The following is a 144,179-nucleotide window of genomic DNA, read 5'->3' as shown; positions in this document are numbered from 1 at the left end:
ATCTGTATGTACTTTACTTTACTTTACTTTACTGTCACCAAACAATTGATACTAGAGCGTACAATCATCACAGCGATATTTGATTCTGCGCTTCGTGCTCCCTGGAGTACAAATCTAAGGAAATATAATAAAAATTTAAATTATAAATCATAATTAGAAAATAGAAAAGGGGAAGTAAGGTAGTGCGAGTCAGGTCCAGATATTTGGAAGGTACGGCCCAGATCCGGGTCAGGATCTGTTCAGCAGTCTTATCACAATTGGAAAGAAGCTGTTCCCAAATCTGGTGAACGAGCCTTCAAGCTCCTGAACCTTCTCCCAGAGGGAAGAGGGACAAAAAGTGTGTTGGCTGGGTGGGTCGTGTTCTTGATCCTGAATTTCAGTAGTTCTTCAAGTTAAACAAAATGTGGTTTACTATAAATGACTGGAACTTCTGAGAGAGAATGATGGTGCCAATGTATGTGTGGAAAGACAATGTGTTTTTAGATTATACACATGAGGAACAGAGGGTGGGGGAGAGCACAGAGAAATAATATTATTCTTTAAAGCTGCAGATGCTACAACTCAGAAATTAAAACAGAAAACTCAGCAGTTTGGATAGCATCTGTTGAAGGAGAAACAAAGTCAGTGTACAGATTGAAGATATATCTTTAGGAGAACATCAAATTTAATGGTACAGGTACAGGAACAAAGTCCTTGTTATTCTTTGGCTCTGTCTGAAATGGAGCACCAAAATTTCCAACAGCAATGAAGCTGATACTTTGGAATTGGGTGAATGAAAGATGACCCGTATAACACAACTGGCCAACAAAAAAAATAGGAACATGTCAACAAAAGGCCCTTTAGTAAATATGGCAACATATCAGCTCAGAATGAATTGCCTGGCACTGGCATCACATATTCGGGAAAGTTTTGCATTTGAGGGAGCTGCTCAGGTAAGCTGGACCGGCTACAGGTAACTTCACAAAGTAGAAAGAGAAATGCTACAACAGAACAGTAACTGTTGGTAATGCACACTTGAAATGCACAAATGTGTAATACTTTCTGCTGTGGAGAATAATTCTGGAAACCAGCAATGGTAATGTAAAAATCATCGGTTTATGAATTCTTTTGACAAAAATGGTCTAAATCATTCACATTCATCTCCGTAGAGAGCTGCACTTGAGATCAGTATCTAATTGGCAAAGACTTTGAACACACTCACAGCCTCCCAAATGGAGCAGTAAAAAAATCTTTAAAAAACTATTAGCCCACACAACTGACTTTCCTTTTTATAGATGCTTTAGCATTCGATTTCCCTCTCCCAGATGGCAATATGTAATTGGTTTATTGCTGTCACATATACCAAGATACAGTGAAACTATTTTGCTTGCGATCCAAGCAAAACTCAAGCATATTGAGGAGGTACAAGGGTGACTACAATAGATCTGCTGAGAGCAGCTTGCAGATCCTCACCGCACTCTGATGCCATTTTATCAGAGTCTCCATGTGTGGCTAATACCTAACCTGACAACTTGAGGCAGATTCAAACACACCTAAATCATAATGATGGAAATCCAAAGCAGCTCACACAAAATGCTGAAGGAACTTAGCAGGCCAGGCAGCATCTATGCAAAATAGTAAATAGTCAGTGTTTCAGGCCAAGACCCTTCTTTTGGACTGGAAAGGAAGGGGAGAAGTCTGAGTAAGAAGGTGGGAGGGGGGAGGGGAGGAAGGTGGTACAATGTGGCAGGTGGTGCAAATTGAGAGGGGAACCTAAACCATAATGTTCTCCCACTGGTATGGGCACAACAATGCTTTTGAATGGAAAAAGCTACAAAAGTAGTGGATACACCCAGTCCACCACAGATAAAGCCCACCATTGGGCACATTTACAAGGAGCGCTGTCGCAGGAAAGCAGCATCTATCATCAAGGACCCCCATCACTGAGGTCATGCTCTCTTCTCACTGTGGCCATCAGAAAGGAGATACAGGAGCTTCAAGTCCCACCCCACCATGTTCAGGAACAGTTATTACCACTCAACCATCAGGCTTTTCTGCCAGAGGGGCAAATTGTCATTCTCAACACTGAACTGATGCCACGTTTATGGACTCACTTTTAAGGATTCTACAATTCATGTCCTCAATACCTGCTGCCTTCTTATTTATTTATATTATTTTATTTTTATATTTGCAGTTTGTTGCCTTTTGCATATTGGTTGAACGCCTGTCTCTGTCGTGTGCCTTTTTCACTGATTCTATATGTTTCTTTGCATTTGTCATGAATACCTGCAAGAAAATAAATCTCAGGGTGGTGCATGGTGACATATAGTATATGTACTTCAATAATAAACTTACTTTAAACCTTTTGAACTTGATCTCTTGGGATATTATAGTAGTAAGTCAATTTGAATAAAGTGACCATATAAATACTCTTTCCCACAGCAGAAATATTACTTTCTGTAGTGTAACATGGTCAGACATATCTGTCAGTCACTGTGCAGGAACATGAATTTTCAGATTACCATTTTTTTACATGTCCTTTGAGTATGCAGGTTTTGACATGAATGTCACTCAGATTCCAGAATTCCTACACCCAGCAGCGTACTTACACAACCTCCTCATATAATTACAGTAAAGAGCTGAAACAGATCATCCCTGCTCTAAAGCTGAAATCAGTGAAAACAGTAGGAATTATGATTCACTGAGGATCATCCCCAGCATTTTTGAAATAGAACATAAAAGCTGTTTGATCTAACAGTAGCTTCCATTATGGTAATATTTATACAATGTTAAAGAAATTGTTGATGTTAAGATATGCAAAATTATTTAGTCCAAAGAATTAAGGTGTATTGGAAATGAATTGTGCTTTCACAGATATTGAAATACTGGCAATTATTGATAATTGGTACACTGATTGTACTATAGTGTTCCCCTAAAACCATTCGTGTAAAGAATGGTGCATGTCAGCCTGTCTTCATAAACTGTCCAGCGCTAAATATACATTAACCTAACCACACTTCCTTCTGACTGAGCAGTTTTGTTGAACAGTAGCTTGTTCATGTACATGTCCAATGTGTGGCCTGAAAGTTAGCATGTGTTTTTTGAGGGGTGCTATAGCACTGTCAGTGTATCAATTATCAATAATTGACAGTATGTTAATATTCTATGATAGTCCAATCCAATACACCTTAATTCTTTGGACTAAATAATTGTGATTTTCTTTAAATATTACCATAATGAAAGTAAAGATCAAATGGCTTTTAGGTCCTACTTCATAAACATTGGGAACGATCCTCAGTGAATCGTAATTCCTATTGCTTCCAAGCTTTTAAAGCAGTAACAGCTTGCACTTGTATTTTCCTTTCTTCCCCATGTACTGTATATGTCTTGCCTTAAACCATCTCTGAGACTTTCCTCAGTCCTGGAACACTTTTCTTCCAGAAACACTCCTTTTCTCTGACTTTTGACTCCTAAGTATCTCACCCGTCTTCTCCTCAGTATCAAGTGCCCAGTTTTTTGCCTGCTTATGCCTCCACTTCGATATCCAGGTAAAGAAATGCAGATGCTGGAAAAATTATACATCATTCCCTCTGGAATATATTGTACAATTACCTCTCTATTTTCCCATCTGTTCTACCTTCCACCACGATCTCTTTTTGATTGCCTATGCTAAATGACGAGATGTTATTGAGCAGAAATTAAATGCTAACATCATGCAGTACAGTTTGATACCCCTAACTGCTACCTCATTTATGCCAGGCTGATAAGATAAATGTACAGAACATCCGTCTCTCAGCACTGGAAGGTGTGATATTAGGTGGTGATTAGCTTCATCCATTGGTAATTTAAGGTTCTCGTTTAGAACCTGCAACAATGGCAGCTTCATATATTGCACCCTCAGCACAGTAAACACAACCAAATTACTTCATAGGGCATTGTTAACAAATAAAGACTGATGCCTATGCTACATAAGGAGATACTAGCATAATTGAGCAAAAAATTTGATAGCTTTGCCTTAAATGATATCTTAAGGGAGGAAAGGGAAGAAAGCAGTGAGATTTTGAAAGGAAATTCCAATGCTTAGAATTTTGGAGCTGAAGTTAAGGCTTCCAATGCTTTTACCTTTAAATTTGGGGCACTCAGTATGTCAGAAACATAAAGTTATGGGGTATCCTTTTAGGAATGATGAGGAGCAAGAAACTGAAAACAGATATTGATCATTTTAAAATTGAATATTCAGTGGGAAATGTGGGGTGATTGATGAATGGGACGGTGCAAGTTAGAATAAGAACAACAGGCTTTAGATGTTCTCAGGTTTATAGAGAGTAGAATGGAAAAGTTTTGTGAGGACTCCACTGGAACAGGCATAATGAGTATAGGATGGACATACATAAAGACAAAAGTGCAAATTTAACATCGACTTAGTAAGTAGAAACGACTACTTGAAGGTGCTTCAGCCTTGGAACAATGCAAAGTGCATAAAAAGGTTTAGGGTAAACATGTTCCCACAAAGTAAAAGAGATGGATTGGCAAATCTAGAGTCCTTGATGTTATAGTTAAAATAGAGTTTAAAGTATTAGAATGAATAAATGTAATTATACAACAAGTATTAAGTATTTTTGAAACTGAATAAATTCCCAGGCCCAGATAAAATATACACACTACAGCTAAAACAAAACCATTAAGAGGAAATTGCAGAGACTCTATAGACAATTTTTAAGTCTTCTTTGACTGTAGCAGTGGGGGACAAGCCATTGATATATGAAGCAGAGTACACAGCAATCACTTATGCCCTTCTGATATATTTTGCTCTTAGGTCTTTATTTTGAGTTTTTCTTCTGAAAGCTGTGAATTAGATACTACATGCATGTGATGCTGTGCAATAAGTATTCATTGCACCTGTGTGTAAGCCTGTTTGAACGAAGAGCAAGTGGGAGACGTCTAAGAGTGTGATATTGAGAGTCCAGGGTCAGTATGTTCCTCTGATAGTGAAGAGTAAAGTTGGAAAGCTAGGGAGCCCTAGCCAGTGACAGATATTGAGGCCTTATTTGGGAAAATGAAAGATTAGGAGGTTGGGGTTGAATTAATCTGTTCATAATTTTAAAGAAGTAAAAATACACAAGAAGGGAATCAAAAGGTCAAAGAGAGGGTATGTGATGAATCTGGCGGGTAAGGTCAAAGAAAATCCACTACGATATCAAGAGTAAAAGGGTGCTTGGAGAATAGATCCCCTTAGAGGTCATCAGGGCTGCCAACATCTTGAGCTGCAGGCAGTGGGTTGGATTTTTAACAAATATTTCTCCTCAATGTTTACTAAGGAGAAAATCATGGTTGCTCAGGAGATAAGGAAATAAGTGGAGATGTTTTGAAGAGCATTAAGTTTTTGCCAGGGAGCAGGCCTTTACCGCCCTACACTGGATTAAATTGGATGAATCCCCAGGGTCTGATGGAGAGTTTCTTTGGGATTTTGTGGCAGGCTAGAGAGGAAATTGCTGAGATAGCATTTGGAACACTGTGTACTGTTTTGTTTGCCCTATTGTAGAAAATTCATGGTTTTACTGAAAAGAGTGCAGAGAGGATTTACAAGGATATCACAAAGACTAGAAGGTCTGAGTAATGGGAATAGGTTGACAAGGATAGGCTTTAGTTCCATAGAACATAGAAGAGTGAAAGACAAGCTTATGTTTAAAATGATGATAGGTGTAGATAAGGGAGATGGATACTTCCCCAGGGTAAGGGAGTCCAGAAATAGGAGCATAGGTTTAGGGTGAGAGGGGAAAGATTTAAAATTTTTTTAAAGAGTGGGTGGTGAGTATATGGAATAAGCTGCCAGATGAAGTGGTACAATAGTACCATTTAAGAAGCACTTGGATAGGTACATGGAGAGAGGAGTGGTTTGGAAGGATATGGGCCAAACGCTGTAAATTGGCACTACCTGTGTGGGCACCATGGTTGGCATAGCTTTGTTAGGCCAAAGGACTGATATTCATGTTGTAATTACAAGACTATTAGCTAACTTCACTGCTGTGCAAATCATAAAATATTTTAAGAAACTGTGTAAATCTTCACTGATGTGAGCAAGGATTTTTATGGGAAGAACGTATCTTTGACTTGAAACATTAGCTCTGTTTCTTTGCCCACAATGCAGCCTGTGAGTGTTTCCAGCATTTTATCTTAGATACCCAGCATTTGCAGTTCTTGGGTTTTTCTACATTTTTGAGATGGTGTGGTCACTGTGTTTGATATGATCTAATGAATTTTAGCATGCCTTAAAGCTCTTGGAATCCCCAGAAAAGCAGCAAATTAGTTCAGTGGCAAGAAACAAAGGGTAATGGTTGATAAATGGGAGAAAATCTGCTGGAAATCCAAAGCAACACGCACACACACAAAATGCCGGAGGAACTCAGCAGGTCAGATCAAGAGTAAACAGTTGACGTTTTGGGCTGAGACCCTTCTTCATGTTGATAGGTGGTTGATAGGTGTTTTTGTGACTGGAAGGCTGCAATCACCAGGGTTCCACTAGGCACCCTGGTATTCTAGGCACTAGAATACCTTTTGTAATATATAATTACAAATACAGAGGGCATGATCAAAAACAATCAAGTGTTAGAGTATTTGAAGATGTGCCTAATCTCTTTAAGCTGATAATATAGGGGCACTGGTGCGTCTTCTTTGTAATTGTATCTATCTGCTGGGTGCAGGACAGTTTATTCAAGATGTTAACACCCAGGAATCTGAAGCTGCTGACTGTCTCCAACTCTAACCCATCAATGAGAACTGACATGTGATCTCCCGACCTCTCCCTTCTTTAGTTCCTTGGTTTTGTTGATGTTAGGTGTAAGGTTTTTAAAGCTGCACCACTCAGTCATCTACCTCAAAGACATCCCCATCTTCTCCACAGACCCCCCCAAGACTATGTCTGTCATGTCCTATCCGCCCTTCAGTGTCTCCTCGAAAACCAGCTGTACTGCAAGTTAGAAAACTGTCAGTTCCGTACCCTAGTCATGTCCTTCCACAATCCCTTACACAGCTATGGCCCTCCTTCTACCAGCAGTTCATAAGAAACTCCTCTCACCTCCCTGACGAGGTCACCTACCCCACCGATAACTTGGTCTGCTGTCATGGACCACGCATTCAAGGAGCTCAAGAGATGCTTCAGCACCGCTCCTATTCTCTGCCATCTGAACCACTTGGACCTTTTGAGGCAGAGGTGGGTGCTGGGGTCATCCTCTTTCAGTGTGGACTGGACAAGAAGACACATCCTTATGCTGCATTCTCGTGCAAGTTCAACTCTACACAACACCATTATGGAGTAGGAAGCAGGGAGATACTCACCAACAAATGGACCTTGGAGAAATGGAGACTTTGGCCAATGGGAAACTCCAAGCCCTTCCTGATCTGGACTGATCACCAGAACCCCATACCCATTTAAGGGACATATCTGGCTTGCTGGGCCCTTTACTCTGAGCAATTCAACTTCATCTCCTTCTGACCTGGCTCCAAGAACACTAAGGCAGATACCCTGTCACAACAGTTCAACCCAAATGAAACAGATTGAGTAACACACACAAAATGCTGGAGGAACTCAGCAGGCCAGGCAGCATCTAATGGAAAAACATACGGTCGACGTTTCGGGCCAAGAACCTTTAGCAGGACCCAAAACATCAATTGTACTTTTTTTTCCATCGATGCTGCCTAGCCTGCTAAGTTGCTCCAGCATTTCCTGTGTGTTGCTTGCATTTCCGGCATCTGCAGATTTTCTTTAGTTTGTGAAACAGATTGGCCTTCAGCCCATCATTCTATACTTACCGATTCTCACCCCGATTGTTTGGTTCCTTGTGAACCAGATCTGCCAGGCTCTACAGCATGAGCCTGCTCCGGCTGACAGATCTGACAATTATGCCAGCAGCCATGTGCTCTGAGGTCCTCCAGAGATCCCACTCTAGCCACCCAGCCACACAACGGCATCTGGATTTCAGTGTAGAACAGAGTAAACGTTGTGGAGCAGCAAGCTGAACCGGCCCGACCCTTGCCTCAGGTACTGACCCCTGCCCTTTCAACCCACCTGGCCCGGCCTTTAAACCATCCAAACATCAGGCTATTCCTCGCTCTCAGGCCCTGTCACATGGATACACTGGACCCCACCACCATGTTTCAGCTCATACCTGACCTTTCCAAATTTACCGAGCCTTCAATTCCTTTTATCGTGGACAGTTTCAGATGTTTGAGGTATTTGGTGTTTTCTCATCTATTACCTCTTGTAGTAATTCACTAACATTGCTTCCTAAGATCAGTAAACTTTAGTAAAAGCAGTACAGCTCAGAAACAGGCCCTTCAGCCCTCTATGTTGTGCCAAACCAATTAAATTAGTAACCAAGTGGATAATTCAACTAATTTCTTCTGCCTACACAATGTCCATATCTTTCTATTTTCCTGCGATTCCGAAGGCCATCTAAACGTCTGTCAAAAGTGCGCAATGTACCTAACACAAAGTACACTGCAGATGCTGTGGTCAAGTCAAAACGTACAAACAAGCTGGATGAACTCAGCAGGTCGGGCAGCGTCCATTGACTGTTCCTTTCAACGGATGCTGCCCGACCTGCTGAGTTCATCCAGCCCTTTTGTACGCCGTAATGTATCTGCCTCTACCGCTAACCCAGGCAGCTCATCCCGGGCACCCACCACTCTGTGTAAGTGTAACTCTCACTTCGGTTAGCAGCTTAATATAGGTGATGATAGCCCCCCCACCCCCCCTGACCCGACTAAACTTAAGAGATGCTGTGCGATGTGTCCCCTGTTACAAACCAGTGCCACAAAATAACAAACAGCACACAATATCCAATTAAACGATTGAGCTTTATGATTCTTAATTTGACTACATGGTTAGGAAAGAAAACAAAAAAAACCAAAAAGGGCCCATTCTCATGAAACAGTCTAACGTGCAAACGTTGGAGCTCACTGATAAAGCCGTTCATCCACCATCGTCCTCCTCCATCGTCACTGACCTTTGAACCCTCGCTCCAAGTCCACTCTGTCCGAGGTCTACCAACTCTCTCCATTCGCGTCTTCTCTCCTCATCTCCCCCTGGCAAAAGACCGTGAATTCCCGGCTCCCAGACACACGAGAAAGAACAGCGTCCTGCTCATTGGCTAACATGCCCCTTATCTCTAGTCAAAACCCAAACATTGCTGCTACAGAGAAACCATTACCTCAGCAGTGGAACATTACAGAGAAGCCATTACATTAGCAGTGAAACCTTACAGCCTGTTACGTAAAAAAATTGCTCTTCATATCTCCTTTGAAATTACCCCCCTCTTACCTTAAATGCATGCCCTCTGGTATTAAATATTTCAACCCTTGGAAAAAAATCCCATCTGTCTACTCTATCTATGTCTCTCATAATCTTATAAACCTTTATCTGATCTCCTCTCAGCTTCCAGTGCTCCAGAGAAAACAACCCAAGTTTGTCCAACCTCTCGTTACAGCACATTCCCTCTAAATCAGGCATCATCCTGGTTAACCTCTTCTGCACCTTCTCCAAAGCCTCAAAATCATTTCTATAATGGGGAGATCAGAAATGAATTGAATTGAATCGACTTTATTACTTACATCCTTCACATACATGAGGAGTAAAACTCTAAGTTATGTCTCCATCTAAATGTGCAATGTGAAATTTATAGCAATTTGTAATAAATAGTATGTACAACAGTACAGTCAATATAACATAGAAGTACAATGGTATCAGTGTGAGTTAATCAGTCTGGTGGTCTGGTGGAAGAAGCTGTCCTGGAGCCTGTTGGTCCTGGCTTTTATGCTGTGGTACCATTTCCCAGATGGTAGCAGTTGAAACAGTTTCTGGTTGGGGTGACTCGGGTTCCCAATAATCCTATGGGCTCTTTTTACACACCTGTCTTTGTAAATGTCCTGAATAGTGGGAAGTTCACATCCACAGCCGTACTGGGCTGTCCGCACCACTCTGAGTAGAGACTTACAATTGAGGGAAGTACAGTTCCCATACCAGGCAGTGATGCAGCCAGTCAGGATGCTCTCAATTGTACCCCTGTAGAAAGACCTCAGGGTCTGGGGACTCATACTAAACATCAACCGTCTGAGGTGAAAGAGGCACTGTTGTGCCTTTTTCACCACACAGCCGGTACGTACAGACCACGTGAGATCCTCAGTGATGTGTACGCTGAGGAACTTAAAGCTGTTCACCCTCTCAGCCTCAGATCCATTGATGTCAATAGGGGTGAGCCTGTCTCCATTCATCCTGTAGTCCACAACCAGCTTCTTTGTTTTTGCCACGTTGAGGGAGAGGTTGTTTTCTTGACACCACTGTGTCAGAGAGATGACTTCTTCTCTGTAGGCTGCCTCGTTATTATTTGAGATCAGGCCAATGCAATACTCCAGGTATGGTTTAACTAGAGTTTTGTAAAACTATAGCAAAGTGTCCTGACTCTTGAACTCAGTGTCTCGACTAACAAGGCAAGCATGTTATATGCCTTCTTAACCACCCCTATCAACCTGCGTAGCCATTTTCAGGGAGTTAGAAACTTGGACTTCGAGATCCCTCTGCTCCTCAACACTGTTGTGTATTTAATATTACAGTAATATTTGAGTATATTGTAAATGTATTACTTGATTAAGCACTCTTTGTTGCTTATACAGTACATTACAGGTTATATGTAAAAGTATGTAAATGGCATACATTGTTACACCACCACATCATAAGTGTGTGCCTCATAAAGCAAAGCATATATGTTTATACTGCTCTCATGTGTTTTTCATTTTAATCATTTTGGAGTTAAAAAACATAACCGTGGCGATGATATGGCTTTAAACAAACCCAAACAGGCTACCTACCTGTTGAAATGCATCAAGACGTCTGAGTTTTTTAAAAAAGCACAGCATTTTTTTTTTCTTCAGCAAGGGAAGAAAGACCATGGAGTTTAAAAAAAGCAGAAAATGGATGAAATTCACAGGAACATAAACAGCAATTACAAGGTGATAATAAAAATAAAATTTAAAAAAGCAGAAATGTCTGGCTACATCGGAAAGATTGACATGTTTGATTGCACAAGAGATAACTGGGTAGTGGATACCAAATGAATAGAGCAGTATTTTAAAGCAAATGAAATAGCTAATGAGAAGCAAGTGCCAGTATTACTGAGTACAAAGGGTAGAAGATCATACAGTCTGCTTAGAAGTTTAACTGCTCCAAACAAACCAGTCGAAATGAGCTTTGCTGATATAATGAAGGTAATGCAGGAACATTTTGAACTGAAACCATTGTTGATTGCAGAATGCTTCAGGTTTTATAAATGGAATGAAAAGGAAGGGGACTCCATTTCAGTTTACTTGGCTGAACTGAAGAAGTTGTCTGAGCATTGTCAGTTCGGTGATGAGCTTGATGGCTCACTGACAGCTCATTTAGTTTGAGGAATCTCACAAGAAAGCATTCAAAAATGGCTCCTAACTGAGCCACAAGTCACATTTAAAAGAGCAGTTGAAATCACTGTATCAATGGAAAATACAGCCAGAGATGCAATTGAAATGCAGTCTGGAATGAAGGTGAGAGTGAACTAAATTGCAATGCCTAAACAGACATCTGCCTGGCTGAATAAATTGTGTTACTGTTGTGGCAGAGGCTCACATGCTACAGATCGATGCAGGTTTAATGGCAAAAGTACAGAGGTGATCAAAAGTAGGCACTTGGAAAAATAAAGGGCAGAACTGGACCACTCGCCTACACAGTGGAAACTGCATCTGATGTCATCTGGAAATGACACATTGACCATTTGAGGAGAGCAGTGTCAATTGTTAGGGAAGAGCTGTCAGAACCACTTCCTGCAGTGCCAGAGTCAACTCCTACAACCAGTACAGAGAGGAAGCCCCAGAACATGAGATTGTTACACAGCCACAAGTCTCACCTACCAAGCAGAGTGACCCCTCCACCCACCCTCTGTCAGGAAAGACATTAATCCACCAGAGTAAGAAATCTACTACAGTGATTAAATTAGTAAAACGTATATATAAAAGTTGAGATGCATTCTATAATTGAGTTGAGCTTTATAGTTAAGCCGGGAAGGAGAGTTGTGTATTTAATATTTCAGTAATATTGTAAATATGTTGTTTGATTAAGCATTCTTTGCTTATATAATTATGGGTTATATGCAAAAGTATATGAATATCGAAATATCTACACCACCACATCTTGTGCAAGCTTATCTGAAGTAAAGCAAACTCATTTATCCCAGTCTCCTATGTTCTTCTTTTGATTTGTTTCAGATTTACAAAACATAAGAAAACTGTTAAAAGTCCTGCCCTGATCTATCTCTTTTCATTTGACCTACCAAGGTGGAGCACCTTACATTTGGCCGGGTAAAATCCATCTGCCATTTCTCCACCTATATCTACAACTGACTTACATTCCATTGTACTGTATTCTTTAACAGTCTTCTATGCCATCATTAACACCACTGATGCTTGTATCATCCACAGACTTACTAACCCACCCATCTACATTTCATCCAGGTCATTCATATACGTCACAGACAGCAGGTCCCAATACAGATGCCTGTGAATTACTACTAACCACAGACCTCCAGCTATATAAGTCCTTTCGATAACTACTGTCTATCTTCTATGGGCAAACCAGTTCTAGATCCAAATGGCCAATTCACCATGGTTCTATGCATCTTAGTCTTCTAGATGAGCTTCCTATGAGGGACCTTGTCAAGCACTTTATTAAAACCATATACAGCCTTGCCTTCATTAATCAACCTCATCACCTTGTCAAAGAATTCAGTCAAGTTAGTAAGACACAACTTGCTGCACACAAAGCCATGCAGGGACTCCCCAACTGGCTTTACAAATGATTATAAATCCAGCATTCATTCCAGTAAGCTCCCCGCTGCTGTCATGGGACTCACCGGTCTATAGTTTCCAGGATTATCCTCGGTTCCCTTTTTGAATAATGGAATAACATTGGCACTTGCCAATCCTCCAGGACCTCACCTGTGGCAGGAGAGGACACAAAAATATTGGTCTGGACTCCACCAATCTCTTCACTTGCCTCTCTCAATAAACTGAGCGTTGACTTATCCAACTGAATGCTCTTTAAGAGACCCAACACCACCTCCTCCTTTACCTCAAAATACCCTAGTATATTAATATGCTTGGCACTGATCTTCCTATCCTCTGCATCCTTTTCCTTGGTAAATACTGATGGAAAGTGATCATTAAGGACTTCACCCACATCCTCCACATCCAAGCAAATGTTCCCCCCTTTATCCTTGAGTGGTCCCACCCTTTCCCTAGTTATCCTCTTGCTCTTGATTCTGTATAGAATGCCTTGGGATTCTCTTTACTTCTACTTGCCAAAGATTTTGTCTGGCCCCTCTTGGCTTTCCTTATTCCCTTCTTCAGTTCTTTTTTGGCTTCAGTTCGATTCTAGCTTCCTAAGTTTTACAAATATTTCCTCTTATTTCTTGACTAAATTCATCACCTTTCTCGACATCCAAGGTTCACATACCTTATCATTTTTGCCTTTTCTTCAGACTGGAACATATCTTTTCTGTGCTCTGAGCAGCTGGTCTTTAAACACCTTCCATTTGTCGGATGGTGATTTGCCGATAAACAGCTGCTCCCAATGAACTCTCCCTAGTTCCTGCCCAATCTAATTTAATACTCTCCTACAAGGTCCATACTTATCCTTATCTATAGCTATCTTGAAACTTAAGCAGCTGTGATTACTGTTCCCAAACTGCTCACCTACTGAATGGTCGATTACCTGGCCAGCCTCGTTACACAAAACCAGGTCCAGTACAGCCTCTCCTCTTGTTAGACTATCTGCATGTTGATTTAAGAAACCCTCCTGGATGCACCTAACACATTCTGCCACATTTATATAAGGGAAATTGAACTCCCCATGACAACAACCCCATTGTTTTCACACCTTTCCTTAATCTTTCTGAAAAATGAAGATCTCGAATGTGTATTGAAAGAGTGGATTTGTCAGCGTCGGAGTGAACATATGCTGCTTAATGGTGTGCTGATTATGAAACAGGCAAAGGTCTATCATGACGAACTGAAACTTGAGTTGTTTCATGCACAAAATTGTAAAAAAAATTATACAAATCAACTCCCCCATCTATCATAGTTGCAGTGGCACAGATACTATTTGAAATAATTGGTGGCAGATATAATGGAACCTGGTCATCGATGTGGTCATTCAGTCTCCATCACGTCAGACTCTGCCCCAACTGCAGAACATTCACTCTGTGAGTGTCATGCCAGCTACACATAAACTGTATATGTAATGTAAATGGATTTTGTGTTTAAACGTTGGTCCTATCCCCAAGGTATCTCATTACATCCTGTAGATGCAACTATTCCAGAATCTGAAATCTGAAACACTTCCAGCCCTGCACATTTTGGATACCTGTACTCCACTGCACAGAACCTCTTCCTCCTTTCTAACGATGCACCATGACCTCAGGCTGCTTCCCATCCTCCTTGAGAATATTCTGCAGCCACTCCAAGCCATCCTGCATCCAAGCACCTAGGATTTCAGTTTAGCATTCAACACAATCATCCCTCAGAAACCGACTGGAAAGCTGAGCCTACTGGGCCTGAACACCTCTCTCTGCAACTGGATCCTAGACTTCCTGACTGGGAGACCTCAGTCAGTCCGGATCAGGAGCAGCATCTCCAACACCATCACACTGAGCACGGGGGCCCCCCAGGGTTGTGTGCTCAGTTCACTGCTGTTCACTCTGCTGACCCACAACTGTGCTGCAACACACAGCTCAAACCACATCATCAAGTTCGCCGATGACACAACCATGTTGGGTCTCATCAGCAAGAATGACAAGTCAGCTTACAGAGCGGAGGTGCAGTGGCTAACAGACTGGTGCAGAATGTGAACAAAACAAAAGAGATGGTTGTTGACTTCAGGAAGGCACGGAGCGACAACTCCCCACTGAACATCGACGGCTCCTCGGTAGAGATCGTTAAGAGCACCAAATTTCTTGGTGTTCACCTGGCGGAGAATCTCACCTGGTCCCTCAACACCAGCTCCATAGCAAAGAAGGCCCAGCAGCATCTCTACTTTCTGCGAAGGCTGAGGAAAGTCCATCTCCCACCCCGCTATCCTCATCACATTCTACAGGGGTTGTATTGAGTGCATCCTGAGCAGCTGCATCACTGCCTGGTTTGGAAATTGCACCATCTCGGATCGCAAGACCCTGCAGCGGATAGTGAGGTCAGCTGAGAAGATCATCAGGGTCCCTCTTCCCACCATCACGGACATTTACACTACACGCTGCATCCGCAAAGCAAACAGCATTATGAAGGACCCCACGAACCCCTCATACAAACTCTTCTCCCTCCTGCCATCTGGGAAAAGGCACCGAAGCATTCAGTGTAACATTCGGTGTAACTATGTAACAGTTTCTTCCCCCAAGCCATCAGACTCCTCAATACCCAGAGCCTGGACTGACACCCTACTGCCCTATTGTCCTGTTTATTACTTATTGTAATGCCTGCACTGTTTTGTGCACTTTATGCAGTCCTGGGTAGGTCTGTAGTCTAGTGTAGTTTTTTTCTGCGTTTTTTTTTATGAGTTCAGTCTAGTTTTTGTACTGTGTCATGTGTCCCTGCTGAGCCTCAGAGCCGGCCACACTAGCCTGGCTGCTGTTGCTACACCCCGCGGCAGTATCTGAAAGGGAATATTTGTTGCTGGAGGGAATGACTGATTACTCTCCTTACTTCTCTTGGCGGTCACCCATCTACTGTCTGAAATCTGCATGCTGGGTGTGACCACCTCAGCTATGAGGTTATATTAAAAAATGTTAAAATCATAGGAGCATTCAGCTGAATGTCAAATCTGAGGGTAAAAATGTTACAGTGTAGCAGTGCGCCACACACAGCGCTGGAATAATGACACGCAGACGGTGGGTTGCAGTTGCGTAAAAGATTTATTCAAGCTTCGCGGCCTCGCTTTTAAGCCTTCCCATTTCCACCCTCCCCGGGCGGGAATGCTGTAGGGGGTGCATATTCACAGTCCCTTCCCGTCCGCGGCCTTTTCCCCTTGTTGGTGAAGAAGGCCTGGTGCCCATTTTGGGGCCGGCCTCTCTGCCAGCGCGCCATTTTGTGAGCCGGTTTGAGTGCACTGGAAAGTGGGTCACCACATAACCACCCCCCAGAACCGGCGATACACCCCTCAATGTCCACAGTCTGAGTCGGTCTCTATTTGGGAGGTCTGACTCTGTGCCGCGGTGCCTGAACCCCGACCGGTTGCGACAAGGCCACATGGGCCAGTTTGAGTCGGTCCCCCGTGAAAACCTCCTCTCTCCCCCCAATGTCCAGCACAAACGTGGACCCGTTGTTCCCGATCACCTTAAATGGCCCCTCGTAGGGCCGCTATAGCGGTGCCCGATGTCCGGCTCGTCGTACAAAAACAAACTTACAGTTCTGCTGGTCTTTGGGTACGCAGGTCGGGCTCTGCCCATGCTGCGAAGTGGGTATGGGGGCCAGGTCACTGAGCCTCTTGCGTAGTCTGCCCAGGACTGCTGCAGGTTCTTCCTCTTGCCCCCTTGGGGCTGGTATGAACTCCTCGGGGACGACCAGGGGCGCGCCGTACACCAACTCGGCCGACGAGGTGTGCAGATCCTCTTTGGGCGCTGTACGAATTCCAAGCAGGACCCAGGGAAGCTCATCCACCCAGTTAGGTCCTCGCAGGTGGGCCATGAGGGCCGACTTCAGGTGACGGTGGAAACGCTCCACTAGCCCGTTCGACTGTGGGTGGTAGGCAGTAGTGTGGTGCAGCTGCGTTCCCAAAAGGCTGGCCATAGCTGACCACAGGCTGGAGGTGAACTGGGCGCCTCTGTTAGAGGTGATGTGGGCCGGTACACCAAAGCGAGATACCCTGGTGACAATCAGTGCCCGGGCGCAGGATTCAGAAGTGGTGTCGGTGAGCGGGACCGCCTCTGGCCATCTTGTGAACCGGTCCACGATAGTTAGGAAGTGCCACGCTCCTTGCGACACCGGCAGGGGGCCCACGATATCCACATGAATGTGGTTGAAACGCCGGTGGGTGGGGTGGAACTGCTGCAGCAGGGCTTTGGTGTGCCGCTGCACCTTGGCCGTCTGGCACTGCATGCATGTTCTGGCCTATTCACTGACCTGCTTGCGGAGTCCGTGTCAAACGAACCTGTTGGAGACTATCCGGACGGTTGTCCTGATGGAGGGGTGTGCTAAGTTGTGAATGGAGTTGAAAACTCGCCGCCGCCAGGCTGCTGAGACGATGGGGTGAGGTTGGCTGGTAGCTACATCACACAGTAGGGTCCTCTCACCTGGGCCTACGAGGAAGTCGTGGCAAACTGGAGACTACAGTTCTGTAACTAGGGATCTCATCATCTGCCTGCTGCGCCTCCGCCAGCGCTGCATAGTCCACCCCCTGGCACAGGGCCTGGATGGTAGGTCTGGATTGTGAGTCCGCCACGACATTGTCCTTTCCCAAGACATGCCGGATGTCCGTTGTGTATTCGGAGATGTAGGATAGATGTCACTGCTGGCGAGACGACCAGGGATCGGACGCCTTCGTGAACGCAAAGGTAAGCGGTTTGTGGTCCGTGAACGCGGTGAAGGGCCTACCTTCTAAGAAGTACCTGAAATGCTGGATTGCTGGGTATAGTGCCAACAGTTCCCGGTCGAAAGCACTGTATTTGAGCTCGGGTGGTTGTAGGTGTTTGCTGAAAAACGCCAGGGGTTGCCAGTGACCCTCGATGAGTTGTTCCAGCACTCCACCGACTGCCGTGTTGGACGTGTCCACTGTGAGGGTGGTAGGGACGTTTGTTCTGGGGTTCACTAGCATCACGGCATTTGCCAAGGCTTCTTTGGTTTTAATGAAAGCGGCTGCGGCCTCCTCATTCTAGGTAATGTCTTTGCCCTTACCCGACATCAGGGTGAACAGGGGGCGCATGATTCAGGCTGCCAAAGAACGAAGCGGTGGTAGAAATTCACCATACCCATGAATTCCTGCAGGCCTTTGAGTGTGCTGGGTCGGGGGAAGTGGCGGACCATGTCTACTTTGGCGGGCAGAGAGGTTGCCCCGTCTTTAGTAATTTTGTGGCCCAGGAAGTTGATGGTGTCGAGTCCAAACTGGCATTTGGCCAGGTTGATTGTTAGGCCGTATTCACTCAGTCGGGCGTAGAGTTGACGGAGGTGGGACAGATGCTCCTGACGACTGCTGCTGGCTATGAGGATGTCATCCAAATAGATGAATGCGAAGTCCAGGTCGCATCCCACTGCGTCCATTAACCGCTGGAACGTCTGTGCGGCATTCTTCAGGCTGAACGGCATGCGGAGGAACTCGAAAAGGCCTAACGGGGTGATGAGAGCCGTTTTGGGGACATCGTCCGGATGCATCGGGATTTGATGGTATCCTCGGACGAGGTCTACCTTGGAGAAGATCCGTGCGCCGTGCAGGTTTGCTGCAAAGTCCTGAATGTGCGGCACAGGGTAGCGGTCCGGTGTGTTAGCCTCGTTCAGCCTGCGGTAGTCGCCGCACGGTCTCCAGCCCCCTGTCGCTTTGGGCACCATGTGCAGGGGGGAGGCCCATGGGCTGTCGAACTGCCAGATGATCCCCAATTCCTCCATCCTCTTGAACTCCTCCTTCGCCAGTCGGAGCTTGTCCAGGGGGAGCCTTCAAGCACGGGAGTGGAGAGGTGGTCCTTGTGTCGGGATGTGGTGCTGTACTCTGTGTCTGGCCATGGCTGCCGTGAACTGCGGTGCCAGAACTGATGGGAAATCCGCCAGGACTCTGGTGAAGTTGTTGTCGGACAGCGTGATGGAGTCCAGGTGTGGGGCTGGCAACTGGGCTTCACCCAGGGAGAATGTCTGAAAGGTCTCGGCGTGGACCAGTCTCTTCCTGGGCAGGTCGACCAGTAGGCTGTGAGCCTGCAAAAAATCCGCACCCAGAAGCGGTTGGGCTATGGCGGCCAGTGTGAAGTCCCACGTGAACTGGCTGGAGCCGAACTGTAGCTGCACCTGACGGGTGCCATAGGTCCTTACTGTGCTGCCATTTGCAGCCCTCAGGGTGGGACCCGGTGCCCTGCTGCGGGTGTCGTAACTCGTCGGAGGCAGGACGCTGATCTCGGCACCGGTGTCGACCAAAAAGCGGCGTCCCGACCTTCTATCCCACACATACAGGAGGCTATTCTGATGGCCAGCTGCCGTAGCCATCAGTGGTGGCTGGGCCTGGCGTTTCCTGGGAACTTGCAGGGTGGGCGACAGCGCCGGGCTTCTGCGCCCCACCGCTGGTGGTAGAAGCACCATTGTTCATTGGCCTCTGCACTTCTGCCTCTGGGTTTTGTGGGCTTTGCTGCCGGGCCTGGTCTGGTCTGCTGTTGGGCGCGTGGCCTGGTGATCTGTGCAACGGATGCCCCACTTTCCTTCTTGGCTTTCCACAGCATGTCTGCCCGGGCTGCCACCTTCCGGGGGTCGCTGAAATCCGCGTCGGACAGCAGCAGGTGTATGTCCTCGGGCAGCTGCTCTAGGAACGCCTGCTCAAACATAAGGTAGGGCTTGTGTCCTCCGGCCAGGGACAGCATCTCATTCATTAATGCCGACGGTGGCCTGTCTCCCGAACCATCCAGGTGCAGTAAGTGGGCAGCTCGCTCGCACAGTGAGAGTCCGAAAGTCCTTATGAGCAAGGCTTTGGATTCTGTGTATTTGCCGTCCTCCGGGGGCAATTGTATGAACTCCTCAACCTGGGTGGCTGTCTCCTGGTAGAGGGAGCTCACCACGTAGTAGTAACATGTGGCATCCGAGGTTATCTGCTGAATGTGGAATTGGGCTTCTGCTTGCTGGAACCATAGGTGAGGTTGCAGCATCCAGAAGCTTGGCAGTTTTAACGAAACTGCATGAACAGATGAGATTTCGTTCATCTTTGGTCCAAGTATCGTTTGGGCCGTCGGGGTCACCAATTGTAGCGATGTGCTACACACAACACTGAAATAAAGACACGGAGTCGGTGAGTTGCAGTTGCCTAAAAGATTTATTCAAATTTTGCAGCCTCCCTTTTAAGCTTCTCCGTTTCCGCCCTCCCCGGGCGGGAATACTGTAGGAGGTGCATATTCACAGTCCCTTCCTGCGCGCGGGCTTTTCCCCTTTCTGGTGAAGAAGGCCTGGTGCCCTTTCTGGGGCCGGCCTCTCTGCCGGCACATGCCATTTTGTGAGCCGGTTCGAGTGCACTGGAAAGTGGGTCACCACGACAATAGCTCTGTTTGCTTTTCGCTTGTTGCTAAATTCTCCTGTTGTCTGTGACGGTCTTGCACTTTGTTCTACATTCTTTTATTTTCAGGTGAGAGATAATATATTAACTTAAAGTCCAAAAGCCAACCATATGGGCACTGGCTATGTATGCAGGTTGATAACAACTTCAGGTTTGCTGATCTGTGTCAAACAACTTAAGAACATGAGAAACTATGGGGCAGGGAGAAGAGGGAGGTGTGGTGTCGGGGCGGTTCCAGAAGGAACAAGTTTAATGAAGGCAGAAGGATGAAGACCATGAATATCAATCAGGGTGTGTTCTGATTTAACCTGGCAAACTAGACAGAAGTACCTTGTATAAATTCATGATTAACATAAATTCCTAGGGAGGGTAGTAAGACTACGCCCTGTGTTTTTCACAAGTCTTAAAGCTTTGCAGGTACATTCTTGTGATCAATGTCAATAGGTTGTAACATTTGAATATACAGGACTGCTATCACAAAAAACATTGGATAAAATGCCGGGATCCTACTTTTTAAAAAAAGAAGCAGAATTAAATATTTTTTTCTTAAGTCTTTGTAAACTCTGAACTCAAACTCAAAATAATTAAACTGTAACTCAATTGTGGGAAATTTCAGGTTAGAATTCAAACATTTCTGTGCTTCCCTGTTTATTTGGGCTTCAAACCTAAGAAAGGATGTGCTGACATTGGAGAGGGTCCAGAGGAAGTTTACAGAAATTATTCCAGGGATGAAAGTGTTAACGTATGAGGAACGTTTGATGTCTCTGAGCCTGATTTTCTCTTCACTGCTCAAGTGTATATGACACTTACCAGAAGATTATTCAAAATATTCCATTGTGGAGACATGAGCTTTTTAGTTACATATTGCTAAAATAAAATTATTTGTGCTTATTGCCACTGACTAATTAAACTGTATATTCTACATCGAGATTAATGAACTTGTGAGTATATGCTAAATGTTCCCTAAACTTAATAAATTTTAAAGAGACATTGAAGTAATTGTGAACTGATTGGTTGCTTCCCTGGTGTCTTTAATTAAATTCTATTTGTAAGGACAGCACATTACTATTTTTTCTAACTGTATTGATCTGAGGTTCAGCAAATAAATTCAATTCAGTAACATTGAGAACAATTTTGACATTATCAACTGGGAAATATATAACACATTTCTAGCAATTTGTGAATTTACGCAACATTGAATTTAAGAATCAGAGGGGACTTGATAGAGGTCTACAAGATTATGAGGGGCATAGATAGGGTGGATAGTCAGTACCTGTTTCCCAGGGCACCAATAGCAAACACCAGAGGGCATATGTACAAAATTAAGGGAGGGAAGTTTAGGGGAGACATCAGGGGTAAGTTTTTTTCCATAGAGGGTTGTGAGTGCCTGGAATGACTTGCCAGGGATGGTAGTGAAGGCTAAAACATTAGGGGTATTTAAGAACCTCTTGGACAGGCACATGGATGAAAGAAAAATAGAGGGTTATGGGGTAGTGTGGGTTTAGTACTTTCTTTAAGGATTATATGGGGCCGCACAACATGGAGGGCTGAAGGGCCTGTACTGTGCTGTAAGGTTCTACGGTTCTATGGTTACATCCCACAACTATTAGAAAATAATTGTACACTCAAGAAGAAATATAATTTTTTACACGGACACATGCAGGGCAGCACAGTAGTGTAGTAGCAGATGGCACAATGTTTTACAGTACAGTTTCAGTTTCTGGTTCAGTTTCTGCCTCTGTCAGTAAGGACAGAGTTTTTTCCCGCAATCAAAGGATGTGCCGGATGGTAGCTTAAGTGGTCATTATAAATTGTCCTGTGATTGGGCTAGGATTAAATTGGGGGTTTGCCGGGTGGAAGGGCCAAAAGGGCCCATTCTGCAGTGTAAGAAAAGAAAGAAAAAAAACAGAGAAAAAACAGACTGCAAATGCTGGAACCTGGAGTTAAAAACAAACTGCTGCCACAACTCAGTGGGTCAAGCAGCATCCGTGGGGGCAAAGAAAATATAAACAAGGTAAAAAAAATGTTATAGGCTGGAACGCTGCATCAGGACAAAGAGTATGGGGGGGGGGGGGTAAGATAGCCAGTATAAAGAGGTGAGCGGTTCTGGCATAAACTGGCAGGGTGTAGGTGGAAAGAGATGATAGTCAGTCAGAACAGGAAGGGGGGAGGGGTGCGGCTGGATAGAGACAGATGAGGAAAGAGAGGAAGAGGGACAGATGAAGGCAGTTGGAAGAGGGGAATGCAGGGTGAAGGTGGAGAAAAAGGCTGAAAGGTGATTACTAGAAACAAGGGTTCACCAATGTTGCCTCACCCAATGAGTTCCTCCAACAGTCCGTTTCTGCTTTCATTTTTACATATTAACATATTTAGTTTTTACATGTGGAATGAGCTTCCAGTAGAAGTGGTAGAGGCAGGTTCGGTATTATCATTTAAAGTAAAATTGGATAGGTATATGGACGGAAAAGGAATGGAGGGTTATGGGCTGAGTGCGGGCCAGTGGGACTAGGTGAGAGTAAGCGTCGGCATGGACTAGAAGGGCCGAGATGGCCTGTTTCCATGCTGTAATTGTTATATGTTTATATAATGACATTCCTTATTCTACAATGATATGTACTTCATTCATTTTTTACTTAACTGAAACACGTTGATAATATTTCTTTAACTGATGGTGATCTTTTAAAATGTTCAGACTTCTAAAATAAGCCTGAGGTGACATGTCCTTTTGAAGCTTTTTACACCTTCTATCAACTATTAATCTAGTACGTTAAACTCTTTGGGGATATTGAAAGAGGTTCTCTACCTTAACAGCGACAGAGCAACAGCTTTCGAGGTAGTGTACAACATCGCAGTCACAATTTCCTAGCCTATGCTTTTCACAAGGGATATTGCTCCCAACACTATTTTTGATGGTGATTTTTGAGAGTGTCAACTCCAACCTGACACATAATATCAATTCTTTTACAGTAGAAGCTATGATGGAACTTTTATTTAAATTGTTTTACTTGCAGGACAAACAACTGCAGGATTGTCTGCTTCTTTAAAAATACATATTAAATACTGACAATCCAAATTAATGAACAAAGGCATTCAATTTCAAATTCAGGTGGCCTATTTTTAAACTCTTTTCCTGAAGAGTAAATTCTGCTGAAACAGATTTCAACTGGATCAAATTGCAAACAGACATTCAAGTAATCTTTAATAATAACCGAGTGCAGTCTGGGTTTGTGCATTTGATATGAGCAAAATGTTATCTGCCTGACTGTTTTGTACCATAATGTAATGCTAATTGCAGGGTGGGGCACTGTTGTTGCCATGACAATGGGATTCATTCGAAATCACTCTGCCTATTTGTCCAGTTTTTACACTCCATGCTCCAAAAGTGGAAATTCCTGGTGGCCAAATGTTTTAATTCTGATTCCCAAGCCTGTTTCAACATGTTTGTCCATGGCATCCTGCTGTGCTAAGGTGATCCCACACTCAGGTTGGAGGGGCAATGCCTCATGTTCCAAACACGAGGAAATCTGCAGATGCTGGAAATTTAAGCAACACACACAAAATGCACAAGCAATACACAAAACTTCCAAATCTCTTACTATCTTTTCTTTAAGTTAGTCCTGACGAAGGGTCTCAGCCTGAAACGTCGACAGATGCTGCCTGGCCTGCTGTGTTCCACCAGCATCTTGTGTGTGTTGCCTCATATTCCATCTGGGTAGCCTCCAAGCTGATGGCATGAACGTCAATTTCTCCAGTAAAAAAAAATCCCTCCCGCTCCCCTTTCTTCTGTTCCACACTCTGGCTCCTTAACTCTTCTCACCTGTCTACCATTTCCCCTGGGTCCCCTCCTCCTTCCCTTTCTCCTATGGTCCACTCTCCTCTCCTATCCGATTCCTTCTTCTCCAGCCTTTTACCTCTTCTGCAAACCTGCCTCATCCATCACCTTCTAACTAATCCCCCTTCTCCTCACCCACGTTTTTAATCTGTCATCTTCTCCTTCCTTTACATTACTAAAGAGGGGCCTTGGGCTGAAATGTCCATTGCTCATTCATTTCTATTTTTGCTGCCCGACTTGGAGTCCCTCCAGTGTCTTGTGTGTGTTGCTCTGCCAGTGTTGTCCAGAAGTCGTTTGTGAATTTTTTTAAAACTCTGTAGATGCTAGAAATTCATCATTTATAAAAATCAGAAAATGCCAGAAACACTCAGTCTAACAGGCAGAGACTGGCAGAATGACAAACATTAAACATTTCAGATCCAAGGCCTTTCAAAATTTGAAGTTCAAAGTACATTTTATTATCAAAGTACATACATGTCACCACGTACGACCCTGAGATTCATTTTCCTGCGGGCGTACTGAGCAAATCTATAGAATAGGAACTATAACAGGGCCAATGAAAGATCAACCAGTGCAGAAGACAAAAGACACTGTGCAAATGCAAAGAGAAGTAAATAGCGATGAATTACAAGAACGTGAAGTAATGAGATAAAGAGTCCTTAAAGTGAGGTAATTGGTTGTAGGAACATTTCAATGATGGGGCAAGTGAGTGTGGTTATCCCTTTTTATTCAACAGCCTGATGGTGGAGGGATAGTAACTGTTCTTGAACCTGGTGGTGCAAGACCAGAGGATCTTGTACCTTCTACCTGATGGCAACAGCGAGAGGAGAGCATGACCTGGGCAGTGAGGATCTCTGAAGATGGATGCTGCTTTCCTACATCAGTGTTTCAGGTAGATGTTCTCAATGGTTGGGAGGGCTTTACCCATGATGTAGAGAGGAGAAGTTGGACAGAACAAGGAGAACATGAACACGGAGAACAATGCCAGTGGTAAACGCATTGATGAAAGCTCATTTCTGGCAGCTAATCTGTCTGGAGTGTGTGGAAATGGAGGCAGAGCAGAGGGAAAATAAAAAAAATAAAAGTAAATGTCTATTTTATATCTTGAGTATAATCAGGATAATAAGTTCAATTTAAAAGTAATCTTTGATGTTTTACACTTGGACAAATTTCCACATCAGCTCAAGCCAGGCTTTGTGCTCAGCTTGAGCCGGAATGTTATCTGTTCCTCTCGCTCTGATCAAGTGCAACTTCACATTCCGGAGTGAGTTCAGAAAGTCAGTGAAAAGAAAAGTGGAGGTATGTTGGTATGCGGAGCGTGTGCATCTGCACCACGGATAGGGAGGAAAGCCTGTGCAATATGAAGCAAACCCTGGAAAGTTTCAAAGGTCAGCTTTTGTTTCAAGAGCAGGAGTGAGAGAGAGATAACAAACACCCCTTTGGAAAGAGTTATTAAACGAAGACCCAGTTCACCCTACTAAGGATACCATCATCCTGTCCAGGCCAATATTTGTACCTCAGCCACTGGAACAATGCATGTTTCACCATAAGACATAGGAGCAGAATTAGGCCATTCGGCCCATCGAGTCTGCTCCGCCATTCCATCATGGCTGATCTATTTTCCCTCCCTACCCCATTCTCCTTCCTTTACCCCATAACCTTTCATACACTGACTAATCAAGAACTTATCAGCCTCTGCCTTAAGTACCCCCAATGATGAAGCTTATGTCAAAGAATTCTACAGATTCCCCACCCTCTGGCTAAAGAAATTCCTCCTCATCTCTGTTCTAAATGGATGTCTCACTATTCTGAGGTTGTGCCCTCTGGTCTTAGATTACCCCCACTAAATGAAACATCCACTCCACATCCACTCTATCTAAGCCTTTCAACACTCAATAGGTTTCAAAGAGTCACCTCCTCATTCAAGTCAAGTCAAGTCAAGTCAACTTTTATTGTCATTTCAACCATAACTGCTGGTACAGTGCATAGTAAAAATGAGACAATGTTTTTCAGGATAAATGGTGTTACATGACACAGTATAAAAAACTAGATTGAACTACGTAATAAAAAAAACCAGAGAAAGCTATACTAGACTACAGACTTACACTGGACTTCTTCAGAATTGAAGTTCTTCAGAATTCTTCAGAATTCCAAAGAGTACAGGCCCATCAATCATTCCTCATAGGATAACACTTTCAATCCCGGAATCACTTTCTTAAGTATCTTTGGAATCCTCTCCAATGTCAGCACATCCTCTCTTAGATAAGAGGGCCAAAGTTGCTCACAATACTCCGGATATGGCCCAAGTGGAGGTAGAGAGAGAGAGAGAGAGAGACTGAATTGGGTCAAAAGTTCACAGACTTTAATGCAATCAGAGTTTTAAGGGAGAGGAAAACAAATAAATGCTAGGCCAAACAGGGCCGTTAAATAAAACTCTCAAATGGAAAACTAGGTGCCAACTCTGAGGCTGAAAGGAATATCTAATTTTAAAGTGAATACTGCTAGTCTTAGGCATCAGTTGACTTGATAGTCCACGTTCCCAGGCAAGGCCAAATGCAAACAGGCAGCATAATGTTGTGCTTTACTCCAGTCTCACCCAGCACTACAACAAAAAGAAGGGAGTAAATACCTCAGAATGAAATAATAATTAGCTTACTTGTGCATATTGATGATATTGATGAGCACAATTGCCAAATCTGCTGTGCTGCTAAGTCTGTGGTTGTGACAGGACCGCCCTCCCTAAGCACAACCCTGAGGCGCCTGTTATGAACCCCGTAACTGGGTGTCTTACCAGCAAAGATAGGACTAGCCATTGAAGTCTGATGATACTATTTTAACAGTATTTATTAGTAAAAATACACAAAAATAATATCAATGCAAATATACAGATAATATACGTCGTCAATACTAAATCTAAAAGTGCGGGTATAATAATAATCAATGAGAAATAAGCTCTAACATTGTCTAGGAGATAATGAATTGTCCAATGGAAATATAAAGTTCAGTTCAGTTCATACAGGCTGCAGTCGTTGTTGATCACTGTGTTGCAATTGTTGGAGAGAGAGAGAGAAACTTGCCGACTTTCCTTTTACGATCTTGATCCGTATCCATCCTTTAGCTAGACTGTTCCGTGGAGGACTCGTCACCCAGGCAAGGGTGGACACACACACAAGCCCCCCACCGGTCTCGTAGCATCTCTCCTGGTGCATCTGAGGGGTGTTCCCCAGACCCTACTTTTATCCCTACTCATGGGGTCTCAGGTGTCATTCAGGTTGGGATGATGCAATCGCTCAACCAGACCACTCTTGCTGCCCCCTGAGGGGTTTCAATGAATAGTACAGTACTCAATACACAATTCCTTCTCCAAGAGACAATAGCAGTAATCTCTCTCTTTGTCAATAGGAGACATTCCACCTTGTGTTGTTACAAATGCGCCACAACTCTGAGGGGCCGAAGGGTACGATGTAGCCCCTTTTTGAGAATTGCAAGATCACTATTAAGTCAGTTCAGGAGACCCAGGAAATGAGAGAAAGACATGCAGAATCCACAAAGAGTTTGGAATTAGTCCTGGCCTCTGAAAGGTGGGACCATTGATACCGGCTATTGTCTCTTGGAGACAGAATTGTGTATTGAATCCTGTAAGATTCATCGAAGCCCCCAGGCAATGAACCGAGGGGGGGGGGGTTGGTGGAGGGATTGCATCATCCCAACCTGATTGACATCTGAGACCCTGTGAGTCAGGATAAAAGAGGGTCTGTGGAAACAGCTCCTCAGACGCACCAGAAGAAACGCTAGAACTCCTGTAACAGCGTAATAGCGAAGCCGGTGGAAACAGCCCACGTGCGTCCCTTTCCATTTGCCTCGGAATTGGTGGGTCTTGCCACGGAAGCACGGCTTTAGCTAACCACAAAGGGGAAATCAGTCCCCCAACGACTCTCGAAGGATTGACGTCATAAAAGGAATGGGCAAGTTAACCTCCGTCTTTCTCTCCAACCAATGAAGGCTGCAGCCTACAGCTTGAATGGACTAAAGTGACTTTTATATTTCCATTGGACAATACATTATCCTCTAGACAATGATAGAGCTATTTCTTATTAATTATTATTATACCAGCGCTTTTAGATTTAGTATTGATGACGTATATTATCTGTATGTTTGCATTGATATTATTTGTGTGTATTTTATCAATAAATACTGTTAAAAATAGTATCATCAGACTTCAACGGACCTCTCTATCTTTGCTGGTAAGTGACCCAGTTACGGGGTACGTAACAGTGTATTTTGGCGTTGTCTCTCTCTCATTACTGACATGCTGTGGTATCTCTCTCATTTCCTGGGTATCAGACCCGAAATAATAGTGATCTTGCGATTCTCAAAAAGGGGGGGGGGGCGGGCATTGGCGATTCTGTACCCTTCTGCCCATCAGAGTTGCCCCTCATTCGTAACATCCCCATTCTTCTAAGGATTTTTACCACTGCGAAAAATTAACTAATACAGAGTCTTACAGAATTTCAGAATCTAACACAATACAAAAGAGTTTTTTCACTACAGAGTAATACAGTTATACATTCAATTCAGCATCTAAACAGTCAGCGAGCACATTATCACTTCCTTTAATATCTTAATATCTTGTACCTTAATAAATTCCTGTAGCATCAGACTCCAATTTAATAACCACTTTTTTTTAATATTCATTTTCTTCAGCAAAACAAAACTAAAGGGTTGTGATCTTACGTATATAATACAAAATGTGAACCAATGCATGTGTGATTATTCTGTCGTACATTACAATAGTTCATGCAAATACTAATCTTTATTTTACTTTTAAACTTAACTGTCAATCTTCCATGATGTTGTCTTTATTATTTACATGCTTTGTCGAAATCCCTCAAAACCAGATCCGGTTATTTAAAGTGGCATTTTTCAACCCTCACCCCTTTTCCAGTTAACTCTCACGTGGTCAGCTTGCTCACCAGTGTGGAATAGACTTTTGCATGCTCCTTTCATAGGAGTTATTTTATCAACAATGTTTTCCAAACTTAGCCCATCTTCTGAACTTCCACACAATTCTTTATTTTTAAGCAAGTCATTAGTTTTATCTTCAGGACCCTTCATTCTATTAGTTTTCAGTTTAATATCTGCAAGCGATCCCTCTTTGTCCAAACAATATTTCAAGTTCTGCCTCTTCACAGTACACCCTTGAATAACATTAGCGAGTGGGGTACCTTTACATTCCAAATCAAACTGGAATTGATTCACAGGCACCTTGTTAACAAGCCATTGTTCCTTCAGCCTGGTTACTGCTTCTGACACCAATCCAGATTTTAAATTTTCTTCATTCAATCTAGGAACTACACTTTTCCCTTCTCCTTCAATAATAATATCCACATCACCACCTTTTATCTCCTCACCAACTTTGAACACACCTTCAAACACAAACAACTGGGAATTCTCACTTCCCACTATTACCACTATTACTTTCTTCACTGAACCAAGTCCATCTGACCCACAAGGACTGCATTCCTTTTTAACTGAATCAGAAACCTCAGACTTTTCCTGAGTTTCATTACTAGGTTCAGTACCACGTGCATCCACATCTTGAACACACTCAAACGGGACATTGGCCTCTTCCAAGCTTTCAATACCCGTCCCCTTTTCAAATTCTAAGTTCCCCTGATTCTCCCAGTTACTCTCTGGGCAACTCCCATCCGGAGTAAACTCAAACCTGCGGGTTAAAACAACCTCATCTGGTAACCCAGCAGACTCCTTCAAGGTAATGGCATCCTTTTCATCTAGGACTGCCCTCATTTCATTATCCGGAACACATTTAAATTCTTCAACTTCTTCAAACAGTTCTGTCAAGCCAGACAGATGATCCATGTCCAACCCTGGACCTTCTAACAGCCTTATCTGTTTCTCATTTTTACTCCGTGCCTCTATAAATTTCCTCCTGGCTAAGGGTAGGTCTACCTCCTCTCTTTTACTCTCTTTCACCTCCCTATTCTCCGTTTTACCACCCTCTAACCCCTCTTGGTACAGGGTCGGTAAAAACGTCTCAGCCAAATCCACACAGGACTCATTTAAACTGGTCTCGTTCTCAGCTGCCTTTCTCGACATGCTGCAAGTGGTTGCGCATGCTGGATAGATCTTGGAACCTAGGGGCGGGTCCTCAACACTTACAGGCTGGCTCGTCAGCTTCATTACTGACCAAACCTCACCACCTGCTAAATCATTACCAAGAAGGACGTCCACGCCAGCTTTCAGGAATTCTGATCGCACCCCTATTTCAACTGGTCCAGATACCAGATCACAATTTATAATGATCCTATGCAAAGGCACAGCTTCTGTCCCTTTTCCTATGCCTCTCAAAGCTACCTCTCCAGTCACAGGACCAAAATATAGTACCTTACTGAGAATCAATGACTGCTCAGCTCCAGTATCTCTCCAGATCCGCACTGGAACTGGGGTTTCTCCCTCTTTCACAGACACGGTCCCTTCTGAAATAAATTTCTCACGCCCCTCTCGTATTCTATCTACCCGGGGCTTTCTCGTCGATTTGCTGATCGACACAATACATCCTGTAGGGACTGCTGCTTTCCCTTTTCCTGTCTCCTTCCTCAGAGCAAAGCACTTAGATGCAATATGACCCACCTTTCCACAATTAAAACAGGTCAAGCCAGGAACCCTCCTGCCATCTTGCCTTTCTTCCTCCTCACTTTTACCACTAGCTCCCGGCTGAATTTCTGCCTCAGCCGGCGGGCTCTCTCTACCGTTCCAACGGTCTTTCTGGTAACTCTTAGTCGAGGAAAACTTTGTCTTATGGGTTAGGGCATATTCATCTGCGAAACTGGCAAATTCTGATATGGACTTATTCGGCTGCTCGTTCAAATACATCTGGATATCATCCGAAACACAACCTTTAAATTCCTCAATCAGAATTAACTCTCTGAAACGCCGAAAATCCTCTTCCACCCTTTCTGCCGCACACCAACGATCCAAGAGCACACCCTTCTCATAGGCAAACTCTGCATACGTCTGATTCCACACTTTCTTTAAATCTCTGAACTCTTGTCTATAGGCCTCAGGTACCAATTCGTAGGCCCGAAGAATGGCCTGCTTTACTTCCTCATAATTCTCTTACTCTTCCTCCTCCACAGACAACGCTGCATATGCCTGTTGTGTCTTCCCTTTTAACACACTTTGTAACAACACCACCCACTGATCCCTAGGCCACTTCTGATTCACTGCCACCTTTTCAAAATGGAAGAAGTAACTATCAACATCCGTCTCCTTGAACGGAGGTACTAACCTAAACTCCCTACTAACATTAAACCTCTCCTCTTGAGAGTCTCTGCCCCTTGAGCTCTTCACTCTTGCCTTAACTTCTCCATGTCCAGCTCATGCTGCCTCTGTTTCTCCTTCTCCTCATACACCCTCTGCTTTTCAGCTCTTTCCTTCTCCTTTTCAGCTGCTTCTTTCTCCCTTTTCAGCTCTAACTCCTTTAGCTGGAGCTCATACTCCCTTTTCCTCTGTTCCGCGTCCAGCCTCAATTTCTCCAACTCTAACTGAGCCGTCCCAATAGCCGGTACCTTTTCAGGGATATTGTCCAATACCTCAGCCGAAAACACATTCGTCTCAATATAATACTGAGTTATGGCCCTCTGCATCTCCCATTTTTTCATTGACAACCTCACCTCTGCGAGATTTAGTCCTTTCGCAATATTTACCAAGTCCGACTTTGTGGCAGCCTTTAGCGCCTCCGGAGTCAGGTTTTTTATAAATTTGTCTACGTCCATCTTTGCTGGTTTCCCGTCTGGTTACCTGCGCAACCAGATCCAAGTCTGTACTTAAAGGTCCGATTTACTGGCCGTCCAATTTGGTATCAAATCTTGAGACGAGGCCCCAAGTTGATATGAACCCCATAACTGGGTGTCTTACCAGCAAAGATAGGAGTAGCCATTGAAGTCTGATGATACTATTTTTAACAGTATTTATTAGTAAAAATACACAAAAATAATATCAATGCAAATATACAGATAATATACGTCATCAATACTAAACCTAAAAGTGCGGGTATAATAATAATCAATAAGAAATAAGCTCTATCGTTGTCTAGGGGATAATGAATTGTCCAATGGAAATATAAAGTTCAGTTCAGTTCATACAGGCTGCAGTCATTGTTGATCACTGTGTTGCAATTGTTGGAGAGAGAGAGAAACTTGCCGACTTTCCTTTTACAATCTTGATCCGTCGATATGTTGTTTTTGTGGCCATTCGCGTATGACCAGAACATTCCGTGGAGGACTCGTCACCCAGGCAAGGGTGGACACACACACAAGCCCCCCACCGGTCTCGTAGTGTCTCTCCTGATGCGTCTGAGGGGTGTTCCCCAGACCCTACTTTTATCCTCACTCATGGGGTCTCAGATGTCAATCAGGTTGGGATGATGCAATCCCTCAACCAGACCACTCTTGCTGCCCCCTGAGGGGTTTCAATGAATAGTACAGTACTCAATACACAATTCCTTCTTCAAGAGACAATAGCAGTAATCTCTCTCTTTGTCAATAGGAGACATTCCACCTTGTGTATTCTGGCGTTGTCTCTCTCTCGTTACTGACATGCTGTGTATCTCTCTCATTTCCTGGGTATCAGACCCGAAATAATAGCGATCTTGCGATTCTCAGAAGGGGGGGGCGGGCATTGGAGATTCTGTACCCTTCTGCCCATCAGAGTTGCTCCTCATTCGTAACAGCACCACAGACCTATGCTCGCTGGAAGTCCTGGATGAGCAACTTGTCCAAGAAGTCCTTTTCTGGGATCCAAGAATGTTCTTCAGGACTGTACCCTTCCCAGTCCACAAGGTACTGGACCTTACCATGTACCTGGTGAGATGCCAGAGGACACTGTGCCTGATAGACCAGGGAACCATCTACCAAGCAGAAAAGAGGGGGAGGTGGGGTGACTGGAGCTAGGGAAGAGGTAGTAGCCGGCTTGAGCTGGGAAACACGGAATACTGAGTGAATCTTAGGTGAGATTGGCAGATGTAGTCTATATGCAAACTTCTTGACAGTTGTTTCCACTACAAACGATCCCACGTAGCACAGTGCCAATTTCCGGTTCTCGACTGACAGGGGAAGATCCCGTGATGCCAGCCAGACCTTCTCCCCTGGCTTGAATGGCCTTGCCTGTCGACGGAGCCGATCAGCCTGCCGGGAATGCTGTTTCTGGGCGCGCAGCAGAGAAGCCCTGGCTCGTCCCCAGGTGCGCTTGTAGCGCTGGATCAGCTGTTCAGCAGCAGGAACTCCTACGTCGATCTCTTGATCAGGGAAGAGCCGGGACTGGAATCCCTTCTGGCATTCAAAGGGGGACATACCGGTGGGGGACGACTGGAGGTTATTGTGGGCGATCTCTGCCCAAACCAGCTGGGAGCTCCAGGACGTGGGCTTGGAAGAGGCAAGGCAGCGCAGGGTTGTCTCCCACTCCTGGTTCACTCTCTCAGTTCGGCCATTAGACTGGGGGTGGAAGCCAGACAAGAGGCTGGCTGTGGCTCCTACACGAGAGCCGAACGCCCTCCTACAGAACCAAGCTGTTTTCTTTCTTTTTCAATCTTTTTATTGAATTTCACATATATATATAAAGAAAAACATAACATAATAATGAATAGGTTATGAATACAATAGACTTGAAATTACATTGGTAATAAGATAATAATATCCTATTAAACATCAACAGAAAAAAGTACATTAATCAATCAAGTCTGTGTAACTATATATGAAAAAAAACAAAAATAATCATCAAAAAAGAAAAAAAAATTGAAAATAAGTAAAAGAAAATGTATATTGAAAAAAAAACACTAAACTAAACTAACATGGGCAATAATAACAGTTTATAAGTATGTGATAGTGTCAAAAAAAACTCCGGAACTCCATACCTGAACAAGAATAAGCAGAGAGAAGGTCTGGAAAAGGTCAGATTAATTCATATGAAAATGTCAAATAAACGGTCCCCAAGTTTCTTCAAATTTGACTGATGAGTCAAAAATAGTGCTCAGATAAGAAATAGTTTGGGAAAGCCACTGAAACGTGGTAGGAGGATTTACTTCTTTCCAGTTTTGTAATATGGACCTTCTGGCCGTTAATGTTACAAAAGCAATCATTCGTCTGATTGAAGGGGAAAACTGAATACCATCCTCATTTGGTATACCAAAAATTGCAGTAATAAAATGAGGTTGTAAATCGATATTCCAAATTGAGGAAATGGTAACAAATATGTCCTTCCAATAGTTATGTAAAGTGGGACATGACCAAAACATGTGGGTCAATGAAGCCACTTCTAGATGACACCTGTCACATTGAGGGTTAATATAAGAGTAGAATCGAGCAAGCTTATCTTTAGACATATAAGCTCTATGTACAATTTTAAATTGTATTAAAGCATGTTTAGCACATATAGAAGAGGAATTGACCATTTGTAAAAATTTTTCCCATTTATCTGTTGAAATATTATATCGAAGTTCTTTTTCCCATTCTTGTTTAATTCTATCTGATATTTCTCGTTGTATCTTCATAATCATATTATAAATAAAAGCTACTAATCCCTTCTGACAAGGGTTTAAGGTAAAAATCAAACCTGAGAAATCCACTGAAGTTGAATTGGGAAAAGATGGTAGAACTTTATGTAAGAAATTTCTGATTTGTAGATATCTGAAAAAATTAGATTTAGGTAATTTAAATTTGTTGGAAAGTTGGTCAAAGGACATCAAAGTACCTTCAAAAAAAAGATCACGAAAACATTTTATACCTTTCCTTTTCCATATGCTAAAAGCTTGATCTGTCCAGGAAGGTTTGAAAAAAAATTAAGTAAGATAGGGCTATCAAGGACAAAGTTTTTCAGAGTAAAAAACTTACGAAATTGAAACCAAATTCGTAATGTATGTTTGATAACAGGATTAGATATCTGTTTATTGAATTTAACTAAATCAGCAGGAAGAAAAGAACCAAGAACAGAGAATAGAGAATATCCCTTTACCTCGTTACATTCCAAATTTACCCACTGCGGGCACAGTGGTAAATCCAAATCTAATTTCCAATACATTAGGTTACGAATATTATTTGCCCAATAGTAAAATCTAAAATTAGGTAAAGCTAAACCACCATCTTTTTTTAGATTTTTGTAATTGCTTTTTACTTAACCTGGGGTTTTTATTTTGCCACACAAATGAGGAAATTTTTGAATCAATGTTATCAAAAAAAGATTTAGGAATAAAAATTGGTAAGGCTTGAAATAAGTATAAAAATTTCGGTAAAATCATCATTTTAATAGCATTAATCCGACCAATTAATGATAGGAATAAGGGAGACCATCTTGTAGTAAGTTGTTGAATTTGATGAAGCATAAGTAAAAAATTCAGTCTAAATAAAGAACCAAGCTGTTGGCAACAATCAGACACGATGTCTTGAGGAAGTTGTGGAGCCTGAACACATGTTGAACCATGAGTGTGGCAGTCCCACGAGCCAATGGAAGCTTGGGGAGGGCAATGAAGTGGGCAGCCTTGGAGAATCAATCCACAACGACCAAAATGGTGGTGTTTCCAACAGATAGGGGGCAGACCAGCGATGAAATCTACTGAGTGGTGGGACCAGGGGTGTTGGGCAGTTGACAGAGCAGACCCACAGGACGTTGGTGTGACATCTTGCTCGGAGCGCGGGTGGGACAGGCAGATACAAAGTCATGGACATCCTGGGACATAGATGGTCACCAAAATTGTCTCTTTATAAACTCCTGGGTCTGTTGAATTCCCGGATGTCCAGTCAGACGGGAGCAGTGACCCCATTCCTTTTTTTTTTATTACTAATTTTTTATTGCAACACCAACAAATTACATTCAATACCACCAATTGCCAATGAAATTTTGCCTGTTTAACAAAGCCACCCCCCCAACCTTCCTCACCATCCCCCCTCTACCCCTCTCTCTCCCCCCCCCATCCCTCTCCCTTCCACCAACCAACTGAATAGTAGTGCATACACAGGCAAAGCATTCTTATTTTAACAAAAAATCTTTTAAGTTAGATATCAAATGTGTCCACATTAAGATTGTGTTTGGTCGTGGATCGTTTATTCTTGCTGATGGAAGTCCTAAGTAAGAAATGTCCAAAAAGCTCCGAAGCCAGTGAGTATTTGAAATATCATGGGGAGGTTTCCAACGCTGGACTACGATCTCCTTAGCTGCAGCCAGGCCTGCCAGCCAGACTTTGTGTGTTATTTTTTGTAAGGGAAAGGTGGGATTCATCATTTAGAAGATGTACAGTGGGGTCCATTGGTAATTGTACCCCCATTAGTTCAGTAAGAGAACTGATAACCTTCCCCCACAAACCAAAAACCCCAGGACATTCCCATACAACATGTATAAAAGAGCCAACGGTTCCGTGGGGGCAAAATGAGCAATATGATTCAGGAACCAGTCCCATTTGATGTCTAATTCTCGGTGTTAATTATGCTCTATGATAAAACTTCAAGTGCGTATACCAATGATTTGCCGACAGCATTATCCCAAATCACATCCCAATCTAAGTCTTGTCCCAATTCAGATATGTCCCTATCCCAGGCTTTCATTCCTGATGTGGGCATATAATTCTGGGAGTTTAATTTATTATAGATATATGACACTATTTGTCCTGGAGCACCCTGTATCCAATTTAAAATGGGATGGTCCTCTAAATCTGACCCCCAGGGAACGCTGTAGCTTTACAAGCTGATCTTACTCTAAAGTAGAAGAAAAGAGAGTGTTTATCAATATTATATCGAGATATCAGTTCTTGAAAGCTAAGGATAGTACTTGCCCCATTAATATCTTGAAGAGTAGCAATACCTTTATCCTCCCAAGTTCTGTTAGTGAATGGCTTCCCCCCGGATAGAAAATGATTATTGTTCCATAATGGAGATGATTTGCACCATACGCTTTTAAATTTTAGGGATTTTTCTGCTGCTCTAAACACTTGTAGCATATGGGTTAAAATTGGACCAGAATACAAATCACATTTTTTGGTAGACATACCTATAAGGAGAAAGTCCTTCAACCTTATTGGTGCTATTAGCTCTTGTTCTATATTTTTCAATAATGAAACTTTATCCACCTCCATCCAGTAGCTAAGACTTTTTAATACAAATGCCCAGTAATACAATTTAAAATTTGGACATGCCAATCCCCATCCGACTTTTTGAATTGTAGAGCTGACCACTTTATATCGGGTCGTTTACCATTCCAAACATACCATCGTAGTAAGGAGTCCAATTTTTGCCAATATCCTGCTGGAGGTGCAAGTGGGATCATTGAGCTGATAAAATTAATGCAGGGTAATATGGTCATTTTAATGACTGATATCCGGGCTGGGACTGATGCTGGCAGGTGTCTCCTTCTATTAATATCTTCTATTTTTTTTCAAAATTAAAGAGTAATTTGTTTTAGCCGCAGATGATAGGGAAGTATTAACTTTAATACCCAAGTAGAGGACCTCATTTGTAACATTAATCTGGGGAGGGAGAGACACCTTACTTTTATCTGTATTAATCAGCATCAGTGCAGATTTTGACAGATTAACTTTGTATCCTGAAAGAAATCCAAATTGCTCCAGTGCTTTTAAAACATAGGGGAGAGTTTGTTGAACATTTGCCCATATAAACTAGTGTGTCGTCCAAGTAAAGTAATATTGAATGTGAAGTTGTACCTATTGTAAGAGGGGAGATCTGGGGAGAGTTTCTAATTAACTGTGCAAGCGGTTCAATAGATACAGTAAAAATAAAAGGGGATAAAGGGTCCCCTTGTTGTGTGCCCCATCCTATGACAAATAACTCTGAGAAACCTCCTCCCACACATACCTGGGTTGAAGGATTAGCATACAGTGTTTGAATCATATTGATAAATTTATCGCCGAACTTAAATTCTTTTAGAACTCTCCAAAGATACGGCCTTTCAAGACGATCGAACGCCTTTTCAGCGTCTAGAAATAACAAGCCACAGGCAGGCGGGATTTTATGTGTTGCATTCAGCTGGCGAGTATTATCAGATGCGAGATGTCCCCTGATAACGCACGTTTGATCTGGGCTAATTATTTTCCCAACTACTGTCTCAAGTCTACTTGCTAAGACTTCGGAAAATATCTTGAGGTCAGCATTTATCAAGGAGATTGGACAGTGATTTGCACACTCCAAGGGGTCCTTACCGGGCTTAGGTATAACTGTGATCAGGGCTGTGTTTAGATCTCTATGGAACGCGCTATTTCCAAAAGCATAATTTAATGTTTCTAACCATACTGGTCCAAGAATATCCCAAAGTGCTATGTAAAGTTCCACAGGTATGCCATCTATACCTGGTAGTTTACTTGACTGCTTTAAGTAGCTCATCCAGTGTAATAGGAGAATCTAGAGTTTTGGTGTCCTCTAATGACAACGTAGGGGGGTCTAATCCACTAAAAACATCGGTGAAGTCATTCTTAGGAACTGAGCCACTTGTATACAGTTCTTTAAAATAATTCTTGAATGTCTCGTTTATTTCCTCTGAAGATACTACTCCACATTTAGCACATCTAATCACTGGTATGGAGCTGCCACCAAGCAGGATAGAACAAGACTACAGCACACAGTGAGGACTGCCGAGCGCATCATTGGAGCCTCCCTGCCCTCTATTGTGGACCTGTACTCTTCCAGGTTGAAGAAGAGGGCGGGGAACATCATAAAGGACTCCTCCCATCCTGCGCACGGACTGTTTGAACTGCTTCCGTCTGGTAGGCGCTTCAGATCCCTCCAGACTAAGACTAATAGGCACTGGAGAAGTTTTTTCCCTACTGCGGTCACTTTGCTGAACAGTTAACTGCCGGTTAACTGTCGGCTAACTATTACTTGGATTGCACTACTTGTATGTATAATCTATATTTTCATTTATATTTATCATTATTATTGTTCTGAGCAGTGAGACAACATATGCCGGAAGTAAATTCCTTGTATGTGCACAGGTACTTGGCGATTCAAGTCTGATTCTGATTCTGATTCTGATAGACCTTTTAGCTTCCTGTTGTTGGAGCGTTAGTGCCAAAAGATGGCTCAGTCTGCTGCCTTCTGCATATTACTTATGTTTGGTTATATGGATCATATATTCTGCTCTGCTTCTTAATAAGCCATTTAATTCTGCTTGTTTTGTTTTGAGCTTGTTTTCTTTTGTCATGGTGTATCTCCTTTGGAGTTCATTCTCCAAAACCTTACATTGTTCTTCTAGGGTGGAAATCTTTTGAAGCCGGCTCTTATGCAGATGGGCACTGAACCATATGGCGTTATTTCGTAAGAAACCCTTGATGGAGGCCCGAACTACTGTCACATCCGAGACACTATTTTTATTTAAATTTATAAATTCCGTCAGTTTTGTTCTCAGCTGTGATAGAAATACGTCGTTTTTTAGAAGGGTAGAGATAAACCTCCACCAAGTAGCCTTATTCTTAATTTTGCCATCATTAAAAGTACAAAGTAGATATGACTGGGTTGTGATCAGATAGATGCCTGGGCAAAAATTCTATTGAGTGTACCAAAGGCAGCAGACCGGAGGATACAAGAACGTAATCTATCCGAGAGGAAATTTTATGTCTTGCGGAGAAGGAGGTATAGTCTTTAACAGATGGATTATGCACCCTCCACACATCAGTTAAATTTAAAGGTTAAGTGCTTTGGAAGCGGATTCTTGAGAGCTTGATATAGTTGAGGAAGATTTATCGAGGTAAATGTTTACCAAAGCATTCATGTCCCAACCAACATATAGTTGGTAGTCACATAACTTCAGTAATTGTGAGGTAATTGAGGAAAAAAATTCAACCTCGAATATAGTTGGGGTATATAGGCTAACGAATGCAACTTTTTTACCCTGAATGGATGTACAGCAAAAAGCTAGACGTCCTTTACTGTTGGCGCCAGTCCTTTCAATTGCTACATTAATTTTCATTAATATCATTACTCCTTTGGTACGAGTACCATCAGCTGATGCCACAACAGGTTTATAAAAGCGGTTTTGAACCCTGTGAATGTCATTAGGTTTAAGATGTGTTTCCTGTAACAGTGCGATATCTATTTTCTTCCTGTGTAAGAAATCCAAAACCTTTGAATGCTTGTAGGGAGAGTTTAATCCTCTAACATTAAATGATACAATAGTAAGATTTTCTAATTTATCTGTGTTGCTCATCTTTCCCTGGATCTGTTGTTGTGAGTTGGTGTTGGAGACCCGAGTTACCCCCTTCCCACCAACCCCCATCACCCCTCCCATTCAACCCTTTACTTTGTAACATCTGTGAGTGTTGCTTAGCAATGTTAGACACTGAACACTGATATTAACCGCCCCTCTCTAGCAACAACAAGTTAGAAAGGTAAAGCAGTTCTCATAGACAATCATATCAAAGAGACGAGAAAAAAAACCTGGACGAAGCCATTAACCTATATAATTAAAACCACATCCGTCTCATATATAGTGTAACACTTAATCAAGACTGCAACAGCTCTCTTGCGAAAAACTGTCGCTTTAACAGATCGTTGCTTGGCGATAGCACCAGTGCCATCTTATCCGATGCCCAGGAACGTAAACAAGTCTATTGGAGACATAACATTCGAAAGTTATTCACAACAAACTGCTGTTTTCCATCTTCATTCTTGATGAAGTATGATATTTGGGTATACAGACAGACAGACAGACATACTTTATTGATCCCGAGGGAAATTGGGTTTTGTTACAGTCGCACCAACCAAGAATAGTGTAGAAATATAGCAATATAAAACCATAAATAATTAAATAATAATAAGTAAGTTATTCCAAGTGGAAATAAGTCCAGGACCAGCCTATTGGCTCAGAGTGTCTGACACTCCGAGAGAGGAATTGTAAAGTTTGATGGCCACAGGCAGGAATGACTTCCTATGACGCTCAGTGTTGCATCTCAGCTGAATGTACTCCTGTGCCTAACCAGTACATTATGGAGTGGATGGGAGACATTGTCCAATATGGCATGCAACTTGGACAGCATTCTCTTTTCAGACACCACCGTCAGAGGGTCCAGTTCCACCCCCACAACATCACTGGCCTTACGAATGAGTTTGTTGATTCTGTTGGTGTCTGCTACCCTCAGCCTGCTGCCCCAGCACACAACAGCAAACATGATAGCACTGGCCACCACAGACTCGTAGAACATCCTCAGCATCGTCCGGCAGATGTTAAAGGACCTCAGTCTCCTCAGGAAGGAGAGACGACTCTGACCCTTCTTGTAGACAGCCTCAGTGTTCTTTGACCAGTCCAGTTTATTGTCAATTCGTATCCCCAGGTATTTGTAATCCTCCACCATGTCCACACTGACCCCTTGGATGGAAACAGGGATCACCGGTGCCTTAGCCTTCCTCAGGTCCACCACCAGCTCCTTAGTCTTTTTCACATTAAGCTGCAGATGATTCTGCTTGCACCATGTGACAAAGTTTCCCACCGTAGCCCTGTACTCAGCCTCATCTCCCTTGCTGATGCATCCAACTATGGCAGGGTCATCAGAAAACTTCTGAAGATGGCAAGACTCTGTGTTGTAGTTGAAGATCACCTTAAAACTCTGACCTGCAGTACTCAGAAACAAATTGGTCCCTTAATTAACTAAATACAAAAGTGCAACAAATGACTTTCCAATAAAAGAATAACCAGAGAACTTCACACCTAGGACGTTAACTTGCCCGTGCCTGTTAGATTGCGCATACAGGCTAGTCCAAGCTCTTAATGCAGTTCCATCTCCTCCCGAGGGGCGTGTGGACTTTGCCCAGGGTCTTCTTCCATATCTCCCAGCACCGAAGATTTCAGAGCTTCTTTTGCTTTCTCTGCCGAGTTAAATGACATCTTCATGCCCTTGATATTCACTCTCAAAATCGCCAGGTCTCAGAGGAATGAATTGATCCCCTTCTGTCAAAGCTTAGCGTGGATCTCCTTGTACCCCTGCTGTTCCTGCATCATGCCAGGGCTGTAGTCGGCAGCTGGGTGCCATCAGGAAGAGTAAGTTTGGCTTTCCTCATGCCCTCCAGGATAGCCTGCCAGTCGGTGTACCATAGAAGCCTAAAAATCATGGTCCGCAGTCTTGTGGTGTTGTTGGAAAAGATCCTATGTGCTCTATCAATCTCCAACGGAGTGCTGTGGGAATTATTGAGCACTGGAATCCAATTAGGGAGCATCTCCTGGAGGTAGCCTCTTGGATCGTCGCCCTCAGCGCCTGTCGGTAAGTTGACCAGCCACACATTGTTTCTCCTGGATCTGTCCTCCAAGTTGTTTAGATTCTTCCATGTCTTAGTCACCTCCACAAGACGGGAGTTAGTAACTCTCATTCTTACGTAAGCAAACCTGAATGTTGTCTATTTTGTTGAAGACTGTGCTAAATTTTTTGCATGAATGTCCGCTTGCTCCTTTCATGACTGGAGAATGTTGCCATTCTCTGCCATATGCTTCTGTATGGAGTTGAGAGCCTTTTCCAGCGACTCTTTTAGCAAGTGGGCTACTGGTTCTTGCAGCAATTCCATCTCCGTTGCCATTGTTTGCTTAATTAGCATAGCTATTTCCTCGGATGAATCGCTAGCTTGGTGTCGTCTGCTGGTATCTTGTTTCCTGGTTGAGTTTGAATCTTTTTTTGAGGCCATGTCTTTAGTAAGATCTTTCTTCAACTCAACCTTGTATTAAGACCGTCTATGAGCCCTAAAGAACTTGAAAAAGGAGGGTTATATGACGGCGCTCAGTGCCATGCTGTCATCTTGCCTCGTGCCTCACTGGAAGTCCCCCCCCATTCCAACACTTCAAAACACACCGCAGCAGGGACAAACAGCCAGTAGGGAGGCCCACCACCCGGCCTGGGTCCGACGGCTGGGCAGCCCTCGCCTCTGCCTTGATTCACCAAATCACTAGCACAGCAATACACAAGTGAGGAAGGATGGTCTCTGGATCAGCATTGCCCTCAGATCCGTCGAACTGCCAGGAGAGAGCATTGGCCTTGGTATTCTTGCTGCCAGGACAATAGGCAAGGGTGCAATTAAACCGGGTGAAGAAGAGAGCCCACAGGCTTGATGAGATTCTTTGTGTCCTGAATGTAGGAGAGGTTCTTGTGATCTGTCCAGACCAGGAACGGATGCTCTGCCCCCTCCAGCCAGTGTCGTCATTCCTTCAGTGCCTCCTTGACAGTCAGAGCTTCCCAACTCCCAGTACAGTATCACAGTTCCTCTTGGCTGGAGTCAAGCGACGGGAAAGAAAGGCACAAGGTGCAGCCGGCTATCTGCAGAGAGAGGACAGCTCCAAAGCCTACATCGGATGCATGCATTCCACAATGAATGGTTGTGATGGGTCTGGGTTTTGCGGCAGTGGGCAGTGGTGAAACATCGCTTTAACTGAAAACGCTTGGTCAGCACTGTCCGTCCAGTGGAATCCTGCAGATGTCCTCCCGGTGAGGGCAGTTATGGGAGCCATGATAGAGATGAAATTCCTGATGAAGTGGCGATAAAAGTTCACAAACCCCAGGAAGTGCTGTACCTGCTTGACTGTAAATCGTTTGGACCACGCTATAACTGCCTGAACTTTACTAGGGTTCATTTGAACACCGGAAGGGGTAAGTATATAGCCAAGAAACGACACCTGGTCTTTATGGATCTCACAGTTCTCAGGCTTGGCGAACAGGGTGTTTTTGAGGAGCTGTCTGTGAACCCTCCGGACATGCTGGACGTGTTCCTGATGAGAGCAGGAATAGACAAGGATGTTGTCTAAATACACAAAAACAAACTGGTTCAACATATCCCTGAGCACAACCATTAACTAAGGCCTGGAGAACAGTTGGCCAGACCAAAGGGCCCCACAAGGTACTCATTGTGGCCATTAGAGGTGTTGAAAGCTACCTTCCACTTATACCCATCTCTCATATGAACCATGTTGTCAGCATTGTCCAGATCAATTTTGCCAACTATGGTTGCTCCCTGGAGATGTTCGAACAATAACACCAGCAGGGAAGAGGGTATCGGTTCGTCACAGTGATGTTGTGCAGGGCCGATAATCAAACAGGGTTGGAACTTGCCATTTCTCTTGCTGACAAAAAATCCTGCTGCTACCAGCAAAGCTGACAGACAGGTAAACCCCATGGTAATTCTTGTTACAAAGTGTTCAGTATAAGGTCCATGCCTAGCCAAGTGTACTCTCACATAGTTCAATTCATTTACAATAGAAGATATGATGAAACTTTTGTTTAAATTGTTTTACTTGCAGGACAAACAACTGTAGGATTGTCTGCTTCTTTAAAAATACATATTAAATACTGACAATCCAAATTAATGAACAAAGGCATTCAATTTCAAATTCAGGAGGCCTATTTTTAAACTCTTTTCCTGAAGAGCAAACTCCACTGAAACAGATTTCAACTGGATCAAATTGCAAACAGACATTCAAGTAATCTTTAATAATAACCAACTTGAGTGCAGTCTGGGTTTGTGCATTTGATATGAGCAAAACGTTATCTGCCTGACTGTTTTGTACTATAATGTAATGCTAATTGCAGGGTGGGGCACTGTTGTTGCCATGACAATGGGATTCATTCGAAATCACTCTGCCAATTCATCCAGTACCTCCACTCCATGCACCAAAAGTGGAAATTCCTGGTGGCCAAATATCTTAACTCCGATTCTCAAGCCCGTTTCAACATGTTCGTCCACGGCATTCTCCTGTGCCAAGGTGAGTCCACACTCAGGTTGGAGGAGAACAGCCTCATGTTTCATCTGGGTAGTCTCCAAGCCGATGGCATGAACTAAAAGAACAAACTCTACCAGATAATGAAATTGAGAAGGTGCCAGTAGGATATTATTTTGAGAAAGGTGTACTGATGAGGAAGTGGAGATTGCCTACAATTCCTGCAGGTGATGAATGAAATGAGATTTTAACTTTAGCTCATAGTGTGCCCTTTGGTGGACATCAAGGGATAAGGAAAACTGTGGATAAGATTTTAAAACATTTTTATTGGCCTGGTTTAAGAAAAGATGTGGCGATATTTTGTAGAACGTGCCATACTTGTCAAATTGTGGGTAAACCAAATCAAGTTACACCAGTGGCTCCATTGCAACCTATTCCAGAATTTGGTGAACCATTTTCTAAAATTATTATAGATTGTGTAGGTCCATTACCAAAAACAAAAACTGGTTATCAGTACTTGTTGACTATCATGTGCACTGCGTCTAGGTTTCCAGAGGCAGTACCACTTAGGAATATAACAACTAAAACTGTAATAAAGGCTCTTATAAAATTCTTTACTTATTTTGGGTTGCCGAAGGAAATACAATCTGATCAAGGCAGTAACTTTATGTCTGGATTGTTTCAACAGATAGTTTATAAATTGGGAGCTAAGCAAATTACTTCATCTGCATACCATCCAGAAACGCAAGGTGCCTTGGACAGGTTTCATTCTACCCTCAAGAATATGATTAGGATGTATTGTGTGGAAAATGAAAGTGATTGGGATGAGGGTCTATACTCACTTCTATTTGCAGTAAGGGAGTTGGTACAAGAATCCTTAGGTTTCAGTCCATTTGAACTTGTATTTGGGCATAGAGTTAGAGGACCTTTAGCTTTATTAAAAGAACAATGGATCAATAAAGAGGTACACACTAATTTGTTAGACTATGTTTTGAAATTTAAGGACAGATTACATAAATCTTGTAGCTTAGCCAGGGAAAATTTAAAATTGGCTCAGGAGAAAATGAAAACCTGGTATGATAAAAAATCTAGGATGAGGGCATTTAAACCTGGAGATAAGGTGTTAGTTCTTTCCCCAGTGCCAACAAATCCTTTACAAGCTAGATTTCACGGTCCTTATGAAATTGTGTCTAAAATCAATGATGTGGATTATGTGATAAAAACTCCAGATCATAGAAGGCCAACGCAACCTTGCCATATAAACATTATAAAGCCACATTATGAGAAACAGTCTGCTACTATGACTGTTGTGGTTAATGATAATGAATCTGATCTCACTAGGGACATAATGGATAATTCAGCTGAAACTCATTCTAAACCCAACGTTGTTTCTGTCATATTACCAAACTCAACCATTCTGGAAAATATTGATGAAAAATTAGCACATTTACAGCCAGAGCAGAAACAGCAAATAAAACAATTAATTTTTAAATATAACAATTTGTTTCCAGACGTTCCTAGAAGGACCACTGTAGCTTCACATGATGTAGATGTTGGAGATGCCAAACCCATTAAACAACATCCATATAGGATGAACATGGGAAAATGTGAACGTGCTGAGAAAGAAATTAAATATATGTTAGAGAATAATATTATTCGACCTTCTAACTGAAATTGGAGTTCACCTTGTGTTATAGTGCCTAAACCAGATGGTAGTATTAGGTTTTGTACGGACTATAGGAAGGTGAATGCTGTAACGAAAACAGATGCATATCCAATTCCCAGAGTAGCTGATTGTGTAGATAAAGTTGGAAAAGCAAAGTTCCTTACAAAGATTGATTTATTGAAAGGGTATTGGTGTGTTCCGTTAACGGATAGAGGTAGAGAGTTATCTGCATTTGTAAACCCATCTGGGTTATATGAATATAATGTTCTTCCATTTGGGATGAAGAATGCCCCAGGTACTTTTCAGAGGATGATTAACTCTGTGATTCAGGGATTAAAGGATACAGATGCTTATATTGATGATTTGGTGACAGGGAATGATACTTGGGAAGCACACATTATTGCGGTGGAGAAATTATTTGAAAGCCTTTCAAAAGCTAACTTAACTATTAACTTAGCTAAAAGTGAATTCGGACATGCCATTGTAACTTACCTTGATTATGTTGTGGGTCAAGGTAAGGTAGCTCCTGTTCAGGCAAAAGTTTGGGCAATTTTAGAGATTCCCAATCTAACTGGAAAAAATACTCTCAGAAGATTCCTGGGAATGGTAAGATATTACCAAAAATTTTGTAAGAATTTTGCTAATGTTGCCCTTCCACTAACTAACCTCTTGAAGAAGAATGAAAAGTATGTGTGGACAGTGCCTTGTCAACAAGCATTTGAGAAATTGAAAACTATGATATGTCAAAACCCTGTGCTCAAGGCACCTGACTTTGAAAAACCTTTTTTCATTAGCTGTAGATGCTGGCAATGAGGCTGCAGGAGCAGTATTATTGCAAATAAATTAGGGTGATGAGGTTGATCATCCCATAGCTTACTTTTCTAAGAAATTTAATGAGCATCAAAGAAACTATTCGACAATAGAAAAGGAATTGTTATCTCTTATTTTAGCCTTAGAACATTTTGACGTATATGTTGGTACAACTCAAAAACCACTTAACATTTACACTGATCATAAACTGTTAGTGTTTCTGAGTAAGATGAAAAACAAAAATAGAAGATCATTAAATTGGAATTTAATATTACAAGAGTACAATATCTTGATAACTCATATTAAAGGTAAAGATAATGTAATTGCTGATTGTCTATCTCGATGTTGAATATACAATGTATTTTTTTATGGAGTGATATTTTAACATTTGTAACACTCCTGTGTAATAATTTGTCAGTTGATGTATGATAATACTATGCATACTGTGTACATTGTAAATTTTATATGTTTGTATTCTCTTGTAAATAGTTAATTGTTAAAATTTTGTTCTTGACAGATCAAATTTTTTTTTTTGGAGGGAGGTGTTACGTACCTGTGGGTATCTTGTACCTGTCACGTGACTGTGATGTAATTGAAGCTATGCTGGAGATGAGGTAATGGTCTTGTGATGGGGGAGTGATGTCATTTTCCCGCCAGTGAGAGGTCATGTGATAGTTTTTTTCAACCAGGTATAAAAAGAGAACCCCACCCTGTGATGTGGGCAGTCCATGGTTGAATTTGGTAGTGACTCCATGCTGCTGCGTATTCCGATGTTATGATGCAGTTTCATTTTAAAGTGGAATTTTACTTTCTGCCTTAAGTCAAAGGTTATTGCTGGCAGTTTTGCCACAATACTGCCAGTCCAGTCATTGGAGAGTGAAGATTTGAAGTTCGGGAAGTTAAAGATCGAGGAAAGTTGATTTCGAAGGTAAAGCAGGTTCAACCTTGTTTGATTCTCATTCAGAAGGAATTCGTCAGCTATGCCCATGATAACCCCTGTTCTGTCGAAAGAATAGAGGGTTGGGTAAAGTTTCACCAAAGAAAGGTCGGTGCCTTTAAGCCATTCCATTTTCTTCATCATGAATTCTTTGATTAAAGCATACTTTGTCTGGGAACAGCAGTAACACGACGTGAAAGAGAATTTAAATTGTTTCAAGAAGTCTCTCCTAAGTGATTGGGTAAAATTTTGGACTTTCGTATTACTGCTTCTGAGAACTGTTTTCACATTCTCGCTTTAAGAACTGTCCGAGCTGCCGTATCACAGCTGACTTCCGGTTGTTAGTCGTTTGTTTACTTTTTGGTTTTTTTTTAGCAGTGTTTCATAAAGATTTTATTTGTTATAACAACCCTGTTTCAATCATATATTCATTGTTGCTGGATTGTAACATTACACTGCAACTCATCCCACTGACTGCAATCTTGCCTTATCATCTGCCTGTCCTTCCTGACAGTCTCACTACACCCTGCCTCTGCCTGTAGGCCAACTGCTCCATCCTCAGCCATATCACAGGTTGACACTGTGACCCTGTTGGCTGTGTGACCCTTCTGCACTCCTGGCTTTCTGACATCGTAACAACATTAGGCACTGCATACAGGCAATACAGCCAAACTGTTCCCTGTTACTGGGTACTGTTCCCCACCATGCCTTCAAATCAGCCCTCATCATAGATAGAATTTGCAGTGTAGAACAGTACAGCACAGGTATAGGCCCTTCAGCCCATTATGTCAGTCCTAATTAATTAAACTAGTAACTAACTGCCTAACTATACCAGTCCCCTGTGCTTACACAATGTCCCTATCACTCCATTCTCTGCGCAACTTATGTGCCTATCAACGTGGGTCCTAAATACCGCATTGTATTTCCCACCACTACTTCCACAGGCAGCCCATTCTGTAGGGGTGGTAGTGGTAAATACAATGAGGCATTTGAGCTATTTAGAAACTTCACAGAGCTGTGAAGACACTACACAATATTAAAAGTAAACAGTTTTTAAATAACATCAGTTGCCTGAGCTTATGTTCAAAAAACAGTGATTTTAGTCACTGATAGTTGGCAAGAAGTAAGCAGTAAGACAACTCAGAGCTGTTTGGCTCACCGCAGTTTCAAGCATTAGGGCTTAGCGATGCCAGAAACAGCCAAGAGTGAAAATGAAACAACTTCACTTCTTCAACAAGTAAGGCACTATGAAGAATTTGAAACTTGCAACAATCATCTTGAGTGTTACAACAATAATGAAGATTTGGAGGATGCAATTTTCGAAGGCATTGTATGAAGGCAGTCCATTATCTGCACTAGGTGTCTGTGCTGATTTTGTTCATTTACAGCTAATCAAAAGAACATGGCAGCGTAGACTGAATGAATTCCTCTGTTGACAGCCATCAGGAGCTACAGTTTTATAGTACTGCAATATATTGTTAGTGTTCTAATTTGTTCTGTACTTGATTTAAATATATAATTTGTTACTCAGTTACCAGAATCCATTGTATCTATTTCCTTTACTTTATCATAACCGTCCATCTTATTCCACAGCTTATTCCATCTCAAGGTTCAGAGTCTGAATACATTGTGATATGCAGAAGTGCTGGTGCGTGGCCTAGTGGGCAAGGCATCAGACTAGTAACCTGAAGGTCACTGGTTCGAGCCTCAGCTGAGGCAGCGTGTTTGTGTCCTTGAGCTAGGTGACATTGCTCTGTGACGTCACCGGTGCCAAGCTGCATGGGTCCTAGTGCCCTTCCCTTGGACAACATCGGTGGCATGGAGAGGGGAAGGCCTGCAGCTTGGGCAACTGCCGGTCTCCCATACCCAGGCGCAGATCCATGGTCTCTCGAGACCGAAGGATGCCACCACCATGCTGAAGTACAACATTAACCAGATAATTTTCACATTACATTACCTTAAATGCAATATTAATTAAATATTTTACTACTGTTGGCCAGAAGAAACTGCAGTCTGATCAAGGACAAGGGAAGCAGACAAGCCAGCAGTCTTTGTTTTCCCTATTTTGTGGCCTTTGAACTGATAATCTAATCAGAGCAATAAATCTGAGGAGCAGCTACTTGTTATGTAACATGCCAGACCTACCAAAGAAGCTATCTGTAATCTCGTTAGACTGTCTGGGTTGCCTCATTTAACTGGTGTGGACCAGTCAGAGTGTAAAGACACAAATACACAAGGCTGGGACGGGCAGAACCATGAAACAATGTCGGATGTAGCCCTGTACAATGACCAGCGAGAAGGTGACCCAGGTAGGTCAGGTGACCTTGAGCCAATGGGATGGAGATGAAGAACAAGAGCTCCAAGTCCACAGGGGCGATAACTCTCCATTAGCCAGAGACCAGCCATCGCGGATAAGGAGGACCCCACGGACACGTGGAGATCAGGACCATGAGGAACGTCTGGCCAGCGTAGACCCCTTTCCTGGGTAATACCTTTTCTCTTCATTGACTGTTCATGTAGGGTCTGGGATTCTATTAGTGTGCACACAGGTAGATAGAGTGTGAGCCCATGTGCTTTTTAGTTGATACAATAGAAGTTACTTGTTGGTATATACAGATTCTCTGTACCATTAGTACAAGGGTTGATTCTTGTAACATTACTAAATCAGCTAGCTTCTAACAACATCTACCTGCTCAGTCGGGTGCAGAGGGTTAGCAAATGTTATTTTCCCTCAAACATTATTGCTGTTCTGATATTCATGATACTGGTTCCAGCTGAATTTTGTTTCAGTACTCTGCAGGTACAGTCTCTGCATAGTGCATACCCCTGGAATCTGGAACAGGCTTTTTACTTACCCAATTCGGTGGACTGATACGGCATCTGCATCTGTGCAGCAACCACATTAGTTTCAGAGGCAAATTTATCTTGTGTGCTGGTTTAACCTTAGACATACCTACTTAAAGTTTCATCTGTCCTTCCTTTTTCCCCATTGAATGGGTGGATAACTCTTAATCCAATAATCTCTTAAATCACAGGACGATTTGTTGTTTATACATAATATAATATGGTATTACATGCTGTTCAGTATTTCAAGAACAACTGTCCTTTTAGGGGCATTGGCAACATTAGTGGACTGACATCAGGTGCTTTATGAAATACTGTATACATCACTCCACTGTCCACAGAGCATTTCATCAATTACTCTCTCCATTCTATTCTCCAGCCAGTTTTTAAAACAACTTATAATTTTCCTGTGACTTCATCAGAATCGGAATCAGGTTTAATATCACCAGCATATGTCGTGAAATTTGTTAACTTCGTGGCAGCAGTACAATGCAATACATGATAATATGGAGAAAAAAAATAAATTGCAGTAAGTATATACATGTATATTAAATAGTGAACTTAAAAAAAAGAGCAAAAACAGAAATAATAATTTTTTTTTAAAAGCGAGATAGGGTTCAATGTGCATTCAGAAATCAGATGGCAGAGGGGAAGTCACTGTTCCTGAATCAATGAGTGTCTGCCTTCAGGCTTCTGTACCTCCTTCCTGACAGTAACAATGACCCTCATCCTTCATAGTGGCAATACCACCACAGATCTGCTCCTGTGGTAGAACCTGACTTTTTTTTCTTTTAGCAGACAATGAGATCAATTAGACAAGCAACATAAATATCTTTATTCTTTATTCTCTTACCAATAATTTTAAATTGATAAGCCCTAATCAGAACGGACATTCCTTATTCATTCTTCTAAGTCTCTTCAGAATTCCGAGAGACTTTAATTCACTTCACTCCTCCTTTATTTCGGATCTCCTCTCAGATCTGTAGTTTTGGCACCAATCCAGAAGTATTCAACTGTCTGTGCTCTTGAAATCTTTAAAGCCTCTCTTAATCTGATTGTTACCACTACATTTCAGATAGCACTGACCTAAACCATGACCTTTGCCACCAGGAAGTACAAGGGAAGCAGGAACCCCAGGAAAACCACCACCGTGCACAAGACCCTCCAAATCACTCACAACCCAGACTTAGTAACACAGAATATCACTGTTCCTTTGTTATTGCTGGACATGAATACCCTGATCTCCTGACACAATAGCATGTGTGGTCATCCCTTCATCTCATAGTACCAGGACTTCAAGACATTAGCCACCACCATCTCAGTTATGAATGGGCCATAAAGACGTATCCTTTGACGTATCTTACGTCCTGCAAAGGAAGTCGAACAAGGCCACACTCTGCAGTTCCTTCACTCCAACATTGGAGAGTCACTCAGTATTAGAGTCAGAACTTCAGATTTTCTGTTTTCCTCTCAATCGAAAAATCCAGGCCAGTTGATACAACACTGTAAACTAATCATCAGCCCCAAAATTTAGATAAAATAAGAAACAGGGTGGACTAGTTATAAAATCATAATCAAACACAGGATGAATGATTCATTCAATGCATTGTGCAGATATTTGACAGTAAAACCTAGATTATTCATCCTATTGAATTTAAGCCACATTCCCTGCACATTAGTGAACAGGAAATGATAAATGCTGGATTCACCACATTGCTGATGGCTTGCAGTCTAGCATTGTGAACCTGTGCAAGTTTTATGGTTTAAGTGAATATCATAAACTGATAAAATTATAGCAGGAAGTAAGTGTGTGACACATAGTTAAATCTGCAAAATGCAGTGCTCGACCTTTCAATGAGAAAGATTATTGGCAATAAAGTAACGAATGCTGAGAAGCACAAGTCTATGGTACGCAGAACAAGACCACTTAAACAAACCAGAGAAGATGCATTAGTATTACCAAGGAATAAAAAAATCCTCTTTTTGAGCAACCAGAATCAGAATCAGGTTTATTGCCACCCTCTTATATGATGTGAAATGTGTTGTTTTGTGGCAACTGTACTGTGCAAAAAAAAATACCATAATTTACAAAATAAAGAATGCAAATAAAGCAATAATGAGGTAGTGTTCAACCTCTGTTCAGAAAATAGCGGTGACAAAGGTTAGCTTTTATTTCAAATGTGATTACTACCCACTGGCAAAAACATAACCATGGAAGTGTTGATAAGACCAAGCAATTGACTACTGCAGACGTTTCAGTTCCTCCACTGCAGAAAGGCAGCACGGTAGTGTAGTGGTTAGCTCAACGCCTTACAGTACCAGCAACCCGGGTTCAATTCCCATTGCTGCCTGTACTTGTGCTCCAGTTTCCTCCCACGGTCCAAAGACCTAGGTTATTTGGTCATTGTATGTTGTCCCGTGATTAGTCTGGGGTTAAACTGAGGGCCTATTCTGTGCTGTACCTCAAAAAATAAGAGATGTTACTGCACTAAAGTTAACAGGTGTAAGTAAATGCTGCTTCACATGAGAGGTAATTTATGTGCACTGAATTGATTGGAAACATTGCCCTTGCTAAAACAGGAGCTCCCCTCTCTGTGGAACTCTGCCATTCAACCCACAAGGATGACCCTGAACTTCCGGTAGCCTGCCAACTCCAACTTTGACCTCTTTGTCTTCGGCTGCCTACACAATACCAAAGTAACTTTGAGAAACAGCACCTCACTGCAGCTTTGAGATTCAATAATGAATTCCATAGTTTCAATTCCCCAGATTTTTTTCTTCCCTGTTTATTCTCATTCTAAATGATGTTTGATATCTCAGTTTCAATTTCCTCTTTTGCTTCTAGACTCTTCTGGCTAAAACTCCTGACAGTTCAAGTTATCATTACCCCAACAACTTACCCTGTACCATATCACAGTCACTCCATCTGTTCTGTCCATCCAACTCTTACCAGTAAATGGGGAAACAAGTTTATTTTATCTTTAATATTTCAGATGAAGGATCACTGATCCAAAACATTGACGTTGTTTCTCTCTGCCCAACTAATTGAGTAATTCCAGCATTTTGTTTTTGTTTAAAACCTAAAGCATCCACAGGTTTTTACTCTAATTACCCAAGCACAAAACAGGGAATGAATACTGATGCAGAAATTTGGTCTGGAGTTTCATTGCAATATTGAGATAGTGTTATATAATTAGTGATATCACATGGTGGTCAGTGAATAGTTCTGACCAGCACTGAACCAGAAATATACATACTAGATGGTGCTAGTGAACCACAGCAACGTGTTGCAGGCAGCTTGCTAAACTTCTAAATACACTTCTTCTGAACTTTTGAACCTGCGGTTCCACAATCTTCTGAAGGACTGAGTGAACTTAACTCTCAAGCATGCAGGTACTGCACCTTTAAGCCGAAGAAGCTTCACCATGGCCAGAAGAGAGCAAGTAGGGGAGGATTCCAAGCCAAGCTAAAATGCCGGGTATGAAAATTCTTCTATGCAGCATTTGTTAACAAACGTACAGTCACTGGAGAACAAGACTGCTGTTTCAGAAGGAAATGAGAAATCGCTGCATTCTCTGTTTCACAGAGAGATGGCTCACTCCAGACACATTGACAAAACCCGAGAGCTTCTTGGCACACAGGATGGACTGGACTAATGATTTGGAGAGGGCTAAAGGTGGGGGCCTGAAGTTGGTGACTTCAATCAGGTTTGTTTAATGAAGTCTCTGCCCAATTATTATCAACATACATACTTGAATTCTGCTATATTATGATTAGGAATGTCTACCTTTCCATCCCAAGACCACATTTCAGGAAATCTGATCATTTGGCTGTCCTGTTTCGACCTGCATACAGGCAGAAGCTAAAGAACAAGGCTCCAGAGTTAAGGACAACAAAGAGGTGGCCGCAGGAGGGAGAGGAGCAGATAAAGGATTGCTTGAAGTGGTAGAATGGGCCGTATTCAAGGATTCAGAGGATCCGATCAAATGTACTACTGATTTATAAAAGCATTCAGTCTTCCCCAATCAGAAGCCCTGGATGAACCGTGAGATCCACAGACTGCTGAGGGCCAGATGAGTGACATTCAGGTCTGGTGACCGAGTGAAATGCAAGAGTTCCATGTCCAATATCTGGAAAGCCATCTCACATGCAAAGTGGCAATTCCAGGCCGAATGAGAATCACTGTAGGATGTTTGACAGCTGTGGCAGGGCTTGAATGCTGTCACCTCTTACAAAGTGAAACCAAGTAACAAGGCTTTGCCCCAGATTAGCTCAATGCCTCCTACGCTCGCTTTGACAGCCCCTGATGACCCTGTGATTTTAATCTGAGGCTGATGTGAGAGCATCTTTCAGGAGGGTGAACCCACGGAAAGCATTTGGCCCAGACAGGGTACTTGGCTGAATATTAAAGCCCTGTGCTGAAGTTTATCGATATCTTTAACCTCTCACTTCAGCAGACTGAGATACCCACCTGCTTAAAGCAGGCTTCGATTATAGCGGTGTCCAAGAAGACCATGGTTACCTGCCTCAGTGACTATCATCCAGTAACAGTTACATCCACAGCAATGAAGTGCTTTGAGAGGTTGGTGATGAAACACATCAACTCCTACCTGAGAAGTGACTTGGATCCACTCCAGTTTGCCTAACGTCACAACAGGTCCATGGCAGATACCATTTCGTTGCCTCTTCCTTCAACCCTGGACAGCAAAGATGCACACATCAGGATGCTCTTCATCAACTACAGCTCATCATTCAGTACTATCATCCCCTCGGAGCTGATCAATAAGCTTCAAGACCTTGGCCGCATTAGCTCCTTGTGCAATTGGATCCTGGATTTCTTTATTTGCAGACCCCAGTCAGTCAGATTGGCAAAAACATCTGCTCCATGATCTCCATCAGCACAGGTACACCACAAGGCTCTGTACTTAGCCCCCTGTTCTACTCACTTTATACTTATGGCTGGGGGGGCTAAGCACAACCCCAATGCCATATTTAGTTTTGTTGATAACACCACTGTTGCTGGTCGAATCAAAGAAGGTGACAAATTGGCACTTAGGAGGGAGATTGAAAATCTGGCTGAGTGGTGCCACCATAACAACCTCTCACTCAATGTCAGTCAGACCAAGGAGCTGATTACTGACTTAAGAGAAGGAAACCAGAGGTCCAAGAGCTCATTGTCATTGGGGGATCAGAGAGGACCTGTCCTGAGTCCAGCACGGCAGTGCTTCTACTTTCTGAGGAGTTTGCGAAGATTCGGCATGACCACTAAAGTTGCACTAGCAAACCTGTATGCCCCCAACTTTGATGATGTTAATTTTTTTGAACGGTCTTTTTCCTCACTACCAGACTTAAACTCATACTCTCTTATACTGGGTGGTGACTTTAATTGTTGGTTAGATCCCAATTTGGATCGATCGTCCTCTGTTACTAGACCACCTACTAAATCTGCCTTAGCTATCGAATCGTTTCTCTCTAATTATGGTATCTCTGATATATGGCGTTTCCTCCATCCTACGGAGAGAGATTATTCTTTTTTCTCACATGTTCACCATATCCTCACTAGAATTGATTATTTCTTACTCGATAACCAACTTATTCCATTTGCCCACTCTTGTGACTATCAGAGTATACTGATCTCTGACCATGCCCCAATTACTCTCTCTCTGAATTTGCCTGGTCTCCCTCAGAGGAATAAACACTGGCGGTTTGATTCAACTTTACTATCGGATGATGATTTTTTAAAATTTATTAAGGATCAGATAACCTTTTATTTTAACACTAATACGTCACCTGAAGTGCCATCCCAGATTGTCTGTGATGCCATGAAAGCATACCTGAGGGGGCAAATAATCTCTTACACAGCAAATCTCAACAGAAGATCCCGTGCAGATCGATTAGACCTCATTAACTAGATTAAAGAATTGGATCAAATATATGCCCAAACTAAGAACCCTGAATTATACAAGAAGCGTGTTGAACTCCAAACTAAATTTAACCTTCTGTCCACTCAACCTGTCGAACGCCAACTTCTCGAAAGCAAGAGTCACTTTTACATTCATGGGGATAAGTCTGGTAAATTTCTAGCCAATCAGCTGAGGCGTTCCAAAGCCAAACAACATATTACAAAGATCCGGAAGGAGAACGGAGACTTTACATCGGATCATTTAGAAATTAATGACGCATTTAAAAATTTTTATTCTCGGCTTTATTCCTCTGAATCTCTGAATGACAATATCTCTGTTGATCAATTTTTACAGAATCTGAATGTCCCCTCACTTTCATCTGACTTCAAAGCCAAACTCAATGCACCTATGTCATTAGAAGAAATATCTACTGCAATTTCTGTACTGTCCTCAGGGAAATCTCCTGGACCTGATGGGTTCCCTGTAGAATTTTATAAATTATTCTCTTCTCCTCTTTCTCCTCAGTTACTTTCAGTATTATCTGACTCGTTTAATTACGGCAAATTGCCACCCTCTTTCAGTGAGGCATCTATTATTCTTCTTTTAAAAAAGGGCAAAGACCCAACAGAGTGTTCCTCGTATAGGCCGATCTCTCTGCTCAATGTTGATGTAAAGATCTTAGCTAAAGTTTTGGCTCATAGATTAGAAACCGTCATTCCCTCCATTATCTCTGATGACCAAACAGGCTTTATTAAAGACCGTTTCCTTTTTTTTAACATTCGGCGTTTATTTAATATCTTATACTCACCTCCAACTGGGATTCCTGAATGTGTTATTTCCCTCGATGCAGAGAAAGCATTTGATCGTATAGAGTGGAACTACCGTTTTGCAGATTTAGAAAAACTTGACCTTGGCCAAAGTTTCATCTCTTGGATCCAATTGCTGTACCTGTGTCCTACTGCCTCTGTTTTAACCAATTTTCAGAAATCCCAAGTATTTAATCTCAAACGTGGCACCCGCCAGGGATGCCCCTTAAGTCCCTTTCTGTTTGATTTGGCTATGGAACCTCTGGCGATAGCATTTCGAAACTGCCCTGAATTGACTGGGATTTGGAGAGGGGGTGTTGAGCATAAAGTTTCTCTCTATGCTGATGACTTATTACTCTTTCTCTCAAATCCGTCTACATCCTTACCTCTAATGTTTTCACTTCTTGACCAGTTTAGCCAGATCTCTGGCTATAAACTTAATTTACATAAGAGTGAACTTCTCCCAATTAATAAAGAAGCACAAGAACTAACATTTCGTGATCTCCCTTTTAAAGTAGTCCATAATCAATTTACTTATCTTGGAATTACAGTCACAAGGAAGTTTAAAGATCTCTTTCGTGAAAACTTTGCCAACCTTTCATATGCTATAAAACAGAGTCTGGTACAATGGTCACCTCTATCTATGTCTTTGGTAGGTCGTATTAATGTTGTTAAAATGTATGTTCTCCCCAAATTTTTATACCTATTTCAATCTATCCCAATTTTTATTCCTAAATCTTTTTTTGATTCCTTAGACTCTATTATTTTGTCATATCTGTGGCAGAATAAGCGCTCTAGAATTAATAAAATCCATCTCAAAAAATTTAAAAAAGAGGGTGGCATGGCTTTACCTAACTTTCGTTTATATTATTGGGCAGCTAATATATGTTGTGCTACCTTCTGGTCTTTCTTCCATGGCCAACCCGAGTGCCCTAACTGGGTAGTGATGGAGCTGAGCTCCACCAAAGAATTATCTATCTCTGCACTTCTTGGCTCTGCACTCCCTAGTAGCCTGCCCAGATCAATAGCTAATCCTCTTCTTAGACACACTTTGCGTATATGGGCTCAGATCAGGAAATGCTATGGTTTCCAGGGGTTTTCCGTTTCCAGCCCTATTGCTCATAATCACCTTTTTTTACCTACTACATACGATTCAGCATTCCAGCTTTGGTATAGGAAGGGCATTAGACATTTTGAAGATCTTTTCATTGATAATCGCTTCGCTTCTTTTCAGCAGCTCTCTGTTAAGTTCAATCTGCCCAATGCTCATTTTTTCAGATATCTCCAAATCCGACACTTTATTGCTCCTTTAATTCCTAACTTCCCTGAAATGCCTGCGAAAAATGCTTTTTCTTTCCATGAATCCACTAGGTAAAGGCTTAATATCAATCATCCGAGATAAACTAGCGGCCTTACGACGGGCCCCCATGGATAAAATCAAAATGGCCTGGGAGCAGGATTTAAATATCTGGGATTCAGTTCTCAAATCGGTTAACTCAACCTCTCTTTGTGCTCGCTGCTGCCTTTTACAGTTTAGGTTTGTTCATAGAGCCCATATGTCTAAATCTAAACTATCTCGATTCTACCCCAGCGTTAGTCTGCTCTGTGATAAATGCAAGAGGGGCGTGGCCTCTCTCATCCATATGTACTGGTTCTGTCCTAGCTTGGAGAAATTCTGGAAAGATGTCTTCACTACGTTATCGTGTATTCTGAATCAGCACCTAGAACCAAACCCCTTAATTGCTCTTTTCGGTTTTTGGGGCGAGACAGATTTATGTCTGGATCCGACCAAATGCCGAATATTATCCTTTGTCTCTCTCTTGGCTAGACACTTGATCCTCCTCAGATGGAGAGATGTTGCCCTGCCCACTCATGCTCAATGGCTTAACGACATCATGGCCTGTTTGGACCTCGAAAAAATTCATTATTCAGTTCTCAATTCGGATCTAAAGTTCCATAAGGTCTGGGGACCTTTTATCGAGTACTTTCATAACCTTCCTCTTGACTAGGGTTTTTTTTTCTTTTCGGTCCCTTGCTTTCAGCTCCTTTTTTTTTCTGGTAGAAGGCATTATTATCCTCTGTTGCTGAGTGTATTCACAGTCTGGGAGTTTGGCTGTCCTGACTTATACTCTCTATATTGTGTTGTGGTTGGTCTGGAGTTGCTGTTGCTTTTTCTTGTGTTGTGGGGCTTGGGGAGGACACTAAGCTTACTTGTCTTTAATTTAGGTGCTTTTTTTTTGCTAAATTCTCTTCCTTTGTAACATATTGTTATTGTATACTTAATTTTTCACTGTTTTAATGTTCCTCATTGGGATTTGGGGTTTTTAATTTGTAAAATGTTTTGAAAAACTAATTTAAAATATTTAAAAAAAGATTCGGCATGACATCTAAAACTTTGACAAACTTCTATAGATGTGTGGTGGAGAGTATATTGACTGGTTGCATCATAGCCTGGTACGGAAACACCAATGCCCTTGAGCAAAAATCCTACAAAAGGTAATGGATATAGCTTAGTCCATCACAGGTAAAGACTTCTTCACTGTTGAGCACATCTACATGAAATGCTGCCGCAGGAAAGCAGCATCATCATAAAGAACCCCACTATCCGGGCCATGCTCTCTTCTCTCTGCTGCCATCAGGAAGAAGGTTCAGGATCCTTAGGACCCACACCCTCAGGATCAGGACCAGTTATTCCCCCTAACCATCATGATCTTCACTCATCTTCGCTCGCTCCATCTCTGAACTGTTCCCACAACCTGCAGACTTACTTTGTAGAATTCTTCATCTCATGTTCTTGATATTTATTGCCTATTTATTTGTTTGTTTATTTATTTCCGTTTTGTGCTTGCCCTGCTTGTTCTCTTTTGTACATTGGTTGTTTTATTCGTCCTGTTGGATGCAGTCTTTTACTGATTCTATTGTGCTTCTAGTATTTATTGAGTATGCCCACAAGAAAATGAATCTCAGGGTTGTATATGGTGACATATATGTACTTCGATAATACATTTAATTTGAACTTTGAAAAACATTGACAGAACATTTCTGTTTAGACAGACAACAGGGTTTCTTCATATCCACATGTATAGTCTCGTTGGTCAAGTTGAAAGAATTAATCAATGTTAATGTTAAAATGACTTTGGTGAAGGATAATAAGGATTGGTATTAGAAGAGGTAATTAATTAGGTAGCAAAGAATGGCCGCACAATATTATTGAAGTGCCTGGGCCAGAGAAGGCCATTTTGTCTATACTGGTAAATGCATAAAAATGTGAATTTTTACTAAATCTCAAATGAGACTTCTAACAAAATTTCAAGTCTATGTTATAGAGAAAATGTGAAAACTTGAATAGGAGATTAGCTGACACTGAGGAAACAAAGAATTAGAGACATTGGATGTTACCTGAACTAAACAAGGACTAAAAGCTTTAAGTAGGTACAGATGTTTCATAGATGGGCACAAGAAACTACCATATTCAAATTTACTGAGAACTCAAAATGAGGGAATTGACAAGTAACTGAGGTCTCTAAAAGATTTCCTGTGGATCGTAGGTTAACAAGTTGACAGGTGCCAAATTCAGTTTAATATTGAAAGAGATGAATTGACTTTTTCTAGAAGAAGAATAAAAGGATAAGCATACACACTCAACAGAATGATGTTAAATGGCATGAATTCAAAGTGAGACCAGAAGTCTAACGTTTATTTTAAAAGGAAAAGAAGCCATAAGACAATAGTCATATTCTGTGTCTGAGACAATTTCGATATTTTTTTGATTGGCCAAAGAACGTATAATGAAAATGATGATGGATAGGCCCATAGTAGTGGTTAAACCATTATTAATCCACCTTGGGCATTTTTGATATTCATTTAGAAAGGAAATATTTAAATAGAAAATTAAATTTATATAGTATTTTAACAGTAGCGTTTATAACATTTGGAAATGCCAAAGCACTTCATAGCAAACAAAATAGTTACTTCTGAAGCAACTTCTCAGCAAATGTAAGTAACATTTTTCAGCCCACCAACCATCACCACCCTCCAGTCCCTCCTCCCATGCCAAACTCCAACAGACATATCACTTTTTGGAAACCACAGTCGTGCTCACTTATGGAGGTACTGGCCTACTTATACCTTTCAGGTATATTTCTCCAGTCTCACTTGTAATATGTTCCCTATCTACAAATTCCATTGCAAAGGATGGGTGAGTAAACTTTAACATAGCACCCATCTTTGACAAGCCAAGACATTCTCTAGTACTGAGTGGTAAAAGTTGAATTCCTCATAAAATAGTACATTTCTGCAGTAAATACTGGACTGCTACTTAAATCATAAAACAAAAGGATATTGAATATGGAACATATTAATTAAAATAGAATGTTAGCATCTTAGTTCATATGTATGGTTAAAATAATTATAAGAAATTTAAGTTTTTTCAGGAATAACGTCGTATATGAAAGGCACTATGCTAAGGAAACGCTTTTGATCATAAAAACTTCAGGATGCACAGCATCTCAATCAGCCTAACTGTTGTGCAATTAGACAACTATTGCAATACATAAACGCATGTCTCATAAGGGAAGTATCACTCACAGAAAGCGTGCCGGCACTTGAACACACAGTGCAACTTGTGCCAAGTGGTGTAAACTGAATTTATGGTATGACTAAGGCAGAGCTCTCTAATTTATTCACTGCATGAGGATGATATGGAAAGTAGTGGTGTGAACTTTGGGTTTTCAACTTTCACTTTGTCCTTTATTCAAAGTGTTTTATAGTACAGTATTCTAAATTTCTGCTGTGGGGATTTTGCCCTTACACAAAAATAAGAAATGCTATTTAAAATGCTTTACCACTAAATTTTCCAGTTTCAAGAAAGGCTTTGGAGTATGATGCATTTTACCGAACAGAAAATAGATAAGGGATTAGACAAATTGGTTATTTTCTAAATCACTACGATTTCAGGTGCTGGATGTAATGGTAAAAGAAAATTGCTGAGGCACCAGCACAATTCATGCATATCATGTGATCTACCTACCTAGATTATATTAAAACCCAAGGCACACAAGGCATTTGTAAACATAGAAAGTTCAGAAATTACTGCATCATGAATATTGGAATAATTTCCTCGTTCAACTGTTATCATGTTTGGGCAATATTTGTGTGGCAGCCATTTTACATCCTTACAAATGTTCCTCCACAGAGATAATTCTAAAGAAAGAAAGAATTAAAAGAATACCAGATCGAGTTGGAACTGGTGTTAAGGCAGAAGGGCAGGCTTCATATTGCCTAATGGCAGAGCAGCCTGAGGGGTTGAAAAGCTTACTCCTCTCATTTTTTATACTCTTTCCCTTTATTAGCATGCTATTTAATTGGGCTGTTCTTATGATGACAGTATATGTCATCAAATGATCCACATGCATTCAATTAAATTCCTAGCTAAATGTCTCTAAAAGAGATTTCTGTTTCAAGTTGTGTTCACAGGATTAATGGAATTGAAAAAATTCATGAATTGAGAACTGGCGACAGGATGATCGGAGTCTCGCTGCCACCTGGTGGTGATAAAGGCTATTGCAATTCAGAAACATAAGGGGTGCTCCAGATACTGGAAATCCAGTGCAACACAGACAAAATGCTAGAGGAACTCAGCTGGTCGTGCAGTATCTATGGAAGTGAATGCTTCAGGTTAAGATCCTTCTTCAGGACTGGAAAGAAAGAGGTAAGATCCCAGAATAAAAAGGTGGAGCAGGATTAGTAGAAGGTGATAGGGGTAGCCAGGTGGGTGGGAAAGGGAAAGAGCTGGAGAAGAGGGAATCTGATAGGAGAGGAGAGTGACTGTTGGAGAAGGGGAAGAAGGAGGGGCACGAGGGGGAGGTGGGAGGCAGGTGCGGAGAAGAGGTAAGAAACCAAAGGGGGAAGGAGAAATCGATGTCCATGCCATTAGGTTGGAAGCTACCTGGACACAAATCAGGTGTTACTCCTCCACTCTGAGAGTGGCATTATCGTGGCAAAAGAGGAAGGCATGGACCAATTCGTTGGATTGGGAATGGGGATAGGAACAAAAATGGTTGGCCACTGGGAAATTCCACATTTGGCAGATGGAGAGGAGGTGCTTGCCAAAGTGATCTCCCAGTTTATGCTGGGTCTCACCATTGCAGTGAGGCTACGTTGGTAGCACCAGATACAAAAGACAACCCCAACAGATTTGCAGGAAGAACTGTTTGGGCCTGGAATGGAGGTAGGGGAAGAGGTGTAGCACTTTCTGTTGCTTGCAGGTGTCTGTGCCAGGAGGGAGATTAGTGGAGAGGGTCGAATGGACAAGGGAATCACAGAGGGCACGATCCCTGTGGAAAGCGGAGGGTGGGGGAGGGGTAAGGGAAAGGTGTGCTTGATGGTAGAGTCCTGGTTGAAGATGGTGGAGGTTGCAGAGGACAATGTGTTGTATGCGGAAGCTTATGGGGTGGTAGGCGAGATTGCAATTCATCAGCATTCTACTTAACGATTATTTTTGAAATGTGATGGAAACTCAATTTAGACACCACCTGTGGTAATGTTACAGTAAAAGTAGCTTCAAACACATTTCTGCCATAGACTCGTGACTTGAAGTTAGGATCATGAAACCATAGACACTTATAATGAAGCTCAAGGTATTTTGGGCTAACAATAACAAAGACACCTTTTAAAACCTTGAATGTGATAAAAGATATCGCTGTAGTGATCTGAAATGCAATGAGGCATTTGGTAAATGAGGCAATAATCTAGGTAAACTGGGAATAATTCAAGTCTGTTGTCCAAGATACCTGTACCCTGATGACTGGGTTCACGTTCACAGTAGAACCGGGATTGGCTAAAAGCCACTAGTATTCAGCTTCACAACAGCGTTGAGCAGAAGTGAGAAGTCCTCATTGCCTTGCACGGCCATCCATGAACCCAGCAGTGGGTAGCAGTGTGCCAGAGGATGAAGGCTGAAGTCCAGTGATACGCTCATGAGGAACAAATGGGAGGAGATGGCCCATATGGTCCAATGTTACAAAGACCAGTGCGACTTTACTGTGGCAGCCTTTGGGTCTCACTCAGTCAGTCGAAACCCCAGTGGATCACTGGATTGCTCTCTGCTCTGCAGCAAAGACAGAAAGATGTCAACAAAATAGAGTACAGAGAAGATTTACTACAATGTTACCTGGATTACCTGTTACCTGTCGGTAATGTTACCTGTTGGTAAAATAACAGAATGTTACCTGTTACCCGGGTTTCAGCACCTAAGTTACAGAGAAAGGTTGAACAAGTTAGGTCTTTATTCTTTGGAGCGTAGAAGGTTGAGGAGAGACTTGATAAAGGTATTTTAAATTATGAGGGGGATAGAGAGTTGATGTGGATAGGCTTTTTCTATTGAGAGTAGGGGAGATTCAAAAAAGAGGACATGAGTTGAGAGTTAGAGGCCAAAGTTTAGGGGGAATTTCTTTACTCAGAGAGTGGTAGCTGTGTGGAACGAGCTTCCAGTAGAAGTGGTAGAGGCAGGTTTGATATCGTCATTTAAAGTAAAAATGGATAGGTATATGGACAGGAAAGGAATGGAGGGTTATGGGCTGAGTGCAGGTCGGTGGGTCTAGGTGAGAGTAAGCGTTTGGCATGAACTCGAAGGGCCGAGATGGCCTGTTTCCATGCTGTAATTGGTATATGGTTATATAAAAACTAGTCAGTATAGGCAAGAACATGAGATCTGCTATCTTGGACTGGAAGGATGATTTTTTTTTTCTCAGGGGCCATACATCTTTGCAATTTTGTACCCCAGGGAACAAAGGTTCTCTATAACTGAGTACATGCAAAACAATGTTAGATTTCCAGACAGTAGGAAAATTAAGCAGGATTTGAGGTACAGGAGCATCACTGACTTATTGAATCTCAGAGCAGGCTAAATAGGTCCAAATTTTCTCCCTGTATGCCATATGTTCTCATTAAAACCAAAGCCACAATGATTCAGCAGCTTCAATATAGACCTAATCATTTCACAGTGAGTTTTTAAATAACTGCCGGTGGCTGTCTAGAAACGCTTCAGGTGAGCTTTTAATGTGGAGGATGCCACTGCACTTTAGTGGCGCAGAGACTGAAATAATGGACAACACCACAACCAAGTGGCAGAGATCTGAATCTACATCTTTGATTGTAGAACTACAATGACCAAATGTTTAACCTACCAGACAGTCCAATCAATAAATAATTATCAGAAATGTCTAATTAACATCTCACTGGGAGCAGGATGTCCATACTTAGATTATTAGAAGGCACTAAGTAGGGGATCACATCAAGTGTATTGTAGCTGTGTAGGAGGTAACATATCAGCATGGATTGAAGAGTTGCTGGAAATGGAAAGTAAGCACGAGTATTTCTATTTCTGGTGAGTATGGCACAGGGACTGACGAAGAGCCTCAAATTTTTACAATTTATATAACTGACTTAGGTGAAGTATGGTTGCAAGTGAAACAGAAGTAGAAAAGGTGGTAAATTAAGCTGTGTAGAGGACATAAGAAGGCTACAAAATGAATATAGATAGGATAAGTGAGTAGGCAAAGATGTAGCATATGATATTTCATATGAAACTGTCCATTTGGCAGATGAAGTACTGTATACAGTACTGTGTTAAAGTCTTAAAGCCTTAAGGCACATATGTATGGCTTGTGCCTACAACTTTTGCATGGTACTGTAGTAATTTTATGAATCGCAAGATACTGTAGTAATTGTACAGTACTTGCACTGTACTGCTGCTGCAAAATAAAAACAAATTTTGTGACATAAGCTAGTGATGATAAACTTGATTCTGATATGGGTCTTTATGGTGGACTGAGAGAGGGAGGGGGACAGGGAGAGGGGAATCACGGTTGGGAAAAGGCGAGGGGAGAGGGGAGGGAGCAGGAAGCACCAGAGAGGCACTCTGTAATGATCAATAAACCAAACGTTTGGAATCAAATGACCTTGCCTGTTATCTCAGGGCTGGGTGCGTCTACACCCTTGCCACTCCCTGCCCCTGGCACCTGTCCCACACTGCTCCCGCAGCGCTTCACTCTCAGCATTCCCAACATCCTTTGCTCCCGCCAGATTCACCAACTCACTCTCCGCTCCGCATTAACAAATACAGAACTGTGCAAGAATCTCAGGCATCCAGGTTGCATAAGAGTTTGTACAGTACTGTGTGTACTGTCCAAATAGTGAGAGACTGCAGAGCTCTGAGCTGTACTGTATCTGGCTATCCTCATGTTTGTAAGCAGCTACAGCACATAATCAGGGAATCTAAGAGAACGCTAAGGGCAACGTAAGTGTGTGTTGGGAGGGGAGTTATACTTTAATTCTATGGGACAGTGGTGAGTACGTATCTGCTGTACCATGTACAATATTGGTTTCCTTACTTCAGGATTGATATAAACATGTTGCATAGATTTACTGGACTGATGCTTGCAATAGGTTGAGTGGTTAAGTGTTTTGTTAAGATAGCAGACAACAGGAATCATAAACAGTGATATGGTATAATTTAAAAGTTAAATAAAGTTATTTTTAATCATACTAATTGTATCGTCAAAGGCAAATCACCATATCCACATGATCACGATCACAGTTTAAAAAGCTTGATCAAGATCATGTTTTTTTATTTAATAAAACTAAGTGTTACCACAATACAGTCCTTTCTGTTTGCCATTCACTTTGAATGACTAACTCTAATAAAATAAGTGACAGTATCAAATAAATTATTAGAAGAGAAACTGTAGAAAATAAAATCCAGTTTAATCTAGTAATGGTGAAGCCTTTTTAAAAACATTGGTTCTAGTTGAACATGGCAATAAATCCAGGCATGCATGACTTGATGAGTAGCGGCCAGTATTTAGCTCTCTCACTTGACTCGCAGGTATTTCATTCCATGCTTCAATGACCTTTCTCCAATCTGCTTCAGGAATGTCAGCAGTCAAAACACTGCAACAAGCTGACAGCTGGCATCCGGGTGCACACTGCCATCCAAGTGTTAACAAAGCACAGAATTTCACAGTTTGGGACTCAGGTGAGTAAATGAACTGAGGAAACACATAGTGTCGGTTTGCTAACCTCAAAACCTGTTGTAAATATTAATTACGCCATTTGGAGAGAGATGACAATACCCTTACATTTACCTCAATCAAACTAGGCAATGAAATTCATAAGGAGTTTTGGGAGACAGAGTGACTGATGTCAGAGGCGTAACTGAATACTAATAGTATGTTACTACCCTTACTGTAGAGTGCCATTCAGTACAAGTTCCTAATCTTCCCACCCCTTTCTTGGTATCACAGAACTGAGAGCACAGAAGGATTCCCTTTGACTCATTGTATCCACTTTGGTCTAACCGTTACACTTTGGTGAGACTAGAGACCAGAACTTGGGGACATAGCCTCAAGATTCGGGGGAGTAGATGTAGGACGGAGATGAGGAGGAACTGCTTTTCCCAGAGAGTGGTGAATCTATGGAATGCCCAACGAAGCAGTGGAGACTACCTCAGTAAATATATTTACGATAAGGTCGGATGGATTTTTGCCTAGTGGGGGAATTAAGGGTTATGAGGAAAAGGCAGGTGGGTGGAGATGGCCAGATCAGCCATGATAGACAATAGGTGCAGAAGTAGACCATTCGGCCCCTCGAGTCTGCACCGCCATTCTGAGATCATGGCTGATCATTCACTATCAATACCCAGTCCCTGCCTTGTCCCCATATCCCTTGATTCCCCTATCCATCAGATATCTATCCAGCTCCTTCTTGAAAGCATCCAGAGAATTGCGCTCTACCGTCTTCCGAGGCAGTGCATTCCACACCTCCACAACTCTCTGGGAGAAGAAGCTCTTCCTCAACTCTGTTTTAAATAACTGACCTCTTATTCTCAATCCATGCCCTCTGGTACTGGACTCTCCCAACATCTGGAACATATTTCCTGCCTCAATCCTATCAAATCCTTTAATTATCTTAAACGTTTCAATCAGATCCCCTCTCAATCTCCTCAATTCCAGCGTGTACAAGCCCAATCTCTCCAATCTCTCTGCGTAAGACAGCCCTGCCATCCCAGGAATCAACCTAGTGAATCTACGCTGCACTTCCTCAATTGCCAGAATGTCCTTCCTTAAACCTGGAGACCAAAACTGTACACAATATTCCAGGTGTGGTCTCACCAGGGTCCTGTACAAATGCAAAAGGACATCCTTGCTCTTGTACTCAATTCCCCTTGTAACAAAGGCAAACATTCCATTTGCCCTCTTCACTGCCTGTTGCACTTGCTCATTCACCTTCATTGACTCGTGAACTAGGACTCCTAGGTCTCTTTGCATTTCTCCCTTACCTAACTCTACACCGTTCAGACAATACTCTGCCCTCTTGTTCCTGCTTCCAAAGTGGATAACTTCACATTTATTCACATTGAATGACATCTGCCAAGTATCTGCCCACTCACCCAGCCTATCCAAGTCTCCCTGTATTCTCCTAACGTCCTCTTCGCAAGTCACACTGCCACCCAGTTTAGTATCGTCAGCAAACTTGCTGATATAGTTTTCAATGCCCTCATCTAAATCATTGACATAAATCGTAAAGAGCTGTGGTCCCAATACAGAGCCCTGTGGTACCCCACTAATCACCTCCAGCCAGTCCGAGAAACACCCATTCACTGCTACCCTTTGCTTTCTATCTGCCAACCAGTTTTCTATCCATGTTGAAACCCTGCCCCCAATGCCATGAGCTCTGATTTTACTCACCAATCTCCTATGTGGCACCTTATCGAATGCCTTCTGAAAATCTAGGTACACTACATCCACTGGCTTACCCTCGTCTAACATCCTTGTTACACCCTCAAAAAACTCCAACAGATTAGTCAAGCATGATTTGCCCTTGGTAAATCCATGCTGGCTCGGCCTAATCCTATTTCTGCCATTAAGAAGTGCCACTATTTCGTCCTTAATAATGGACTCAAGCATCTTCCCCACGACTGACGTTAGGCTAACAGGGCGATAGTTCTCCGTTTTCTCCTTCCCTCCTTTCTTGAAAAGTGGGATAACATTAGCCACTCTCCAATCTTCAGGAACTGATCCTGAATCTAAGGAACATTGGAAATGATTTCCAATGCATCCGCAATTTCCTGAGCCACCTCTTTTAGAACCCTCTGATGCAGACCATCTGGACCCGGGGATTTATTAGCCTTCAGTCCTACCAGTCTATTTATCACAGTTTCTTTCCTAATGTCAATCTGTCTCAATTCCTCTGATATCTTATGACCCTGGCCCATCCATACATCTGGGAGATTGCTTGCATCCTCCCTGGTGAAGACAGATCTAAAGTATGCATTAAATTCTGTTGCCATTTCCCTGTTTCCCATAACAATTTCTCCCAATTCATTCTTCAAGGGGCCAACATTGTTCTTAACTATCTTCTTTCTCTTCACATAGCTAAAAAAGCTTTTGCTATCCCCTTTTATATTCCTGGCTAGACTGAGCTCATACCTGATTTTTTCTCTCCGTATTGCTTTTTTAGTTAAGATCTGCTGTTCCTTAAAACTTTCCCAATCATCTGTATTACCACTCATCTTAGCCCTGTCATACTTCTTTTTCTTTAATGCTATACAATCTCTGACTTCCTTTGTCAACCACTGTGGCCCCTTCCCCCTCTTTGAATCCTTCCTTCTCATTGGAATGAACTGCATTTGCATCTTTTGTATTATGCCCAAGAATATCTGCCACTGCTGATCCACTGTCTTTCCTGCCAGGGCATCCGCCCATTTAACTTTGGCCAGCTCTTCCCTCATGGCTCCGTAGTCTCCTTTATTTAATTGCAACACTGACACCTCTGATCTGCCCTTATCCCTCTCAAATTGTAGATAAAAACTTATCATGTTATGATCACTACTTCCTAATGGCTCCTTTACTTCAAGATCACTTATCAATTCCTGTTCATTACACATCACCAAGTCCAAAATAGCCTCGTTCCTGGTTGGCTCAAGCACAAGCTGTTCCAAAAATACATCCCTTAGACACTCCACAAACTCCCTATCCTGGGTTCCAGCACCTACCTGATTCTCCCAGTTCACCTGCATGTTGAAATCTCCCATAACGACTGCATTGCCTTTAGCACATGCCAATGTTAACTCCCTAATCAACTTGTACCCAATATCCACGCTACTGTTTGGGGGCCTGTACACAACACCCATTAGGGTCTTTTTACCCTTACTGTTCCTCAGCTCAATCCACACAGACTCTACTTCCCCTGTTCCCAAGTCACCTCTTGCTAAGGACTGAATCTCATTCCTCACCAACAGGGCCACCCCACCCCCTCTTCCCATATTTCTGTCTCTACGATAGCATGTATACCCTGGTACACTCAATTCCCAGGCCTGATCCCCTTGCAGCCATGTCTCCGTTATCCCAACAATATCGTAGTTCCCCATTTTCATCTGAGCTTCAAGCTCATCTGTCTTATTTCTGTCACTACGTGCATTCAAGTATAGAATTCTTAGCCCATTCCTCCTCTCTTTGCTTAAAACACTGTCTACTGTACCTAACCCAGCTCCTTGAACTTCCATCGGGCAAATTGCACCCTGAATTTTGATGACCTTCTCAAGATCACCCAAACCTTCTACACATTTAACCCCATGCTCCTTCTGACCAACCCTCTGGATCTGGATCCCTGCCCCCTGCACGTTCCCTGCACCATATTGAATGGTGGAACAGGCTCAACGAGCCAGATGACCTACTCCTGCCCCTATTTCTTATGTAATAGCACACACACCATGCAAATATCATCTCCCATCTCCAAGTCTCTAGTTTACAGATTACAGATCATTCAGTGTACCTTCAAGTGCACTAAGATATGCTGAAGATTTCAGTTCCTTCTGCTGTTTCTTGCATTGAATTCTGGACCACCATACTGGCAAAAAGAACTCAAAGGGCAGTTCCATAACCAATATTGTAATGGGAGTTTAAGATGGAAATAAAAATACTAAGAGGGGTAATTACAGTAAATACAGCTTTTTTCAGTCCAGTCACAGGGGGAGTTCCACAGGACTGATTAATATACAGAGAGACGGAAAGAAGTGATTACATTTTTTTACAGGAACATTTCAAATCGTTACATGAATTGCATTACAGCTCAGTGAATATTGCGATTTAGGCAAATTTGACTGTTAGTTTGTGCCCAGCCAAGTTCCACATTAGTCTTTGACCACTTAATGGCTGAAGGAGGATTATCATCCACAACCACTCTGGAACTCATTTCACACAGTGCTAAGAAATCTTCAGTGCCACTCTCATCAGCTCACGTATTTGACTTCACATCACAACCGCTTAGTTGAGCATTTACTTGGTTTAACAACACAAAATTGGTAGCTGCATCGGACTAAATAATATTTGGTGCACTGCAAAGTATTTTTCTGATTATGTGAGAGAATGTGATGCACGGATATATTTTCCTTCCAATCCATGCACATATTACTAAATATACTACATCTGAATGCACCTACACCTTACGAAACCTCATTTCCCAATCCATTCCTTTGTGTATACACTAATCCAAAACAACGAACATCAAACCTGATGGTAACAGTCCAGTGCCAAAAGTGTGAGATCAGGTCAGAATTTCAGATCAGATGCTGTCTCAAGAAGAACGGGGGTTAAATCCAGTAACATGGCTGATATTTCTTTCACAGTCAACATTTGAAACCAATTGTCTAGTTCACATTTTTGAACCATTCACATTTTTGGGAGTTTGTTGCTTGCAACCTTGTTGTTCATTTTCTGCATTACATGGCGACTATACTTCAAAAGTACTTCCTGGTCATAAAAGATTTAAGGTGTTCTAAAGGCACTTTACAAATGTGGATCTTGCTTATTTTTACTTTCCAAAGCTAATCTCTCCAATGTGCCAACATTGAAGTGTCAGTCTTGATTATCCTCCCTGTCTTGCAGTGAGACCCAAATTTACATTTCTTATTCACAGATGTAATTCTAAGTAAATGAGCCAAATAAAAACTTAAACTGTTCTTGATGTGTATTTATTTAAAGTTTTGCAGTTTAATTTATGTAGGCTCACATTAAATATCCTGTATTGAAACAGTATCCTTGGGTTAAACACAGGCTGCATTCATTGAAAACCATCACAGATCTATTTCATTCTTTGCCATTGAAGAACTGAGTGCTGAAGAGGGAACACAAGTGAAACCATTGATGATGATGTAGTCAGGATGTAAGTCATTCATCACAGTCACACAGCACAGAAAAAAAATCCACTTTGGCTCACCATGTCTATGTTGACCGCCCCCCCCCCCCCACCTTTATCTTTATCTGCCATATTGTTATAAAATCAAGTGAACCAGCGTCTGTCTGTAGCCAATCAGAAGGCAGAAAAGATTTGAATATGCTGATCCTTTGTATCATGGAAACCTAAATGGTGAATTAACACCATCTGATCAATAATCAGCAAAAAGAACCAAGAAAGAAAACTGAAACAATTCCTTCTTTGACATTCATGTGATGCAGGCTCTGCAGGATGCGCGATTTACTCATAGTTGTGAAAAACATTTGAAAGCAAATTTAAAATAGAACAAAATGTTAATGCTTTTGTTAACATAAAAATATTCCCGAAACACAAGCTTTATCGCTTGCTTTGATGGAATTTTCAGACATTAATAAAATGCTTCCTGCAGTTATGTTTCCACAGAATTTGTACTGAAAACCACATTGGGATTTCAAACCTAGTCAACATGGCCTCTTGAGTTATTCCCTGTAAATCCTATAATTATCATTATCATCCTAACCATCTACACTTGTCCTGCCACTGTCCTGCTGTGTTCATTCTATCACAGTACGATAAACCTGAATAAACAACTCAATTACAGAGAGAGTCATATAGTAATCAGTTTAATTTATGAACATTGGATATTACATTAAAACAAACAAGATAATGTATAATTAGTAAAATATAAGGAGAGCACAACATTCTTTGATTAAAGAAACTTGAAGAACAAGGAAGAAAAATAAACTGATAAACTAAATCACATTGGAATTATAACATTCCTGGAGATTAATTCACTGGCTGAGAGTGGAAATCATACTTGTATGTGGTAAAATGAAAAAGAAGACTATCTAAACATCTCTTTTTTTACTTAAGAAGACTGTGTTACCTAGATTGGAATTGGTTTATTACTCTCACATGTACCAATATACAGTGAAAAGTTAGTCTTGTACACTGATCAAATCATTGCACAGGGACTTGAGGTAGAACAAGGTAAAACAAAAATCAACAATGCAGAATAAAGTGTAATGGCTGCAGAGAAAGTGCAGTGCAGGTATACAATAAAGTGCAAATGAGAACAAGGTGGATTGTCAAGAGTTCATTTTATCATACTACGGAACTATTTAATAGTCCTATTTCAGAGGGGTAGAAGATGTCTTTGAGCCTGGTGATAAGTCCTTTCAGTATTTTGAATCTTCTGCCTGATGGAAGGAAGGAAGGAAGGAAGGAGGAGAGGGAATGTTTGGGGGGGTGGGGGTTGATAAAGCTAGCTGCTTCACTGAGGCAGCAGGACATCTAGGCAAAGTGCACAGAGGGCAGGTGGGTTTCTGTGAGGTGTCCGCAATTTTTTGCAGTTTCTTGTGGTCACAAGCAGAACAACTGTCACGTCAAGCCATGATGGATCCAGATCGCATCAGTAAAAGTTGGTAAAGCTCAATATGGACGTATCAAATTTCTTCAGCCTTCTGGGGAAGTAGAGGTGTTGACTTATGATACGAAACTTTAAAAAAATACTGCAGATGCTGGACATCTGAAACAAGAAAAGAAAATGCAACAAAAAACAGGACAGGCAGCATTATTGAAAATCGAGACATTTTGTGTGTGCGTGAACTTTTATCAGAACTGAGAAACAGAGATATGCATGTTAGTTTAGGCAGCACAGCACAGCAGGGATGTGTAGAATAAATTGAATGTCTGTGATAAGATGAGATGCAATGGTTTAATAGCAACAGTTACCATAAGCTTTAAGTCAATGCAATGGGCTATTTATTGTAAGGTAGTGGGACCTGCCCAGCAGACTAGATGTATAGTATAGAAGCAGGATAAAAACAAAACCTGAACTATCATGATATAAAACAGAAAACAGAAGTTTCTGGGAAAGCTACATAGATCAGGTAGTATTTTATGCAAAGAGAAACAGCTGAGATTCAGATGAACAGTTTTGGATGAAAGACCCTTTTTCAGACCTGAAGAGAAGAGAAACAAGATAGTCAATATTGCAGCAAAGTATTCACCCTTTTCGATTTAGTACTTTGCAACTCATCCAGATGACTACAGTTCCTCAGATGGTATGAAGATGGCAGGAGGGATCAGATTAAGCTGCTATGGCTGTATAATTTGTTGCTGTGGTTGTGGCATGTCCCAGCTGGCCAGAACCACATCAGCAACAACTTACACAGCCGTTAGAACTGATTTACATCCATCGCCCTTGTAGAGGCGGAAATTAAACAAAACAATGGGATATCCTGAAAGGCAATACATGAAGACAAGCTTTGTTTATTTTGCACCTCTGCAGTGCTAATTGATTTCAACATCAAATTACACGAAGAGCAGCAATGCCTGTGACACCTTGGCTTGGAAACTGGATCAAATATTATATTATGTTTCTGCACTCTCTACAATCTGATTTCAGTGAAAAGTGAACCAAAACTGAAAACTGAGCACCAGTGAATCTGAGATTTTCATTCTGGGTGAGATGCGGGGATTCTGGGGGGTATCCAGCCTCCTGGATAACCACATCTGCACGAGGTGCGCCAAGCCGCAACTCCTGGGGGAACGTATTAAGGAACTGGAGCTGCATCTCGATGACCTTCAACCCATATGGGGGAATGAGGAGGTGACAGATAGGAGCCACAGGGAGGTAGTCACTCTTCAGTTGCAGGAGGCAGACAACAGGGTAACTGTCAGGAGGAGGAAGGGAAATGGACAGCTAGTGCAGAGTACCCCTGTGGCCATTCACCTCCATCATAAGTAAACCTCTTTGGATACAGTTGAAGGGGATGACCTACCAAGGGGAGGGGGAGCTGCAGTAACTGGGTCTCTGGCACCGAGTCTGGTGCAGTGGCTCAGACGAGAGGTGGAGAGGGCTGCAGTGGTGATAGGAGATTCCACAGTCAGAGGAACAGAGAGGAGATTCTGTTGGCGCAGCAGAGACTCCTGGATGGTATGCTGGCTCCCAGGTGCCAGGGTGAGGGATATCTCAGATCGGCCATCCTAAAGGGGGAGGGTAAGCAGCCAGAAGTCTTGGTACTTATTGGCACCAATGATTTAGGTAGGAAAGGTGAGGAAGTCCTGAAGAGAGATTTTAGGGAGCTAGGTAGAAAGCTGAAGAACAGGATCTCCAGGGTGGTAATCTCGGGATTGTTGCCCAGGCCACACGCCAGTGAGGGTAAGAATAGGATGATCCGGCAGCTGAATGTTTGGCTGGGGAACTGGTGCAGGGGGCTGGAGTTCAGATTTATGGATCATTGGGATCTCTTCTGGGGGAGGGTACAACCTGTACAGAAGGGACGGGTTACACCTGAACCCGAGCGGGCAGCTTTGTCAGAGCTGTTCGGGAGGGTTTAAACTAACTTGGCAGGGGGATGGGAACCGAAGTGAGAGTGCTGAGGATGGGGTAGCTGTTTTACAAAGGCAACGTGTAGTGAGACTGCTATCAAGGCCAGGCTGCGGATGAGGCAAAATTGCATTCAACTGGATGAGTTGCGAAGTAAAAGGCAGAGAAAATCAAAAAGGGAGAATACACAACTTAAGGAGTTGTATTTCAATGCACGCAGTATATGGAATAAGGAAGATGAGATTTTATTGGCAGGTATGACGTTGCGGGCATCACTGAATAGTGGCTAAAAGATGATTGGGAACGTAACTTGTAATGAAAAGACAGGCAGGAGGGCAGAGGGGGCAATGTGGCTCTGTTGGTAAAATATGAGTTCAAATCATTGGAAAGAGGCGACATAGGATTGAAAAGTGTTGAATCATTGTGGTTAGAGCTAAGGGACTGCGAGGGTAAAAAGACCCTGATGGGAATTGTACTCCAAACAGTAGTAAAGATGTGCTCTACAAATTAAAATGAGATTAAAGAATGCATGCCAAAAGGGTAATGCTACGATTGTCATGAGGGATTTCAACATGTAGATAGATTAGGAGAATCAGGTTGATGCTGGATCCCAGGAGGAGGTATTTCTGGTATGCCAATGAGAGAGAAGGCTCTTTAAAACAGCTTGTGGTTGAGCCCACTGGGGATCAGCTATTCTGGCTTGAATTGAATTGAATTGACTTTATTTCTTACATCCTTCACGTACACGAGTGAAGATCTTTATGTTATGTCTCTGTCTAAATGTACAATGTGCAATCATAGTAGTTTATAATAATTTATAATAAATAGAACAGTCAATGTAACATAGATATCACTCAAATCAGCGTGAGTTAATCAGTCTGATGGCCTGGTGGAAAAAGCTGTCCCAGAGCCTGTTGGTCCTGGCTTTTATGCTGCGGTACCGTTTCTTGGATCGTAGCAGCTGGAATAGATTATGGTTGGGGTGACTTGGGTCCCAAATGATCCTTTGGACCCTTTTCTCACACCTGTCTTTATTACTGTCCTGAATCGTGGGAAGTTCACAACTACAGATGCACTGGGCTGTCCGCATCACTCTCTGCAGAGTCCTGCGATTAAGGGAGGTACAGTTCCCAGACCAGGCAGTGATGCAGCCAGTCACAATGCTCTCAATTGTGCCTCTGTAGAAAGTCCTTAGGATTTGGAGGCCCATACCAAACTTCCTCAACTGTCTGAGGTGAAAGAGGTGCTGTTGTGTCTTTTTCACCACACAGCTGGTGTGTACAGACCACGAGAGGTCCTCAGTGATGTGGATGCTGAGTAGCTTAAAGCTGTTTAGCCTCTCAACCCCAAATCCATTGGTGTCAATAGGGGTGAGCCTGTCTCCATTCCTCCTGTAATCCACAACCAGCTCCTTTGATTTTGCAACATTGGGGGAGAGGTTGTTTTCTTGACACCACTGTGTCAGAGAGATGACTTCTTCCCCATAGGCCACCTCGTTGTTGTTTGGGATTAGGCCAATCAAGGTAGTGTCATCGGTAAATTTATTTAGCAGATTAGAGCTGTGGGTGGTGACCCAGTCGTGGGTATACACAGAGTAAAGGAGGGGACTTAGTACACAGTCCTGAGGGGCTCCTGTGTTGAGAGTCAGAGGGGTGGAGGTGAGGGAGCCCACTCTTACCACCTGCTGGCGATCTGACAGGAAGTCCAGGATCCAGCTGCATAAGGCAGGGTCAAGGCTGAGGTCTCTGAGCTTCTTGTCGAGCCTGGATGGAACTATAGTGTTGAATGCTGAAGTCCAAGAACAGCATTCTAACAAAAACATGCTTCTTCTCCAGATGTGTAAGGACGGTATGTACAGCAGTGGCTATTGCGACATCTGTTGATCAGTTGTGTCAGTAGGCAAATTGTAGGGGGTCCAGTTTTGGTGGTAGCAAGCTGAAAATGTAATCCTTGACCAGCCGCTCAAAGCATTTTCTTATTATTGAGGTGAGTGTGACAGGCCACCAGTCGTTCAGGCAGGTTACCTTGGTCTTCTTTGGTACAGGGACAATGGTGGATAATTTGAAACAGGAGGGCACTCTACACTGGGAGAGGGAGAAATAAAAAATGTCTGTAAACACACCTGCAAGTTCTGCTCCTCACATCCTGTACTCGCCCTGGATGCCGCACGGTCCCGCAGCCTTGCGACTGTCCACTCGTCGGAAACATCTGCACAATGAACAATGAACTGGAATTGATTAGAGTGCTTAAGGTAAAGGAACTCTTGGGTGTTGGTAATCAAAATACAACAGAATTCACCCTAAAGTCAGAAGTATTAGTAGTCTACTGGAGTAAAGGGAATTACAGAGGCATGAGAGAGAAGCTGGCCAGAATTGATTGAAAAAAAAACACTGGGAAAAATGCAACAATGGCTGGAATTCCTAGCAGCAATATGGAAGGCACAGGTTATATACATCCCAAATAGGAAGAAGTATTCTGAAGGCAGGATGACACAACTGTTCAACGCAGATTGGCATTTCAATTGTATCCTGGGTAATCGACTACCTGACTGGCAGACCACAGTTTGTGTCGCTTCAGAGTTGCATGTCAGACATGGCTATAAGCAGCATTGGGGCCCCACGGGCTCTCTTCCTGTTTACCCTGTATATCTCGGACTTTAATACAACATACTATGTCATCTGCAGAAATTCTCTGATGATTCAGCAATAGTTGGGTGTATAAAGGGGGGACGGGAGGATGAATACGGGGCCTGCTGGAGGACTTTGTCAAATGGTGCAAGTTGAGTCATCTGCAGCTCAACATCAGTAAGACAAGTAGAGATGGTGATGGATTTTATGAAGACTAAGCCTGCACTGCTCCCTGTTACTACTGATGGTGAAGACCTGGATGTGGTGAGGACCTACAAGTACCTGGGGGTGCACCTGGATGACAGACTTGAGAGGAACAGCAACACAGAGGCTGCACACAAGAAGGGCCAGGGTTGCCTGAGGGGACTGACGTTCTTTGGAGTATGCAGGCCTCTCCTTTACTTGTCCTATCAGTCTATTGTCACCAGTACAATCTTCTATGTAGTGGCGTGCTGGGGCAATGGCATCAACACGCTCAATAAACAGGCTCAACACACTGGACACATGAGGAAATCTGCAGATACTTGAAATTCAAGCAACACACACAAAATGCTGGTGGAACACAGCAGGCCAGGCAGCATCTATAGGAAGAAGCACTGTCGACGTTTCGGGCCGAGACCCTTCGCCAGGACTAACTGAAAGAAAAAATAGTAAGAGATTTGAAAGTGGGAGGGGGAGGGGGAAATCCAAAATGATAGGAGAAGACAGGGGGAGGGATAAAGCTAAGAGCTGGAAAGTTGATTGGCAAAAGGGATACACAGCTGAAGAAGGGAAAGGATCATGGGACGAGAGGCCTAGGGAGAAAGAAAGAAAGGGGGAGGGGAGCACCGAAGGGAGATGGAGAACAGGCAAGGAATGATTGTGAAAGGGGCAGAAAGAGGGAAAAAAGAGAGGGGAAAAGGGGGGGGGGGAATAATAAATAAATAAATAAACAGACAAGTAAGTAAGTAAATAAATAAGGGGTGGGGTAAGAAGGGGAGAAGGGGCATTAACGGAGGTTAGAGAAGTCAATATTCATGCCATCAGGTTGGAGGCTACCCAGCCGGTATATAAGGTGTTATTCCTCCAACCTGACGGAATATAAGGTGTTGTTCCTCCAATCTTAGAGAGACTATTTCGCTAAAAACTGACTCAAACTGGGAGACCGTTTTGCTGAAAACTGGTGCAGACTGGGAGACCGTTTCGCTCAACACCTACGCTCGGTCTGCCAGAGAAAGCAGGATCTCCCAGTGGCCACACATTTTAATTCCATGTCCGATTCCCATTCTGATATGTCTATCCATGGCCTCCTCTACTGTCAAGATGAAGCCACTCTCAGGTTGGAGGAACAACACCTTATATTCTTTCTGGGTAGCCTCCAACCTGATGGCATGAACAGTGATTCTCTAATTTCCGTTAATGCCCCTCCTCCCCTTCTTACCCCATCCCTTATTTATCTATCTGTCTATCTATCCTCCCCTTTTTTTCTCTCTCTGCCCCTCTCACAATCACTCTTGCCTGTTCTCCATCTCCCTCTGGTGCTCCCCTCCCCCTTTTTTCCTCCCTAGGCCTCCCATCCCATGTTCCTTTCCCTTCTCCAGCTGTGTATCCCTTTTGCCAATCAACTTTCCAGCTCTTAGCTTCATCCCACTCCCTCCAGTCTTCTCCTATCCTTTTGGATCTCCCCCTCCCCCTCCCACTTTCAAATCTCTTACTATCTTTTCTTTCAGTTAGTCCTGAAGAAGGGTTTCGGCCCGAAACGTCGACAGTGCTTTTTCCTATAGACACTGCCTGGCCTGCTGCGTTCCACCAGCATTTTGTGTGTGTTGCTTGAACACACTGGAGGCTATGGTAGAACAAAGGACCCTATGGAAATTGCTGGCAATCCTGGACAATGTTTCTCACCCTCTGTATGGACTTCGGCTGAACACAGCTGCACTTTTAGTAATAGACTAAGACAACTGTGCTGCTCCAAAGAACACTATATGAGGTCATTCTTACCCTCAACCATTAGGCTCTGTAATGAGTCAACCTATAGCCAGGAAAGTGATGACCTCTTCCTGTTAGACTGTGAGGTAACTTATATTTTTTTCTTACTTCTCTTCTAATATTTGTATATCTGTGCACTTGTAATGCTACTGTGACACTATAATTTCCTTTGGGATCAATAAAGTGCCTAAGATAAAATATATATAAAATATCAATAAAATATCTAAGATAGCCAATAATATTTAAGAGGATACCAAAAGTTTCTTCAAATACATAAAGTGTAAATGAGAGGCAAGATTAGGTATCAGACCACTGGAAAATGATTCCGGAGAGGTCGTAATGGGGGACTAGGAAATGGTGGATGAACTGAATAAGTATTTTGCGTCAGCCTTATTCACATGGAAGACAATGGCAGTGTCAGAAATTCGAGAGGGTCAGAGAGCAGAAATATGTGGAGTTACCATTACTAGGGAGAAGATACTTGGGAAGCTGAAAGGTCTAAAGGTAGACAAGTCACCTGGACCAAATGGCCTACATCCCAGGGTTCTGAAAGAGGTGGCTGAAGAGGTTGTGGAAACATTAGTAATGATCTTTCAAAATCAAATGATTTTGGCATGTTCCAGAGGAATGGAACATTTCAAATGTCTCTCCACTCTTCAGGAAGGGAGAGAGGAAGAAACAGGAAACTATAGGCCAGTTAATTTGACCTCAGTGTTTGGGAAGACATTGGAGTCAATTGTTAAGGACGTGATTTGGGGTACTTGCAGGCCCAAGATAAAAAAGACAGTAGTAGGCATGGTTTCTTTAATGGAAAATCTAGCCTGACAAACCTGTTGGAATTCTTTGAAGAAATAACAAGCAGGATAGACAATGGAGTTGATGTTGTGTACTTGGATTTTTAGAAGGCCTCTGACAAGGTGCCACACACGAGGCTGCTTATCAAGGTAAGATCCCATGGTATTATAGAAATGATACTAGCATGGATAAAGCAATGGCTAATTGGCAGGAGGCAAAGTGTGGGAATAATGAGACCTTTTTCTGGTTGGCTGTTGGTGACTAGTGGTGACTTGAATGGCAGGATTGATAGTTTTATGGCCAAGTTTGCAGAGGATAAAAAGGTAAGTGGAGGGCCAGGTAGTTTTGAGGAAGCAGAGAGGCTACAGAAGGACTTGGGCAGATTAGGAGAATAGGCGAAGAAGTGGCAGGTGGAATACAGTGTTGGGAAGTGTATGGTCATGCTCTTTGGTAGAAGAAATAAAAGTGTAGACTACTTTTGTAAATGGAGAGAAAATTGAAAAATCTGAGATGCAAAGGGACTTGGGAATCCTCGTGCAGGATTCCTTCAAGGTTAATTTGCAGGTTGAGTCAGGGGTAAGGAAAACAAATGCAATGTTAGCATTCATTTCAAAAGGACTAGAATATAAAAGCAAGGATGTAAAGTTGAGGCTTTATAAAGCACCAATGAGGCCTCATTTGGAGGATTGTGAGTAATTTTGGGCCCCTTATCTAAGAAGGGATGTGCTGACATTGGAGAGGGTTCAAAGGAGGTTCACAAAAGTAATTCTGGGATTTAAAGGCTTGTCATATGAGGAACGTTTGATGGCTCCGGGCCCTTAATCACTGGAATTCAGCAGAATGAGGGGGTGACATAATTGAAATCTATTGAAGGGTGAATGGCCTTGATGGAGTGAATGTGGAGAGGATATTTCCTGTGGTGAAAGAGTCTAAGACCAGAGGACATAGCCTCAGAGTAGAGGGGCATCCTTTTAGAATGAGGAGGAGGAATTTCTTTCCGCAGAGAGTGGTGAACCTGTGGAACTCGTTGCCACACACGGCTGTGGAGGCCAAGTCATAGATTCTAGATTAGTTCGGGCATGAAGGGATACAGGGAGAATGCAGGAGATTGGGTCGGAGAGGGAAATGGATCAGCCATTATGAAATGGCAGAGCAGACCCGATGTCCAAATGGGCTAATTCTGTTCCTATATCTTTTGGTCTTATTCTGAATTCTTTTTTACTTCTGGTAGATTTATACCATGGTGCACAGAACACCCAACAGCATGCAACACACAGCAAAGCATCACATCCACAATTTTCCATAGTGCATGTGTCACTCAGAAAGACTTGCGAGGTACATATCAACATGACTTCTAAAAACCTGCCTGCACATTTGCCAGATCAGCAGCTGTACACCCAACCCAGGGACATCTTCTTTAATACCTTCTCAATTCTCCTTCAGACATAAAATGAAAACATTGACCTTACCACCATCTTCCTGCCAGGCCTGAGCATTTGATTGCTCCTGAGTATGCTCCGACCCGCACCCAACCATACATTCTCAATGTACCCCTGTCAAAACCAAACTTTGTAACCATATATCAATTACAGCACAGAAACAGGCTATCTCAGCCCTTCTAGTCCGTGCCGAACGCTTACTCTCACCTCGTCCCACTGACCCGCACTCGGATATCTCAGATATATTGTACTGTATATGTCACCTTGAGATTTAGTTTCTTACAGGAAAATAAAGAAATACAATAGAATTTATGAAACTATACATAAAAAAGACTGACAAACAATAAATGTGCAAAAGAATTTGACCCAAGCTCAGCTCTTCTACTCAGAAGACTGGCAGTGACGGTGGCAGGAATCTCAGCAGGCAACAGATGCACTGGGGGATGATCCACAAAGCCTCGTCATTAAAGAAATCAAATGTCTTGGTCAGGATAAAGAAGGGCAGGGCACAGAACCTGATTTTGCTCTGACCATTTTGTCTTGAATCTACCAGCAATAAAGAAATCTGCACTGAGTTTCTGAGAGGATCTTCTCAGAGATGGAACAAAAACAAAGGAGGAGGGGACCAGCGTCATTTATCAGAAAGAAAATCCCCTTGTACTTCCAACAGTTAAACTTCCACCCTTATAAATTGTCATGATGGTCCTTCTTCCCAGAGACAACAAATACATTGATTGAGTCCTGACTTGGGCAGGAAGCCGCTGACCTGTCCGACCTTTGCAGACCAAAAGTTTTATTGGTTTTTATCTGGTGGATAAGGGTGTTCAGTTCTTCAGTGGTTGCAAGAAAATCCTCCATGGAGTATTGCTGGGTTACCAGAAGGGTGTCCTCTGACACAATGGACTCACATTGAGGAGGAGTCTGAAATGCTCCTCCTGATATGGACAGATGGTATTGTCTTTACTGCAGAGCAGAGATTAATCCAGTGATTCACTGGGATTTCGACTGACTGAGTGAGACCCAAAGGCTGCCACAGTAAAGTCGCACTGGTCTTTGTAACATTGGACCATATGGGCCATCTCCACCCATTTGTTCCTCATGAGCGTTTCACTGGACTTCAGCCTTCATCCTCTGGCACACTGCTACCCACTGCTGGGTTCATGGATGGCTGTGCAAGGCAATGAGGACTTCTCACTTCTGCTCAACGCTGTCATGAAGCTGAATACCAGTGGTTTTAGCCAATCCCGGTTCTACTGTGAACATGAACCCAGTCATCAGCGTACAGGTACATGGGACAATTATCCGCAGTTTACTTAGGTAGAAATGCTGCCAGAATAGCGCGAATCCCTGGGCATTGTGCCACTGGACATGAAACACTGTCCACTGACAGGAATCTTTTAGGATGCAATGTTTCGCCAGCTCAAGATGCCTCTGGGTATTCTGGCACCAGGCAAGTGCTCATCATGAAGCAGACAAGTTGGTGATCCGTCAGCAGTCTTCAGACTCTTCACAGACCTTGCGATGAGCATGTTGCTCAGGTCTCTGTCACAATTGGGTGTTGTGTCAGTGCCCCTCCTGCGCTAAGTGTCCCCACGTCGCCTTGATCTGGTCCTTCAGCACAATTCAGCTATGTTGTGTACATAGGATGCTGTTGGCTTTGACTTCCCCATGTCAACCATTCTTATCAATACATCCATTTCAGATTCCGTGGCCTCATCCACCCCAGACTTTAAGTTGTCCAGGAGGGTGCAGGCAAAGTCATTACCAACATCAGCATGGAAAATTTCACTGACTCAATTATCAAATTCACAGTTGGAGGACATGTTGGAATTCATTAGCATAGCAGCTTTAGTTAAAATGTAGATGTAGTGTGATCAGCTTTTCATTGACACCCACCAGGAGTTCAAGGGACATGTCAGCGATCTTGTTCCCAGTGCTGAAATAGGATCCAAGCAGACTCAGTCTGGTTCCACATCCCCTCCCCCCTCCTCTCTACTTCTATTCCCCACTCTGGCCACTAACCTCTTCTCACCTGCCTATCACCTCCTCCTGGCTCCCCTCCACCTTCCCTTTCTCCTATGATCCAATCCCCTCTGCTGCCTGATTCCTTCCTCTTCAGCTCATCACCTGGCTTCACCTATAGGGGAGATTCAAACAAGAGGACATGAGTTGAGAGTTATGGGGAAAAAGTTTAGGGGTAACTTGAGGGGGAACTTCTTTACTCAGAGAGTGGTATCTGTGTGGAACGAACTTCCAGTAGAAGTGGTAGAGGCAGGTTCAATTTTGTCATATAAAAAAATTGGATAGATATATGGACAGGAAAGGAATGGAGGATTATGGGCTGAGTGCGGGTAGGTGGGACTAGGTGAGAGTAAGCGTTCAGCACGGACTAGAAGGACAGTAATTGTTATATGGTTATTACTTTCTAGCTGTTCTCCTTCCCCTCCCCCACCCTTTTATTCTGGACTCTTTCCCCTTCCTTTCCAGTCCTGATGAAGGGTCTTGGCCTGAAACATCAACAGTTTATTCATTTCCATACATGCTGCCTTACCTGCTGAGTTTCTCCAGCATTTTGTGCGTGTTGCTTTTGATTTGCAGCATCTGCAGCCTTCCTCAAGTTCAGGACAAGTCTGTTTTGTAACTTAATACTCTGGCTAGTTGTGGATTCAGGGAGTTATCCCTCAAGACTGTAATAAAATAGATCTATTCTGTTATCTGGTGTTTGTAAAAAGAGAAGAGTTAGATTCTCTCCAGAAGATTTGTCATGTTAATAAAAGTATTTTATATCTCCCAGTTACAACTTCTATGTGGCTGAGTTTAGTCAGTCACAGTGCTAAAAGAAAATACCTATTCAAGATTTTTATCTGGGACCTCATCTGTAGTTTGTAGTGCTTGTAGGGTCACCAATTTTGCAATGTCTTCGGCCCTACAATGTCACTCTACACTCCTTGACTATGGCCATAATTAAAGTGCTATTCTTCTCTGAGTTGTGTTCTGTCCCATAACCTCCATGATTCTCTTTGCCTTCATGAGTATCTTCACTTGTAGCACTTAGAGGACAAATGGCTGAGTCTGTTCACATCTCCCGATCTCCCTAACATATCTGACATGTCCAACCCCTTCCATCATCAATCATCTATTCAGAAGACCTTCTAATCTATTTTCTCCACACCAGGTTACTGTCCTGCCACTCCCTGGAGCAATGTCTGCAGGAAACCATACCTATAGGCTTCTTCATGCTGCAGGGCAGGCGTTAACACAATATTAAAACAGTAAGTATAGCATTCCATTACCTATAAAATTCTGAAGGAACTCATCAGGACAGGCAGCACCTATGGAGGAAAGTGAACAGTTGATGTTTCTGGCTGAGACCCTTCGTCAGGACAGGAAAGAAAAGGAGCAGAAGGCAGAAAAGAACATTCCATATGAAGAAAGTATCTTACAATCTATAGCAAAATAGGTTTAATTCATGATAAAAGAAACTTCCAAAGAAAGAAGCAATGGAAAAAAAAATTACATTTATGGTTGTTACATCCAGCAGTGTAAAGTTTAAACAAAATAAAACAAACATTGCACCATTGCTACTCACATAACTCCCCGAGGTGATAGCCTTTTCACTGTTTGAGCAACTTCCCCACTGAACTCCACGGTAGGAGGAGGACTCGAGACTGCGATCCTTCCCCGGAAAGCCTTAGCACTGGCTGCACCAAGTTTCAGTGCATCCCTTGGAACATACTCCTGCGCCAGTCTACAGATTCCCTTACAAACAGCTCCTCCTATGTGCTCATCCTTCCTAATGAATTCTGAAAAGGTTCTATGCAGCACACATACAAGACAGAAGAGAGTGGACAACCCTGCCAGACACCAGATCTGATGGGGACTCTGTGTCCCCCACCCGTTAATTTGGACTGCTCTACAGTTATTTGTGTACTGTAGCTGGATCAAATTTTTGATTCCTTCCCCAAAGTGCATTTTGGAGAGCATGTCCATCATGTACCAGTGTGATATCTTGTCAAAGGACTTCTCCTGGTCCAAGCTGACTGGGCAGGCATCCACCCATTTGTCCTGCACATGGGCAGTGGTACCTCTGCCTGAAACTTTGGCTGTTTGTTTATTTCCATGGATTCTGCTTGGCCTGCCGAGTTCCTCACTTTGTGTATGTCGATTTGGATTTCCAGCACCTGCAGAATCTCTTGTATAAAAGATTTTCTTGTCAAGTAGAGTGCAGGTTTGGGCTGTGTGGATCATTGTCCCAGAACAGAGATGACCCGGCTGACAATGGATTTGGACAGGATCTTATTGTCCACCTTCAACAGTGAAATGGATCTCCAATTCCTGATGTCCTCCCTCTCCTCTTTCTGCTTGTTGATGATATCTTTCCTCATGCAATGTGGCAAGCTGCCAGACCGAAGCGTAGCATTGTACACTTCTGTCAGGTCCAGGCCCATCTCGTCCCACAGAGCTCAGTACAACTCTGCTGGTCAGCCATCACTACTGGGGGTTTTATTAATGCCCAATGCAGAGATGAAGTTAGTCATCTCTTCTACAGATAGTGACTGATCCAGACTCTACCACATGCTCTTGTCTAACAGTTCCATGATTCAGACAGGAAATTCTGGGAGGCTGCTTTGTCTGTGGACTTACTGTCATAGAGACTGGCATAGAAGAATCTACAGATCCTCATTATGTCTGTCTGTGAAAATGCTACTGAGACGTCTTCTTCCTTAAGACCATGGGTCACAGAGCTCCCCCTGTGAACCTTCTGAAAGAAGAAGCATGAGTCTGTCTCATCTTACTCAACAAAGCAGACTCTGGGTCTGAAGATGATGTTGGAGGATTCCAATGCAAAGAGCACAGTTTGCTGGTTCTTCACCTCTCCAAGTTCCTCTCTCACGTCCTCCACCCCCCTCGACTGCAGAAACAAAAGTTGCTGCAGGCCTCTCTGGAGTTGGCATAATCCATCAGACGGTGTCTTGCTTCTCTGAGGATGAAGAATCCCTGATGTTCACCGTGGTTGCTCCCCGTCAGTGAATCGGAGAGTCAAAGGGGGGCTTCACAGGTCTCCAGCCTGTGTCAGCTCTCTGTAGTTCCTCTACCTTTGCTGGGGTCGGCAGCTTGACGTTCATCTTCCATGCTTCTCTGCCTGCCTTCTGGTCCTCCTGGAGGTTTGAAGGAGGGATGATGTCAGTGGATCTGACTGTGGTGGCCTTTGACACAAAGAGGAAGCCTATCTGGGCCTGTATTGAGTAGTCTGTCCAGTCCAACCATGTTGTGGCGGTCACCACCTGTGGGAGTGCTGCACTGGAAGCACTGCCACTATCCTGTTGGACTGCCAGATTGCCCAGCCAATGATGCTCTTGAGGTCCCTGGCCAGAATGATTATTAGGGATGTCACCAGCAATGGTTGCAGCAGCTAGAGGACAGCTAGCCAGTCACTCCACACAGGAGAGGCAAAAACACTGATTAGCCAGAACACAGTTTTATGGTATTTCACATCAGCCACACGGAGTCATCCACCCACCACCTTTTTGACTTCAGTGATGGAGAAGTTGCCTCTCTACAGAATACTCACACCAGGTGCACACTTCTCATTCCCCTCTGACCTTATAGACAATCCCTGGGACCAGTCATCTGACAGTTGCAGAGATGTGCCAGCCTACGCTCTTGTAAAAGAAATTCACAACTGCTTTGACCTTCACTCTTCACATGACGTATGTTTGAAGATGCCATTGTTACATGCAGTTATCTGAGTTGAAGAATCACAAACACAGTCCATTGTCAATCAGTCTGAACCCTTGTACCCACAGCCTTGGTGAACTGCCTCACAGTTTTTGGGCTCAGATACGGGGAATGGTCTTCCCCAGGGTGTGGCGATGGTGGAAATCAATCTGTGCGCCTGTCCAAACCTCTGGCTCTGACTGTTTCACGACCTCCATCTCTCAAAGTCAGGAGCAGAGGCCAAGAGTTTCTGTGGTACATGGTGACCTGGAACTGGCAGACAAACAGCTGAATTTTTCTCTTGCCTGTCACCCGTATTTGTATGTAGGCTCCCCTTTTCTTTTCCTCACCATTTTGGTACTTCTGCCTGTATCATCGGGTTTCTCATTAGTATCCACTCTTAGCTTGAATTTGTCCCGGTACTTGCTGGTCCAGATTACAAACAGGTCCTTTTAATATCCACACAGCCTCCCGTTTCCTCAACAAAATGGGCCAGAAAGGTGAAGGCATTCACAATGGTCACATCGGGTTGAGGTGGTTCACTGTTATCACACACTCCTTATGGGAGAAGAGGGTGACGAGTGGTTGCACCTTTAACCATGATATTGGAGCCTCGTTCCCCTTCTCTTGAAATTCCTGTAACATCTTCAGGAATTTGAAAGCAAGATCAAAGTACCCACTACCTGGGAAGTCCTGGAGGTAGTGGATGCCCTCCATCCTGAACTTGTAACATTCCATATGGACCTACTTGATGAAGAGATCCCTAACAAAGGGATACCCCTCACTGAGGTCCTTCAATGGCATTCTGACAGTTTTTTAAATCCCTGTCTTCCTCCCAAGGGTCTTGTGGCTACAGTCAACCTTATGAAGCCAGTTGGTTATAGCAGGTATAGTTCCTGGAGGGGGTAGTTAGATTGGCTTCTCAATCAGCATCAGGATCCACCACTACTTGAGGTTAGCCTCTTATCAGGCAGTAAAGGCTTCTTTCTTCTTCAACTTTCTTTTGCCACAAATCCACTTCATAGATCAACCTCCACGATAAAAGTTTTGGTAGCAGAAACCAAGCTCTTCAGTGCACAAATTCTCTAGTCATAGACTATAGAAATGATCCTATTGTGTAATCCAGGACAACAAGACATCAAAATCTTACCATGTGATACACATACACTAACATACACTCAGTGGCCATTCCTGTACCTAATAAAGTGGACACTGAGAGTATGCTTATGGTCTTCTGTTGTTGTAGCCCATCCACTTCAAGGTTTGACATGTTACGTGTTCAGAGATGCTTTTCTGTACACCACTGTTTTTTTGCATTGCCATTTGGTTTCTCAATCAGCATTAGAATCCACCCCCACTTCAACAGGCCAACCTCTTATCAGGTAGCCACTTGATCACAAAGACACACTTGCTTTCTTCTTCAACTTTCTTATGCCCACAAATCCACTTCATTTATCAACTTCCATGATAAAGTCACTTCCGAGCAGCTTGAACCAGTCTGGCCATTCTCCTCTGACCTCTCTCATTAACAAGGTGTTTTTGCCCACGAAACTGCCATTCACTGGTTATTTTTTGGTTTTTTTTCACCATTCTCTGTAACCTTTAGAAACACGTGCATGAAAATCCCAGGAGATCGGCAATTTCCAAGATACTCAAACCACCCCCTCTGACACCAATAATCAGTCCACAGTCAAAATCACTTCAATCACATTTCTTCCCCATACTGATGTCTAATCTGCACAACAACTGAACCTCTTGGTCATGTTTATGTGCTTTTATGCATTGAGTTGCTGCCACATGATTGGCTGATTAAGTACTTGTATTAACGATCAGGTCTGTAGGTGTACCTAATAAAGTGGCCACTGAGTGTACATTTACAGCTTCTCAGTATGGTAAGAGATTCACCTTATAAGTGCTCATCAGAACACAGCAAGATGATGGTGCGAGCAATGGAACGGGCTTGCAATATTAATCCACTAGCAATTATTCATAAAAATCACAGTGAGGAATCCACTTGTTCTGAAATAAAAGTTTCCTACAGGCAGATAATCTGAATGTTAATGTTCACAGCTAGACCTTTGAAAGGATCAAAAGTCACAGCAGCACTATGGTTCAGAAGTATCCCCATCCATCTTTATTTGCCCTTGTACTGCTGCCTAAAAAACTAATTTCAGAACAAATGTCAGTAAAAATAAACTTCATTCTGATTCTACAGTCATCAATAGTTATCCTCATTTCTAACTCTACAGTGGAACATTAGAGGTGCAGTGAGCAAGTTTGTGGTGGTCAGTCATTTAAAAGCAGTAAGCATTAGATAAGGCATTCATTTAAAAGCAAGTGCATTGTTTAAATTCAGCAGACTCCTTTAAACTGGTCAGATTTTGTGTCTTCTCTGTTCTTTTCTGAAATCCATAAATGTGTGTTTTATCTGGGTTATTCTTCATTTGATTGAGTACTTTGTGAAAATATTTCTTCATTGTTTCAATCTGCTCCACTTTGGTGTAAAAACTGCATCATTCTTCAATGGTACAAGGAACTATCAATTCCTTGCTCTTGTCGACGTGCTGTTGAGGCACCACTCAACCAGCCAATCTATCTCATTCCAGTATGACTTCTTGTTGTCATCTGAGATTCTGCCAATGGCAGTGGTGGCATCAGCAAATTTATAGATGGCATTTGGGCTGTGCTTACCCACATAGATATGAGTACAGAGAGAGTAGGGCAGTGGGCCAAGCATGCATTGATTGTAACTGACTGGGATCTCCTGCTAAGGAAGCTGAGGATCCAAATGCAGAGGCAGGGAAGTACAGGAACCCAGGATTTGAAATTTGTTGATTAGTGATGAGGGGGCGATGGTGTTGAACAAGGTGCAATCAATAAACAGCAGCTGACATAGGTTTTGCTGTGGCTCAGGTGGTCCACAACTCAGTGAGTTATGCTGCTTTCTCAGCCAAAAGTTAATTCTAGCCATGACCAATCTTTCAAAGTATTTCACCACAGTAGATATGAATTGTACTAGGTGATTGTCATTGAGGTAGCTTACCCTACTTCTTGATTGCTATCATTTTGAAGTAGGTGGGAAGCTCTGACTGAAGCAGTGAGAGATTGAAGATGTCTGTGAACATTCCAGCCAGTTTGTTGACGCAGGTTTTAAGTACCCTGCCAAGTACACTGCTGTTTCCAGCAGTAGGTTCAATTCCCTTAAAAATTTCTCTTTGTTGCCCAGACCTAGAAGACATTAAGACCTAGAAATAAGAAGTAGCAAGTACCGCTCTTGCTCTTCAAGTCCTGGGTAACAACTGACTCCAAATCAAGTGTAGCTAATTCACTTTAACATTCAGTTAATTAGTTACTGTGAATTATCTTGAGTCCAGATAGCTGGTAGATTCAAAGTTCAAAGTAAATTTATTATCTAAGTACATATATGTCTCCAGATACAACCCTGTGGCCATTCAGAGTAAATACAAGAAACAATGTAAGACTGCATTCAACAGTTCAGGTAGACAACTAATGTGCAAAAGACAACAAAAACTGCAAACCTCGTGGGGTTGCTAACCTCGACTGGGAGGTTGTTGTTATACCACTCAGCCAGATTTTCAATCTCCCTCCTGTATGCCGATTCTCACCTCCTTTGATTTGCTCCATAACAGTGATGTCGTCAGTAAACTTAAATATGGCATTGGAGTCGTACTTAGCCTCACAGTTATAAGTATTGTTATGATCCCAGCCCCCTCCTTTGTGAGAATCGCAAGGGCACCCGTTGATGGGGGGGGGCGGTCAGTAGACCCAGGAAGTGAGAGAGAGAGAAACGTGCAAAATTGCATGTCCCACCCGGGATACAGAATAAGATGCCAGCGACTATTGTCTCATGGAGACCACGTGAAAAGCCCTCGGGCAAGGTGGGCTGGTTGAGAGAGAGATTGCATCATCCCAACCTGATTGACACCTGCAACCCCGTGAGGAAGTATAAAGGAGAGTCTCAGGGGGACAGCCCCTCAGACGCACCAAGAAGACACGAGAGAGTGTTCCCGCAGCAGCGGGAAGCCATTCTGAAGGAAGCCACGTGCGTTAGATTCCGGGATTGGAATCTGTGACTGGACTCACAGAAAACCGCTTTAACTAACATCGGGGAGAGGAAACCAACGCGCCCCCGATTTCACGGAAGATTCATCGAGACTCGGCAAGTTCTTTCTCTTCTCCCCCAATCTCTCTCTCTCGGTCGCCCCACGCAAAACCCAGCGATTTTCAAAGGGCTGAGGCCTGCAGACTTTCAGACTGACTTTTATATTTCCAACGGACAATCTATTAACCCCTAGACACCAGCAGAGCTCACTTCTTAATGATGATTATTACTATACCCGCACTTTAGATTGAATGTTGACAATGTGCACTATCTGAATGCATGTATTAACCCTACTTTTGTGTCCCTTTACGAATAAAACGTTTGAAAATAGTGACATCAGACTTCAACGGAGCTCTCTATCTTTGCTGGTAAGTTCTCCAGTTACGGGATTCATAACAGTATAAAGTGAGTAGAGCAGGGGGCTAGGCACACAGACCTGTGGAGCACCAGTGTTGATAGTGACTGTGGAGGTCATGTTTTTGCCAATCTGTGCTGACTGGAGTCTGAGAAAATTGAGGATCCAGTTACACAGAGGTGTAGAGGCATAGGTCTTGGAGATTATTTTGAGGGGTTGGTGGTGTTAAATGGTGAGCTGAAGTCAATGAAGAGCATTCTGATGAACCATATTCAAGTTTGCTGATGTCTCCACTGTTGTGGGCTGAATCAAAGGTGGTGATGAATCAGCATACAGGAGGGAGATGGAAAATCTGGCTGAGTGGTTTCATAACAACCAGCTCTCACTCAGTGTCAGCAAGACCAATGATTGATCATTGACTTCAGGAAAGGGAAACCAGAGGTCCATGAGCCAGTCCTCACTGGAGGATCAGAGGTGGAGAGGCTTAGCAACTTTAAATTCCTGGGTGTTACTATTTCAGAGGACTTGTCCTGGACCCAGCACATAAATGCAATTGTGAAGAAAGCACAGCAGTACCTCTACTTCCTTAGGAATTTGCGGAGATTTGACATGATATCAAAAGCTTTGACAAACTTCTATGGATGTGTATTGGAGCGTATATCGACTGGCTGCATCATGGGTATGGAAACACCAAAGCTATTCAACGGAAAATCCTACCAAAGGTAGTGGATTTGGCCCAGTACATCATAGGTAAAGCCCTCCCAACCACTGAACACATCTCCATGAAATGCTGTCATAGAAGAGCAGCATCCATCATCAAAGATCCTCATCACCCAGGCTATGTTCTTTTCTTGCTGCTGCCATCAGGTAGAAGGTACAAGAGCCTCAGGATTCACACCACCAGGTTCAAGAACAGCTACAACCCCACAACCACCTGGTTCTCGAACAAAAGGGAATAACTACACTCACTTGCCCATCTACTGAGATGTTCCCACAACCAATGTCTCACTTTAAGGACTCTTTATCTTGTTATTTCATGTTTTTGTTATTTATTGCTATTTATTTATATTTGCATTTGTACAGTTTTCTGCTCTCTGGTTGATCTTTCATTGATCCTGTTACAGTTACTGTTCTATAGATTTGCTGAGTATACCCGCAAGAAAATGAATCTCAGGGTTGTATGTGGTGACATATATGTACTCTGATAATAAAATTTACTTTACTTTTAATCTTTATTGTCCAGATGTTCCAGAGCTGAGTAGAGAGCCAATAAAATGGCAGCTGCTGTTGACCTGTTGTGACAGTAAGGAAATTGAATCAGAACCAGAATCAGGCATACATCATGAAATTTGCTGTTTTGCAGCAGCAGTACATTGCAATGCATAATAATAAAGTCTATCAATTACAATTAGAAAAATATGTATATACAAATAAACTAAATCAATAATGCAAAGAGAGAGGAAAAAATACTGAGGTAGACTTCATAGGTTCATTGTTCATTCAGAAATGTGATGGTGGAGGGGAAGAAGCTGCTCCTGAAATGCTGAGTGTGTATCTTCAGGCTCCTGTATCTCCTCCTTGACAGTAACAATGAGAAGCGGGCATGTCCTGACTGACAGGGGCCCTTAATGATAGTTGCCAGCTTTCTGAGGCATCACCTTTTGAAGGTATCCTGAATGGAGCAGGCTGAGTTTACAACTTTCTGCAGCTTTTTTCAATCCTGTCCATACCAGGAAATGATGCAACCACTTAGAATGCTTTCCATGGCACATCCATAGAAATTTGCAAGTATCTTTGGTGATACACCAATTCTCCTCAAACTCCTAATGAAATATAGCTGCTGTGATGCCTTCTTTGTAATTACATTAATATGCTGGGCCCAAGATAGATCCTCAGAGATGGTGACAGCCAGGAACTTGATACTGCTTACTCTTTCCATTGCTGATCCCTCGATGAGGACTGATGTACATTCCTTCGACTTCCACTTCCCAAGGACTACAATCAATTCCTTGGTCTTACTGATGTTGAGTGCAAGGCTGTTGCCGCAACCCCACTCAACCAGCTGATCCAGCTTGCTCCAGTACGTCTCCTCATCACCATCTGAAATTCTACCAATAATAGTTGTGTCATCAGCAAATTTGTAGATGGTGTTTGAGCTGTGCCTAGCCACACAGTCATGGGTGTAGAGAGGGTAGAACAGTGGGCCAAGCACACATCCCTGAGGTGCACCAGTGTTAACTGCCAGTGAGGAGGAGATGGTATTTCTCAATTGGAGCATATCCAAGTCACTTCAGGCAGGAGCTGATATGCTTCATGACCAGCCTCTCAAAGCACTTCATCACAGTGGATGGAAATGCTACTGGACAATAGTCATTGAGGTAGATTACATTGTTTTTCTTCAGCACTGGTGCGATTGAAAGCTGCTTGAAGCAGGTGGGTACATCAGACTGCTGACATGAGATGTTAAAGATGTCAGTAAACAATCCAGCCAGTTTAGTGCGGGTTTTCAGTACTCGGCCAGGTACACTGTCTGGGCCAGGTGCTTTCTGTGGGTTCAGCCTCCTGAATGATGCTCTCACATCGGCCACAGAAACTGAAATCACAGGGTCACTGTGGGCTGTGGGAGTTCGTCAAGGCCTCAGTCAAAGTGAGAATGAAAGACACTGACCACATCTGGGAGCAAAACCTTGTTGTCACATATTGCGCTTGTCACAGCTGTTGAGCAAATCTGATCTCAAATTGCCACTTGGTATGTGAGATGGCTTTCCAGAAGTCACACCTAGACGTTCCCCTGTCACCAGTCTTGATTGCCACCAACCTAGCCCTCAGCAGACTGCAGATCTTCTGGCTAATCCATGGCTTCTGATTGGGGAGGACTGAATGATTTCATGGGTACACACTCATCCACGAGTGTCTTTATAAAGTCTGTGACAATCGTGGCATATTCATTCTGGTCCTCTGATGAGTCCCTGAACATGGCCAAGTCCACTGGCTCTGTCGTGGTTTCTCGTGCCCCACAAATGACCAGGAGATGCAGAAGATTCTTCAAGAAGGGTTATACTTTAATTTGCAAATCAAAGCTGAGACAGTCATTGAGCTAGTCGCTGATTGCCCACTGATCCGTGGACAAAGCATTTTTTATAGCGATCTCCTGGTTTAGTTGCATTAGCATATGCAATCGGTCTATAGTTGCGTATCACATGTACATCCGCCACTATTGTTTCTACCCATTGACTTAATCATGTTCTAATCTACATCTCTTAGCTACCTCTCATTAACCCACCATTATCTTCTACATTCTTAATATTTCATTCTCCTACTAAATTGGGTACATGCATTAGCTACCTCTCATTAACCCACCATTGTCTTCTACATTCTTAGGATTTCGTGACTTAATCATGTTCTAATCTACATCTCTTAGCTACCTCTCATTAACACACCATTGTCTTCTACATTCCTAAGATTTCATTCTCTAGGAAATAGCAAGTTGCAACTTTTATACTCCAATATATCCCCCCTTTGAGACCCAGAGGGTTTCACACAGAGAAGGAAGACTAAAAGTCTGCGCACAAAAGCCCCTTTAAACTCAAGCACTTATTCCCAAATCTCGGGTTAATCTATAATTTTCTGCGCCAAGACCTCAAAGTATTCTCTCCCTGTTACCCTGGGCCACTGAGCCAAAAACCTGTCCCTTTGCACCTGAGACAGGGGAAAAAAAACTCAGAAGCCCTTACAATCTACTCCCACATTGTCGTTTTGCTCTTGTTCATCCTGCAGGTGTTGTAGGCTGTAACGATACATTTTCAGTGTTTCTTTCTCCACTAAGCTTGCTTCAGTAATTGTCACGAGCATCAGAAATTGTTTGGTTGCAGCACGCACTACAAGAGACTTGAGACAAGGAAGAAAACTGCACAGCACAAGCGCATAGCTCAACAATACAATACTGACAGTAATTGCCATTTTAGTCAGCCATGCTCCCCATCCTCCGAGTCTACTTTCCAACCAGTCAAACAACTGATGTCCGAATCCTGCATTCTGTTTGACCTCAGTCCGCAGATTCTTTAATTTATTCATTGCTCTGGTGAAAGACCCTTCTGGGCTAGTATTGTTCAGTATGAAAGTGCAGCATTGTTCTCCAAACATTACACATACACCCCCTTTTTCTGCCAAAAGCCAATCCAGTACCTGTCTGTTTTGCCACGCCACCCTGCTAGTTGCATCCAGCTGTTGCCCTAAGGCCTCCAGTGCTTCATCGGTGTAGTTGATGAATCTCTGCTGATTATAGTATATATAGTTTATCCATTCAACATTTTTGCTTACCCCTATCACAGGTATGATAGCTTCCCAGTGAGCATCTCATGCAGTGTCAGGCATGTCATTGGATTAGTTTGCATGTGGTAACTCATCAATGCTAACGGTAAAGCATCAGCCCAATTAAGTTTAGTGTCTGCACAAATTTTGTTTAGTTTGGCTTTCAGGGTTCCATTAATTCTCTCTACCATGCCCTGCGACTGAGGGTGGTATACACATCCAAATCTTTGCTTTATCCTCTGCGCTTGTAGTACCAATTTGACCACTTTCTGGATAAAAGCTGAACCATTGTCTGAGCTAATTTCTGTAGGTATTCCAAACCTTGGGATCACTTCATTTGTCAGAAATTTTACCACTGTCTTTGCCCCTTGAAGGTACCGCCTCCACCCATCTGCTAAATCGATCAATTACTACCAGCATGTATCTTTTCCCTCTCACTGTCTTTATCATGTCTACGTAATCGATCACTAGATGTTTAAATGGTCCTTCAGGTAGGGGAATGTGACCAATTGGGGTTGTAATTCCCTTCCGAACATTATTCTGTGCGCATTCCTCGCACTGTGACAAGACAAAGTCCACTGAAGCCTGTAAATAAGGTGACCAAAAACCATCCTTCTTTACTTTCTTTATCACTTTCCCCCTTGCACAATGGTCAATCCCATGCGCTTCTGAAATCAGGATCATCAGTAGAGGAGTGTGTGCTACCAACAAACCGTCTTCCGTGCTCCACAAGCCTTCCGGGTTCTGCTTGGCCCCCCTTCGTCTCCACATTGTCTGTTCTGCCAAAGTTGCCTTACCTTGTATTTCAATTAGGTCCTCTACGTCAGGTTCTGGAGCTAGGCTTACCTGGGGGGCAATGACAGCTGATGTACACCCGGACGCTTTTCTGGTTGCCTCGGCCGCAGCTTGATTTCCCTTTGTTATTACATCATTTCCCTTTTTATGTGCCTGGCATTTTACTATAGCCAATGCTTTAGGCTTCATTATGGCTATTATTAAGTCTAGAATTTGCTGACAATGTTGTATGGGATCTCCATTACTCTTTTTAAAACCTCTCTGTTTCCACACTGCTCTGAACAAATGGCATACTCCATGAGCATATGCCGAATCAGTATAGATGTCTACTTTCTCCCCTTCCATCATTTCACACACAGCTGTCAGGGCTTTGATTTCCGCTAGTTGGGCGGAACACAGTTGGGGATAGGACTCCAACCTAATAATCTTATAGCTTGACTGATCCTGCTGCACTACTGAGAACCCTGCATGATTTCCATCATAATCCCTATAACAAGAGCCATCTACGAACAGAACCTTTTTATCTGCATCCTCTCGTGGTTCTGACCGTAAATCTGCTCTCAATTTGGCAAATGCCATCGTCTTCCCCACACAATCATGGGGTTCTCCTTCATAGTCTAAAGGGACAAAATCGACTATATTACTGGTAGTGCATCTCTGTATAGTTATGTCTGGAAATGTCACTAGCATCTGATACGCTTCTATCCTAGCTGGCGTCAGCACAAATTTCCCTCTTTCCAGCAATTCTGCTACTTTGTGGTGTGTGTACAGAGTCACAGGATAGCCCAGGGTTACAGATGATGCCTTTTCATATGCATAGTACAGCGCCGCCAATCCCTGATAACAGGGGTGGATACCCCTGAGCCACCTCATCTAGTCTCGTACTGTAGTATGCTATCGGCTGCTTTGCTTTTCCTGTGCCTGTCTCTTGTGTTAGAACCGCTGTGACATAACCCTCCTGTCGGTTGGATACATACAAATGAAAAACCTTCTCGTAGTCAGGCAAAGCTAATGCTGGTGCTGACTGCAATTCCTGCTTAATAGTATTGAAAGCTATCTCCGCCTCTCCATTCCACTGTGAGCCGTTCTTCAAATTTGTATGTCCTGCTTCTTTCATTATCTTTCTCAAAGGTACCACAATCTCAGTATATTCTCCTATCCAATCTGAGCTGTACCCTGCCATTCCCAAAAACGTCATCATCTGCCCTACAGTCTGGGGTTTGGGGGCCTTAGTTATTGCCTCAATCTGATCTGGTGCTATCGCCTTCACTCTCTTGGATGTTATCCTGCCTAAATATTCCACTTGCTGCGTGCAAAATTGCAGTTTCTTTTGGATACTTTATGTCCTCCGTGCGCCAGCTTCTCTAACAGAGTTATAGTGTCCTGCTCACACTGTTCCTTACTGTGGGAGCAAATCAACAGGTCATCCACATACTGTAACAATGTACTTTCCAATGGTATGCCCTCTAGGTCTGCCTTCAACACCTGATTAAAAACGTGTGGTGAATGATTAAATCCTTGCAGCATTCTGGTATAGGTATACTGAGCACCTCTGTAAGTAAATGCAAACAGATACTGACACTGGCCGGCTAGAGGAATGCTGAAGAAAGCCGAACACAAATCAATCACTGAAAAGTAACTTGCTTCTGGTGGAACATTAGTCAAAAGCGTGTGTGGGTTGGGGACTAATGCTGGCCAGTCCTCTACCACATCATTTACCGCTCGCAAGTCATGCACCAATCTCCACTTAGATTTATCTGCTTTTAAGACCGGCAGCAACGGGGTATTGCATGGACTGTTTGTTCTTTTAAGCACTCCTATTTCAAGCAACCCCTGCACTGTCGATGCTATTCCCTCTTCTGCTTCTGGTCTTAGAGGGTATTGTGGTCTCCTGGGTGGAATTGCTCCCCTTTGCAGCCTTATTTCCACCGGACTTGCTGTTTTTATTTTCCCTATGTCCGTGTCATGCTGTGACCACAGAATAGATGGCAACTCATCTAACCTTCTTTCTTTCTGCTGGCCTCTTTCCTTCCCCAGCAAGGGCAGGTGTAGTTGGGGAGTTATTTCGACCTCTCTCACTGTCCCTACCATATCTACACTTACCATTATTTTAATGCAATTGTTGTCTTCTGATATTCACACCTGTGGCGTGATTTTCCTCCACACTGTTACGGTTTCAGCACTTAACTAAGGGTCCTAAGTCTTTAGACTGATATCCCTTGTTTACCAACAACGTTATGTGGGGCGCAGCCTCCGGTATCCTGTACCATTTTTCTAAAAAGGTGTTCCACTTAACTTGTAAAGCTGCCGCTTGCTTTCCGATTATCACAGCCTCCCCTTTCAGGTGCTGTTGGGTACATACCTCCAGGTGCCATCTCTCCTCTAACTCCCTGTTCTGAGTCTCGTCAAAAATCACTGTAAAATGTAGCTCAGACTTGGGCATTACAGCCCTGGGTAATATAGCCTGCACGCCCTTTTTCCACTTTTCCCAGGTTTCCTGATCTGTGATGTCTCCTATCCAAAAGACAGTAGCCTTCTTGTCTTCTCCTACTATCAATTGAGCCCCTGCTCTTTCCACACTCAGCCCATTTCTGGTGCATTCTAATTTTAATTCCAGTTTCAATAAGGCATCTCTGCCTAACAAATTAATCGGAGTTCCTTTAAATACTAGCACCGGCAAAACAATTCCTTTATTTCCCATTCTCAATCGCACTGGAGCCGTGCATTGTCAACTGTGTTTTCCCCGAGAACCCTACCGTCTTAATAAACTTTCCTGACATGGGAAGGTGAAGGGCATACTGTGGCTGTACACAAGTGTACGTGGCTCCAGTATCTATCATCATTGGTGTCAGTTGCCCTTCTAACATAACCTGAACAATGGGTTCTTCGTCTGCCTCCCTTGTTATCATTGAGTAATGTCCCTTCCCACTCCAGTTCTTGGGGCACCCCAATACCTCGCATAGGGGTTCACAGGTCCGCTTGGGCCTGCGGGGGCTGGTCCTTGGCTAAACTTTAGTTCCCTTCTTATCGGTTCCTGCTGGTGTGTGTCAGGCCATGGTGTAAACAGACAATCTCTTCTCATGTGACCTGGCTGATTACATCCCCAGCACAATCTCTCTACCTCTCTTTCCCTCTGTCTCCTCACTGGTCCCCTCTGCCCATAGCTCCTCTGTCCCCCTCCTTGGGACTTCCAGTCCTGTCTGGGCTGTTTGAATTTAGTCTGTTCCTGATAGGGCATTTGTGGGAATGCTCCTCCAAAGACGATTATTGGCATGGGGTTTTCCAGCCCTTGTCTTACAGTATGATTGGTTCCTCCATATTACGGTGCTTCATCCAGTTCGATGGCTGTACTCGGACCAGTGGTTGCTGGCAGCATCTTTTTGCTTTTCTCTTTTTCCTTCTTTTTGAGTTCTTCGAGCTGCATTTGTATTAACTTTCTTTGCACCTCTTCTTGCTGTTCAGTCAACCTTCATTTGTCTTTCCGGTATTTCTCAACCGCATGGACTACGTGGTCTCTAAATTCTTGTGGGGTCATTGACGCCAGCCCAGCCACTTCCTCCAGTTTGGATTTTACTTGCGGAGGCATTGCATCCAAAATGCTATGTCAGAACAGTGTGATGATAAATAAGCTATTTTCCACCTCTTGCTCAGTCTCCAGTCTCCACCTTTTCAACTGGTTTTCTACGTAGGCTGCTGGATTTTCAGTGTCTCCCAGTGGATCCCCCTTTAAGGCTTTGGGGTCCACTTTGGGTGGATAAAGCTTCCTGAGGGCCTGCCATACCCTCTGCCTCACTCTGTCAAACCTGCCTCCATCTCGGGTTGTTCACGTTTACTATGCCAGCCATTTCCATTAGTTCATTAAATTTGGAGGTTCGCATCAACCTTATCAATAGTGCCTTCAAATCTCCCATAGCCAATAATCGTCCCGCCATTTCTTCTTCAAAGGCTCTAATCCATTTCCCTTCTCCTTCATGTAGATTGGGCAGAGTGTTTTTCAGCCCTTCTAGGTCCTGGGATCCCTAAGGGATATACTGCACTTGTCCTGATCCTTTAACTAACAACGGCATCATTCTTCCTCCTCCTTCCCACCTGCCCTGGCTCTCCTCCTCACCTGACTCCCCATCTGTCTCAGGGTATGTCTTTACTGCCTCCCACACAAATGTCTCCGGGGTCCTCTTCTTCCCTCGGTCTCCTTGTGGAGACCTTCCTATCTGTCTTGATTCAATACTTGGTTGGCCCCTGGAGTATTTTTCGCATCTCCTCTGGCAATCCCCTCTCAATAACTTATCTGGCTCTCTCTCACTACTTCCGCAAGTCGCTCCCCTACCGCCTCCTTCTGCTCTCCTAAGCTTCTGCCTCCTACCACTTCCCCACAAATTCTTGCATCCTCTCTCTCTCCACTTAACTCTTGCTCCTCCAATGAGTCACCTTCTTTTCTAGTCTGTTTATTTCTATAGTATAACCGATACTCCTCATACTCCTTTTCCTCTCTCAAGTATTTCATCCGTTCAATCCCTTCTTCCATTTCTCTCTGTGCCTCTTCCACCTTTATCCTTTCTGCCTGTATCTCCTTCCATATCGCCGCTTTTTCCTTCTCGTATTGTCTTTGTTCCTCCTCATTATCCCAAACTTGTACTTCTCCCTGCATGTTTACTGTTCCCGTCAGCAGGGGGCACTGCTTAGGGGTTCCTTCCTCATTATAGGGAGGGGGCTTTACTGTTTCTTTCACATCCGGGTACGGAGCTGAAGCCAGCTTCTCACTGTACCTTCCCCTCTCTCTAACAGGCTGTTTCTCCAGTACCTTAGTGTCTTCCTCGCTTGTAATCAATATTCTACCTGTCCTCCTCAGCCTTTCTCCCTCCGTTCTGAAGAGTTTTAGCACTTCCATTTCTCGTTCTCTTTTCTGCCCTCTTTTCTTAGATTTATCTTTTGGTTTATAATTTTTAATTAGTGCCTCCATTTCTTCGCACAAACTTACATCAAACGTTCCTTCTCTTGGCCACTTTGTGACCAGGTTTTTGGTTCTTTTTTCCCATTTTTCTGAAGTTTTTGTGATAGACAATAGACAATAGGTGCTGAAGTAGACCATTCGGCCCCTCGAGTCTGCACCACCATTCTGAGATCATGGCTGATCATTCACTATCAATACCCAGTCCCTGCCCTTGTCCCCATATCCCTTGATTCCCCTATCCATCAGATATCTATCTAGCTCCTTCTTGAAAGCATCCAGAGAATTGGCCTCCACCGTCTTCCGAGGCAGTGCATTCCACACCTCCACAACTCTCTGGGAGAAGAAGTTTTTCCTCAACTCTGTTTTAAATAACTGACCTCTTATTCTCAATCCATGCCCTCTGGTACTGGACTCTCCCAACATCTGGAACATATTTCCTGCCTCAATCCTATCAAATCCTTTAATTATCTTAAACGTTTCAATCAGATCCCCTCTCAATCTCCTCAATTCCAGTGTGTACAAGCCCAATCTCTCCAATCTCTCTGTGTAAGACAGCCCTGCCATCCCAGGAATCAACCTAGTGAATCTACGCTGCACTTCCTCAATTGCCAGAATGTCCTTCCTTAAACCTGGAGACCAAAACTGTACACAATATTCCAGGTGTGGTCTCACCAGGTCCCTGTACAAATGCAAAAGGACATCCTTGCTCTTGTACTCAATTCCCCTTGTAATAAAGGCCAACATTCCATTTGCCCTCTTCACTGCCTGTTGCACTTGCTCATTCACCTTCATTGACTGATGAACTAGGACTCCTAGGTCTCTTTGCATTTCTCCCTTACCTAACTCTACACCGTTCAGACAATACTCTGCCCTCTTGTTCCTGCTTCCAAAGTGGATAACTTCACATTTATTCATACTGAATGACATCTGCCAAATATCTACCCACTCACCCAGCCAATCCAAGTCTCCCTGTTTTCTCCTAACTTCCTCTTCGCATGTCACACTGCCACCCAGTTTAGTATCGTCAGCAAACTTGCTGATATAGTTTTCAATGCCCTCATCTAAATCATTGACATAAATCGTAAAGAGCTGTGGTCCCAATACAGAGCCCTGCGGTACCCCACTAGTCACCTCCAGCCAGTCCGAGAAACACCCATTCACTGCTACCCTTTGCTTTCTATCTGCCAACCAGTTTTCTATCCATGTTGAAACCCTGCCCCCAATGCCATGAGCTCTGATTTTACTCACCAATTTCCTATGTGGCACCTTATCGAATGCCTTCTGAAAATCTAGGTACACTACATCCACTGGCTTACCCTCGTCTAACATCCTTGTTATACCCTCAAAAAACTCCAACAGATTAGTCAAGCATGATTTGCCCTTGGTAAATCCATGCTGGCTCGGCCTAATCCTTTTACTGCCATCAAGATATGCCACTATTTCGTCCTTAATAATGGACTCACGCATCTTCCCCACGACTGACGTTAGGCTAACAAGGCGATAGTTCTCTGTTATCTCCTTCCCTCCCTTCTTGAAAAGTGGGATAACATTAGCCACTCTCCAATCTTCAGGAACTGATCCTGAATCTAAGGAACATTGGAAAATGATTACCAATGCATTCACAATTTCCTGAGCCACCTCTTTTAGAACCCTCGGATGCAGACCATCTGGACCCGGGGATTTATTAGCTTTCAGTCCTATCAGTCTACTCATCACAGTTTCTGTCCTAATGTCAATTTGTTTCAATTCCTCTGATATCTTATGACCCTGGCCCATCCATACATCTGGGAGATTGCTTGTGTCCTCCCTGGTGAGGACAGATCTAAAGTACGCATTAAATTCTGTTGCCATTTCCCTGTTTCCCATAACAATTTCTCCCAATTCATTCTTCAAGGGGCCAACATTGTTCTTAACTATCTTCTTTCTCTTCACATAGCTAAAAAAGCTTTTGCTATCCCCTTTTATATTCCTGGCTAGACTGAGCTCATACCTGATTTTTTCTCTCCGTATTGCTTTTTTAGTTAAGATCTGCTGTTCCTTAAAACTTTCCCAATCATCTGTATTACCACTCATCTTAGCCCTGTCATACTTCTTTTTCTTTAATGCTATACAATCTCTGACTTCCTTTGTCAACCACTGTGGCCCCTTCCCCCTCTTTGAATCCTTCCTTCTCATTGGAATGAACTGCTTTTGCATCTTTTGTATTATCCCCAAGAATATCTGCCACTGCTGATCCACTGTCTTTCCTGCCAGGGCATCCGCCCATTTAACTTTGGCCAGCTCTTCCCTCATGGCTCCGTAGTCTCCTTTATTTAATTGCAACACTGACACCTCTGATCTGCCCTTATCCCTCTCAAATTGTAGATAAAAACTTATCATGTTATGATCACTACTTCCTAATGGCTCCTTTACTTCAAGATCACTTATCAATTCCTGTTCATTACACATCACCAAGTCCAAAATAGCCTCGTTCCTGGTTGGCTCAAGCACAAGCTGTTCCAAAAATACATCCCTTAGACACTCCACAAACTCCCTATCCTGGGTTCCAGCACCTACCTGATTCTCCCAGTTCACCTGCATGTTGAAATCTCCCATAACGTCTGCATTGCCTTTAGCACATGCCAATGTTAACTCCCTAATCAACTTGTACCCAATATCCACGCTACTGTTTGGGGGCCTGTACACAACACCCATTAGGGTCTTTTTACCCTTACTGTTCCTCAGCTCAATCCACACAGACTCTACTTCCCCTGTTCCTAAGTCACCCCTTGCTAAGGACTGAATCTCATTCCTCACCAACAGGGCCACCCCACCCCCTCTTCCCATATTTCTGTCTCTACGATAGCACGTATATCCTGGTACACTCAATTCCCAGGCCTGATCCCCTTGCAGCCATGTCTCCGTTATCCCAACAATATCGTAATTCCCCATTTTCATCTGAGCTTCAAGCTCATCTGTCTTATTTCTGACACTACGCGCATTCAAGTATAGAATTCTTAGCCCATTCCTCCTCTCTTTGCTTAAAACACTGTCTATTGTACCTAACCCAGCTCCTTGAACTTCCATCGGGCTAACTGCACCTTGAATTTTGATGACCTTCTCAAGATCACCCAAACCTTCTACACATTTAACCCCATGCTCCTTCTGACCAACCCTCTGTACATGTAACTTTTCCAACACATGTTCTGTCTCACCTTTCTCCTTTACACAATTAATATTTGGGAAACATGTATTCCCCACCTGTCCCTTATCCTTCATCATATCATCTTCTCTCGTATTCTGGATCCCTGCCCCCTGCACATCTAGTTTAAATCCCCCCCCGAGCAGCACTGGCAAACATTCCTGCAAGAATGTTAGTACCCCTCCAGTTCAGATGTAGACCGCCCCTTCGAAACAGACCCCAACGTCCATGGAACAAAGACCAATTATCCAAAAACCTGAACCCTTCCTTCCTGCACCATGCTCTAAGCCTCGTATTAATGTGCATAATCATTCTATTCTTCGCCTCACTCGCACGTGGCACAGGTGGCAATCCCGAGATTGTCACCCTGGAGGTCCTGCCTTTCAGCTTCACTCCTGAATTCTCTAAGCAGGACCCCCTCTCTCACCTTACCTACATCGTTGGTCCCTACATGGACCACTACATCTGGGTTCATGCCTTCGTTCTCAAGAATAGCCTGCAACCGATCTGAGATGTCCCGGACCCTGGCACCAGGGAGGCAACATACCATCCGAGACTCCCGATCTGCCCCACAAAATCTCCTATCTGCCCCCCGACTATAGAATCCCCTAAGACTATCGCTCTCTTCTCTTCCCTCCTCCCCTTCCTAGTTGACGGTTCAACCTCTGTGCCAGAGGCAGGACCACTACAACTCATTCCTGGTAGGTCATCCCTATCAACAGTATCCAGTACAGTATACTTATTGTTAATGGGAATGGCCGCAGGCCATAAATAAATATGATCTCATATTTATTTATTGGGAATTTTTTGCTCAGAATCTCTACTGCCGTTCCTTTACCTGTCATGTTATTTCTCTCTTTTTAAGGTATTTCAGAGATTCACAGTTTGTTTATTGGATATTATTTACTCTAATTCTATGCCTAGTCTATCGTCTATCTACCAGCGCTTTAAACTATATATTGGACTGTCCCCTTGTTTCCTATTCTGTTCTGCCCGTACAGACCTCTATTCAGATCGGTACCCACAGAACTTGCTCTTTGCACCTCATCTATTCAGACCCTTATCTCTTAAGGCGGTATCCACGAGGATTTTCTCTATTTTCCTTTCCCTGCCCGTTCAGACCTTCGTTTTATACAAAGCGGTATCCACAGGGACTTACCAATACCACGTGGAATTTTTCTTAACTTAACTTCTTATTAACTTATTTGTACTTACCCTCACTGCAGTGTTCTTGATCAATCCTCTGAGCCTCCTGTTAACCCCCAATTCTGCCAGATTCTTTGGACCGGAGAGACCCTTTGGCAGTGGTTCCACACTTCTGAGACTCCAAGACCTCCCCAAAACCAACAGAATTCTTAGTCCAAATTGTCGCAAAAAGCGCTTACCTTTTGTTTGGGTGCATCCTTAATTCTGTTAGTCCTGTGGGGGTCCCTAGAGGACTGGGAAGCATCCCCAATCTGCCGTTTCCTTTCTGGGGGTCTCTTTCCGGTCCTGCCGCGGTCGCCAATTTTGTCGTGGTTTCTTGTGCCCCACAAATGACTAGGAGACGCAGAAGATTCTTCAAGAAGGGTTAAACTTTAATTTGCAAATCAAAGCTGAGACAGTCATTGAGCTAGTCGCTGATTGCCCACCGATCCTTGGACATAGCATGTTTTATAGCAATCTCCTGGTTTAGTTGCATTAGCATATGCAATCAGTCTATAGTTGTGTATCACACATACATCAGCCACTATTGTTTCTACCCATTGACTTAATCATGTTCTAATCTACATCTCTTAGCAACCTCTCATTAACACACCATTGTCTTCTACATTCCTAAGATTTCATTCTCTAGGAAATAGCAAGTTGCAACTTTTATACTCCAATAGGTCGAAGCAGTCCCATAGCTGTTCCTCTGCCTCCCATGACCACCCCTTGTTGTCCTTACCTCTAATGCCTCACTCTTTAGCCTCTGTATGTAGGTAGGAGGAGGACAGCCAGATGATTAAATTTCCTGAAATGCTGTCTAGGGATGGAACGGGAGGCATTCTTAAGTGTAGTAGTGGGCTGGGACAGGTGATGTGCTGATGGTAATTGGACAGTGATTTAATCAAGCAAGCCTGATTGAAATCCCTGGCAAGAATATGAAAGGCATCAGGTTAGGTGGTTTCATGTTTGATAATCATGTCACTCAATACATTGAGTATGTTCTTGGGATTTCGGAGGATAACTCTCTTGGTAAGTATAATGGACAGCACTTCATTGTTAGATGATCCAAGCGAGGAGAACAAGAGTTCAACAAGACTGCTACATCCAAACTCCCTGAAATGTGTTCTACAGTTCGTTGAATGTTCTACATTTTGATCCATCTGATAGATTGTGAACCCCTTAGACATGATCACCATGTCTGGGGTGTCCAAATGAGCCATGTCTTAATGAAACAGAGAACACAGCAATTCCTTATTTCCCTCCGATGCAGCAATCTTGCCTTTAGGTCTTATATCTTGTTCTTTGGTGCACTTTGGCCAGGAGGATGCTTGGAAGAGGTAACTTCATACCTTGGTGCTTTAATCTGGTTTAAATTCCACCCCAGTCACCTCTCTTCTAGCAATGGCCAAACTTTGTCCACTTCAAAGATTCTGCATTCCTGAGAGTCAAGTTCACCAAGTACGAGTCAAACCACAAGTATGTCTAGTTGCTTCAAACATATATTCTTTAATAGGATACTACAGGCTGCAGACTGCAGCAATCACAGTTCAGAAGAAGTATATCTAGAAGAAAATCTGGTAGTTTTGTGAGCTTTCCACAAAATATTGCTGTGTATCATCAGAATCAGAATCAGACTTTAATCGCCAAGTACCTGTGCACATACAAGGAAATTACTTCCGGCAGTTGTTGTCTCTCTGCTCATAACAATAATAATGATAAATATAAATGAAAATATAGATTATACATACAGGTAGTGCAATCCAAGTAATAGTTAGCCGACAGTTAACCGGCAGTTAACTGTTCAGCAAAGTGACCGCAGTAGGGAAAAAACTTCTCCAGTGCCTATTAGTCATCAGCACCAACGTCCTTTCATTCAAGATAAAGCTGCATGGCATGTGAGAGAGAATTGCTTGCAGGAAGTAATTGGGGGAATGGCATTGATGGGATTGCTCTGAGAACTAGCATTGGCTTAATGGACTGAATGGTTCCTTCCATGTCAGGAGAAATATGAAAATGAAAGGACTTAATTGGGTAGAGAGATTAGGAGAGATCAAAGCAAGATACATAGTATTAAAATTACTGCAGGAATTCAGGAATGATGCCAGATAGGATTTATTTACACAAGTGTTACAAAGAAATTTCTATTAAAACAGTGTTGAATCTAAGCCAATTGAAAAACTTAAAACTGTATTTAATAGAGAAGTTATCAAACCATAAGGCCATCAGGCATAGGAGCAGCATTAACCCATAACTTTTGATGCCCTTACTAATCAAGAAACTATCACCTCCACTTTTAATATACCCAATGACTTGGCCTCCACAGCTGCCTGTGGCAACAAATTCCACAGATACACCAACCTCTGGCTGAAGAAATTCCTCCTTATCTCTGATCTAAAGTGATATCCTTCTACTCTGAGGCTGTGCCTTCTGGTTCTAGACTTCCCTACTATAGGAAACATCATATGACCATAAGTGATAGGAGCAGAAGTAAGCCATTCTGCCCATTGAGTCTGCTTCACCATTTCATCATGGCTGATCAATTTTCCTTCTCAAACCCATTCTCCTCCCTTCTCCCCATTACCTGACTAATCAAGAACCTATCAACCTCTGTCTTAAATGACCTGGTCGCCCGTGGCACAGATTCACCACTCTCTGCCTAAAGAAATTCTTCCTCATCCCCATTCTAAAAGGATGCTCCTCTATTCTGAGGCAGTTTCCTCTGGTCTTAAACTCTCCCACCATCCTCTCCACATACACTCTATTGAGGTCTTTCAACATTTGATAGGTTTCAATGAAGTCACGCCTCTTTCTTCTGTGTTCCAGTGAGTACAGACCCAGAGCCATCAAACGTTCATCATATGATAAGCCTTTCAATCCCAGAATCATTCTTGTGAATCTCCTTTGAACCCTTTCTAATGTCAGCACATCCTTTCTTAGATAAGGGGCCTAAAGCTACTCACAATACTCCAAATGAGGCCTCTCCAGTGCTTCATAATGCCTCAACATTAAATTCTTGCTTTTATACTCTAGTTCTCTTGAAATGAATGCTAACATTGCATTTGCCTTCCTTACCATAGACTAAACCTGCAAATTAACCTTTAGGGAATCCTGCACAAGAACTCCCAAATCCCTTTGCACCTCAGATTTTTGAATTTTTGTCCATTTGGAAAGTAGTCCACCTTTTTATTTCTTCTACCAAAGCACATGACCATACACTTCACAACACTATACTCCATCTGCCATTTCTGTCAAGTCTTTCTGTACTTCCTCAAAACTACCTGCCTCACCACCTATCTCCATACTTGGCCCCGAAGTCATCAATTCTGTCATCCAAGTCATTGACATATAATGTAAAAAGAAGTGATCCCAACACAGACAGACCCCTGTGGAACATCACTAGTCACTGGCAGCTAACCAGACTAGGTCTTTTAAAATTTGATAGGATTCAAAGAGATCCTCCTTCATTCATCTGAATTCCAGTGAGTAGAGGCTCAGAAACTCTCCTCACAGATCAAAATAATATCACCGGCATATGTCATAAAACTTATTGTCTTTGTGGCAACAGTACAATGCAACACATTATAATGGAGGAAAAAAATGTGAATAGTAAAATTAAATAATTTGTGCAAAAATTTTTAAAAAGTAGAAAGGTAGTGTTCATGGGTTCAATATCTATTCAAAACTCAGATGGCAGAAGGGAAGAAGCTGTTTCTGAATCATTCAGTATGAGACTTCAGACTCCTGTACCTCCTTCCTGATGGTAACAATGAGAACAGGGTATATTCAGGGTGATGGGGTCCCTAATGATGGACACCGCCTTTATGAGGCACTGCTCTTTGAAGATGTCCCGAATACTATGGAGGCTAGTGCCCACGATGAAGCTAACTAAGTTCTCAAGTCTCTTCAGCTTATTTCAATCCTGTGGATTAGCAGCTCCCCACCAGATTGTGATGCAGCCAGTGAGAATGCTGTTTATAGCACATCTGTAGAAATTTGTGAGTGCCTTTGGTAACATATCAAATCTCCACCAAACTCCTAATGAGATATAGCTGCTGTCATACCTTCTTTGTAGCTGCATCAATGTGTTGGGCCCAGGAAAGATTCTCAAAGATATTAACAACCAGGAACTTGAAATTACTCACCCCTTTGCACTTCTGATTTGTCTATGAGGACTGGTATGCGTTTCCTCATCTTACCCTTTCTGAAGACCACTATCAGTTCTTTCATCTTACTGACATTGAGTGCAAGGCTGTTGCTGCAATACCACTCAACTAGCTGATATATCTCACTCCTGTATGTCCTCTCATCACTGTCTGAAATTCTGTCAACAATTTCAATAGATGTGTCGCCAGCAAATTTTTAGATGGTGTTTGAGCTGTGCCAAGCCACACAGCCATGGGTGTATAGAGAGCAGAGCACTGGGCTAAGCACGCATCCTTGAGGTGTGCCAGTGTTAAATGTCAGTGAGGTGGAGATGTTATTTCCAATCCACACAGACTGTAGTCTTCGGGTGAGGATGTCGAGGATCCAGTTGCAGAGGGAGGTACAGAGACCATAGTGTTAGGGCTTTTTGATCAGAATTGTAGGAATGATTGTGTTAACAGCATCCTGACATAGGTATTTGTATTGTCCAGGTGATCCAAGGATGTGTGAAGAGACATTGAGAGTACATCTGCTGTAGACCTATTGTGGCAATAGGCAGTGAGTCCAGTATGATAACCCTTTCATTCCCAGAATCATTCTTCTGAACCTCCTCTAACCATTCTCCAACGTCAGTACATCCTTTCTTAGATAAGGGGCTCAAAACTGCTCACAATACTACAAGTGAGGCCTCACCAGTGCCTTATAAACCTCGACATTATATCCTTGCTTTTATATTTTTGTCCACTTGTAATGAATGCTCACATTGTATTTGCCTTCCTCACCACTGCCTCAATCTGCAAGGTAAACTGTAGGGAATCCTGCACGAGGACATCTCGGATTTTTGAGTTTTCTTCCTGTTTAGAAAATAGGCTATGCTTTTGTTCCTTCTACCAAAGTGCAAGACCATACTTTCTGGCACTGTGTTCCATTTGGCACTTCTTTGCCCATTCTCCCAATCTGTTCAAGTCTTCAACACTACCAGCCCTTCTACCTATCTTCATATCATCCTCTCTCATACCTCTATAATCCCCTTTACTCTACTGTAATACTGATACATCTGACTTCAGTTTTCCCTCTCAGACTGCAGTCTATCATATTTTGATCACTGTCTCCTAAAGGTTCCTTTACCTTCAGTTCCCTAACTAAATCCGGTTCCTTACACAACGCCCAATCCAGAATTGCTTTTCGTAACATATTGTTAGAAACATCTTGAGTGGGTCCATGGGAGGGTGTGCAGCCTGAGGTCTTGTTACATATTGACATCAATGACATAGGTAGGAAAAGGGAGGAGATCCTAAAGAGCAAATTTAGGGAGTTAGCTAGAAAGTTGAAAAGCAGGACCCCCAGGATAGTAATCTCTGGATTGCTATTGTGCCATTGAGGGTATGAATAGGATGATTTGGCAGATGAATGTGTAGCTGAGAAACTGGTGCAGGAGGCAGGGCTTCAGATTTCTGGATGGTTGGGATCTCTTCTGTGGAAAGTATGACCTGTACAAAAGGGTTGGGTTACACCTGAATCCAATGGGGGGCAATATTGGAGAGGGTTTAAACTAACTTGGCAGGGGAATGGAAACCAGAGGGATAGGGCTGAGGATGGAGCAGTTGATATACAAGCAGAAGCAGCGTGTAGTGAGACTGTCAGGAAGGATGGGCAGATGATAGGGCAAAATTGCAGTCATTGAGATGAGTTGCAGGGTTATATGGTGACAAAATCAAAAAGGGTGACAAATACAGGACTGAAAGTGTTATATTTGAATGCACACAGTATACGGAATAAAGCAAATGTTCTTTTAGCGCAATTAGACATTGGTTGGTATGACGTTGTGGGCATCTTTGAGTTGTGGTTGAAAGAAGATCATAGTTGGGAGCTTAACATCCAAGGATACCTAATTCTGCTCCTATGTCTTATGATCTTATGATGCACAATGTTTTGAAAGGACAGACCAGTGGGCATTGGTGGGGTGGGTGGGTGGCTCTGTCTAGGTCTTTCAATATTTGATAGGTTTCAATGAAACACCCCCCCCCCCCATTCTTCTAAACTCCAGCACGTACAGGCCCAGAGCCATTAAACGCTCCTCATACTTCAACCCTTCCATTCCTCAGATCATTCTCATGAACCTCCTCTGGAGCCCCTCTAAGGCCAGCACATCCTTTCTTAGAAAAGGGGCCCAAAACCACTCACATTACTCAAAGTGCAGTCTGACAGATATCTTATAAAGCCTGGTCATAATATCGTTGCTTTTATATTCTTCTCCTCTTGAAATGAATTCTAGCTTTGCATTTGCCTTCCTTACCACCAATTCAACCTGCAAGTTAACCTTAAGGAAATTGTGCACAATGACTTCCCAAGTCCCTCACCTCTGATTTCTGAACTTTCTGTATAGAAAATAGTCTACACCTTTATTCCTTCTACAAAAGTGCATGGTTATGCACATTCCGATATGGTATCCCATCAGCCACTTCTTTGCCCATTCTCCCAATCTGTCCAAGGCTTTCTGTAGCAACCCTGCTTCCTCAACACTACCTGACCCTCTACTTAATTTCATATCATCCACAAACTTGGATGCAAAGCCATTAATTCTGTCATCCAAATCTTTGACATATAAATTGAAAAGAGGCAGTCCCAACACTGACCCTTGTGGAACACCACTAGTCACTAGTAGCCAACCAAAAAAGCCCTCCTTTATCCCACTGCTTGCCTCCTGCCAGTCAACTAATCTTCTATCTATGCTATTATCTTTCCTGAAATACCATGGGCACTTATCTTGTTCAGCAGCCTCATTAGTGGCACCTTGTCAATCGCCTTCTAAAAATCCAAGTAGCCACATCCATTCACTCTCCTTTGTCTATCCCGGCTGTTATTTCCTCAATGAATTCCAACAGATTTGTCAGGCAAGATTTCTGCTTAAGGAAACCCTGCTGACTACGAGCTATTTAATCGTGTGCCTCCAAGTACCCCAAAACCTCATCCTTAATATCGGACTCCAACATCTTCCCAATCACTGAAGTCAGGCTAACTGGTTTATAATTTTCTTTCTTAAAGAGCAGAGTGACATTTTCAACCTTCCAATCCTTCAGAACCATTCCAATCTAGTCATCTAGTCATTCTTGAAAGATCACTACCTATGCCTCCACAATATCTTTAGCTTCCTCTATTTAAGAGACTATTTCTTCTACTTAAGAGACTACTAGACAGGTATATGGAGGAATTTAAGGTGAGGGGATATATGGGAGGTAGGGTTTAAGGGTCAGCACAACATTGTGGGCTGAAGGGTCTGTACTGTGCTGTACTATTCTATGTTCTATGTTCTCTATCAGAACTGTCTTCCCACTAATTTTTTCTATAATATATGCCCTCTCTTTTGTTTTTATGCTGTCTTTGACTTCCCTTGTCAGCCACAGTTGTCTCATCCTCCCTTCAAAATATTCTTTGAAATGAATCTATTCTGCACCTTCCAAGTTGCTCCCAGAAACTCCAGCCATTGCTATCTTCACTGCCAGTGTCCCCTTCCAATCAGCTATGGCCAGCAACTCCTTCATGCCTCTGTATTTGTTTTTACTCCATTGTAATACTGATACATCTAATTTTAGTTTCTCCCTCTCAAATTGCAGGGGGGATTCTATCATATTATGATCACTGCCACTGAAGGATTCATTTAGCTTAAGTTCCTTAATCAAATCTGGTTGATTACAGAACATCCAATCCAGATTTGTCCTGTGGGCTCAACCACAAACTGCTCTATAAATGCCATCTTGTAGGCACTCTACAAATTTTTCCCTTGGGATCCAGTACCAACATGATTTTCCCTACCTACCTGCACATTGAAATCCCCCATAGCTATCATAACATTCCTTTTCTATGCCCTCTTGTAATTTGTACCCCACATCCTGACTATAGTTTGGAGGTCTGTAATGTGTACATAACTCACATTAGGGTCTTGTTACCTTTGCAGTTTCTTAACTCTACCCACAACAATTCTACATCTTCCAATCCTGTATCGTCTCTTTCCAAGGGTTTGATTTCACTTTTCACCAACAGAGCCCCATCACCTCCTCTGCCTACTGGCCAGTCCTTTCAACACAATGTGCATCATTGGATGTTAAGCTCCCAATTATGATCTTCATTCAGCCATGGATCAATGATGCCCACACCGCCATACTTACCGATCTCTAACCGTACAACAAGATCATCTACATTACTCACATACTATGTGCACTCAAATATTACACCTTCAGTCCAGTATTCATCATCCTTTTTAATTTTGCCAACTTATTACAGGAAGTTACATTTTTATCCATTTTTAAACTTCTTGCCCTTTTATTTATTCTGGAGATTTTAATTACTTCTCCTGTACTCTCCTTTCCTTTTACTTTACCCTCACTTTTCCAAACTGTTCAACTATTGAACCTACTATTTAGTTTATGGACGTACTTCAACCCATCCCACCGAATGCAAATTTGCCTTACCAAGAACCACAACCGTGGCTGACAAGAGAAGTCAAAGGCAGCATAAAAACAAAAGAGGGGGGCATATATTACAGCAAAAATTAGTGGGAAGACAGTCCTACCCTTTCCAATGCTCTCACTACATGCTGCTTCTACTAATGTACCAACTGTCCCATCCTCTGCCCTATCACTCCAGTTCCCATCCCCATGCCAAATAAGTTCAAACACTCTCACAACTTTAGCAAACCTGTGATGGAACCCAACTGACTGAGTAGAATTTAGATACAGATTAATCATGGTTTAACTGAATCTTTGAACTGGGTCCAGGAGTTTGCTGGGCAACTATCAGCAATATTAACACAGATGCCACAGCAACACACAAAATGCTTGAGGAACACAGCGTGTCAAGCAACATTAATGGAAGAAAATGGACAGTCAATGTTTCATGTGGAGACTGTTCATCTACATCATGTCTCTATTGTCACATATTCCATGTAATTTGTCCCGAAGGCCCTACGGTAGTAACTAGTACAACAACAGAGGACCAAACTCTAGAAATTCTAGAAATCTGCTGAATTCCTGGTCAATAATGAGTTAACTCACTTTATAAGCATCATTCCCAGCATATTGTAGAATTGAATGGAATTATAGAGTTCTAGCACATAAAGAATCCATTCAGCCTATCCTGCCTGTGACATTTCATAAAAGAATTTCCCTGCTTGGTTCAATGTAACCTTTTTCCCCTATAATCCTGCTGACTGGTTTAGATGAAAAACATCCCAGATAGCTGAGGGATGTAAGGGAGGAAATTGCAGAGGCATAACCTGCCCATAACCTTGCAAACAGAGGCAAAAAGCTGGAAAATTGCAAATGTAAAACTTCTAATTGTTTTCAAAAACTTTCTAGGGTTGAAACTAATAACTACAGATCCACTTGTGCTGGGGAAGGCTCAGTCATTGCAGATCAAATTAGTAACCATTTGGAAAGTATGAATTGATTAAAGAAAGCCAGCACATATTTGTTAATGACAACTTGTGTGCAACTAACTTGGTAGATCTCTTTGATGGACAACAGAGAAGGTCAATGAGAGAAATGCATAGTACCTAGAGTTTATGGGCTTCAGAAAGATATTTTACGTGATAGACTTGTCAGCAAGATTGAAGGGGATGGAATAAATGTGTCTGCAGCAGCATGGATAGAAAACTGGCAAAGTAGCAAGAATCAGAAAACTAGAGTGAAAAGTTGTTTCACTCCTGGCCTAGAGGGAAGTAAACAGTGGGTGATGAAGGCTCAGTATTCCATCCACTGTTAGGTGATAGATGGAACCAGATGAGGCGAGGGCGGGGATGGTAGGCAAATGAAGCCAGGTGGGGATGGGGGAGGGAAAGGTGGAATATTGAGATAGAGGATGGTAGGAGATGGGTGGAACCAGATAAGTGAGAGATAATGGACAAGTGGATCCAGGTGAGGGAGGTGATAGGAAAGGTTAAGTAACCCAGGTCAGATGTGGGTGATGGGTAGGTGGACCAAGTGGGGGAAGGTAGAGAGTCTTGGCAATGAGGAGGGAGGAATAAAAGGGAGAGAGAATTTGGGTAGACTGGTGTGATTGGAAAAGGAACTCATGGGTATGAGTTCCTGGAACGGGAAAGATTAACGTTCATACGATTAGGCTGTAGGCTCACTTCTATGTATAGGCTACCTTCCCTCTATGCTCTCAGTCCTGATGCAGGGTCTCAATCCACACAGTCACCATGCCTTTGCCTCCACAGATGCTGCCTGATATACTGAGCTCCCCAGCCAGTTTGTATTTGTTTTGCTTTATAACAAGAGTCACTGAGTACTAGTGGAAGGAAGTCATATCTTTCCTTTGTAAAGTACTGGTTCCACCACAATTGGAATCTGCCTCCAAATCTAATGTCACACTTCAGGAAAGATGTAAGTGTTTTGGAAAGGGTGCAGAAGCAACCTATCAAATTTGACCAGGAACAAAGGTCTTCACTTGAGTGGATACAGTGAGAAAACCTGAGGATTTTCTCCTTGAAACAAAAGAGATCATGAGTAAATCGGATACAGGTACTTACAATCATGAACGGCAAGGACAAAGTGAATATGGAAAAACCTTTTCAGGAAATTCCTCTCCTTCCTAGCCAGTCACTTGAGATCGAGGACAATTAGTTTCCACTCAGGTTTGTGGATGGGTCACTGATGAAGCCTATGTGAAAACACATCAGTTTGGCTAGATGTGGCTGGCAGGGCAGGTGGGTGGGTGGTTTGTGGGGAAGCGGGCTCTTCCTGCTACTTGCAGGGCTTCTCCTTGCCATGTACCCTGACAGGAATGATGTCTGCTGGACAGATGGCCACCTAAGTGGCTTTATTATTTCCTTTTGCCTGACTCCAAAGCATCAGTATTTATGAATTGGTGCAAGACACACAACATGCTGGAGGGACTCAGCAGGTCAGGCAGCATCTATGGAAATGAATAAACAGTTGACATTTCAGGCCGAGACCCTTCTTCAGGTCTGAAGAGGAAGGGGGAAGATGTCAGAATAAAAAGGTGGGGGAGGGGAAGAAAGGCTAAAAGGTTATAGGTAAAGCAAAGTGGGTGGGAAAAAGGCTGAAGAAGAAGAGATCTGATAGGATGGTGGACGATAGGAGAAAGGAAAGGAAGAATGGATCCTGAGAGAGGTGATAGGCAGGTGAGTAGAGGTAAGAGTCCAGAGTGGGAAATAGGGTAGGGAAGGGAAAATGCTTTTACTGGAAGGAGAAATCAATATTCATACCATCAGGCTGGGAGCCACCCAGATAGAGTATAAGGTGTTGCTCCTCCACCCTGAGAGTGGCCTCATCTTGGCACAAGGGAAGGCCAGGGACCGTCATGTCGGAACAGGAATGGGAATCGGAATTAAAATGCTGAGCCACCAGTTAGTTTTTGCTTTTGCTGGGTGGAGTGGAGCTGCTCAAAGAAGTGGTCCCCCAATTTACAATGGGTCTCACCGATGTAGAGGAGGCCGCATTGGGAGTACCAGACACAAGAGACAACCCCAGCAGGTTCATGGGTGAAGAGTTGCCTCACCTGGAAGGACCTGGAGGAGGTGAACACTTTGGCCACTTGCAGGGTAAAGTGCCGGGAGGGATATTAGAGGGGAGGGACGAATGGACAGAAGAGTCACAGAGGGAGCAATCCCTGCGGAAAGTGGGGGTGGGGGGGGGGTAAAGATATGTTTGATGGTAGGATCACTTTGGAGATGATGGAAGTTGCAGGGGATGATGTGTTGGATGTGGAGACTCATGGAGTGGTAGGCAAGGACAAGAGTAACTCTATCACTCTTAAGTCAGCAGGAAGATGGGGTGAGTACAGATACTTGGGAAATGGAGGAGATGCAGGTGAGGACAGCATCAATGGTGAAGAAAGGGAAACCCTGTTCTTTGAAGGAGGAAGTTATCTCTGTTGTCCTGGAATGGAAAGACACACCCTGGGAAGAGATGCGGTGGAGACAAAGGAGCTGAAGAAAAAGCAAACACGAGGAAATCTGCAGATGCTGGAAATTCAAACAACAACACACACAAAATGCTGGTGGAACACAGCGGGCCAGGCAGCATCTATAGTGAGAAGCACTGTCGACGTTCCAGGCCGAGACCCTTTCGAACTGAACTGAACTGAACTGAAGAAAGAGAATGGGTTTTTACAGGGGACAAAGTGGAAAGAGGGATAGTTAAGTTAACTGTAGGTATCAGTAGGTCTATAAAAGATATCAGTTGGCAGTTTATCTCCAGACATGGAGAGGCAGAGATCGAGGAAGGGGAGGGAGGTGTCAGAAATGGACAGGTGAATTTAAGGGTAGGGTGGAAGTTATAGGCAAAATTGATGAAATTGACGAGCTCAGCATGGGTGGTATGAAGTAGCACCAATGGAGTGGTCAATGCAGCGGAGAAAGAGTTGGGGGACGTTACTGGGAAAGGTTTGGAACATGGACTGTTCTACGTAGCCAACAAAGAGACTGGCATAGCTGGGGGCCCTTGCGGGTGTTCATGGCTACCCCTCAGGTCTGAGGAAATTGGGACGAGCCAAAGGAAAAATAGTTGAGGGTAAGGACCAGTTCTGCCACATGGAGGAGGGTGATGGTGGAGTAGAACTGGTTAGTTATTTTATTGAGAAAAAAGAGGAGAGCTTTAAGGCCTTCTTGGTGGGTGTCGAAGTCCAAAGGGACTGGACATCCATGATGAAAATGAAGTGGTCAGGATCAGCAAATTGAAAGTTACTGAGGAGATCAAGAACATGATTAGTGTCACAGATATAGGTGGGAAGGGACAGAACCAAGGGGTATAGAATGGTGTCGAGGTATGAGGACACGAGTTCAAGGGGGCTGAAGCAGACAGAGACAACAGGCTTACACGGACAGTCAGAGTGCTGCAATGGCAACTTTCATCATGACAGCCAACTGTGGAAGATACAGAAGAGTCATCCTGCTGCCCACCACAGGGAAAGTCACCTCCAGGATCCTGCTGCCCACCACGGGGAAAGTCACCTCCAGGATCCTGCTGCCCACCACGGGGAAAGTCACCTCCAGGATCCTGCTGCCCACCACGGGGAAAGTCACCTCCAGGATCCTGCTGCCCACCACGGGGAAAGTCACCTCCAGGATCCTGCTGCCCACCACGGGGAAAGTCACCTCCAGGATCCTGCTGCCCACCACAGGGAAAGTCACCTCCAGGATCCTGCTGCCCACCACGGGGGAAAGTCACCTCCAGGATCCTGCTGCCCACCACGGGGAAAGTCACCTCCAGGATCCTGCTGCCCACCACGGGGAAAGTCAACTCCAGGATCCTGCTGCCCACCACGGGGAAAGTCACCTCCAGGATCCTGCTGCCCACCACGGGGAAAGTCAACCTCCAGGATCCTGCTGCCCACCACGGGGAAAAGTCAACTCCAGGATCCTGCTTGCCCACCACGGGGAAAGTCAACCTCCAGATCCTGCTGCCCACCACAGGGAAAAGTCACCTCCAGGATCCTGCTGCCCACCACGGGGAAAGTCACCTCCAGGATCCTGCCCCCCGGGAAAGTCCCTCCAGATCCTGCTGCCCACCACGGGGAAAGTCACCTCCAGGATCCTGCTGCCCACCACGGGGAAAGTCAACTCCAGGATCCTGCTGCCCACCACGGGAAAGTCCACCTCCAGGAATCCTGCTGCCCAACCACGGGGAAAGTCCCACCTCCAGGAATCCTGCTGCCCACCACGGGGAAAGTCACCTCCAGGATCCTGCTGCCCACCACGGGGAAAGTCACCTCCAGGATCCTGCTGCCCACCACAGGGGAAAGGTCACCTCCAGGATCCTGCTGCCCACCACGGGGAAAGTCACCTCCAGGATCCTGCTGCCCACCACGGGGAAAGTCACCTCCAGGATCCTGCTGCCCACCACGGGGAAAGTCACCTCCAGGATCCTGCTGCCCACCACGGGGAAAGTCACCTCCAGGATCCTGCTGCCCACCACGGGGAAAGTCACCTCCAGGATCCTGCTGCCCACCACGGGGAAAGTCACCTCCAGGATCCTGCTGCCCACCACGGGGAAAGTCACCTCCAGGATCCTGCTGCCCACCACTGGGGAAAGTCACCTCCAGGATCCTGCTGCCCACCACGGGGAAAGTCACCTCCAGGATCCTGCTGCCCACCACTGGGGAAAGTCCACCTCCAGGATCCTGCTGCCCACCACGGGGAAAGTCACCTCCAGGATCCTGCTGCCCACCACAGGGGAAAGTCCACCTCCAGGATCCTGCTGCCCACCACGGGGAAAGTCACCTCCAGGATCCTGCTGCCCACCACGGGGAAAGTCACCTCCAGGATCCTGCTGCCCACCACGGGGAAAGTCCACCTCCAGGATCCTGCTGCCCACCACGGGGAAAGTCAACTCCAGGATCCTGCTGCCCACCACGGGAAAGTCACCCTCCAGGATCCTGCTGCCCCACCATAGGGAAAGTCACCTCCAGGATCCTCTTGACCCTCCGCGGCCCACCACGGGGAAAGTCACCTCCAGGATCCTGCTGCCCACCACGGGGAAAGTCACCTCCAGGATCCTGCTGCCCACCACGGGGAAAGTCACCTCCAGGATCCTGCTGCCCACCACGGGGAAAGTCACCTCCAGGATCCTGCTGCCCACCATGGGGAAAGTCACCTCCAGGATCCTGCTGCCCACCACGGGGAAAGGCACCTCAGGATCCTGCTGCCCACCATAGGGAAAGTCACCTCCAGGATCCTGCTGCCCACCACGGGGAAAGTCACCTCCAGGATCCTGCTGCCCACCCACGGGGAAAGTCACCTCCAGGATCCTGCTGCCCACCATGGGGAAAGTCACCTCCAGGATCCTGCTGCCCACCACAGGGAAAGTCACCTCCAGGATCCTGCTTGCCCCACCACAGGGAAAGTCACCTCCAGGATCCTGCTGCCCACCACGGGGAAAGTCCACCTCCAGGATCCTGCTGCCCACCATAGGAAAAAGTCACCTCCAGGATCCTGCTGCCCACCATAGGGAAAGTCACCTCCAGGATCCTGCTGCCCACCACGGGGAAGTCACCTCCAGGATCCTGCTGCCCACCACGGGGAAAGTCACCTCCAGGATCCTGCTGCCCACCACGGGGAAAGTCACCTCCAGGATCCTGCTGCCCACCACGGGGAAAGTCACCTCCAGGATCCTGCTGCCCACCAAAGGGAAAGTCACCTCCAGGATCCTGCTGCCCACCAAAGGGAAAGTCACCTCCAGGATCCTGCTGCCCACCATAGGGAAAGTCACCTCCAGGATCCTGCTGCCCATCACAGGGGAAAGTCAACTCCAGGATCCTGCTGCCCACCACGGGGAAAGTCACCTCCAGGATCCTGCTGCCCACCACAGGGAAAGTCACCTCCAGGATCCTGCTGCCCACCACAGGGAAAGTCACCTCCAGGATCCTGCTGCCCACCACGGGGAAAGTCACCTCCAGGATCCTGCTGCCCACCATAGGAAAAGTCACCTCCAGGATCCTGCTGCCCACCATAGGGGAAAGTCACCTCCAGGATCCTGCTGCCCACCACGGGGAAAGTCACCTCCAGGATCCTGCTGCCCACCACGGGGAAAGTCAACTCCAGGATCCTGCTGCCCACCACGGGGAAAGTCACCTCCAGGATCCTGCTGCCCACCACAGGGGAAAGTGTCAACTCCAGGATCCTGCTGCCCACCACGGGGAAAGTCAACTCCAGGATCCTGCTGCCCACCACGGGGAAAGTCAACTCCAGGATCCTGCTGCCCACCACGGGGAAAGTCACCTCCAGGATCCTGCTGCCCACCACGGGGAAAGTCACCTCCAGGATCCTGCTGCCCACCACGGGGAAAGTCACCTCCAGGATCCTGCTGCCCACCACGGGGAAAAGTCCACCTCCAGGATCCTGCTGCCCACCACGGGGAAAGTCAACTCCAGGATCCTGCTGCCCACCACGGGGAAAGTCAAACTCCCCAGGATCCTGCTGCCCACCCACGGGGAAAGTCACCTCCAGGATCCTGCTGCCCACCACGGGGAAAGTCACCTCCAGGATCCTGCTGCCCACCACGGGGAAAGTCACCTCCAGGAATCCTGCTGCCCACCACAGGGGAAAGTCAACCTCCAGGATCCTGCTGCCCACCACGGGGAAAGTCACCTCCAGGATCCTGCTGCCCACCACGGGGAAAGTCACCTCCAGGATCCTGCTGCCCACCACGGGGAAAGTCACCTCCAGGATCCTGCTGCCCACCACGGGGAAAGTCCACCTCCAGGATCCTGCTGCCCACCACGGGGAAAGTCACCTCCAGGATCCTGCTGCCCACCATGGGGAAAGTCACCTCCAGGGATCCTGCTGCCCACCACAGGGAAAGTCCACCTCCAGGATCCTGCTGCCCACCACGGGGAAAGTCACCTCCAGGATCCTGCTGCCCACCACGGGGAAAGTCACCTCCAGGATCCTGCTGCCCACCATGGGGAAAGTCACCTCCAGGATCCTGCTGCCCACCACGGGGGAAAGTCACCTCCAGGATCCTGCCTGCCCACCACGGGGAAAGTCACCTCCAGGATCCTGCTGCCCCACCACGGGGAAAGTCACCTCCAGGATCCTGCTGCCCACCACAGGGAAAGTCACCTCCAGGATCCTGCTGCCCACCACGGGGAAAGTCACCTCCAGGATCCTGCTGCCCACCACGGGGAAAGTCAACTCCAGGATCCTTGCTGCCCACCATGGGGAAAGTCACCTTCCAGGAATCCTGCTGCCCACCATAGGGAAAGTCACCTCCAGGATCCTGCTGCCCACCACGGGGAAAGTCACCTCCAGGATCCTGCTGCCACCCACGGGGAAAGTCCACCTCCAGGATCCTGCTGCCCACCACGGGGAAAGTCACCTCCAGGATCCTGCTGCCCACCACGGGGAAAGTCACCTCCAGGATCCTGCTTGCCCACCATGGGGAAAGTCACCTCCAGGATCCTGCTGCCCACCACGGGGAAAGGCACCTCCAGGATCCTGCTGCCCACCATAGGGAAAGTCACCTCCAGGATCCTGCTGCCCACCACGGGGAAAGTCACCTCCAGGATCCTGCTGCCCCACCACGGGGGAAAGTCACCTCCAGGATCCTGCTGCCCACCATGGGGAAAAGTCACCTCCAGGATCCTGCTGCCCACCACAGGGAAAGTCACCTCCAGGATCCTGCTGCCCACCACAGGGAAAGTCACCTCCAGGATCCTGCTGCCCACCACGGGGAAAGTCACCTCCAGGATCCTGCTGCCCACCATAGGAAAAGTCCACCTCCAGGATCCTGCTGCCCACCATAGGGGAAAGTCACCTCCAGGATCCTGCTGCCCACCACGGGGAAAGTCACCTCCAGGATCCTGCTGCCCACCACGGGGAAAGTCACCTCCAGGATCTGCTGCCCACCACGGGGAAAGTCACCTCCAGGATCCTGCTGCCCACCACGGGGAAAGTCACCTCCAGGATCCTGCTGCCCACCAAAGGGAAAGTCACCTCCAGGATCCTGCTGCCCACCAAAGGGAAAGTCACCTCCAGGATCCTGCTGCCCACCATAGGGGAAAGCTCACCTCCAGGATCCTGCTGCCCATCACAGGGGAAAGTCAACTCCAGGATCCTGCTGCCCACCACGGGAGGAAAGTCACCTCCAGGATCCTGCTGCCCACCACAGGGAAAGTCACCTCCAGATCCTGCTGCCCACCACAGGGAAAGTCACCTCCAGGATCCTGCTGCCCACCACGGGGAAAGTCACCTCCAGGATCCTGCTGCCCACCATAGGAAAAAGTCACCTCCAAGGATCCTGCTGCCCACCATAGGGGAAAGTCACCTCCAGGATCCTGCTGCCCACCACAGGGGAAAGTCAACTCCAGGATCCTGCTGCCCACCACAGGGGAAAGTCACCTCCAGGATCTGCTGCCCACCATAGGGGAAAGTCACCTCCAGGAACCTGCTGCCCACCACGGGGAAAGTCACCTCCCCAGGATCCTGCTGCCCACCACGGGGAAAGTCACCTCCAGGATCCTGCTGCCCACCACGGGGAAAGTCACCTCCAGGATTCCTGCTGCCCACCACGGGGAAAGTCACCTCCAGGATCCTGCTGCCCACCATGGGGAAAGTCACCTCCAGGATCCTGCTGCCCACCACAGGGAAAGTCACCTCCAGGATCCTGCTGCCCACCACAGGGAAAGTCACCTCCAGGATCCTGCTGCCCACCACGGGGAAAGTCAACTCCAGGATCCTGCTGCCCACCATTGGGGAAAGTCACCTCCAGGATCCTGCTGCCCACCACAGGGGAAAGTCAACTCCAGGATCCTGCTGCCCACCACGGGGAAAAGTCAACTCCAGGATCCTGCTGCCCACCACGGGGAAAGTCAACTCCAGGATCCTGCTGCCCACCATGGGGAAAGTCACCTCCAGGATCCTGCTGCCCACCACAGGGGAAAGTCAACTCCAGGATCCTGCTGCCCACCACGGGGAAAGTCACCTCCAGGATCCTGCTCCCCACCACGGGGAAAGTCACCTCCAGGATCCTGCTGCCCACCACGGGGAAAGTCACCTCCAGGATCCTGCTGCCCACCACGGGGAAAGTCACCTCCAGGATCCTGCTGCCCACCATGGGGAAAGTCACCTCCAGGATCCTGCTGCCCACCACAGGGGAAAGTCACCTCCAGGATCCTGCTGCCCACCACGGGGAAAGTCAACTCCAGGATCCTGCTGCCCACCATAGGGGAAAGTCACCTCCAGGATCCTGCTGCCCACCACAGGGGAAAGTCACCTCCAGGATCCTGCTGCCCACCACAGGGGAAAGCCAACTCCAGGATCCTGCTGCCCACCACAGGGGAAAGTCACCTCCAGGATCCTGCTGCCCACCACGGGGAAAGTCACCTCCAGGATCCTGCTGCCCACCACGGGGAAAGTCAACTCCAGGATCCTGCTGCCCACCATAGGGGAAAGTCACCTCCAGGATCCTGCTGCCCACCACAGGGGAAAGTCACCTCCAGGATCCTGCTGCCCACCACAGGGGAAAGTCACCTCCAGGATCCTGCTGCCCACCATAGGGGAAAGTCACCTCCAGGATCCTGCTGCCCACCACGGGGAAAGTCACCTCCAGGATCCTGCTGCCCACCACGGGGAAAGTCACCTCCAGGATCCTGCTGCCCACCACGGGGAAAGTCACCTCCAGGATCCTGCTGCCCACCACGGGGAAAGTCACCTCCAGGATCCTGCTGCCCATCACAGGGGAAAGTCAACTCCAGGATCCTGCTGCCCATCACAGGGGAAAGTCACCTCCAGGATCCTGCTGCCCACCACGGGGAAAGTCACCTCCAGGATCCTGCTGCCCACCACGGGGAAAGTCACCTCCAGGATCCTGCTGCCCACCACGGGGAATGTCAACTCCAGGATCCTGCTGCCCACCATAGGGAAAGTCACCTCCAGGATCCTGCTGCCCACCACGGGGAAAGTCAACTCCAGGATCCTGCTGCCCACCACGGGGAAAGTCAACTCCAGGATCCTGCTGCCCACCATAGGGAAAGTCACCTCCAGGATCCTGCTGCCCACCATAGGGAAAGTCAACTCCAGGATCCTGCTGCCCACCACGGGGAAAGTCAACTCCAGGATCCTGCTGCCCACCATAGGGAAAGTCAACTCCAGGATCCTGCTGCCCACCACAGGGAAAGTCACCTCCAGGATCCTGCTGCCCACCACAGGGAAAGTCACCTCCAGGATCCTGCTGCCCATCACAGGGGAAAGTCAACTCCAGGATCCTGCTGCCCACCACAGGGAAAGTCACCTCCAGGATCCTGCTGCCCACCATAGGGAAAGTCACCTCCAGGATCCTGCTGCCCATCACAGGGGAAAGTCACCTCCAGGATCCTGCTGCCCACCATAGGGAAAGTCACCTCCAGGATCCTGCTGCTCACCATAGGGGAAAGTCACCTCCAGGATCCTGCTGCCCATCACAGGGGAAAGTCACCTCCAGGATCCTGCTGCCCACCACGGGGAAAGTCACCTCCAGGATCCTGCTGCCCACCACGGGGAAAGTCAACTCCAGGATCCTGCTGCCCACCACGGGGAAAGTCACCTCCAGGATCCTGCTGCCCACCACGGGGAAAGTCACCTCCAGGATCCTGCTGCCCACCACGGGGAAAGGCACCTCCAGGATCCTGCTGCCCACCATAGGGAAAGTCACCTCCAGGATCCTGCTGCCACTAAGTTAACAAATTTCACGACACCTGCCAGTGATATTAACCCTGATTCTGGTTCTGAACTTGTACGTATTGACAATAAAGCTGACCTCGACTCCATCAGGAAGAAGAATGAATCACCGCAGTTTCAGCTGACCACAGGATTTCATCTACATTTTACTTGATGACTGGCAAAAGAACCAAAAGTGACAAGTGGAAGAAGTATTTTACACAGTAGATAGCCAGGCCTGGAATGCACTGCTGCCAGCAGAAGCAGTTTCAGTTATAGACTTCAGAGAACCGAGAAGGTATCTGAAAGGAAAGGAATGTACTTGCAGCACTGTGAGGAGAAGGATTATTCTGACATCAATGAACCAAATAATTTAATTGCTGTGATTCTGTGAATTAGTGTTCTTCTATCACTCTTTAAGATACTGCACTGCAGATCTTAAGAAGCATCTGAGTGAATAAATATCTTTTTTTTACCCCTGCTCTTTCTTTACCAACTACTTTAAATTGGGCAGGAGGTACAGAAACCTGAAGCCCCACATCACAAGGTTCAAGAAAAGTTATTTCCCTTCAGCAATTTGGTTTTACAACATTGAATCACAGTGGATTTAAGTTGGCATTTTTGACACTGATCAACAGATACCCCACCTAGACCTCCAACTCCATAGTTAAATTTGCGGACGATACCACAGTGGTTGGCCTGATCTCATACGAGGATGAAACAGCCTACAGGCTCAAGGTGGATCATCTGACAGAATGGTTTAAGCACAACGACCTGGTCCTTAACACTTCTAAAACAAAAGAGATGATCATTGACTTCAGGAGATCAAAGGACAGAGTACATATACATGGAGAGGTAGTGGAGAGTGTGGAAAACCTAAAGCTCCTTGGAGTTATGTTGTCAAAACAGCTGACATGGACCACCAACACCTCGCTGACATGGACCACCAGCACCTCGCTGACATGGACCACCAACACCTCGCTGACACGGACCACCAACACCTCGCTGACATGGACCTCCAGCACCTCGCTGACATGGACCACCAACACCTCGCTGCCGTGGACCGCCAACACCTCGCTGCCGTGGACCACCAACACCTCGCTGACGTGGACCACCAACACCTCGCTGCCATGGACCACCAACACCTCGCTGCCATGGACGACCAACACCTCGCTGAGATGGACCACCAACTCCTCACTGACATGGACCACCAACACCTCGCTGAGATGGACCACCAACTCCTCACTGACATGGACCACCAACTCCTCGCTGACATGGACCACCAACTCCTCACTGACATGGACCACCAACTCCTCACTGACATGGACCACCGACACCTCACTGACATGGACCAGCAACACCTCACTGACATGGACCGCCAACACCTCGCTGACATGGACCGCCAACACCTCGCTGACATGGACCACCGACACCTCGCTGACATGGACCACCGACACCTGGCTGACATGGACCACCGACACCTCACTGACATGGACCAGCGACACCTCACTGACATGGACCAGCGACACCTGGCTGACATGGACCACCGACACCTCACTGACATGGACCAGCGACACCTGGCTGACATGGACCACCGACACCTCACTGACATGGACCAGCGACACCTGGCTGACATGGACCACCAACACCTCGCTGACATGGACCACCAACACCTCGCTGACATGGACCAGCAACACCTCACTGACATGGACCAGCAACACCTCGCTGACATGGACCAGCAACACCTCGCTGACATGGACGACCAACACCTCGCTGACATGGACGACCAACACCTGGCTGACGTGGACCAGCAACACCTGGCTGACGTGGACCACCAACACCTGGCTGACATGGACCAGCGACACCTGGCTGACGTGGACCAGCGACACCTGGCTGACGTGGACCAGCGACACCTCGCTGACATGGACCAGCGACACCTGGCTGACATGGACCAGCGACACCTGGCTGACATGGACCAGCGACACCTGGCTGACGTGGACCAGCGACACCTCACTGACATGGACCAGCGACACCTCCCTGACATGGACCAGCAACACCTCGCTGACATGGACCAGCGACACCTCGCTGACATGGACCGCAAACACCTCGCTGACATGGACCGCCAACACCTCGCTGACATGGACCACCAACACCTCGCTGACACGGACCACCAACACCTGGCTGACATGGACCGCCAACACCTCGCTGACACGGACCACCAACACCTCACTGACACGGACCACCAACACCTGGCTGACATGGACCGCCAACACCTCGCTGACATGGACCACCAACACCTGGCTGACATGGACCACCAACACCTGGCTGACATAGACCACCAACACCTCACTGACATGGACCAGCGACACCTGGCTGACGTGGACCAGCGACACCTGGCTGACATGGACCAGCAACACCTCACTGACATGGACCAGCAACACCTCGCTGACATGGACCAGCAACACCTCACTGACATGGACCATCAACACCTGGCTGACATGGACCACCAACACCTCGCTGACATGGATGACCAACACCTCGCTGACATGGACCACCAACACCTCGCTGACATGGACCACCAACACCTCGCTGACATGGACCACCAACACCTCGCTGACATGGACCGCCGACACCTCGCTGACATGGACCACCAACACCTCGCTGACATGGACCACCAACACCTCACTGACATGGACCACCAACACCTCACTGACATGGACCAGCGACACCTGGCTGACATGGACCAGCGACACCTCACTGACATGGACCACCGACACCTCACTGACATGGACCAGCGACACCTGGCTGACATGGACCAGCGACACCTGGCTGACATGGACCAGCGACACCTCACTGACATGGACCAGCGACACCTCGCTGACGTGGACCAGCAACACCTCGCTGACGTGGACCACCAACACCTGGCTGACACGGACCACCAACACCTCGCTGACACGGACCACCAACACCTGGCTGACATGGACCAGCAACACCTCACTGACATGGACCACCAACACCTGGCTGACATGGACCACCAACACCTGGCTGACATGGACCACCAACACCTCACTGACATGGACCAGCAACACCTGGCTGACATGGACCAGCAACACCTCGCTGACATGGACCACCAACACCTGGCTGACATGGACCACCAACACCTGGCTGACATAGACCACCAACACCTCACTGACATGGACCACCAACACCTGGCTGACATGGACCAGCAACACCTCGCTGACATGGACCACCAACACCTGGCTGACATGGACCACCAACACCTGGCTGACATGGACCACCAACACCTGGCTGACATGGACCACCAACACCTCGCTGTTTGTAAAAAAAAGACAACAAAGACTCTTCTTCCTCAGAAAGCTGAAACGGGACAAACTCCCACAAAAGCTGTTGCTTAACTTCTACAGAAGCACAATTGAAACCATCCTGACCAACAGCGCCACCGTGTGGTGTGCCAGCTGCACAGCCGCTGAGCGACAAGACCTGCATCGTGTGGTGAAGGCAGCCCAGCGAATTGTCAGGATGGAGCTCCCAGGACTGGACACCATCTATTCCAGCAGACTCAGGAGGAAAGCAATCAGCATAACCAGAGACACCGCACACCCCGGCCACTCCCTGTTTGACCCACTTTCATCCAGAAAAAGGTTCAGGACACTAAAAGCCAGAACAAATAGACTGAGGAACAGGTTCTACCCCAGAGCTGTGGCCTCCATCACATCACTTCCACAGAACGACGACTGAAACTGTGAGCACACACAAGGACTCAAATACTTGCACTAACAGCACTTTGTGCATTACTGTGATATTCTGGTGCTGCTGAAACTTATTTTCTGCTACTTATCTATTTAATATTGTTTTTCTATTACTGTCTTGTTTTTATCTACCACTTTATTTAATTGCCTGAGAGGAAGCTAAACAGAGTTTCATTGTATCTATGTATAATGACAATAATGATATTCATTCATTTGTTCATTCATTCAAAATGATTCTTTCGTGTCAAACTGAAAACAGATTTCTCTAAAGTGACCTAAATTAATTACAACTATAAAAGACAAAATAATTGATTGCATAAATATTCAACCCCCCCCCCTTAATATGACACACAAAATTATCAATGGTGCAGACAATTGGTTTTAGAAGTCACATAATTAGTTAAATTAAGATCTGTTTTTGGAGTCGTGTGCAGTCAAGGAGTTTCAATTGATTGTAGTAAAGATACACCTGTATCTGGAAAGTCTATTTGCTGGTGAGTCAGTATCCTGACAAAAACTACACCATGAGGACAAAAGAACACTCCAAGCAACTCTGTGAAAAGGTTATTGAAAAGCACAAGTCAGGAGATGGATACAAGAAAATTTCCAAGTCACTGAATATATTTTGAAGTACAATTAAATCAATCATCATGAAATGTGAAGAATATAGGACAGCTGTAAATCTGCCTAGAGCAGACCATCATCAAACACTGATTGACCGTCAAAAGAGGGGACTACAGTAGTGAGGGAGGCCACCAAGAGATCTATGACAGCTCTGGAGGAGTTACAAGATTCAGTGGCTGAGATGGGAGAGACTGTGCATACAACTGTTGCCCGGGTGCTTCACCTGTTGTAGCTTTATGGGAGAGTGGCACTGTTGAAAAAAACTCACATGGAATCTCAGCTAAATTTTACCAGAAGACATGTGGGAGACTCTGAAATCAGCTGGAAGAAGGTTCTATGGTCTGATGAAATCAAAATTGAGCTTTTTGACCATCAGACTAAATGCTATGTTTGGCATAAGCCAAACACCACACATCATCAAAAATACACCATCCCTACCGTGAAGCATGGTGGTGGCGGCACCATGCTGTGGGGATGCTTCACTGCAGCAGGCCCAGGAAGACTTGTTAAGGTAGAGGGTAAAATGAATGCAAAGTACAGAGAAATCCTGGAGGAAAACCTGACTCAGTCTGCAAGAGAACTGTGACTTGTGAGAAGTTTTGTTTTCCAGCAAGACAATGACCCCAAGTATAAAGCCAAAGCTACACAGGAATGGTTTAAAAACAACAGTTAATTCCCAAGTCAGAGACCAGACCTCAATCCAATTGAGAATTTGTGGCTGGACTTGAAAAGTGCTGTTCATTCACGATCTTCATGCAACCTGACAGAGCCTGAGGAGTTCTGTAAAGAAGAATGGGGAAAAGTTGCAGTGTCCAGATGTGCAAAGCTGATAGAGACCTGTCCACACAGACTCTATGATGTAATTGCTGCCAAAGGTGCATCTACTAAATACTGACTCGAAGGGGGTGAATACTTGTGCAATCAATTATTTTGTGCTTTATATTTGTAATTTATTTAGATAACTTTGTAGAGATCAGTTCTCACTTTGACACGGAAGTCTTTTCCTATTGATCACTGTCAAAAAAACCAAATTAAATCCACTGCAATTCAGTGCTGTAAAACAATAAAACATGAAAACCTCCAAGGGTGGGGGGTGGTGAGTACTTTTTATAGACACTGTAACATAATAATTACATTTCTGGTCAATAGTAACTCCAGGAATATTGATGGGGTGACCTGTATTGTGGTTGACTGCAGATTACTATGGCATTCATGGAATCAGTGTCTGGACTATATAATTATTTTTGCATGGTTGTATTTTACTGATATCCTATTTGTGCGTGGACTAAGCCTCCAGATGCAGTGTTGCCTGTATACAGCCACCAGAAGAGAGGCGTCAGAGCCAGACTTCCACTGGGGCAGTGTGGCGTGCTGTCCAGGCTGGACTTAGTGCTGCCCCTCCTCCAGTATCTGCTCAGCAGAAAATAAGCTGTATTGTGGTCAACTGACAATTTCTGCGGCATTCATGGCTCAGGTTTGGACTTCCTTATGCGTGGCTGTATCTTACCGATATCTTTATGTGCTTGCTATCTTGAATGTGTGATGTGTGCTTTGTGCTGTGTGTGACTGTTAGTACTGTGTTTTACACCTTGGTCCTGGAGTGATGTTGTATTTATGGGTACTCATGTATGGCTAAATGACAATTGCACAGCAGTGTCTATTGGCCAGACAGCTCACACGGTGGAAACACGCATCCAGGAGGACAGGAGGTGTATCCGTATGGGTTACCCGGAGAATTCGGCGGTAGCAGAACATTCCATTCACAATGGCCATTGGATTGACTTCAAAGGTACAAAACTACTGTGCCGCAGCAATGGTTTTTGGGACCATGTTGTTAAGGAAACCATTGAGATAAAACTAGAGGAAAAGAGTTTTAACACAGATGAAGGTCTCATTCTAAGTAAGAACTGGAACTCAATTGTAAACAAGGTTGCAAGACAGAAAACTGATTGGATGAGGAGAAATCAATCAGGAGGGACGGAAAATAGGGGTATACACGTTTAACATCAAAACGTTGGTTAAAACTGACATCTGTACCTAGCTGGAAGCCAGAGGAGTTTATTCGAACTGAATTAAATTTGACAATGAAAATGCCACTGTATATTAAAAAGAAGTGATTAGACTCTCTAACTAGAGATGACCATTTCCTGACACCTCTATGGCTTGAACCTTGACTAAGTAGCTGAGAATACAAATGAACGCTGCAAACATCTGGGTCCTGTACACATGAATGTGAAAACATTTGTATGATTATACTACAAAAGGTGTCCTATAAATGCAAATTATTGTTTTCTTGCCTTATGGATGTTTGATTCACAAATTTCCATTATGATACAATTGACATATTGGGAGTACGTGCCTTTAATTTACAAGCTGATAGCTTGTTGAGGGGAAAGGGACAGCCTCGAATCATCTTCATTCAGGCTGAAATCCTATTCCGGATGTGGAGTTTGAAGACCCTAAATTAGTTGGTGACAAGGGGGACAACCTATCAGGGGGAGCCACAGTGACTGGGTCTCTGGCACTGGGTCTGGTGCCAGAGCAGAGAGATGAAGAGCGCTGCTGTGTTGATAGGAGAGTCCATAGTTAGAAGAACAAAGACAAAATTCTGTGGGTATGGTTGAGACACCCAGATCGTATGTTGTCTCCCAGGTGCCAGGATCAGGGATGTCTCAGATCAGGTCCATGGCATTCTCAAGGGCAAGGGTGAGCAGCCATAAGCCTTGGTGCACATTGGCACAAATGTCATGGGTGGACAAGGTGAGGAGGTCCTGAAGAGAGACTTTAGGGAGCTAGATAGAAAGCTGAAAGACAGGACCTCCAGGGTAGTAATCTCTGGACTGTTGCCCATGCCACACACCAGTGAGGGTAAGATGAGGATGATCTGGCAGGTGAATTCATGCCTGAGGAACTGGCAGGGGTTCAGATTTCTGGATCATTGGGATCTCTTCAGGGGAAGGTAAAACCTGTACAAAATGGGTGGGTTACACCTGAACCTGAGGGGATCCAATATCCTTGTGGGCAGGTTGGCTAGAGATGTTCAGGAGGGTTTAAACTAATCTGGCAGGGGGATGGGAACCAAGGTGATATTGCTGAGGATGAGGTAGTTCACTTATAAACAAAGGCAACATGTAGTGAGACCCCTAGCAAGGAGAGGCTCATCAGGGCAAAATTGCAGTCAATTGAATGAGTTGCAATGTAAAGGGCATACAATATCAAAAAGCGTGAAGGTGTTACATTTGAATGCGGGCAGTATATAATAATAAGGTTGATGAACCTATAGCGCGTTTACAGATTGGCATCACTGAAAGAAGATTATAGCTGGGAACTTAATGCCCAAGGATACACATAGTATCAAAAGGACAGGCAGGAAGGCAGAGTGGGCTGCATCAGAAAGAGGTCAGATAGAGTCAGAAGGTATTGAATCATTGTGGATAGAGTTAAGGGACTGCAAGGGTGAAAAGACCAGATGGGAGCTGTATATAGACCCCGAAACAACACAAAGGATATGGTCTACAAATTACAACAGAAGATAAAATATGCATGCTAAAAGGGCAATGTTACAATAGACATGGGGGATTTCAATATTGGGAAAATATTGGTAGATTGGGAAAAGCAAGCTGGTGCTGGACCCCAAGAGAGGGAATTTCTAGAATTCCTATGAAATGGCTTTTTAGAGTCGCTCATGACTTGAGCGTTGTGCAATGAAGTGTAATTGATTAGCGAGCTTCAAGTAAAAGAACTTTTAGGGGCCAGTGTTCATGATAGAATTCACCTGAAATTTAAGAAGGAGAAGCTAAATTCAGATATATCAGTATTACAGTGGAGTAAAGGGAATTACAGAGGCATGAGAGAGGAGTTGGCCAGAACTGATTGGAAAAGCACACTGGCAGAGATGACAGCAGAGCAGCAATGGCTGGAATTTCTGGAAGCAGTTTGGAAGGCACGGGATATATACATCCCAAAGAGGAAGAAGTAATCTTAAGGCAAGATGACACAACAGTGGCTAACAAGGGAAGTCAAATCCAACGTAAAAGCCAAAGACAGGGCATAGAATAAAGCAAAGAATAGTGGGAAGTTAGCGGATTGGGAACCCTTTAAAAAACCAACAGAAGGCATCTAAAAAAAAATCATTACAGATGTAAAGATAGAATACAAAAACAAGCTAGCCAATAATATTAAAGAGGATACAAAAAGTTTCTTCAAATACATAAAATGTAAAAGAAAGGCAAGAGTGTATATCAGAAAGCTGGAAAGTGATGCTGCAGAGGTGGTAATGGGAGAACAAGGAACTGGCAGACGAATTGAATCAGTATTTTGCATCAGTCTCCACAGTGGAAGACACGAGCAGTGTGGTGGAAGTTCCAGGTGTCACGGGTTATGAAGTGTGTGAAGTTACCATAACAAGGGAGAAGGTTTCCAGGAAAGTGAAAGATCTGAAGGTAGATAAGTCACCTGGACCAGATGGTGTACACCCCAGGGTTCTGAAAGAGGTGGCTGAAGAAGTTGTGGAGGCATTAGTAATGATCTTTTGCAGAATCACTAGATTCTGGAATGGTTCCGGAAGATAGGAACATTGTAAGTATCACTCCACTCTTCAAGAAGGGAGAGAGGCAGAAGAAAGGAAACTATAGGCAGTCAATCTGATCTCAGTGGTTGGGAAGATACTGGAGCCGATTGTTAAGGATGTTGATTCGGGGTAATTGCAGGCACATGATAAAATAGTTTCTTCAAGAGAAAATCTTGCTTGACAAATCTTTTGGAATTCTTTGAAGAAATAACAAGAGGATAGACAAAGGAGAATTGGTTGATGTTGTGTACTTGCATTTTCAGAAGGCCTTTGACAAGGTGCTACATATGAGGCTGCTTAACAAGTTATGAGCCCATGGTATTACAGGAAAGATTCTAGCATGGATAAAGCAGTGGCTGATTGGCAGGAGGCAAGAATGGGGATAAAGGGAGCCTTTTCTGCTTGGCTTCCAGTGGCTAATGGTGTTCCACAGGGGTCTGTGTTGGGACCAATTTTTTTTACGTTATGCGTCAATGCTTGGATGACAGAATTGATGGTTTTATTGCAAAGTTTGTAAATACAAAGATAGGTGGAGGGGCAGGTAGTTTTGAGGAAGTAGAGAGACTACAGAAGGACTTAGTTAGATTGGGGGAATTGGCAAAGAAGCGGCAGATGGAATACAGTGCCCGTAAGTGTATGGTCATGTGCATGGGTAAAAGAAATGAAAGGGTTGACTATTTTCTAAATGGTAAAAGATAGGCAGAAAGGGACTTGGCAATCCTTGTGCAGGATTCCCTAAAGATTAATTTGCAGATTGAGTCTGTGGTGAGGAAGGCAAATGTGATGCTAGAATTCATTTCAGGAAGGCTAGAATACAAAAGCAAGGGTGTAATGTTGAGACTTTATAAAGCAGTGGTGATGCCTCACTTGGAGGATTGTGAGCAGTTTTGGGCCTTTTATCTTAGAAAAGTTGTGCTGGAACTGGAGAGGGTTCAAAGGAGGTTTCCGAAAATGATTCCAGGATTAAATGGCTCATCATATGAAGAGCGTCTGATGCCTCTGGGTCTGTATTCACTAGAATTCAGAAGAGTGAGGGGTGACCTAATTGAAACCAATCAAATGGTGAAAGGCCTTGATGGAGTGGATGTGGAGGGGATGTCTCCTATGGTGAGAGAGTCTAAGGCCAGAGGACAGAGCTTCAGAATAGAGGGGTGTCCTTTTAGAATGGAGATGAAGTGGAATTTCTTTAGCCAGAGAGTGGTAAATTTTTGGAACGTATTGCCAACGGCAGCTGTGGAGGTCAAGTCTTTATGTACTGTATGTTGAAGGCAGTGGTTGATAGATACATGATTGGTCAGGGCATGAAAAGAAATGGGGGAAAGGCAGGAGATTGGGGTGAGGGGAAAATGGTTCAGCCATGATGGAATGGCAGAGCAGACTCGATGGACCAAATGACCCAATTCTGCTATTAAAAAAGAAAAAAAGGAGAAGTTGGGAGAGTACTAAATATCTGCTTAGCTACAGGAAGAGGGTGGGGAGAGGACAAGGTCCTAATGGACTACAAAATTATTTCATTTTAAGCGGTTCTGCTTCTTTGAATGTTACAGGAAACTGGCATAGTAGATAATTTTGAATTCAAATTTCTGGCAAAGCTTTGAACACAACCTTAAATCAGGTACAATTTTACTGATACCAATCCTAAATAGAGATTTTGATATGGTCTTACATAGATAAGAAAACTGGTTGTTATCTAGTTTAGTTTGACTTTATCACACCCAGAAATGATTATTTTTGTTTAAATTTACACAGGGGCTATCCATAATACATACATACTGTTGACTAAAATCTCTGTGAAGTATTTTACATTGAACATAGTTCAATGATATTGTGCCGATCTGTTAACCTACTAGAAGTATCTTGGTATACTTGAATAACATGGATCAGAATGTGTATTTAAATTTAATTGGATTTGTTATATTGGAGTGAACAAGAATATTCTTGTAAATAATTTGTGGTACTACCACGGTTGCTTTTATAAGTCGTTTAAAATAACTATGTTTCTAACATTCTTTTCCACTTCAATGGAAGACACTTCAAATTTTAACTCTTTTAAGGTACCATCACAGACTAAACAGTGTCATGTGTATTTTTTAAACTTCAAACCCTCTTAAGGTTCTAAAGGCCTCTGAAGAAACCAATTCAACTTCAAAACATCGGCAATTTTATCGTACTGTAATGCCATCTAGACAACAAAAGGCTCTCACTTACCTGAGGTATTAACCTTCATTTATAAAAGGTCGACCTATTAAAATACATAACAATATGAACTATCTCAAGTTTTTAAAAGATCTCGTTTCCAACTCGATGTTGTCAACAGCTGGGAAAAGTCGCGCGGTCAGAATAACAAACTGAGCGCCACGAGGTGGCAGCACAAGGCAAAAGCAACTGGAGCGCTTCCTGTTTCATTTCCCGCAATAGGTCAATGCCAATCCCTGTAAGCAAGGCAATGAAATTTTATACAACTGCTGAATTTCCCGATTAGTTCAATTGTGTGTAAGTTTATTTCATTTTTACCCTTATACAGCTGCCCCACTGCATTCATTTAGCATGAAGTTAAATAGTATATGAAGGGACATCAACTGAAACGATCTTCCTATTACTGACTGACATGCTGAGTTTCTAAGAGTCTTTTACATTGAGAAATGTAAAGAGAAATCAACAGATACTGGAAATCTGAAATAAAACCGGAGTATGATAAAGAGAGAGGGGGAGAAAACAAGCTATGCCGATTAGGTAGCATTCAGGGATAAAGAAATATTTCACTTCAGAGTCCTTCACCAGGATATAAAGTTTATAATCAGATTTGAAAATTGGTTGGATGTTCTGTGGGAACAGAATAAATAAGAATTTTTGAGTCATATAAATAATTATACCACATAAAGCCAGCCTTCGGCCCATCGGACCTGTGCTAGTGGAGCACGCAGCCGAACACGACCTTCCAACCCTCATATAAGTACTTTTTAATGTGCCGAGGGTTTTTGCCTCTCTATCAGTAGTGAATTCCAGCCTCCTTGCCACCCACGGGGGTGATTTTAAAATCCCCCCTATCTTCATTCTAATCCTACCAGTTCCTTTAAATCTCTGCCCCCGGATGCTGACCTCTGCGAAGGGAAATGGGCTCTTCCTATTTAATCAAACATGCGCCCTCATTTATTGGTGTTTATTTGTTTCGTTTCGAGGATACCCAGGGAGGACAAAGCGGGTGATTGTGGTGGCCGGAGAGATTCCCAGCGCATCAGCGCCAGCCCTCCCGCTCCGCCCCCGCGCCGCCAGCGGATCGGCCGCGTCACGGCCGCGTCACGGCCGCCGTCGCGCCAGCCTATCGGCCGCGGCCCAGCGGCGTGACGACCGCTGCACGTGACGTGTCTTTAACGCCGGAGTCCCTGAGGGCGAGGGCAATTGTCGAGCATGAGCGCCGCGCAGCTCGTTCGGACAGAACCATAATAACATGGTTTCTGGATCAGCACTGAAGTTTTTCTGAGCTGACGTTTGTAACTTTGCATTTCTGAAATATATTTTTCTTTTTTTTTAAAAAAAAAATGACCGGAGTATTTGACAGTCTTGCTGCAGATATGCATTCGAACCAAATTACCTCGAGTTATCACAACATGCACAAGTCCCACTCCCAGGAATCTCCAACGTTGCCAGTGTCTACTGCAACTGACAGCAGCTATTACAATGGGCAGCAGCACGTCCCCTGCACTGGGTCGCCTTATGGACAGCTTAACTCCTATCAGCTTCACGTTGGTAACATGAACAATCTTTCGTATAGTGCCAAATCCTATGAAATCAGTTACACAAATTGTTACAATACCTACACTTCCTTTGGTACAAGTAATTCGCCGGTAAATACTGATATAGGTAAGATATCGAATTCAATCACTTGATTGACTGCTATAGTAACACGAACTTTTCGCAAGTTGTGAAGACGTAGAGTTTAATTTGATTGACGTTAGAAGATAGTTATATTTAACCAAAACAATGCGGATGTTTACGAATGTAAATGTTTCTGTTATCGGCAATTAGATTTGATTAACAATTAGAAAATAATTATTGATCAAAAATAAAACCAATCCTGATGGAAGATGGCAGACACAGAACATTAACCGTTTCTCTTTCCATATAGCGTGCTGGGGATTTAGCCAGCAATTTTTTTCCCGTTTTGTTTTAGAAAATAATTGCGATTTTTTTTCTCCAGAAAAAGAAGAGTGCGAGCCTGAAATAAGAATAGTCAATGGAAAACCAAAGAAAGTTCGAAAGCCCCGAACAATTTACTCCAGCTTTCAACTGGCAGCTTTGCAAAGGCGGTTCCAGAAGACCCAGTATTTGGCTTTGCCGGAAAGGGCCGAGCTGGCTGCGTCCATGGGCCTTACACAGACTCAGGTAAAACGGCAGCAAGGAGAACGCTCCGAGAGAACGTCTATATTTAATATGCCCGTTACGGTTCCACACGCTAAACTTTAAAAACAAAAAAAAACTTACCCAACGTTTCTCTAAGCTTAATTGCGACGTGGACATATATTGTTGAGCTTTATAAACGTTGTAATCTTTTGCATTGTAGTTTCTATAATTTATTTTAATTTTGAATTATACAGGTAAAAATTTGGTTTCAGAACCGCCGATCTAAATTCAAGAAAATGTGGAAAAATGCAGAAATGCCCAAAGAACAGAATCCCGGTGCCAGGGAATCTCCGCCTTGCAGTTCTCCGCCATCCTCGGTAGCATGGGACCATTCTCCACACCAGAGAATTAACTGCACACAGAACAGCCCGGCCGCGGCCTTCTTAGGAAACTACTCCTGGTATCCGGGTTCAAGTAGTGCTTCACATTTTCAATCAACCCCGATTCTTCAGCACCAGTCTTCTGTAAGCGCAGGGACAATGTACTGACCCGACGATACCGTACCATATATCGTCTGGTTCAACGAGACGCTGCCTAAAACTTTCTAAAACAGAGAAAATATGAGTTTTTTTAAAAAAGAACAATCATTACAGTACCATCCTTTATAACGTTTGTATTAATTGGTGCCTTTGCAAATGACCTCATTTTCTATGTTTTTGAACTAACTGTGTGGTATTTATGACGAGTCGGGTCCGTGCTGTTAAAACGCCGATCATGGTTATTCAGCTTGCAGTGTAGACGATGGAAAATTATTTGTAAATAAATGCCTTCTTTCGTGCCGAACTACCTGAATACGAATGTGCATCCATTAGATTGATTGCTGTAATACAATATAATAGTTTTTTCCACTTTTTGTGTGTTACGTAGCTGTTCTAATAATATCTGATATACTGTACCAGCGGTATGTTTCTATTGGTTCAACCCTGCATTTAAAGCGTTTCGTACAAGGAGTTAAATGTGCTACTGATTTTTTTTCCCACTGATAGATGGGGTTGGGGGATGCTATTTTCTTTATTTATTTTATAAAACAACGTCAGTACAATGTTGTTTTAATGAAAAGAAATATATTATTTAAATAAATGTTGTTTAAATGTTATTATTGTTACAACTGTAATCACGAACGCTTGAATCAAGCAAATTTATAAAAAGAAAGTTTTTGTTTTAGTTGAGTGGTTTTATTGAGATACCGAAAAAAAATCACCCAGTGATAATGGCCGTCCATATCAATAAACTCAACTAGCTGTTTACTAGGAAATAATACCCTATATTCAACTGCAAGCTTGCAATATTACAACTTGCAAACTGCAAACAAGGCTGTAGCTCACTGCTCAATTAAAGCATAGGCGCCGAAACAGGGGATTGTTACAACCGGCTCCTTGTTTTGCAGATTATAGATGAGTACGTGCGCGACGGCAGTGCCTTAGCGCAGACATTCATCAATCAACGACATATTCTCCACATTAAAGCGTGCTCCGCCCTCCGGAGAGCCGGCGCCGGATAAATTTATCCCATAAATATTACTCATGACGTAACTTTTGGCGAGATCCAGGTTAGAAGCTGGGAGAACATGCTGAATATGATCTGTGAAGCGCTCAACAGGCTTCAACATATAATGGGATTTTTTTTAAAATATCGCAACATGTCTGAGGCAGTCGTGCTGAAATTGTTAACGCGACAGCCAAACCCAGATCTGCCCCAAAACGCAATTCGAAGGATTATATTGAGAAAGCATATGAATCTTCGGCGTTTCTACGGAGTTTTTGTTTAGTTCGAACACACTGTCGTCTGGAACAGCTAAGCAACTCCAGACATTGATTAACTGATGTGGATAAGAGCTGTTCGAAAGTTCTTGAGGGGATCTTAACATTGTTACTGAAATAAACGTGTGATATAGAATGGGGGGGGGGGGGAAGATGTTGCCTTTCAGATTTTTGTTAACAAGACAACTGTTCTTTTATAGGGATTCCGTGTATTGTAGACGATGACTAACAGGCCCAAGTATTAGTGCCTGGGGCGGAATGTTTAAGCCAGTTGTCAGAGGCACGCAAAACGCCTTGGCATGCGAGCCCTGGAGAGGCAAGTTTGGCTCAGGAGCAAGTAGACACACTGGAGACAGAGCTCCTTTCTATAGATTCCCTTTTTTCATTAACCGCAAGAGGCACAAACCAACAGAAATCGCCCGAAGCAAACCACTATTAAGCACAGTAACAGTGAAACCACACAAACAGACCTTCTGATCTACTCGGTGCTTCGTTTCCTCGAGAGATCTTGTCGGTGGAAAAAAAAGGATTCAAAATATTAATTTCTAGCAGAACATGTATGTAAAAGGAGCATATGCATTTTAACAAAGCCCCAAAGCGTTGTTCTCTTGCTGGAAAAGCCGCTTACCTAAACACTGCTACTTTTTCATTGTTTTAAAGTAAAACGATGCAACATTGTGATTTTTTTAAAAACAGAAATTGATGACTTGAAACAAGTTGATGACTACCAGATGATAGGACCCGAGGATGGAAGTTGTATATAAGATGAAATATAAATTAACATTTTATTATAGATTAAAAACAGGACATTTTCAACAATTCACCACGTACCCATACGCGCAAATAAATACAGCATACGCAGACAAAGTCGTCTTGTTTTTTTGGCAACTACTTAAAGCTGAAATAACAGCGACAGCCGAC

At 44.0% G+C, this 144,179-nt stretch overlaps 1 protein-coding gene across 4 annotated transcripts; it reads left to right on the top strand.

Moving 5' to 3' along the window:
* The first annotated feature begins 66,065 nt into the window (after nucleotides 1–66,065).
* Nucleotides 66,066–142,626, top strand: LOC132392582 (homeobox protein DLL-4-like). Of its 4 annotated transcripts, XM_059966651.1 has the most exons (4): nucleotides 66,066–66,137; nucleotides 67,708–67,812; nucleotides 141,296–141,480; nucleotides 141,693–142,626. In XM_059966651.1, exons 1-4 carry the CDS (start codon nucleotides 66,131–66,133, stop codon nucleotides 141,984–141,986), a joined length of 591 nt encoding a protein of 196 aa, XP_059822634.1. In that variant the 5' UTR covers nucleotides 66,066–66,130; the 3' UTR covers nucleotides 141,987–142,626. The 4 variants fall into 4 exon arrangements, with proteins under 4 accessions (XP_059822634.1, XP_059822633.1, XP_059822632.1 ...); XM_059966650.1 differs by lacking the exons at nucleotides 66,066–66,137; nucleotides 67,708–67,812 and adding an exon at nucleotides 131,563–134,316; XM_059966649.1 differs by lacking the exons at nucleotides 66,066–66,137; nucleotides 67,708–67,812 and adding an exon at nucleotides 140,477–140,844.
* The last annotated feature ends 1,553 nt before the right edge of the window (nucleotides 142,627–144,179 follow it).

The sequence above is a fragment of the Hypanus sabinus genome, chromosome 4 (assembly GCF_030144855.1).
Source record: "Hypanus sabinus isolate sHypSab1 chromosome 4, sHypSab1.hap1, whole genome shotgun sequence".
NCBI lineage: Eukaryota > Metazoa > Chordata > Chondrichthyes > Myliobatiformes > Dasyatidae > Hypanus > Hypanus sabinus.
Note: the sequence above shows the minus strand (reverse complement) of the source record. Positions and strands in the feature narration are given on the sequence as shown.

Excerpts from the sequence above, each read along its gene's own strand:
- LOC132392582 (XM_059966648.1), top strand. The coding sequence starts at position 140,637 with ATGACCGGAGTATTTGACAGTCTTGCTGCAGATATGCATTCGAACCAA. Across the intron at positions 140,959-141,295 it reads GCCGGTAAATACTGATATAG|AAAAAGAAGAGTGCGAGCCT; the intron begins GTAAGATATCGA and ends TTTTTTCTCCAG. Across the intron at positions 141,481-141,692 it reads TGGGCCTTACACAGACTCAG|GTAAAAATTTGGTTTCAGAA; the intron begins GTAAAACGGCAG and ends TGAATTATACAG.